Consider the following 144,179-nt stretch of genomic DNA (forward strand, 5'->3'; position numbering starts at 1 on the left):
CACCCAGGCGCCCAATTCAGAAATATTTTAAAAGAATATTATATCATGACCAAGACCAAGTAGATTTTATCCCAAAATGCAATCTTGACTTAACATTTTAAAAATCAAGTATAATTCACAACATGAGCAGAATAAAGGAGAAAAACCATACAATCATTTCAAAAGACGTAGAAAAACTATTTGAAAAACACAACACCTATTCATAATTAAAGAAAGAAAAAAATTCACTGCAAACTGGAAGGTAGAGAATTACCTCACACTAATAAAGACCATCTAAAATCAAACCTACAGCTAACTTCATACTTCATGGTAAAAGACTGAATTGTTCTGCCCTAAGTTTGGAGAAAAAAAAAAAAAAAAAGGAATACATCCTTTCACTATTCCCATTCACCGTTGTACTGAAGGTTCTAGCAATGAGGTCAAAACCAAAAGAGAAAAAAAGAAAAATTATTAAAGAAATAGGTAAAACTGCCCTTATTTTCAGTTGATAAAACAGTTTACATAGAAAATTTTAGAAAATCTACAAAATGCCTTTTAGAGTCAATATGTGAATTAAGCTAAGTCACAGGATACAATGTTGATATAAACACCATTGTATTTTTATATACTGGTAGCTAATGATTTGAAAATAAATTTTCAAAAAACTAAAATTTTAGTAGCACCAAAAAAACCACATAAAACAGAAGTAAATCTACCAAAATATTTCTAAGACTTCTGCACTGAAAGCTATAAATCATTACTGACAAAAATTAAAGAAGACTAAAATATGAGATATTTGACATTTATAGAATATTCAACATGATTACAATAGCAAGTATCCCCAAATTGATTTTAGATTAAATGAATTCCCTATCAAAATGCCCGCAAGATATTTTGCAGAAACTGACAAACTTATGAAATTTACGTGGAATTGTAAAGAACCTAGAATAATCAAGGCAATTTTTAGAAAAGACGAGTGAAGTTGGGGTACTTAGCTTGCTTAATTTTAAGAATTACTCTAAAGCTATAGTAACAATAACAGTTTTGTACAGGCAAAAAGATAGACACATAGATCAATAAACAGAATAGAAAACTCAGAAACAAACCTATACATATATGATAAATTAATTTATGACAAAAGTACCAAAATGATTTAGGGAAAGAAAAGTCTTTTCAACAAATTGTGCTAATCAACTGGATATCTGTATGGGGAAAAAATGAGTATCAGTCCTCATTTCACATCATACATAAATGCTAACTCAAATGATTGGATCAGAGACCTAAAAGTAAAACCGAAAAGTATACATCTTCTAAAAAATATATGGGAGAAAAGTTTTGTTATCTTAGAGAAGGCAAAGGCTTCTCAGGACTCAGAAAATATAAATCTCAAAAGAAAGAAAATGATAGACTGGACTTTTCCAGAATTAAAGGTTCTTGCTCTTCAGAAGACCATTAAAATATGCAAATGCAAGAAAATATTCATGAGTCATATAAAAGAATTATATCCAAAATATAGAGCATTCTTATAAAAATCAGTCATGAGACAACCTACTTTTAAAAATGGATAAAAGATTCAAACACCTCACAAATATGATATGCAAATACCCAGGAAGCACATGGAAAGATGCTCAACATCAATCTTCACTAGGAAAATGAAAGCTAAAACTACAATAAAGCTTTAGACCTCCATTAGAGTGATTAAAATGAAAAAGACTTTCCATATGCAGCACCAGCAAGGATGTCGAACCACAGGAACTCTCATACACTGCTGATGGAATATAAAATAGTACAACCACTCTGGAAAACAGTTGGATCACTTCTTGGAAAGTTAAATATGCACCCTACAACCAGTTATTGCACTCTTAGATATTTACCAAAGAGAAATGAAAACATGTCTACAGAAAGACATACATGTTCACTGCAACTTTTGTAATTGCCTAAAACTAGAAATGTCCAAATGTCCATCAACGTGTAAATGAGTAAACAAATTGTGGATAGCCATGTAAGGTAATACTACCCAACCAAAGGGAACAAACTTTCAATATATGCAGCAGCATCAATGATTCTAAACTCATCATGCTGGTAAAAGAAGCCAGACCAAAAAAAAAAAAAACAAGTATTTGTATGATTCCATTTATTTAGAATTCTAGAAAGTGAAAGTTAATTTATAGTTTCAGTAAAAAAGAATCATAGTCGCCTGGAAATGGAGGCAGAGGGAGAGTGGAATTATAAAAGACTGTGAGGAAACTTTGGGGAATAATAGAAACATACATTTTCTTGATCGTCATGACAGTTTCATGTATGCATACAAATGTCAAAATAATCAAATGGTACATTTAGCTATTGCAGTATTTTGTTACTAAGTTATAGTTCAATAAATTTAAAACAACAAAAAGAAAACCAGAAACAACCATTCTGGTTATTCAAAAAATTAAACTAGCATTTTTTTTCTTTTACACTTTATGACTCAAAATCTTTGTTAATTTTCTAAAACTGTTAAATCTTTCTCCCTATTTTTCATATGTTCCTTAATATTGTCTCCTTCACTTCAGGTTTTTGCTTTTCATTTTATTTTGTTTTCTGTTTTTGATACTGAGTAGTTCTTTCATTTCCGGTGGTTCTTGGTTGATTGGAAGCTTTGCGTATGTGCAGGGAATGAGTTCGATTATCACGGGTTGACTTCATCCTTGGCTGACCTAGCAAAGATCCAGCTTTTTTGTTAAAGGACTCCTAAATCTGTTTCTGCAGGCCATTTCTCCCGAGCTTGTCTGTTTCCCTGGAGAGCAATTCTCCAGCCTTCTGCTTCAGGTATGAAAGCCTGGTTGCCAGCATTCTGGGGCCAAGTTGGATCGGAGATATTATCATTTAGTATGCAATTCTTCCTTCCTGTTTACAGACCCCCTACCTCATTTCTACCCCATGTTCTAACTGAAGTCTCCAAGTCCTGAGCCCCTTGGTCTGTACTATTGATACAGAATCCCTGCCTTTGGCTCTGACTGGGAAGGCCAGTGGCACAGGCTAAGGCAGGAGTAGATTTTGCTATCCCAGTTCTCCTACTTTCAGCTCTACCCTCATCCCTGCCGACAGAAAACCCAGACTCTTTAATTCTCCAGCCTTTCTGAGATTCTCCAGCACAAATTACTTGGCTTTCAGCACATTCTGCTTTCTCTGTTCAAAGTTAGACACCACTTCACCCGTTTGCTGTCTTCCAAAAATTTATCTTCTCCTCAGCTGTTGTTTCTTCTGCTCTCATTGTGCTGGGTTTACAGAGATTTCATTCTTCTACTGCCAGCAAAGTTGAGGCTTTAGTTGGAAGAGAAATAAATATGAGTATAATTGTTCTTTCCCCACTAAAGCCTCAGGAAGAAAACAATGACTGCGTTCTAATAGTGAAGTGCAAATGGCTATTGTGGACAATGAATTAATGTGTCTTTCAGGCCGAAGGCCTGCAACGTGCCCCGTGGAGTGTTAGGTGTTGGCGGCCCTGAAACCTGGCTGTAAGCAGTGTGGTTTATGGCGAGGCTGCACTGATCCCTGTTTTAAGGCCATTATTAAGAGTTTCTGGAAGTGTCAACACCACATCTTGTGTTAGTGTTTCCCCGGAGCCTCCCAGGACCTTTCCCGTGGATTAAGTCAATAGAGTAGTGTTATTTAGTAAACAACTAACAGAATAGAATTGAGAAAATTCATGAAGGAAAGAGCAAACTTCTAGAGATTCTGGTTGAACTACAATAGGAAAAGTTGCTCTTCTCATGTTTCCAACTTGCCCCAAACCACATAGTTCTGGAAGCAGTGGGTAGCTGAAATATATATATGTGGCCAAAATTAATTTTATTTTTTGTAACCCTCTAGCAAGGTAGGTTAGTACCATAATACCACATTTTATGGACAAAGAAATGAAGCCACCAAGTGATCAAGTAAGCTACTTGCCCAATGTCACTAACAAGTTGTGGCCACATGGGATTGGAACTCTTAGCCTCTGGGTTCTTAACTTGTTTCTTCATCTATGAGTCACTTTTTAAATTTTTTTAAAAGACTTGACTTATGGTTCCTCACAATTCCATTTCCAAAGAAGTTTACACTGATAAGCCAAATTCAGAATGGTCCACGACCAAGCTTTTCCTCATCTATGGGCACATTGTTCTGATGAAGCAATTCAGAAAACACACATGGATATCCAGCAGTAACACTCACCTCTCAATTACCAGGAACCAGGTAAATGGGGTCTACCCATTCAGTCTCAATGAACAATTACTGCACGGAAGCCCAGAGAAAAGGGAAAACACCAGCCCCAAAGCCCCAAACTCAGGAAGGCTCCTCCTCCTCCAAGAGCCAGTTCAAGCAGGCACATGACCAAGGAAAGCCATAGCAAAGGAAGAGTTGTAGATAGAGATAGCCCACACCCCTATCACTCTTACCACTTACAAGGCTCCTACCCATACATTAGCTCATTTGCACTCACAACCATCCCAGGAGGCAGGTATTATTAACATCATTCCATCTACAAAAGAGAAGAGGACTCTGACATTCAGTGTCATCTCATGACTGTTTGGATCACACACCTAATGAACAGCATAGCCTGGCCCAGAGCCCAAGTCACCTAGACCCAAATCCTGTGCTCTTCTCCAACATTCCACAGGAAGAAGTCTGTGACAAGGGTTCCATTGCTTTGTGATTTTTCTTTCCTCCCACCCTTCCTTCCTTCCTTCCTGTTCAACAGAATGTCTTTTAATGAATTTTATCATAAGAGTAAGAACAGCTAACATTTATTGACGGTCTGATATTCAGGAACTGGGTATATGAGATACCCTACATGGAACTTCTCTTTATTGTTATTATCTCCATGATGTAGATGAAAACCTGAGGCACTGAGAGGAAAGTAATTCCAACTAGGTCACCAGCTAGTAAAACATAGAGTCGAGGCATTAAACCCAGGCACTCTGACTTCAGGGTCAACATTCCAACTCATTATTACCTGTTTTCCCTTAATGCAAAATGAAAAACAACAAAAAAATGCTTGATTCTTATATTGACCAGCAAATTGGTGGTAGGCAGAGTTTTTAGGAAAACAGTTCTCACACATTGGGGACCTCAGCAATATTATGGGTGAACCCTTTCTCTGAGCTAGATCTGGTTTTCATTTTTTCAGACAAATTGGCAAAAAACCATTTTGTAGTTCCTTTTATTTCCCATCCAACACTGTGCTAAATGATATGCAGGTATTATCCACACGAGTTTCAGCCCTTGACTGGTGAGATTTCTTCATCATATCAAATATCTTAACAGTTCTGGTCTCTGCTATTGGGGATAAGGACACAACATAGCCTTTAACCCACAGCTAACCTCCATGAACACAATTGGCAAAAGGTTTCAGAGATGGGAAGCTTTTTGACACCTTTCATTACTTCCTCTGGGGAGAAACAACAGGCAGTGGCAGCATCTAATCATAATTCCACTGTCTCCATACAGGCAGGTTCAGTGGTCAAGTACCTTGTTACATTCTGAGACCAAAAATAAAACAATGAGCAACTGTAATTCCTGGACCAAGAAATTTCTCACAGAAATTCATTAAACAACACATGCCCCAATTGTTGCAATGGGTGGGCTTTATCTTTCTGGGAAAGGTATTCACAGATCTTGTGTGGCTTAACTTAAATGTACATGTTTGTTGGCAAAATTTGCTAACCCCAGTGGTTTCCCATGAGAAGGAGGGCAATTGTTATATGGCACCAGGGGACTTTGGGTCTGTAAAAGGAAATTTGATTAAGGGGGTTCCACTAGCTTCCACACAAACTGTGTGGGGAAGGACTTGTTTCCTCCTCCTTTATCATGAACAAATACTTTCATTGTAAAAAATAATAATAATTAATTACTAGGAAAAAGATAAAATGAACAAGTAGCATACAGTATACACAGCCAAATTTTTAACATGAAATCACTATCATAGTGCCATAAAGGTTTTTAAATGTTTAATTGTCCATTTCCAGCCTTATCACAGACTCCTAATCAACATCTCTAGGACCTACGCCAGTCAGAGGTCTATGCTTTGAACAGCATCAGTTTAGAGCATGTGCAAGAAACATACCAATTGTTTTCACTACTAATTTTACTGATTTCTTAAAATCAACTCATTATTTCCATGAAAGTAGTTGGATATGTGGTGGCCCAAGACCCCTCACCAGCTACAAAAGCACCAGCTGCTTCTAGAAAACTTTTTAATAAAAATGTATCAAGAGCCATAAAATATTCACATTCTTGACCCAGTAATTACATGTCTATGACTCTACCCTAAGGAAATAATATTGCTTATGCACAGAGGTGTTAATTGCAGGTTTATTAAAAATAGCCAAGATTGGAAACAGCATAAAGTCCCCAAACAGGGGAATCACGAAGCAAATTATGCTCCATGCTGCCCAGAGAAGTTTCTCTTATGTGACACACTAGGCCAAGTTCCCCCATGTACTCCCTATCATGGTCCACATGTGCTTCCTTTGTGTCATGTACTATGATTACTCAAAGATCTGTGTAATTATTGCGGCGCCTGAGTGGCTCAGTCGGTTGAGCGTCAGACTTCGGCTCAGGTCATGATCTCCCAGTTTGTGGGTTTGAGCCCCTCATCAGGCTCTGTGCTGACCGCTTGCTCAGAGCCTGGAGTCTGCTTCAGATTCTGTGTCTCCTTCTCTCTCTGCCCCTCCCCTGTTCATGCTTTGTGTCACTCTATTTCTCAAAAAGTAAATAAATGTAAAAAAAAATTTAAAAAAAAGATCTGTGTAATTATTTAGTGATTTCTAATATTAAACCCTGTTTCTATTGTCTTCTCCAACACATCTTCAACTTAAGATAGTTTCTGGCACATAGTACCTGCTCAATGATTGAGAGAATGAACACAGTGTGTATGAATAAATCTGATGACTTGGGAGATTCTCATGATATAATACCAAGTGAAAAAATTAGGATATTAAATTGCATTAACAGAAAAACAAGAGTATGTTTTATGTCATTTAGTGAGAACTTGTTAAAATAGTGTCTGGAAAGGGGCACCTGGGTGGCTCAGTCAGTTAAGAGCCCAACTTTTGATATTGGCTCAGGTCACGATCTCGTGGTTTTGTGAGATGGAGTGCCGTGTCTGGCTCTGTGCTGTCAGCAGGGAGCCTGCTTGAGATTCTCTCTCTCCCTCTCTCACTGCCCCTCCCCCAGTTGTGCATGCACTCTCTCTCTCTCTCAAAATAAATAAACATTAAAAAAAATAATAAAATAGTGTCAGGAAAGCTAAAGAGCAGCATTAGCTGAGACTTTTAAAAAATACTAGAGTCAGAAATTGCCTTTTAAAGGTATGTTTGAAACAAGGAGAAAAGCAAAGGACTTTGCTTGGGAAAGTTGATGTAGTGGTAAGGGAGGTAAGAGAGAAAAAAGAAGTGTCCAATTGACTTTTTAAAAAAATTTTTTTAAATGTTTATTTATTTTTGAGACAGAGAGAGACAGAGCATGAATGGGGGAGGGTCAGAGAGAGAGGGAGACACAGAATCTGAAGCAGGTTCCAGGCTCTGAGCTGTCAGCACAGAGCCCGACGTGGGGCTCGAACTCACGGACCATGAGATCATGACCCGAACCGAAGTCGGACGCTTAACCGACTGAGCCACCCAGGCACCCCTTGACTTTTCTATTCAACAAGGAAGCCCGGTGTTCAACCTAAAGAGGGTAGAACAATGCAAAGAGGGAATTTCAGTCCCAGATAGGCAAGAAGCTAGTGAGAGAGGGCCTTGTCACTTCAAGTGGCCTCAACAATCCCAGCACGTATGAACTGGACTCCAGGGCCTAAAGGACAGTCATCTTTGAGAGATTACAGGAAGCACAAAAAATAAACAAAACAAAAAAAAACAAAAAAAAAAACCCCAGAATACTGTGGAGGATGATGGATTATCAGAGAAAGTAAGATCTGCTCTTTGTTGCTTTAGAGACCAAAGGAAAATCAATGGATTTCAGTTATAGGTAAATAGATATAAGGGTCAACATAAGGAGAAAACTTTTTTTAAAATTTATTTATTTATTTAGAGAGAGAGAGAGAAAGAGAGAGCAGGGGAAGGGCAGAGAGAGGGAGAGGGAGAGAGAATTCCAAGCAGGCTGCATGCTGTCAGCACAGAGTCCAATGTGGGGCTCAATCCCACGAACCATGAGATCGTGCCCTGATCTGAAATGAAGAGTCTGACACTTCAACTGAGCCACCCAGGCACCCCAAGAGAAAACTCTTTAGCCAGTTACTAGCACCAGTCAATACTTCCCTGTACTGCCTTGTGTACCCCTGACACTCTGTGACCTGACAGAGATGATGGAGAAGAGCTGGGAGGGGGTGTTCCGGAACTCTGCCATCCCTGCTAATTTATGCTCCCTCATTTTCTCTGGCAGCCCGAGCCACAAAGTCAAAGCCATGATCTCCAAAGCCAATGAGCTTGAGTGTTTCAGTAATACAGTCCTTCATTTCCATCGCCAGCCCTCTGTGCAGCTTAAAACAGCTGCAGACTTCTCATGAAAAAGACCAAGAGGACATCAAGGCTTGTGAATCAAAAGGCACACCACGGGGATGGTTGCTCAGGGAAAAACTGGACACTGCGATTCACCCTTTACTAACCCCAACACCAGTCCAACAAAAGAAGTCAGGATTCAGACTAGAACAGAGTCCAGGTTCCCTTTCAGTTCTTTTTTCTCCACCTTGTTTATCTTCTAGTTTTCCTAATTATAAATAATCAATCATCCAATTGGTTCTAGAATTGCATCATTAATGGTCTGGAAGGATAGTACTGTGGCATCGACTGAGTTTAGAAAGACTGTCTCCCAAACTTCAAAGGATTTTCTCATTTAAAACACACCAAAAAAACCTTAAAGATAGCATGTGGTTTAGAGTAAAGACACCAAACAGCTTGAAGATAAGATATATAATCTCGGAACCTTCTAAGGAAGCTGTGAAAAAGCTATCAGGATCATCTACAAAAAATGCAATTTACTGTGAAAGTCTAATCAGTCATTTGGCAAACATTTCCCCAGACAGATAAGAGATTAGAGTGGGGTGAGGGGAGATGGCTAAGGGGTCAGGCAAGAAAGAGGGACAATTAATTGCTGGTATCAACCACTCATATCATAACAATACAACTCTCTTCCCTCTTCAAAGATTATTGAAAATTATGACACAGGAAACAAAATAGGTCAAAGAGTGAACAGCTGAATTTCGGAAACAAAGGAATCAAGTTATTCATATGGAATGCGTGTCTGCATTTTACCCACTCTATCTGGCCCACATTCCAAAGCACCTTAGAAAGGTTACTAAACAAACAATCATGTCAGAACCCAAGCATATCTCAGAGCAAGCACAGGCTGAGTTCTCAAGTTCCTCCTCTGTACAGGAGTCCATGATTCACTAAATATTCATGATTTCATCCATTTGTTCCACATTAGTAAACATTTGTTCTGTGTTAAAGCATTCATGCTTTTTATAAATCAGCCATTTTGCCCTACTGAAAGCTCCCATGAGGGATATTTCTGTACTCACTGATTAAACCCTTCATCCGATTACAGTGAGGGGCTATGGTAGAACCTTTCTAATTCCCAACACCTGGAACCTACTGTTTGACCAGGGCATCTTGTAAGGCACAATTCAGTTGTGATATTTAATAACCGATAGATGTTTAGGAAGCCTATCTGCAGGGTAGAAAGTGAGGAACATCTCTTGGACTCTTTGCCACATCATTAGCTTCAAAGGGAAAATAATAAGTTTCCTCAAATACTTTAATTTTTTTAAATTTATTTATTTTTTTTTATTTTTGAGACAGAGAGAGACAGAGCATGAGCAGGGGAGGGGCAGAGAGAGAGGGAGACACAGAATCCGAAGCAGGTTCCAGGCTCTGAGCTGTCAGCACAGAGACTGATGCAGGGCTCAAACTCACAGACTGTGAGATCATGACCTGAGCTGAAGTCGGACGCTTAACCAACTAAGCCACCCAGGCACCCCTCCCCAAATACTTTAATAGATGCAGTACAAAGCGAAGGCCTGGAATCACAGAGACTTGTATCTTCTCAAATCTGCTTTTTACAAAAATGCTTTGTCAACCACAACACCCACTTTTCTGTCAGGTTTTTTTTCTAGTCATCATACACTTGATTTATAGTCTCTTTTTTTTTTTCTAATAGTCTCTGAAGGTTTTCAAACATCATTATAGTAAAAACTCTTAAATATGGCAATACCACTTCTTTATTTGTGAAGGTTGCAGAGGGGTTGAGGTAGTCCATTTTTGTGGTTTTTGCAGACAGCTGCTATTTTATTATTTTATTATTTTTAAATTTTTAAATTTTTTTATTAAAAATTTTTTAATGTTTATTTTTGAGAGAGAGAGAGAGAGACAGAGCACAAGCAGGGGAGAGGCAGAGAGAGAGGGAGACACAGAAACTGAAGCAGGCTCCAGGCTCTGAGCTGTCAGCAGAGCCTGATGCAGGGCTCGAACTCACGAACTGTGACATCATAACCTGAGCTGAAGTCTGATGCTTAACTGACTGAGCCACCCAGGTGCCCCACAACTGCTATTTTAAAGTGGAGGAAAATCATACAGTGTCTGAATGGATCTTTTCATTGTAGGGAGAGGTAGCTGGAGAAGAGCAGTCCAGAGAGGTGAAGTGACTTGCCTCAGATCACACTTTGTCAGAGGCATGAGGAACCTACAAAGCTAGCTCTCCAGACCTCTTGTTCAGTTTGTTGTCTATTTCTACATTCTAGCATTTTGCATGGTCTCATTTATTAAGTTTGAACTATGTTTAAATATAAGGATTTTTTACAAATATCTTGTAATTGAGGCATTTTGATGCCTTGCTTCATTTTTTTCCCCCATAAGTTGGAATTAGCAAAGCTTTGTGTACATTTGTATCTGAATTCATGGGCCCTCTGAAAACTGAAGTCCTTTGACAAAGCCAGGCAGTCGATCACTGTGCCATTTTTTTAGAGTGAAACAGAAAGCATGACAGACTTCCCCTTGAGCAGACAGCCCCCCTCCCTGCCAGGAACAAAACCCAGCCACAAGTCTTCATGCATTAAGACAAGTGGGATCAGCAGAGGCCCAATTGGGCCAGGGAGAGCAGGATGGGTTGGAGCTCCAGAATACAGTCAGCTTGTGGAGAGGGTGAGGTCAGTGAGAGTAGGCAGGAGGCAGAGGGAGAGAAGGAGGGGTAGAAGAGAGAGAGGAGACCTAGTAGGGAGGAAAAGAAATAACAGGTATCCTAGGGCAGATGATCCAAAGCATAGTCAGATATGCCAAAGACAAGACAAATTGGCTGAATCAAGGTAGCCAAGGAGGCCAGAGTTCGGGGGGGGGGGGGCGGTGAGGCCTCCTGGGGCACATCCCATGACTCCAGCTGGAGTCTAGGGGGACCAAGAGTCAGACGGTCTGTATCTGAAGTCAGGAACTGTGTCTGCCCCGCTCATCTTGTGTCCCAGTGCCCAGCTCACAGCAAGTCTTCAGATATTAGTGGAAGACTGAAAAGGGTAGAGGGGGTTCAAAAGCTCAAGCCAGGAAGTCTGGTTATTGAGGGGCTAAAATCAATCAAAAAGTCTGGATAACAGCACCAGTGACATGATTCTGAGTCAACATCCCTAGAAAATACCATACCATTCTCCCCAGAGTTAGAAAAGTTTAGAAAAGTGGGAAGTGAGTTAATGGCCAATGGCAGAAAGGAGACAACAGGACAGGAAGAGAGGGAGGAGTCAGAGGAAGGAGAGGAAAGAATAAGTTTTGATTTTTGCTAATTATTCATGGAAGCTTCTTTTTTCTATCACCTACATCCCAAGACTCTTGATAAAGACACTTCTGATTTAAAAAATACGTATATACATATGTGTGTGTGTATATATATGTATATATGTACATATGTATATGTACATGTATATATGTATATATGTACATATGTATATGTACATGTATATATGTATATATGTACATATATACACACACATATATTTATGTTGTTATTTATGTTATATATTTTTGTTGTTATTAAGCATGTCATGGTAATAGTATTATTCCACTTCAGGCTAGACTCAGACCTTATCTAGGAATGGTTTATGCAATCTATAAAGAAATATTCCCATTAGAAGATTAGCTAGGTAGAAATAAACTCCCACCCAGAGTCCCCTTGAATCCAGTGCTTCCAAAACTTTTTATCAAGGAACTGTTTTCCTCCCTGGATCCTTAGCTCACATGTCTGCAGGCACAGTCTACCCACTGCACCAGCGTGTTTCCTGCTATTCTAGACAATGACAGGTAGATGAGGCCCAGGTCCAAGATCTCTCCTGAATTTTGGTTCCCAATCTTCCCTCCTGAAGACGAGGCTTCTGCAGACCCTGAACTTTACCCTTCACCTTTTCCATCTTTGCATTGACCTGCCCTGAGAAAGAGGCCCTACTATCACAATGGAGAGCTCAGATCCCTCTGCCTTTCCCTTTACATTCTCCTCTCACACTGGGATCCCCAGAACTTTGCTTTTCCTCTCACTCCCACAAACCCTGTGAATCTGAGCTTGCTGGTTCTTGGGCAGCTCTCTGCCTGCTGTTCTCTGCTCCTGAACTCCAGCCTACATCACCTGAAGAGATTAAATGAACTCCAGCCTACCTCACTTAAAGACATTAAATGACTCATCAAGATCATACAGACGAATAAAGGTAAAAGTCAGAGCTAAGAATGCTAGTATAGTGTCAGGCACAGACTACCACTCAGTTGATAAATATACATTTGAGAAAATTAAAAAATGTCCTGCAGATGCAATGCAAGAATTCATAAAACTTATAAAATATAGTACACAGGGTCAAGAGGGTTATGGTTTTTAAAAATCCAGTTCAGGACATCACCACGATGATTGGAATAGTCAGGAAAAATTATTAAAAGAACCACAATGGTGCCTTAAAAAAGCACATCTTTGGGAATTGAAAGAAGGAGCTAGAACAATATTACTCAAACTGTGTTCTATGGAAGACTAACACCTTGGGATGTGAATCAGTGTTCCTTGACAAAATAGTCCAAGATCCTGTTAGCTCAGGATGCATACTGCCTATCACCCTCTTGGTATTCCCTATGTGTTTAAGCATATTTCATGTTCTAAGACATCCTAGAGTAAAGAAACCCATTAAATTTTACTTGACATAAACTTTTCTTTAAAAAAATTTGTTTAATGTTTTATTTATTTTTGAGAGGAAGAGAGAGAGAGAGAGAGTACGAGTGGGGAAGGGGCAGAGAGAGAGAGAGAGAGAGAGAGAGAGAGAGAGAGAGAGAATCTGAAGCAGGGTCCACGCTCTGAGCTATCAGCACAGAGCCTGATGAGGGGCTCAAACCAGTGAACCACGAGATCATGCCCTGAGCCAAGGTCAGATGCTCAACCGACTGAGCCACTCAGGCACCCCTGACCAAACCTTTTCTAAACTTACCTGACTATTGCTCTCTTTTTCTAGAGTATACCTATTCACTCTGAGAACACAGTTTGGGAAATTTTGAGCCAGATTTAGTTAATAGGTTTATTTAGCTCCTGATTTTTTAACTCGATTGCTAGCTAGAACAAAGCAGGGCACTAGCTTTACCCAGCTCACTGGATAATCATACACCTTCTCTCATTAGAGAGTCTCTGCCATATGTCGTGCATTGAAATGCATCCTTACTCAGTGCATTTGTTAATTTCCAGAATTTAACAAAAGGATAGGAAAGCAGTCACATCACTTCAAAAAGCCTTCCTCATAGCTTCAGAAGACTCAGGATTTCAGAGTGGGAGCTATAATTGCTCCAGAAGAATTTGTGTTCAAAAGCCCATCTTTCAGGGAGTCAGAATATCAGAGGCCCGGGCCGGAATAGGCCCTAGAGGTTAGCCAATCGATGCCGTAATCTCATAACCAGAAAGCAGTCTCAAGGGGACTGGCAGCTGCCAACACCACAGATACTCAGTGGCGAAGCTGGGATTAGAACCCAGATCTTCTGGTGCCTCTTCCAGGAAGTTTTTCCTGTCCTGGGATTATCGGCTTTTCTCAGAAAGGAAGAGATCAGTTCTCTTCATCCTAAAAACCACAATGGAAAGACAAGAAGGAAATATGCCAAAATGTTAACATTGCTCAACATAGAGATGTGTTTTGGTCTTAATTCTATTTCTCTGCATTGACCTAAATGTCTACAAAGGGCACCAACTGTTTTCATGCCGGAAAAAAAAAACATTACTTTAAAAATGAAAAAAAAAAAAATGGAGAGGGTAAAGTACATACCCTGGACAGCATCACTACGTGGCTCTTAGTCGTTGATCAAAATAAGCACAACTAGTAAAATGCCATGGCATTTCCCTGTGCCAGGGGAGGCACCAGGCTGTGAGCAAGGATGATTCACTGCGGCAGTGTGGGGACCTCCCTGCTGGCTGCCTGTGGGACGTCGGCTCTCTCATAGGCTTCGTGTTGCTGTGGATTCCCCCACGGACTGGCGAGGAGCAGAGCCCTGCTTCGTTGCTTATGGTAATTTCCTCTTAAAGCATGTGTTTCAAGATTGGTTTGAATGACTCCTCAATGATTTCTAAGCTCAACCTAAGTGAATACACAACTTAATTAGAAAGGTAATTTTTACTTTGCTTTTCTGTACTTTTGCACTGACCTCCCACCTAGCAAAACCTTCTCTTCAGCCTGACTGGTCCTGAACACAATGCTTTTAGAGATTTAACTCAGCTTGGAGACCAAGTGAGTTGTAAATTGTTTATGCACAAAGCATAGGTGTAGGGGTGTGTGTGTGTGTGTGTGTGTGTGTGTGTGTGTGTATTGTCCTTTTGGACCGCTATACAAAAATATCAGATTGGGAGACATAAACAACAGAAAACTATTTCTCACAGTTGTGGAGACCGAGAAGTCCAAGATCATGGCTCCAGCAGATTTTGTGTCTAGTGAAGGCCCACTTCCTAGATGCCTGTCTTTTTGCTGTAACCTCATCTGATGGAAGGGGGAGCAAGGGAGCCCTCCGAGGTCTCTTTCATAAAGGCACTAATCTCATTCAACAGGGCTCCCTCTCATGACCTAAACACCTCCCAAGGCCCCACTTTCCAATACCATCACATTGTAGATGACCTTTCAACATATGGGGGAGAATTCATTCAGTCGATAGCAGTGTGCATGTGTGCTATTTGATTCTGACTCAGACCCTTTCATTCTAAAGGGAATGATTGGATAAGCCTCTCAAATAACATGCAGTCACTTCTGAATTATTTCCTGAAGCTTTCCAAAAACTGTATGTCCATTGTTATCTGAAAATGCCCTGAATCTTTAGACTATAATCATTCCTCTTAAAAGTAGTGGTTGAGGTAGATCTTCAGCATGTCTATAATTTCCTCTGATATTTCATTTTTTACTCTCTCCTTGCTGACATTAACCACAACTCTTTGTTTTATGCCTTCCCATTTCCAAGCTGTCATTCCTCCTTTCCTTCAGCACTATCCTAACCTGCCCTCCCTCCCATAGTCCCAGAGTGTGCCACATCCCTCTTTCCCCTAAAGCCAATGGCCAATGGCTTTATCATTTCATCTCCCCATGGGCCCTGATCCATTCATTAACTTCTCTTAGTCACTGTAACTTTAATTTTCTTTTTACCAATTGCTCCCTCTCAGTTTATAAGTCTATAAGCTTCATAAGTTTATTTAGTTCTCAGCCATCTTAAAGAAAATAGCTCCTCCTTGACCGTACATGGTCTTCTGGCTTTTGCTTTACCTCTCTTCTTCCCTTTCCCTCAAGTTTCTCAGGTGGTGAGACTGTACTTACTATCTCCATTTTCTCAGTTCACATCCACTCTTCCCCAGGAGTATACTGGCCTCTACCCATCAAACCACTAAGAAAGTTCAACTGAAGATCACCAATGAGGAGGCCACTTTTTCTCACCATGGTCCTGGACATGTCTTGCTCTTGACCCCCATGATGGCTCATGCCTTGAGACACTCTCTACTCACTTTGCTTCCAAGACTGAGCATTTACTCTGTACTCCTTATACTCGTCTGACTGTTCCTTCTCAGTTTGTTTCTGAGGCTCTCTTTTCTCTGTATGCTCCCCAAACACTGGACTTGCCATGTTTCATTCTGCAGTTTTATTCTAGATCCACTTCCCTTTATGCTCTATAGTCTCTCCCTGGATGATTCTCCCTGGATGACCCTAAACAACCCCTATTTATGTTGATGGCCTCTAAATCCACTCTCTCCAAGTCAAAATTCTCATGTTTTTGAGCTCCACCCCCACCCACCATTTTTTGAACTATTGATTCATCTAAGGCCTACTGAATATCTTCATCTCAACATCCGCTTGCACTTAAATTCAATATGCTCCAAATCAACTCATTATCTCCCCAACCTCCCAGACTTATAGCTTCTTCTACTGTTTCTCATGTTAGTTGGAGAACTATTACTAGAGTGACCAACCATTCCTATTTGCCCTGGACTGAGGGGCTTCTCAGTATGTGGGACTCTCAGTCTTAATAGAACAGTCCTAGGAAAACAGGGATAGTCACCCTAACCATCACCCACCCATCATTGGGTATGGAATCTGGAGTAATCTTTGACTGTCTCTCCTTCATCCCCTTCTTCAATCTCCATGTCCTTCCAATCTAACTTCCTAAACAGTTATCAAATTTCTGCTGTCTTCCTCACCCCTAGCTCATGCCCTTACAATTTCTTGCTTTCTTTACTACTCTAGGTTCTTAAATATTTCCCTGATGCCTGTCTTCTTCCCTTTGAGATTTATGTTCCAAATACATGCTGAAGGTATAGTTTTAAAACAGAAATCTCACCATGCTTCTACCCTGCTTAAAGCATTCCATGGCGCCCCCCCCCCCTTGCTTTTAGGATAAAGCTCAAACAAGTTAATACAGAAAAGTCTTCCTTGGTCTCTCCATCACCAGCTTCACCTTGTTATCACTCATTGAGCTGTATAGGTGTCTTCACCACCCAGACTATGCTCATCTTCATTTCCTGCGGTGATCTTTTCCTGCTATGTCCCATCTACCTGCTTCATCTGGTTAACTCTCAAGAGTCAACTCAGGTTCAAGACTCAACTCCTCTAGCATCATTGACTCCAGGTGGCTTTCTGTGACATGCAGAGTCCACAGGTGAGCTAGCTGCCCCTCACCTGCACATCCAGATCACTCTCCATAGTGAGCTCATATGATCAATTTGCAGGTCAGTCTTTCTTCCCCTCTGGTTTGTGAAATTCCCAGGATCATATATAGGACTCCCCTCATCTTGATGTCCATAGTATCTAGGACAATGGCTGGCCCAAGGTAGATAATAATTCATGGAGCTTTTCCATTTGGGGTAAAAACTGGTAGCCAGCAGATCAGATCCAGTCCACAGTCACATGGTTTATTTGGCCCATGTGATGGCTATTTTTGAAAAATATCAATGTTTAAAACTCAGGAGACCTCATATAAAAATCTTAAATTTTGGATCTCATAAGAAGTCTAAATATCTGAAAACATTAGGTTCATATTTTTCTGTGGTACTGACCTCATCAGAAAGGGGACTTACCATCTTCACATTCACTCTCAGCCTACATCACTCCTGGACCCTGGAAGGAGCTGTTACTCCCAGAAGCAGGTTTCTCACATGCGTTCTACTTTGTGCTCAATGAGATGTTTGGGGGAATTTTTTGGTTGGGCTTCATTTGGGGGAGCTAACAGATGCTGTCCAAATCAGGTAGATGGTTGCTTTGGGTTAAAGAGTGAAAAAATGGTCAGAGACCAGTGAGAACATTGAGAGTGAGCAAGAAGTCAATCCTGCGTGGTGACTTCTGCTCTGGTTTTCTGTCTTTCCAGATTTCTATTAATATAGAAATCTTTCTACTTTAATTCCTAGCTCAAATTCTGAAACTCAAAAAACTTTCTTTCAAATTTCCTTCCATATCTTTTCCCTAGACAGCTGTAAGAGAAGATGGTAGTAGCATTATCATCTCCAAACTACCACTGCTATCTCATTTAATTCTTACCTTACCTCTGGGACAATAAGTCACAGGGTCTTGGCATGAAAGATTCAATGTTATAAGTGTACTGAATTTTCACCACAGGTATAAGTGTTTTCACCCAAAACAGACAACAATCACATGCACAAAGACATATCAAGAGCTTTCTACATCTTATCTGTTAACAGCTTTATGAATTTTAATGGTTCAGAAGAGGTTTATTTTTCACCACAGGCCCAGATGGAAATCACTGCCATCCGGAATAGCTGAAATCCCCGGCTGAGATAAAGCAAAAGATTTCCAGGCAGAGGAAATCAAAATTGGACCTACTGGGGCTGCCATCTGTTCCTCTGTGCTGACCCAAGAGCTGGGGACTCCCCTGGGGCCTGACGAATCATCCAGCTGTGGTTTTATGCTTTACCTGGACTGAATTCAGTTAATGTCCCTGAATTCCAGGCTTTAACAATCATCCTATAATGTTCACCTCTGTTAGATACCTCCACTATATGTTTTTAATACATATCTATTAGTAATAATAAAGTTAATTCAACTTAATCTAGTTATGATAATTTGATGACATATTTTGGGATCACTGTGGGTACCACTGAGCATGCCCAAGTCAGGATTTCAGATCAGGGACTACAGAGCATCCTTCAATTTCAAATGGCCTGCTCTGGAATCGTGGACCAGCTATTTCTTTGTGGCTCTGGAACTGTTCTATGCCAGCACTGACAAATAGTAGAAGATGTACCTTAGCCTGATAATCACATAAGCTGTGAGGGAAAGATTCATTGTGTTCTGAGATTCCTTTTTCATTGGGTGGAATCTCAAAATCAGCAGCAGACATCACATGCCCTTTTGTAGAACTGCCCTGAAGACTGATTTTTGTGTTTCTCTCCAAGAACCTCCCACTGAAGAATGGCCGAATGCCAGACACTGAATGCCACAGGGAGAGACTCACCCTTCCCACCATCCCTACCCCCCCCCTTGCCAAAAACACTCTGGGAAACTCCCTCTGAAGTCATGCATATCTTTTCTGGACTGTGACCTTGCCTGTGCATGACTGTGGTCACCAGCAGCTGGGTACAACAACTGAGGGGCAGACATGTGTTCCACAAAGATGGCAGGGACAACTTTTACTTTTAATTAGACTTAAAAAGTAGACTGCTCTGGATAACCACAGCAGCAGGTATTTCCAAGGGGAGGCTGCATACGCTATTTGCCTACCCTTGTCCCATTTACCTGCTGCCTGGGATGAGATACCACAACTAGTCTGAACAAGCCTTCTGAGACTTACTGAACTCCTTTTTCTTGATGGTAACCTTCTTTCATGTATTTTTAAGTGGGGGAGGATGTCAAGATCATACCTACATCAAACTGGGTGAGGTAACCCAATTCAAAAGTGGCTTTTCCCTAGGTTTGGGACTTGGCAGTATGTCTCATTTCCTGCCCCAGTTTTATTGCATAAGCAGAATGATATCTGGGAGTTTTGTTTGAAAGAGAAAACCTGACTTGGCCGTGGTTGGTAGGCAAGCCTGCCATGTGCTCCTGCCTGGCTGAACCTGCCCTTCCACCACAGAGAGAGCAGTATAGTCCAACCAGTCCCATATATCATTATTGTAAGCAGTGAGCCCTCATGGTTCCTCTTTCTTTGCCAGCAGATAACCAATTTGTATTTTAGCATGTATTTGTACCTTGAGTTGAACAGGAAGATCAGGCCAACAATAACCCCTCCAACATGCCAAGCAATTAATTTCAGCAAACACTTATTATTCACTGGCTATGTCCCAGACACTAAACTAAGATGAACTATATGTAGTCCCTCACCTCAAGGAGTTCACAGATTTAATGTGTGGAATTAGATATACACACACTTAAGTATAGATTAGTAAACCAGAATATGGAGGTAAATATTCCAAATGCAACCCATAAAGTGATGAAAATATTTTTTAAATGGTTAAACACAGATGGGGAATACAGTAAGAATGTCTACCATACATCTATTTGGAAATCTAGAAGGAGCTAACAGAAGGAATAATGAAAAAGCAATATTTAAAGAGATAATAGCTGGGGCGCCTACGTGGCTCAGTCGGTTGAGCATCCAACTTTGGCTCAGGTCATGATCTCACAGCTCATGAGTTCGAGCCCTGCATTGGGCTCTGTGCTGACAGCTCGGAACCTGGAGCCTGCTTCAGATTCTGTGTCTCCCTCTCTCTCTGCCCCTAACCCACTTGTATTCTGTCTCTGTCTCTCTCAAAAATAAATAAACATTAAAAATTTTTTTTTAATTTAAAGAGATAATAGCTAAGGATTTCCTAAACATCAGGAATTCCAAAAACTTCCAAGTAGAATAAATGAAAGGAAATCTGCAAATAATCCCATTATAATGAATCTGTGAACAACAACATGAAGAGATCATCTTAAACATCTAGAGAGAAAAGACATATTACCTATGAAAGAACAGCAATTAGGGGCGCCTGGGTGGCGCAGTCGGTTAAGCGTCCGACTTCAGCCAGGTCACGATCTCGAGGTGCGTGAGTTCGAGCCCCGCGTCAGGCTCCGGGCTGATGGCTCGGAGCCTGGAGCCTGTTTCCGATTCTGTGTCTCCCTCTCACTCTGCCCCTCCCCCGTTCATGCTCTGTCTCTCTCTGTCCCAAAAATAAATAAACATTGAAAAAAAAAATTAAAAAAAAAAAAAAAGAACAGCAATTAGAATGATGCTAGCCTCCCCACAACAATACTGGAGGCCAGAAAAGACAGAATATCTTCAAGTAGTACATAGCTGTCAACCTAGCATTTTAAGCCCTCAGAGCAATAATAAAACAATTTAAGTTGTGATAAGAATTGTAATAGTTATAAAGAAGGTGCTCTGAGGAAGCTAAGGAAGGAACAACTAATTCTGCAAGATAGTAGTGCTGAGGGGTGATGAATGGAATAAGTGGCATATAACTGGATTTGGATCCTGACAGATGAGTAGGATTTAGACAACTGGAGAATGGGGGTGAAGGGGAGCTACCTATAGGATCCTTTGTTCATATGAGGAAAAGGCCCTACCTGTAAGTCAATACAGCTCCACCCAAGGTGCCTAGAGTGTAGGCTATAAGCAGAAGGCCAACCCTCCCTTTATTCTTCAGCTTGTTGCCCTTAACAGGGCATAATCTGCACAGAGGTGTCTTGCTGCCCTGTGGAGAGGTGCTCCAGACAGAACAGTATGAGTAAAGGCCTGGAGGCATATGTGGAAGTTCTGGTATGTTCAGGAGATAGAAAATAATGGAAAGTCTCTAGTATCTGCATCCAGTAAGTATGACTTCTTCCTGGTGTTCAAGCTGGTGCACTAGATTATGTAGAACACCACCCATCTCTGCGAGCAGGAGAGATAGCAAAATTAGAAAGCTAATTCAGAGTTTCAAGGTGATGAGGCCATTCTAGAAAACAATTTTTGTGATTTCTAAGGACATTAGGGACCTATTACAATTCTGAACCTAAGGAGGTCAACTACAGTTATACAAGTTCCGCTGCTTCTCCCCATAGTCCGATGTGGCCTTGGGGTTGCTACCTATAGCCCCTATGGGCGCTCTGTTCATTTATACTTTGCCACTCCAAACCAGGGGAAATGCAATGAGTTAGAAGCTACAAAAAATTCCTTTGTACCCTCCTTGTAAGTCCTGGATCTCTGACCACATTTGCCTAGTCATATGGGGACAGAGCATTAAAATAATATTGGAGGAGACAACTACCTTTTTCAGTTCTTCCTCACAGGCAGTGTGGAATTTCCAGTACTATGTCAATGACGAGTGCTGTCTTCCCTGCCTGCCCAAGGTCTCCCAGGAACCACGGGCTCATGGCTTACTTCCCCAGGATGGCCCTTCTCTCCAACATGTCAATCACTTCCTCCCTATGTCTGTCTTCTCCCAGGCAAAGAACCTCAGTCCTTTTCTTAAGGGAATGCTCCATAATCATCTTAATATTGTCAGGATTTGGCATGGTGCCTGCACTCATGTCAATCAGAGGTCTTATCTCCCTGTCCTGTAATCACCTTCACTAGAGCCTTCACTTGGGGGTGAGGACCATTGCTTGTTGATTACTGACAAAATCCAAAGGGTCTGAGGCACTAGAGGATATATAGTAGACTCTCACTAAATTATTTCTGAAAGAATAAGTAAAGTTAGAACCATATTGCATGACTTCCAAACCACTCAACTCATCTTTCTTTGTATATGCTACAGACTCAGAAAACTAAGAGATCTAGAATCCAATACAGGTAGCCCCAACTTCCATATATGTATGTACATAGAGAGATGCACTGACCTACTCTGTGGCCATAGCATTTCCATTCTTCACTTCCCCTTATTCTTCCTTTGGGCAGCAGCAGCCTCTTATCGATCTTCAAATTGTCTCTATTTTTTCTTCATTCTTAAGGTAAATTTTCCCAAAGATGGAAATGAGAAGCAAGAGCACTGGGGAAAATATCAGTCATTCCTATGATCCCTTCCTCTAAAACTGCTCTGACTCGAATCTCTGCTGCTATGCAGATCCTGTTTTTTTTTAAGTTTATTTATTTATTTTGAGAGAGAGAGAGAAATAGAGCGTGTACTTAGGGTAGGGGCAGAGGGAGAGAGAGAGGGAGAGAGAATATCTCAAGCAGGCTCCATGCTTCGCAGGTTTTGACCCCATGAACTCTGAGATCATCACCTGATTCGAAATCAAGAGTTGGATGCTTAACTGACTGAGCCACCCAGGAATCCCCAGATCTTGTTTTATCCCAGAAAATGTAAATATGTCAGGAAAACTAACCATCTTCTACAACTCCTAGCACAGTATGAGGCACACAACTGATTTCTGAGAGACACCATGGAAGTGAAGAATGGGCTCTGCAACCAGTCATGATGAGTCTGAATCTTCACACCATTCCCTGGCTCTATGGCAGTGGGTAAGTACAAACCACTCAATGCTCTTGCCCCCCTTTCCTCTAAAATGGAGGTAGTGATGCTACCTACTGCATGGGATCAGTGTGAAGATTAAATGAGGAAAATACATTACAAATACCTGGTATGTAGTAAATGTAAGAATTGCTTGTTATCATAATAATCATTATTTAATAAGTATGTATTGAGTTAATTACGGACAAATGCAGAATCACAGCAGTGGACGATCCTTTGCTTTTTCATATCATACAAAGCATTTACAGAACCTTCTCTGTGCAAGCTGTTGAGGGTATAAAGACGAAGAGCACCTGAGATGATGTCACTTGGGAAGATATTCTTTTCTCGCCTTTTCCCTATTATATTGGATGCTGCAAGGAGTCTCTAATAAGGTGTTAGTTAGCAGGTGTCAAAAAATCTTTTTTAAGCAAGTCCCTTAATCCTTTTGGGTCTGTTTCCTGCACTTCAAAGCCAGATGATTGGGCTAGTTGATCTTTAAGGCTCCTTTTAGCTCTAACAGTGTAGGATTTTATAATCATGGGGGATTTGGCTGTTTGTAAAAGCTCTCACTTCCGTTTCAGCAGATTTTCCTCCCATTCTCCTTCTCATGGACTAGGAAAGCCCACAGAGGACTCATTTTTGAGGTCACAAAAAAGGAAGTGCCCAAACCCCTCAACCCAGACCCGATCATTGGCTTTGATGACAACAGGGCAAAAGGCGGAGAGTTCTGTGCAGGCCTAGGAACCTGGGACATGACTCTCCATAAGGCAGGTGGGCCAGAGGGCTCTGGGGGGGGGGGCCCAGCTACAACCCTCATACAAAGCAGGCTGGCTATGGATACACATAGATCAGATCAGGAGCAAAGAGAGTCTTTCAGGCTGAGAGCTATAGAAGGAACTGCCCAATCTCTCACTGTTTTAGATGATAGTCCAGCTTCTCCTGGCAGGAACCAAGCCTATGCAGAGAGTCACTGAGGCTTGATGGTCAACTGAATGGACACAGACCCTCACTTTCTTCCTGGGTCCATTAAAGAGAAGAATAAACAGTCAACCAAAGTTAGGCTGTCTCCAGGCTCCTGAAGCATTTCAATGATCACTATATTATCTCTGAAGTTTTCAAGCACAGTGCTTCAGAGGAGCACTTCTGAGGAGCTGCTTCATCTCAGGCCGAAGGGGAATGGACCAGGATGTGAGTTCCCTAGAAACTGACATTAACAACTGAGAGGACTCACACATGGAGATGCCTCCACACCGCAGCAGTTCTAAAGGGGCTTTCTAAAGCAATTTAGAAAACGTTTTAGAAATCTGGAGAATGAAACTCTAAGGGAGAATAGGGCTCAGTGACCTTTGCCAGGGCTAAAAGAAGAGCTGGCTCTCATCCTCCCTGTGCCATCACCACCTGAAGGAGAAAGGGCCTTCAAGTACTTAACAACAATGGACTATGAGTCCAAATTCCCTTGCCCTCCCCCATTCTCCATCAGCCCCACAAATGTGGGCTGGCAGCTTTCGAAATAACTGACCGCATATATTGCTAACAATGGAATTGTAATAGATTGTCCAGGGAAAATGGGAGAGGAAAAACTGAGCTGAGGCATAATCCCAAATTCATATCATGGCAACCCTGTACAACAAACAACTCTTGCTGTGTCAACATGGGAGTGTGCCTCTTCCCTCCCCAGTCTCACACAGTCCTCAAGAGGACCCTCAAGAGGGTCTGATGGCCACAAAATAATCATTAAGTCCCTTGATGGTGGGACCAGCACTGACCAGATAAAAACTCACAGCTTGAAGGGAATAATACATTTCCCCCCCTCTACCTCAAATATTCACACACAAAGTTTTCTTCATGAAAGCAATCAGCCTTGCTATTCTCTGCTAGTGGGAGGTAAGCCAGTCTCTAGCATTCTGGAAAATGCTGGAAAAAAAAATACTTCCCTGTTTATTTTCTAAGGGGGGACTGCATAAAAGAAACTTGGGCAGAGAGAGCTTTTGCACAGTTTCCCATGAAAGATGAGGACAGAGATTACATCGAGACAGTCTTTTTGGAGAGAAGGGTGAGGCATGAAGTCCATATAGGCAAACCAACTACTGGTATAAGTCCTTTGAAGCTTCAGTCTTATCAGGTCCAGAAGGGCCACATATGCAGTACAAGCTGGTGAAGGTGCAGCCTTAGGTTTCACGCAACGCAGGTTTTTTTGCTCGTATGCATTTGGAGGCAAGAGTCTGCATAGTTTTTGGCAGCCACAAACCTTGCCATATGCTAAGAGAGTGAGGGTTGAATTACATGCTGCCTAATCCTTTGGTGTTTCACAGCTGAGTCACATCCATTTTGACACTCAGAGGATATAAATAGAAAGATCTGGGGAGAAGAAATAAAAAATCTATATCGTGGACTCTTCCAAATTCTTCTTGCTTGTACGTGCCATTTTCCCTAGCAGGCGTGGCTGTGATGAAACAAAGTCAGAAGAAGAGCCTTTGCTCAAACTTTTGAGTATCTTTGACACATTAGATTGGGGAATTCAGTTGAAAGAGAGAGAACAAGCATGGTTTCTTTCTCAGAACTAGGTAGAATGTGGGTCTCCTAGGCCAGGGGTGGGGAGAGGGGAAAAAGCTTATGGGCAATGGGCATCAGCTTCAAGTCCTATGGAGCTAATCCCATTCTAGTGCCTTCATGACCTCATTAGTATGCAGAAGCCAGAGTCACACAGAGATTCCTGCACCAGGAATCCTACCTCAGAAAGCATCAAGGCACAAGGCGAGATACTGCTTATTCTTCTATTTTGTACTCCGTGGCTTCTTGACAAAATAATGCATTACTTTGTGGGCATTCTTGCTCTTCTTCAGAGGTGAAACATAACGTTTTGCCATGTTTTATACCAAAATGATTACACTAGAGAAGCCTGGCATAGAGTTACCCTGAAGGAGGCTGCCCCAGAGGAGGGAGAATTGACCAGCAATACTTAGTTACAAACCACAGAAATTAGGTGACTTGAGACAATCAATATGTCAAATGTGTCAACAAATATTTCTTAAGCTGTCACTAGAATAGTATAAGTTTAAAAGGCATAGCTCCTGCCCCCAGGAGCTTATAATAGTTTGGGGGCGGGAGGAGGAAGGGATAAATATTTAACAACTTAAAGGCAGAAAAACTTGAGGCAAGTCAGGCTGGTGCTCTCTAGGAGTTTGCCTGAGTGAAATCACAGAAAAAACTCACAGGGCCGTTTTGTCTTATGTGTAAGTTTCAAGATTAGTCTTCTTTCTGGATGTCTAATTAATTAGCACTATACTTGGCAATTACTGAAATTGTATTTCTCAAGGTGTGAAAACCCCTGATAGGCCTTAGAAAAAAGATGGACGGGAGCACGTGCGAGTGTATATATGTCAGAGAGAGTGAGCACAAGACAGAATGAGGGAGGGAAGAGAAAGGAAAGGAGGGAAAAGGAGAGAAAGGGAAGATTAGGGAGGGAAAGAAAGGACAAGAGAGAGTAAACGAGGGGAGAAAGACAATGAGGGAAGAAGGGATAACCAACTTAGTTCAAACCCCTCACCCCAAACCACTAAGCACTTTATACCAATATCAGAATTATTATAGTCACTACCATCCATGAATGCTTTTAAGTCATCTAAAAGTATAAAAAGTAATGTGCTTTACAGAACAAGCTCAATTAAAAGGATTCTTGCACCTGGACCTGAGGGACTCCTCATGGGCTGAGTGCTACAGGGAGTTCTGAGCACGTAAACAGACAGGGGACAGCAAGCCTGCCTCAGGGTAGGGCCTTGAGAATCCTCACTTTTCAGGTGCTCAGAAGGAGAACAGACAATGTTTCTATATTCATTGGACTGGATAGAGATAGGAAAGATTAATTATGTCATTAAATAGTATATAATTACCAGGCACATTTAATGCACTGTATATTTATGGCAATTTTCTAAAGCAATTTTACATTATTATATTATTCCCACAACTACAATTTTTTTAATGTTTATTTATTTTTGAGATAGAGAGAGACAGAGAGCACAACAGGGGAAGGGGCAGAGAGAGAGGGAGACTAAGGATCCATAGCAGGTTCCACGCTGACAGCACAGAGCCCAATGAGGGGCTTGAACTCGCGAACCATGAGATCATGACCTGAGCTGAAGTTAGATGCTTAACCGACTGAGCCACCCAAGCGCCCTCCACAACTAAGATTTTTTATGTTTTTCTGAAATACAATAGTTCTACAAGGAGCTCCATATACCTTCTTTAACTTAATTCCAACACCAATATAGGAGAAGGACAGATTCTATCAAAGCTCTAAGTGTACTGGATTACATTTAGACATTCATATTCTCTTGCTTGTTCTCTCTAGCATGCTTGCTCTCATCCCCTCCCCCCAACCTCTCTCTCTCTCAATCTCTCATAGTATTGTGACACAGGGAGTAAAACTGGATCAAAGTCTCCAGGTGAAGATCACAGAATGGGGTATTTCAGTTCAACTCCCTTCCTTAAGTAAATAAATAAAAATTTAAAAGAATGGAACATAGAAACATAAACTCAGCCATGTCTGATGAAACTAGGAGATTGAAGACAGCCACAACTCCAAACCTCAGGCTCTGAGGCATAGATGCCATGAAAGTGAAACTGGGACTCAGGAGAGACAGAAGGATGGACATACAGATCCCTGACAGGACACAGAGATCTCCAGAAAGATGAACTTCTGGAATGGCCTGGTGATCTCTTCACTGAAGTGTCAGGAGCTAAGCGCTTGGGCAGGACCAGAAGTCCCCCTGAGTCTTATTCCAGGCTGTGGAGCATAAGGCAAGGCCAGACTGGGATTGAGTACACAACATATCTGCAGGAGGCATAGTGGGGAAGAAGGCAGGTGGCAGAAGGAGCATGACCAGACACCACAGTTGCAGTAGTGACTCCAAGCCTGCTGGTAAACATGGTTCTGAACCAAAGAGAATTCTGCCTCCAGGGGACACTTTACCAGTGTCTTAACATTTTAGTTGTCACACCTGGAAGTTAGGGGTGTGGTATGGCATCTAATGGGTAGAAGTAAAAGATGCCACTAAACATGAAAAATGCACAGGACCTCACTCACAACAAAGGATTATCCAACCCAAAATGTTAATAGGAGAAGAGCTGAGAAGCCCTGTGCTAAATCATCAGATTAGAGGATTCTGGGAGCCATCTGCACCTCCTGCTTGCCTGGAAAGCGAGAATTTGGATCCCTGAGCAGAGACTTGCTTCATGGGGATGTTCTCAGGACTCAATGCATTTAATCGGGATGTCTTTTGAAACAACATATTTAACTGAAGTCGTTGCTACTCCACCTCACTCCCTACCACCATAACATAATAGGTCTTCAATAAATGACTGGCTTGGTTAGGAAAGCATCCGTTCAAAATTAAGCAATAATCAAAAGGAAATCTACATGCAGAAAAGTTGAAAGCTATTGGTTTAGAGCATGAGGTTTAGAATTTAAAAGACCTGGGATCAAATACTTAAAAAGTCTTCCTAGCCTCCAGTTGAGAAAATAACTAGCTTTTAGTCTAAGGTTTAGCCTAATGAGAGGCAATCCTCATGGGCTGGCCAAAAAACCAACCAACCAACCAACCAACCAACCAACCAAACAAACAAACAAACAGAACATAAGTATTTAGGAAGGACAACCCTTTAAAGAGGTCCTGGCTCTGGTGAGGCTGGCTTAATCTGCAGTTTCTCAGGTGGAGTCTCCTCCTCCAGCCCAGGAATCTGAGGGGACCATCTCCCCAACTCTGAGACAACAGAGCAGGACAGAACTCTGAAGCTGCCTTTACTGCTGTGTTTTTCTGTTCTGGAATGCTTGAGATCAATTCTGTGGTTCAAGAGTGTCCCTTTTAAATGGCCCCAAAGAACTTTCCAGTAAACTTGAGTCATCAAAATGCAGTCCAAATATGTGTGGAGGTCTGCCTGATGCCCAGCTCAAAAGGCTGTAAGAGCCAATTCAGGTGACCCCAGTCATAAGCTCACTGCAGGAAAAGAAGGGATTGTTTTTTCATTCGAGTCACCACCAAAAACCAAACCTCTCCCATAGTGCCTCAACTTCAGGCACATTACGTGTTCTTTACCATGGCTTTCAAGCTTCAATTACACACAGGAAAAATCACCAAATTTTAGGTAAGAGTTAACAAAGAAAAACCCAAATTCTCATGCACAGTCTACATACTGAGAATGCTAATCATTTTTAGAAAACATTTATTAGATACCTACTATATGTCAAGCACAAACCTGATGATCAGACCTATGTCTGTCAGATTTTGAAGTTCTAAAATATGGCATTCTACTGTCTGGGGTTGAAGAGTCCTGGCCATATCACTTGTTCTCTGACCTAGACTAAGTTACTTAACCTTTCTGGGCCTTAGTTTCCACACTTGGAGAATAGGACTAGTTAATTCCTATCTTATTGAGTTATTGTGCTTGACATATTACAAAATTGACTTATGTTGGCAACTCACTGTTGCTTTACTTTTTTTATTGTGGTAAAATATACACATCATAAAATTTACCACAGTAACCATTTTTAAATGTACAGTTCAGTGGCACTAAGTAAATTCACACTGTTGCACAACTCATCACCACCACTACCTCCAGAACTCTTTTCATCTTTCCAAAGTGAAACCGTACCAATTAAACAGTAACTCCTCATTCTCTCCTCCCCCACCCCCCAACCCAGCCCCTGACAACCACCATTCTACTTTCTGTCTCTATGAATGTGACTACTCTAGGTACTACATATAAGTGAAATTATACAGTATTTGTCCTATTTTGTCTGGCTTTTTTTTTTAAACAAATACAATCCATCTCTTTAGCTGTATAACCTATAGCCATTCTTTGACACCATTCTGCCTCTACAAAGCATCTTCAGCCAAATCTTGGTTCTCTGGGACTTTCTAAGAATGGCCTACTTCATTCACAACTCTTCCATGAGAAAAGTGCTAAAAATGCAGGGAAGATTCAGATCTCCATCATGGGAAATCTGATCCAGCTGAATGGTCTAACACACCACTCTGATTTTTGAGTAAGGATCATAATCCACCGTTCAAGCTTTACTTAACAAAATTAGAGCAAAATCCAGGCCATCTAAATCCTTGGATAAACAACTGTTTTTAGGTAAGTCTTCTGGATCATTGAAGATTTAGATGTATAGGCATCAAAACTTTCATTTTAAACATTTGAAAAGGAAATCTTCCTCAAATGAATTATACATTTCTCTGTATTTTTTAACAGAGTATATTCCACAGTTTAAGCTTTACTTCATGACTCAGGATCATTACAACTAATATCAATTATCATATATGCTTCAATACAATGATGGCCTTAGGATCTACTGAAGTATGCTGAATCTTAATCCACATACTAAATAGCCCCAGAGCACTATGTTTTTTTTTTATCTTTTGTTTATGTTAATTAATAGGAGTTTTTTCCCTACTTAATTCCTTGTTATAACATCTCTAACTCGGTCTTCCCTCAAACATTACAGTCATTGTCAAGGGTAGATTCAAACTTTTAGAGGCCTGAAGACCATACCATTGAGCAGAGGGGGAGGAAAGAGCTCTTTAAGAATACAAAATGACAAACACAAAATTAGATTCCAAGTGGGAGAGTGGGAGTATTCCTGGAAGAAACCCCTACCCTCGATCAGCTACCAATGATTTAACGATACACAGAAGTGACTGAAAAATATACAAATATATCCTGATAAACCCTAATTCACCTCAGTTACCTGGAGCTCAAAAATGCCTGCCGCTACTCCAGTGCCATGTGACAGGAGGTGAAGCGTGTTAGAGGGCAAGTCAGAGTGGCCACAGGCAGTCCCACCCAATTATGGCTTAAATATCTCAACTTTGCAAATTTTACAAAACGTTATGATCTAGCCAACACATCACTGGGCTGCTTACTATGTTTCTGCCTCTGTAGTGATCAGATGCACGATTACTCTCTCCTCACCTGTTATGAGCTGGAAAACCAGACAGAGCTTGAACCAGAGAGAAAACTTAATAGAGCTATGCATGAAGTAAGAATGAATAGGCTCTTAATCAAGATGAAGGGCATCTTCTTGAAGTAAAGTATAAGGACTTCTGTGCAGAGAATTTGAGATACGAGCATAAAATATCTCTGGTTTATGTCTTATTTCTAGCTGTGCTTCACCAGGTGAGGAAAAACCAGCTTATCCCTGTAAGGGTCATTTTTTTCACATATTCTCTTAATATGAATAATTTTTAATATGATTTGGGTTCAAGTAAACATAATTGTATGTGGTTGGTACTCTCTTTAGTAGTATAAATTCATAATAAAAGGCAAAAATGGTTATTTGTGTCTCCTTTTGTTCCTCTTTAACCAGCTATTTAATTTATTTTGAAATAAGTTTAGGCTTACAGAAAAGTTGCAAAAGTAGTTCAGAGTTCCCGGATGTCCTTCAGCCAGTCTCCCTGACATTCACATCTTACACAATCATACTACAATGATCAAACAGAAAATTAATATTCACATACTACTACTAAATAATATTCAGACAAGTGGGAAAACTGGAAAAATTCAAATCATATCTGCCTCAGGATCTAATCCACGATTCCATATGTGTTGCCTTAAGTTGTCACATCTAAATCTCCTCTAACATATGACACTTACTTAGCCTTTTTTGTCTTCTATCATCTGGACACTATTGAAGTGTACCAGCCAGTTATTTTGTGGAATATCCTCAATTTTGGTTCATCTGATGATTTCTCATAATTACACTTTTTTTTTTTTTTGCAGAAAATCCTAGAGGTTATGTTATGCCCTTCTCAGTGAACCACATCAAGGGGTACACAATATCCCTATGTCATTACTGGTGGCAACTTTGGTGATTTGGTTATGATGGTAGCTGACAGATTTTTCTACCATAAAGACACTATTTTTCCCTTGGGAATCTTTAAGAGTGAAACTTTGAGACTATGCCAATAATCTTGATTTCTTCATGGAATTCTTAATCCCTCTTTCTCCCCATAAAAAACATTTACCAACTTGTGTACAATATTTGTATACAGTTATTTTCGTCTTCAGTGTTATAGTACATACTCAAAGTTTTCCAAAGTTACTTAGGTTAGTTCTTTTCTTACTGATGTGCTCTATCTTGCTTGGGTTTAATTAATTATTGCAAGAGAGGGATACGTGAGGCATTGCCATAGTTCTAAAAGCCAGAGCTGTACAGGAAGGTGTACTCATAGAAGTGCTGCTCACCCTTTGTCCTTACTACTCTGACCTCATTCCCTATTCTTTGGACCCTGTTTTCATCCATCTCCTGTACATAACCAATCTCATTCCCTTCTGATTTATTCTTTTTGTATTACTTACATTGAACTGAGCAGATGCATATATTTGCTTTTAATATCCTATGTTTCCTTACATGAAGAGTATTCTTGCACTTTGCTTTTTTCACTTAACAATGTATCCTGCAATCATTCCTTATCATTTCATAAAGATTTTCTTTATTCCTTTTCAGAGATACATAGTAATCCATGTATAGACAAATCATTGTTTGTTCAATCATTCTTCTATGTATGGGCATTGAGATTATTGCTAATATTGTTCAATTACAAATGATACTTCAGTGCACAACCTTGTACACATGCTTTCCATATTACTGGAGATATGTTTGAGGTTAGATTTCTAAACGCAGAACTACTGGGTCAAATGGTAGGTAAATATGCTATTTTAAAAGGTATTGCCAGGGGCAGCTGAGTGGCTCAGTTGGTAAAGCACCCAACTCTTGCTTTTGGCTCAAGTCATGATCTCATAGTTTGTGAGATCAAGCCCCGCGGTGTCTGGCTCTGGGCTGACAGCAGGGAATCTGCTTGGGATTCTCTCTTTCCCTCTCTCTCTCTCTCTCTCTCTCTCTGCCCCCCCCCCACATGCTCACTTGCTCTCTCTCTCACTCTCTCTCTCTCAAAATAAATAAACTTAAAAAAATAAAAATATATTGCCAAATTTCACTCCAGAAAGGTTGTACCAGTTAGATTTCCTATCAGCAATGTATGTGAATGCCTATTCTCCCACCACACACAAACCTTTACCAACAGAATATGTTGTCAGATTTATTAATTTTAGCTAATCCAACAGGCAAGAAATTGTATCTGTTTTGTTTTCCTTGTATTAATTATGAGTAAGTATGAACATTTTTCAACATGTTTAAAAGGCCATTTCTCTATCTTTCCGTGTGGGAACTATCTGTTCATCAGTGAAAAAGCCAATAGCAGAAATGGCTGTGAGACTTTTATATCTGGCTTCAGGGATGGGCCCTGCCCTTGAGGTTAAGCTCCAGACATAAAGACCTTTGACTTGACTCCTTTCTCAGCACTATTCATACCCAGCACACTGGGCAGACTCCAGTTCTTCCTAGCGACTATCTGAGTCCTTCATCCTGTAGTTTGGCTGGTGTCCTAACCAGGCTCAGTGATCTGAGTATTCAAGGCTATGGTTATTTTTAGGTTTCCCATGTCAATAAAAACTGTTTTTGTAAATGCTTAAGAGCAAGCCCTGTATTTGGTGTAGAAATCATGAAGTTAACAATTAACATGAGGCCTGGGGTCTTTCGGTTTGAGTTCCAGGCTTTAGTACTCATGTTTCGTACTGGGAAGTCATTGAACTCATCATTCACAAAGGTCAAAGCAGGGGAATGACCTCATGACTAACAATTTTGTGTTCCAGATCACTGTGAATTCCTCTACCTTTCTGTTTGTAACAGGAAAATGGAATTTTCCCAAATTTCATCTGTATTAATCACATTTAACAGCTCTTTGGAGGGAAAAAAATCAACCTTATAAACCACAAGTCTCCTTTAACTCCCTGGAGATCCACACTTGAGGTATTATGTGTGTCTGTATGATCAGGCCGGAAAGGGAGCTGGGTTTCATCCACCTAGGACCACATCTTCACCAAAGGCAGCATTTCTGCCATTCTCTGCCTTTCCAATACTGTATCATTAAAAACTGGTTAAATTTGAATAAAAGTGTCATTACTGTATCTTAATTTCAATATTTTCTGCTACATCTTGTCTTCTTTTGATTGTCTAAATCAAAAGAGTTGTGTTGTTTTAATTTAGCGCCATTATCAAATTAAACAAGGAAATATCTTACTTGGTGATAGCCTCCCTCCAGGAATGGAAGAGAAGTAATGAAGTACAAGTCTTAATCCGATCACATAGTTCAAAGGCACCCTTACAAAATGGGTGCATTTAAAAGGGGTGCTTCCTCTGCATATAAGTAATCTCACCAAGAACTCCACATGGACACCTAAAAACCATTCTACTTGCAATCTGATCTCTATTTGTTAGTTAGATGAGATTAAGAAAAACTAAGCCATCCTCACGGTCCCATTTACCCTAAACTGCTTATAATTATATCCCCAATTTGGAAAAAGTACATAAGAGGAGAAATAACTAACAGCGTCCATCACTGACATCAGGTGAAATTCAAAGTCTTGCTTGTATTACTGCTACATTTCTGTGTATGTAAATCTATGATGCTTCAGTTAAGGACCATGAACTATAAACTCAAGTTTGCTTTTCACTACGACCTTGGTTAAGAAGGAGAGGCTATGAATACAGGCTTTAATCATCCTAAAGACCCCTGGCACGTGTGATGGCTTCTCTGACTTTGATGTGAAAGAAAGTTTCAAGTTTTTCACTTTCTGTACCAGTTGGTATTACCGGTAACTTTTTCACAGCCCTTTAAGGAAAGAAAGAATGAGTTGGAAGCATATCGATTTGAATGTTTTATAGAAACCTTCTCTGAGAGCCCCTGGCATACCAAAATTGCTCAATGTTGAGTGAAATAGGGAGTCTGTTTTGGAAGGATTTCCAGTTTGAGTGACCATTTTCCTATTGGTAAATACTGAAATTCCCTTTATCTGAGTCAATGGCTTAACCATTAATAAGAAAAACACAGGCTCGTTCTCTAATTCTGCAGTTCCCTTATTGAACTTGGCCACTCACAGGTATGATGGCTTAATGCCCACTAAGCCATTCCAACACCATTCTGGGTTAGATGTGGAAAACAATGACCTCAATTTTGTGTGTGTGTGTGTGTCTCCCTCTCTCTCTCTCCACACACACACACACACACACACACACACACACACACACACACCCCACCATGTACATATCCTCCAACACACACATACGAGCTGTTTTCTGCATACACACATACTGTATACATGAATAGCAATGTCCTTACTAGAGTAATAAAAGTCCCTTTCAGCTCTTCTCTCTTTAGCGGTTCCCATTTCAGAGCCACACCACAGATTCTTTGTGTCCTAAGTTCACAGGAAGCATCCCAAGCATTCTTGCAAGTCCTGTGGCTTGGCTTATGCAGCTGGGAATAAAAGGTCCCTTGAATACAGATGGCAATGTTGCCTTCTAGCAGCTGCCACCCAAGGGTAGTAAACACCATGCAGTTCATGTTTTGTACTGCTACATTTTGTGCCAAGGGAAAGATGAGAGAAATGTTCTTACCGGGGACTCCTCTTGGTCTGATTTATGAGAGGAAGGAACTGTTCTTTTGATGATTCCCTGTGGCATGCAAAAAGCTTGACTTTGATTTTAACTACCAGGAATATGTGAGCTTCTATACAAGGTTGTATCTGAACTTTAAAAGTAAAGGAATTGAGAAATGATTCCAATTGACATGGAGACACCACTTTTCAGGTTTCAAAACTGACACACAACTATCACGTGTACAGTTAGCAGCAATGGGTTAGATCCTCTTCTATTAATGGAGGCCAGAAAAGAATACTTTGGGAAAGGTCACCAAGGCTTAACTGGAGATGGAGGAAGTGAGTGACTATATTTACAGTCCTAGAATGGAGCATATTTCAGCTTTCCACACAAAGAATGCTTTCTTTCAGCTTTTAACATGTCACTAAGGCGAGGTGGAGAGGCTCTGAGGACTCACAGAGGGATTTGTTGCCAAATTGTAAATCCAAACTTACATGTCATGAATTTCATTACCGTATCCTTCATTCCACCAGGACAGCCTATGGCACGGAAAGTCTTTGGCCTGGCATAATCACAGTGAACACAAAGCATCTACAGAGTTTGATGGAATGAAAGAATGGATACTGAGCTTTATTTTCTTTTTTGTTCTTTCCTCTTGAACTTTGTTCGTGCAAAACAGGCATGCACACTCAGGAAGCTAAGTGCCTGAAGAAGTTACTACTGATGTAAGCACAAAGCTTTTCAAAACCCCGGGGTGGTGGTTATAAATCTAGACTGAGTCAGTGGTGATCAAGAGCAGATTGATGGGCTGTGTGTTTTTCTGTGAAAATAATATCTCCCTATTGATAGTTATTATTCCACACACCATTACACCGACTGCCACAAAACCCCACAAGTGAAAGGGAGCTTAGAGACAACGTAGTCTAACTTCCTCATTTTACAAACATCAAAAATAAGACTGGGAAAAGATATATGACTCACCCAAGGTCATAAGAGCTAGTCATGTCAAAGCTGGGAATAAAGTCAAGGTTTTCTGATTCATATTCCAGGGTTTGGTCTCTTTAAAAGTCCATGACACTTTATTGAATATTATGGATTATCTCCCCCAAATGCAGGAGATGTCTTTTTGCCACATAAAAGTAGTTTACTTAGGTGGAAAATGAAGCATATGTTGTGTAATGTGTGAATAGGGGCTAGGGGAAAAATAATATTTGTAGCTACCCAGGTGGAATGATTTCTAAATGGCTAGTCTGCACATTAGAATCACCTGGAGGGGAGTTCTGGCTATCCAGTGTGCTGTGACAAACTATCACAAAACTTAGTAGCTGAAAACAACAGTCATTTTATTAGATTTCACAATTTTGAGGGACAGGAATTTGAGTAAGGCTCAATCAGGTGATTCTTCTGCTCCATGTGGCATGAACTGGGATTACTTGGTGGTATTTAGCTGGCAGCTGGACTGACAGTTCGGAGGATGAAAAATGGCCTCACTCACTTCTTTCATTCACTGATGGAAACATACGGGAGTCCAGGCTCAGCCAATCTTTCTTCCCGTGCAGTCACAGGGAATCTCTACCTAATTTTCTTATATGGCAGACTTCTTACATGGTAGCTCAGGGTTCAAGAACTGACAGAAAGTGCCACTGCCTTATAAACAACTCAGCCCAGAACTGGCCCAATATTGTTTCTGTCATTTCTATTGGTCAAAGTAGTCATAGACAACCCAGACCCAAAGGGAGGGGAAACAGATTCCATCTCTCAGTGGGAGGGGTATCAAAGGCTTTGTGGCCATCTTTAATCTACCACAGTCCATCCCCTAACCACTAATTATTTCTATTCTTCCCACATACAAAATCCACTCTCTTCCTCCCCTGACTTTCCAGAGCCTCATCTCATTATAGCAAAAGGTTTAGATTGGAGATCCAGAATTTCGTCTTCTAAATCATGTCTAAGGAACGGTAAGGTATGATATCTTCATAAGGTATGATTATGAAGTATGATTCTCTCAATCTGAAGACCTGTCAGCCAAAAAGCCAAGTTTTCTGTCCCATATTCCCACCTTAAAATGATCACACTGAAACAGAAAATCACAGGAGACATTCAAGTTCAGAAGTGGAGAAGGGAACAACAGGATTCACAGAGAAGTAACTTGTCCATAATAAGTCTGAAATACAATTGGTCACACATCACTAATTCCTTGATTAGGGTCCTGATTTAATTGGGTCTGGAGCGGAGCATACACACTGGTATTTTTTATGGGCTCCGCAGGTGATTCTAATGGGTAGACAGAGGTGAAAACATGTTCCAGCAGTTGCCGGAAAGACAGGACTTGAGCTCAGAAGAAAGGATCACCTGCATGGAGGCAATGGGGGAAGCAGTGCATGAGGTGGGGAGTGCCCCAGGGAGGGATGGAAGATTCAGAAGCACATAAGATATTGAAACCAGACACAGAGCCCTGGGGGGTGCAGGGTCAGTCCTGGGAGCCCTTGGCAGGGGGGTCACAAGTCCAGCCTGCGAATTGAGGAGCAGAATCAAGGTAACAAAGGATAGAGAGCTGATAACAGAGAAGTTCACATGGGGATTCCAAGGGCGAAGATAATCAGAGAGGGTGCGAGGCCAGGGCAGAGAATGAGATCAAGCAGCAGTATCCAGTCCAATCCAAACCATCCATTGCACAAGAGCACCAGCAGCACTGCTTGGCACCAGCAAGAGCAAAGGATGGAGCCACAGGAAATAAAAGGAGGAAGAGGCTGGGGCCAGATGCTGCCCAGGATAAGGCAGACACAGACGGCTCTGGTGGTGAAGAACATGAACTGGAATTCCCTATTTCAGCTGTTTTGTATGAAAGCGAGTCCTGCCCAACTCAAAATGCATGATGTGTTCACAGAATATGCTGACCTTTTGTTCTCCCAGGAGTGAGTAGAACAGGGATAGAGAAGGGAGTTGTTCTGGAGAAATCTACAACTAAATTAATGGCTCAGAAAGGCTAGGAGTGTGATGACAGCTGCTTTTTCTCACACTTTTCTTTCCCGTTCTTGGAGATACTTTCTTCTCCCATAAGCTTTGCTGCTTGTTGCTAAAGAGCAACACAACACATGCAAACTTTTAAATCTGTACAAAAGAGAAACAGAAATTCCTCTTTAGAACAGTGCTTTAGACCACAACAAAGCCACGAGGAGGAGTTTAACAGCATGACACCTGCTGGACTGCCTGCAGCGAAGGTGTACCCAAAGTCGTGTATCCCTAAAAGAGAGGCCATTTTCTGGAACATATTTGGGAAGCCACAGAAGGTTAACAAAAATGGCTGCCTCTGCCTTTCAACTGAAGCATCCTGGCTGATGCACAGCCTGTGATTTCCATACAATGCAGATCAAGGATCTGAACTTAAATGGGATTGCCACGTTTTCTACTTTCACTGTGCTCTTGGAAATTCTTATAAAATGTAGACAAAACAATTTCACGAAGTGCTTAGCTTGTTTATATCCACATGTGGACTTGGGAGGTTCGTCTCAGTATGTAAAATATCTTAAAATTACAACACCCCGGGGCACCTGGGTGGCTCAGTAGGTTAAGCATCCACCTTGATTTTGGCTCAGGTCATGATCTCATGGTTGTGAGATCGAGCCCTGCATGTGGCTACATACCAGGCATGGAGTCTGCTTAAGAAGTCTCTCTCTCCCCCTTCCTTTCCCCCTTCCCCACACGCGCGCGCACACACACACACACACACACTCTCTTTCTCTCTCTAAAAAAAATTATAACACCCTATTTTAAGCTGAAAACAACTTAGATTTGAATTCAATAAAATTCCTGAACTTTGCATTTTACTTCTCCTCCCCCTCATATTTTAGGTTATTGCTGTCACAACCTACATATTTTTAACAGTGTAACTTAGATTATTATAGTTATGGCTATTTTCACTACATTTGTGAATATAAGTGAATTATTCACCATATTACCATATTACAGAATATAACTTTGGCATATTTTCCCTTACCAGTGAGTATTTATGATGGTAATCTGTAGCGGCCTGGGGGAGGGGCAATGTGGTCAGCTGCTCCTCTTAACCTTTCTAAGGTCTTGGTCTACGTGGTACATGGGGGTGCTTCAGCTTCACCTTCATGTTCTAGGATGCTCTCAGTGGTACTTTGTTCATGAATAGTTATTAGTTGTTGTTTCTGTGAGGGAGAGTGAAGTCAGGAACTACCTATGTCACCATCTTGGTGACTTCCTTCTCTCAGTACAGATCCATTCACCCTATGAAGCAAAAATGTTCTATTTCCACATTTCTTCTGAAGTCTCTTGTTCTTTCCCATCCCAGAGGATGAGAAAGAATGCAGCAGTCTTTCTCTTCAACACCTCATCAAGGCTTATTTACCTTATTAATAGAATCAAGCACTGTGCAGCTTCATCTATGACTGATCTATCTCATCACGCCTAATCAATGACTACCCAATTTTTTAACTGTCTAGACAACATGACATAGAATTCACTGGCATAAAAAACTGTTAAAAGATAACCTGAGGCATAGCAAAACATTTTAAGAGTTTATGCAAGCAAAAATTGATTCCAATGGGGCAGCACCAAACCAAAAGGGGTTAGGAGAGCTCCATCAAAGAAGCTCAGCAGGAACTTTTATAGAGAAAAGGCAGAAGAAAAGTATGGAAATTATTGACTGGCTATATCTTGAAGCCTAGTTGGTTGTGATTAACTGTCCTTAGGTTTTAATTCCATAACCTTGAGGCATTTACAGGCTGAGGTTCTGGTTTGCTTATGTAGGCCACCGGGCATTAGAGCCACATCTAATTGAACAATTCATGATGTTTAATTAATTCAACAATACATAATGCTTGAATGTAATACTCTTTCACTCACGCATTATTTCAAATAAACAAGGTCTTTCTCTAACTAGGCTGGAAGCATTTTATACTCAAGGGTTACGCATTTTACTTTTTAAATTTTCCTATATTGAGCCCCAGGAGAGTGCTAGATCATTTTTAACACAGAGAAACCGGCCACTTCTCCAGACGTAAGTCACCTTATTAGTAAACCTTTAAGAAGTGGCTAATAAGAACAAAAATGGAGGACAAAGAAATTAAATAGGGGAAATTGGTAAAGCAGGCACCTCCCCTGCCCCCATTGCTGATATAAAAGAAAAAAGAGTATGTCCAGAATCATCCCCCAGTTCAGTGCGATGGTGGTGACAAACTATAGAAGCCTCAAAAAAAAAAAAAAAAAAAAAAAAAAAAAGGCCTGGGAGGCAGCAGAATAAGTTCTTGTCCAGAAGATTCTGGAACAGATGAGTTTAACAATCTGGGAGGGGTGTCCACTAAGGGGTGAGGAAGAGAAGATGGAAAGTTTCTCTGAAGTGAAAGGAGGGTCAGCCATCATAGGAGCTCAGTTCCAGCTCCAGGACAAAGGCTTAAGGTCCTGGTAACTAGTTAAAGGGGCCTAGTCTCGAGGTCCACATGCAAGAAGAGCTGCAGCAGAAGCAAGAAGTAGCCCGCTCCCTGGCAGATGGACTTTTCTGGCCAGGAGGGCTGCAAGGTATGGTTCCTTAACACCACAATAGCCATGGAGTGCCCAGATAAGGAAATAGCCACTGAGACTCCACAATGAGATATGAAGGTTGTGCACTTGTAAAGACGTGGGGGAGAAGGCAACTCCTGGAAAGGACTGGTTTATCTTGATCTTATCAAGCGCCCCTATCCTGAAACTTGTGTGATGAAGCAGGTCAGAATAGGCTAAACTCCAGAATCTCAGTGGCCTCTCATAGCAAAAGTTTCTAGGTCACTCATACTGCAGGTCCACAACAGGCTGGCAAAAGGCTCTGCGGCCATACTCACTCAGGGAGCGAGGCTGATAAAGGGGTTCGACTCACCATGAACTTCCATGTTCCCCCAGGTAGTGGGAAGGGAACTATGGGAAGGGGAGCTGGCTCAGAAAGGTTGCTCCCGAAAGCGATGCGCATCACTGCTGCTCACATCTCATTGGTCAAGGTAAATCGTGTGGCCACACCCAACTTCAAAAGGGCAGTGAGTCCAATCCACCATGTTGCTAGAGGGGAGTATTGGCAAACCGTGCTAGTGACTACCACCTACATCACAGAAAAGACCTGTTTGCCCAGAGAACATTGATCTTCCTATTCAGCACTGTGAAAAACCTTTCTCTACCAGGCCAACTCTGATTGCTTGCTCAATTTCACTTCATCATTAAAGTACTGCCCAAATATTAAATGAGAAGATTCAGATTTAAAACTTCTTTTAAGGTCACTAATCAGTTTTACTACAATAAATTATTAAATGGTAAATTCTTCTCAGGAAATTCTTCCCAGGACACTCTGACTAGGCCCCCCTCTTGTCCTCTCTCCTTTTATCCTATTAGTTCCCTTCATAGAATTGATCAATATTTGTCACTATTCATATTTTTCTATGTACACTTCATAAACATATGAATACACATGTATTATGTATTCATAATTTTCTATGTAAATTTTTATTTTAAAAATTTAAATAGATAATATTGGTTCAAATCTTGTCCTAATTACAGAAGATTTAAAATACATAAATATCACTGTCTAAATACCACTCTCCAGGCTGATAATGATAGTAAGTAAAAAGGAAAATAATTTTCTAAGGCCATTTCACGAAAAAACAAACAGAATTATGTATGTCGTTGGAACCTGAATTATTCACTAAATAAATAAATTAGTTTATGAGGATGAACTTGAGTTATAAAAATAAAAAGTTTAGCTTATACTCAATATCCTCTTGTGAAGGGTACAAGAATGACTTTGGTAATACAGGTACTTCAAACCCAGCAAAATCTTTCCCTTCTAGATCATGACTAAAAGTATCAAAAGAATATTCAAATACGGAAAACCTGCATCAGCTCTGGAAAGAAGGAAAGAGCACCATCAGTACGTTAGGACTTCAAGGAATTCCTGATGGATTACAGATAGAAGCAACTTAAAGGAAAGCCCTAGGTGGTGACTTGGAGACTTCCTTCCTGAAAATAACAGGATTTTGTAAGAAACAAATGAAGGGAACCTGTACCTAAATGTTCATAGCAGCATTATTTATACTAGCCAAAAGACAGAAACAATTCAAATGTCCATTAACAGACAAATGGGTAAACAAAATGTGGTGTATGCATACAATGAAATAATTGGCCGTAAAGAAAAGTACTGATACATGCTAAGCATGGATGAACTTTAAAAACATCTTGCTAAGTGAAAGAAGCCACTCCCTATATGATTCCGTTCATATGAAAAGTCCAGAAGGGAAATCTGTAGACACAGAAAGTAAACTAGTGGTTGCTTTAGGGGTTGGGGGGGGGGGTTGCGGAATAGGGGAAAATAACTGAAGGGTACATGTTTCTTTTAGAGGTGATAAAAATGTTTTAAAATTGGCAGTGGTGATGGTTGCACGTATTTATGAATAGACTAAAAATCAATGAATTTCAAAATGAGTGAATTGCATGGTATATGAGTTATATCTTAATAAAGTCATTAAAAATTTAGGAAGGAATGAAGGGAGGGAGGGGAAGGGAGCCTCAAGAAGACTTAGCAATGCTTCTAAGTCTGGCTGAGGGTGGAAGACAGCTGCAGGATAGACGATTCCGGCTCCTTTGAAACCTTCTTCCTGTGGCAGATCAGCAGCATTCTACAGAAACTACACAGAAGGCCCAAGGCCAAATGCAGCCAGAGCAAAGAGAAAGCATGCAGGCGCGGGCTCCTCCCCAGTGCTGTGGGACTCTTCCTGATGTGTAGGTAAGAGGCAGGGCAGAAGGCTGGCCCAAAGAACAAACAATGTTCAGAACTTGGTCTCTTGTGAAGTTGCTTTACCAAACACAGGGCAGAAACTACTTGAAAGGGTCTCACTTGGGATTGAGCATGGCCCAGATCTTTGGCCACTGTATAGCAGTCTTTGGCTGCTATATTATGACACAGACATGTCACCTCCATCCACCAGTCCCCAAGTTTATGATCAGAGAGGTTTCTAATGATATCCAGGCTCTAAGGAATCTTTGGTTACATAATTTTTCCAAGCCCTTAGTAAGTATCTAGTGCATTTGCTTCCAAGAAGTTCTGTGTGTCAAAAACCATACCTAAATTTCTTTCCTGGTCATAATTCCCAATCCTAATCCAGTTTTTTCTTACTCAACTCCTTTCCACTCTCTCAACTTAATGGTGGCTATTTGGGGAGGCTGGGTAAGGAATACCGTATCTTTAAGGAGTTCTTTTCCTTGGACTGAGTCTTGAAGGGCTTTAACTCCTCAACATCTTCTTTCAACTTAGTTTCCTGCTCTTTGAGCCCTATGGCCATCAACTTTTCCTATTTAAAAGCCCAAGTTTCAGGTCTCTGCAGTTATTGCTTGAGCTTTTGCTTCTAAAATGTCATAAAATGTAGCCACTATCAACTACCATACAGTATAACAATCTTGTAGTCAATTTATTCCCTTAGAACTAAGAGCTCAGAGGCATTTTATCTACCTCGCAAGTTATCACTGACAAAAATTTTTCCAGACATTTTGCCATTGCAAATCATGGGTCTCCATCCCCTAGTCTTTGAGATCAGTTTCCTTGCTGCCCACTCCCCAGCTCTTAAGACAGTACTATATGTTTTAGTTTGGGGTTATGGTAGCACCCGCTTTCTTTACCATTTCTTGCATTAGTTCACACCAGCTGTCATGGCATTAGCAGCTGAGTGGCTTTACCTAAGTTTATTTCTCTCTCATACAGAGTCCAATTGGCAGTAAAGGGTCTCTGCTCCCTGCAGTTATTCAGGGACTCAAACCAGTAGAGACTGCCATTTCACCTGTGGTTTACAAGGCTGCTGTGGCATCGTCATGCAGACTGGAAAGACAAAGGGATCATGGCTGAGAAGTGCAGGCATTTCACTGTCACCATATTCTGTTAGCCAGAACTCAGTCATGTGCCCACACCTGACACCAAGGGAAACTGTGGACCCAGGAAGAAAACGAAATGAGCTTCGAGATGGTTACACAGTGCATGAACTTGTCCTATTAACTCTGGAGACTTTCAGATAGGTCTAAACAAAAAATATTAACAAAATCTTGGGGCGCCTGGGTGGCGCAGTCGGTTAAGCGTCCGACTTCAGCCAGGTCACGATCTCGCGGTCCGCGAGTTCGAGCCCCGCGTCAGGCTCTGGGCTGATGGCTCAGAGCCTGGAGCCTGTTTCCGATTCTGTGTCTCCCTCTCTCTCTGCCCCTCCCCCATTCATGCTCTGTCTCTCTCTGTCCCAAAAATAAATAAACGTTGAAAAAAAAAATATTAACAAAATCTCTATACTTTCAATAAGAGACACTTAAAAATGTGATATGGAAAAATTCAAAAAGAAAAGAGTAACTAAAGACATATCAAAAAGTACACAGAAAAAAAGAAAGCAAGGTGGCCATACTAACATTAGGCAAAAGGTGTCACGGCAATGAACATTAAATTAAAACAGCACTTGAGGAAATGAACTGCATCAAACTCTATAAAGTGATAATTGGAGGTATAAGAAAAAAGATGGTCAGAAATAGTATACTAGTAAAGACTTTAACAGACTACTTTTTAGTTACTGACAGATTAGAAAACCAAAATTATATGGAGTATTTAAAGAATATATTGAACAAAGTTAAATAAAAAATCCATTCCCTTATGTAACCCTTGGGTCTAAATTATCAAAACCATTGTGTTATTTATATCCTTAGGCTTCTGGGTACAGAGACTCACTTCAACCCCCAGTCTATGGGTGGATGAATTGGTGGATGGACTTGTAAGGACACATGGAGCACCAGGGAAATGGAATCTAGCAGAAATCCAACAATAGGATTGAATTGGTAGAACTGGGGCACCCCCAGCATAAGCAGGCAGTGACCTAAGGGAAGGACCAGCAGACTGAAAATGGGGATATTGCTGTAGTGCTCTGCCATGAATTGACTCAGCCTCCTTCCATTGGCTGCTTCTTCCTGTACCCCACCCCTGGCTTCCTCCATCTCCATAGCTTGCCTTTACCTCATAGTTTCTGCTGTTTTTTTTTTTTAATGAATGTGCCCTAAACTTGGTCCTTTATGACTCTCCATTCCTGCAATATAAGATGACTTCAGTAACGCTCCTGCTGCTGTCTCTTCCTCTGAATATTTTTTAGTTCAAATTCTTAAGAAATGGAATCTCAGTAGCTAGCACATCCTTTGCTTATGAAACCACACCTTAGGTCCCAGCCTGTGGATTCTTTAAGCCTCTAAGTACCCCTCACCCAATAAGCAGACAGAGGAGAAGAGGGAACACATGGTATAAAACATAGATGTCTGATTACTGTCCTGTCTGAAAAGACAGGGGTAGACTGCCCAGGAGGAGTTACAGGCATGACAAGCTGGATAATATAATATTTGTTGAATGAACAAATGAAGAACCTGCTAGTATCAGGTATTTTGCTAGCCGATAAGCACATTGTGTACGACACCTATAAAATACTACGCAGTTGTCCAAAATTCACATTTACATAGAGATCCACGATATAATGTTGATTTTTAAAAATCAGATTGCAAAACAGGATTATTCTGTTCTTTGAAAAAGAAAGTATGTGTATGCATAAGAAGAAAATCTAATAAGGTATATAATATACGAACATGTTTAACCATGGTTTTCTCTGGGTACCAGGTTTTGGGTAATTTTAATTTCTTCTTAAATCTTTCTGAAGTGCACATATCTAGCATTGAGTTTATACTGGTATATATATATTTTTTTACAATCAGGATAATAAGGCTGTTTTTATTATGGGATGGGGAGTCTTAAAATATGCATACCTTTTGACCTAGTGAATCCATTTCAAAGAATTTCTCCTGAGAGAATAATTGGAGTTATGCTCAAACATATTTTTATAAGAATGTTTAAAGAATTTTTCCCCCCTCTTTCTAAAAGGAGAAGCTATTTAACCTTTTGAGGCTCCATAGTTTCTCCATAAATGTGGCTGAAAAATGAGCCTTCACATTTCCTTGGCTGATCTCAAGAAAATTCAGTAAAACAAGGTTATTTTGAGATCAAGTAACCTAAAGATATAGGTGAGAATACCCCCATTGTAGTGGTCAGGGAAATGGAATCAGTGAATGCTGGATTCTTTACAGAGTAATTTTTCTGATGTCACTGTCAGGAAGATGTTTTTCTCCAGCTATCAAGTATTCCTAACCTTTTTTGTTATGAAAATTTGTTTCAGAAAAGAATTTGAAAGTAATTTTTACAAAAGCATAAAAGACAGATAACAATTTAACAATGTGATTCTCCACTGGAACGCTTCATATACATTCTTCTTCCCTCCATCCCAAGATTTGTATCAGAAAGTTTGAGATGTGACCCATGATCAGCATTTTAACAAGCATGCCACATGAATTTTATGGCAGTGGTTTTAAGATGCCACTGTGAGAAATACTGCCTTAACATGCTGTCTCAAGCAAAGACATTTACATTGTAACAAGGACCAAAGCCTCAGCTTAGAGGAATGCAGTTGATATTCATTTCTGGTAGCATTGTGGGAAAAACTAAAATCCTGGATAAAAATGTCTTTTAGCATCTTTTCAAATTTGTTGATAAGCTGTCCAGAAAGCAAAACATTCTCTGAGGCCAAAAAACCTAAATTTAAAGCACGAAGCAAGAAAGGTAAACAGAGCACTTAGGTTGGCTTTTGCCCTGAGGGATTTGCCAACCCCAGGTGAAACTAAGCATTAGTTTTTGTCTTCATGGGTTCAGGACAGAAGAGACAAATCTCTCTACCTAAGACCATGGGGAAGCTAATAAGAGATCCCCGCTGAAGCTGGGGTTCATCAGGGCTATTCAGTTAAGGAGTAGACTAGAAATAAACCTGTCCTCATCCCTGAGTAATGTAATGAAAAGTACCTCTCTCCAACTGCGGGGATGGTGGGAAGGAGGAAAGTCTCCTTTGGATATCCAGATGTTATGTGCCTTTATGCTACCTTGCTCAAGGTAAATACTGGAATTAAAGTGTTTTGGGGTTAGTAGTTGCCCAAGAGCCTGGCAGAAGCAGAGAACATTCTCTGTGATGGAAATCATTTTTGACCTAGGTGCAAAAAACCAGCAAAGATAGTTTTCAAAATATGAGCTCATATAAGAATCCCTCATATACATACAAACATATAGAAGATGTCAATATCACACTGAACAACAAATCCTGATGGCTTGATTTTTAACATATATACACAATTTCACCACCCCTACTATCTTCACCTCCCCCACCCTAGTTCAAATGATCATCATCTGCCACCCGTACTACATGTTTAGGCTCACAATTTTAGATATATATAAACAACGAACTCTAAGACATGATCTTAAAAACACTGATTTACACAATAGCATCAAAAATGCAGAGTCATACATCTAATAAAAATGTACAAGGCCTTAGTATAGAACATCACAAAATGTTATTTCAAAGATAAAAAATAAATAAATGTAAAAGCTAAGGTCACAATAGGAAATGGTTAACTAGACACCACAAAGATGCCATTGCCCAAAAAATCTGTAAATTTGATGCAATGCACACCAAAATCTCCAAAGATTTAGTTTTCCCTTTTGTATGAACGTACGTGGTAGATATATTACTAGACAAGCTGTGTTTTAGAATATGTGGAAACACAATGAACTAAAAGTATTGAGATCATCTTGACAAAAAATTGGCTGAGAGTAGAATTTACCTAATCAGATATCAAGAATTATTATATAACTATATCAATTAAAACACTGGAATATGCTGGAATATGAGTCAGGGATAAAACAGAACACAGTGCACATGTTGTGTATGGCAGAGAGGAATTACAGAACAGTAAAGAAAGGATGGACTTCAAAAAAAAAAATGGAACTGGAGCAGTTGGTTATTCATAAGAAAGGCCAATCAAATTGGAGCTCTTGCTCACAGCTCATGTAAAAGTTAATTCCAGGTGAGTTAGAGAGTTAAGAGAGAAAGATCATACTTTAGCATCCAGGGAAAAATAGAATATCTTTATGATCGTGCGATAGAAAAACATTTTTTTTAATAAGACTTAAAAGCACAACCCATAAAGGAAAGACTCAGCAAATATTCACTATGTTAAAATTAAGTACTTCTGTATGTTGAAGGACACCAAAAAGGGAGTGAAAATTCAAGCCATCAACTGGAAGAAGATACTTGTGACAAATACAACAGACAAAAGTTTAATATTCATAACAGATAACAAAATTTTACTAACAAAAAAAAGAAAAACAGTCAAAGCTTGAACAGACATTACTATAGAGAAAATATAGCAATCAACCTAGAAATATCAGCTTATTGGTAGTAAGAAAAAAATGTAAATTAAGACTGCAGTAATGTCTTTCATGCCTACCAGAAAACCAAAAATTAAAACTTCTGAAAATAGCAAATAATGGTGACAATACTTATACACTACCAGTGGACATTTAAATTGTTGTAACCACTTTGGAAAATAATTTGGCATTTTCTAATAAATTTGAACATTTATAACACCTATGATCCTACCTCTTCTCTCCTAGGAATAGATCTAGAGAAAGTCTTGCACATATGCACCAGAAAAACCATGCAAGAATATTTATAGCAGGACTGTTTTGTGATAGCAAAAGTCTAGAAATAATACAAATGTCCATCAGTTGTAGAATAAAATCCAAATTGTGGCATATTCATTCAATCCAATTATATATAGCAATGAGATGAACTATAGAAACACACAAGGATATTCCAAGATACAGCATGGATTTTTTTTAAGTTGCAGAATATAGTATTATTCCATTTATAAGAAGTTCAAATGTAGGTAAAACCAAGTAACACGTATTAGAGGAAAATAAATATAAAAGGTAAATCTTAAAAGCAAAGTGATGATCAACACGAAAATCAGGATTATAATTTCTCAGAAGGGGGAAGAACATGCAAAGGACTTTATTTTCCACAAACCAGAGGCATGATACCCTTATTTTATCTTATACACATTTAATATACTATTTTATATCTTTCATTCCAAAACTACTTTCAGATATGATATACTCTTCAAAAAGTGAATTTATATTAGGTTATTTAAAAATTCATAAGCAATTGGGAGAAAGATTTAAAAGGGATTCAGAGAACCTTCTTGGCCCCCTAACCTATGGGCATGAGGAACAACTGCCTTGCCTGAGACAAGTGCCTCTGACTCTCCTGTTCTCCCACCTTTTTTAAAACTTGGGGTTCAAAATACTCTCCAATTCTCCTACTGCCATTTGCAGGCATTCTTTTCAAGACTATTGCAGCTCATTTACCCGAGCCTTTTTTTTTTTTTTTTGAGGGAGAGAGAGAGAGAGAGAGAGAGAGAGAGAGCAACCTGGGGAAAGGAGAAGAGGGAGAAAGAGAGGGAAGGAGACAGAAAGAGAGAGAGAGAGAGAGAGAGAGAGAGATCTCACCACCGTGAGATCATGACTTGAGCTGAATTCAAGCATCGGACACTTAACCCATGGAACCACCCAGACACCCCTACCCCAGCCTTTTTAAATGAACACAGTTTACCCATGCAAATTTGCTAAACACAAATGAAAGTGCCATTTGCTCTCAGCAGAATTTGCCAAGACCTCAACCAATTAATTTTCTGGTTACTCAAAGGCCCTCATTTTGGCCCAGTTCCATGGCTCTTGCCATTGGCTCAGCTCATGTGATGGGTGACCTGGATGGGCCATGGTTTTCACCCTCACCTTGGGCACTACCCCCTACCCAAGCCCCAAGCCTGTTTTTCAACATCCATCCTCAAACCTTATGAGCCCAGTGATCTCCACGGACAAACACCCTTGAAAGAAAGGAGTCCAGCCCAATCAGGCACCCACATCACCACCCCAAACACTGTGGAAAGGAGATGAGAGAAGAGCAGCTGCTTCAAATTCACTCTAGCAGAGTGACTTCATCTTAGGCTGAGTCACATACCTCTGCTAGCCCTCCCTGCTCAAGCCCTGTTGACATTAGCAAGTTGAATACTACCACTGGCAGTTGCGAACAGTGGAAAAACTCTTCGGAGAAATGGATGACTGTTTTACTGTTGGCCTGAGCTTGGGGTAGGATGGGCATTCCAGAGAACCCATCCAAGACACCACCTGATCTGCTCCTTTGACTCTCAGAGTTCAAGATGTTCCTCACAGAGGGACCTTGCATTTTACAGACTACTGCCCAAGGAACTTGTTGCTACAACAAAAACTCCCAAACCATGGAAACTATTTGTAGTGGCCAAACCCAAAGCTCAACTATATACAAAGCCTAAAAATCAAGTTGCCTTAATCTTGCATTTTTGGCTCATTTTGCCTGGCCACATCCTAAAACCAAATGGGTTGAATTACTAGATGAAAAATAAATTCCATCCGTGGGAACTGTTGCTATTGTCACAGAAAACAAAGGGAAGGTGTTCTCCTGCCATGTTTTGGAAGAGGTGAAATCACCATTTTAAGATAAAATAAGACTTAAATTCCTGCCACATGCCAAAAAATAAAGTTAGTTGCCTAATTAGACTCCCTGTTAAAAGGTCTCTTATTATTTTAAATTCTGCTTTAAAATATCAAGTCCAGGGAAACCTTTCTAAAGAACAATGTGAAAATGTGGATTTAAAGTCTTTAAGATGTATATAATTTTACACAGTAGTTCCAATTCTGGGAAAGTGCCCCAAAGAATTAGCTGCATGGACAGTTAATGCTGCATTACTTTTAACAGTGAGGGTGGGGGGTGGGGGGTGGGGGGGTGGGGGGTGGGGGCGGTGGACAAAAACAACAACAACAAAAAAACTTTAGATGCCCAACATAGGAAATTGGTTAAATAAATTACTGTATAGAAGTGCTCTTGAAAATCTAAATAGTCCCCTGGAATAACCATAACTCTCTATTCTTTACATAAACTTAATGTCTAATGCCCCAGCATGCTGAGTGCTCACAGCTGGTAGGCTCTTTTTAGTTAACCCACACACTTACAGTCCCACTAGGTGAGTCGTATGCTTACCAGGAATCCATTGTGTTTGTTCCCAAACATGTTTATGCTAATCGTTTTTATTGTAATTACGTAATTTAATTAAATAATATGTACACCGATGAAATGACAAAGAGATTCTTATTTCTCCAAACACTGGACGTTTTAAAGAGACTGGATATAGTTGAGTTGCCAAAAAAACAACAACAACAACAAAAAAACTCCACTGTCGCATTAGGTGATAGTGGACAACTGCAAAATATTAAGGGAGAAATTGTAATGATTCCAAGGTCTTTTTTTCTGGATTGGTAAATATATTTGAGAAGCTACGTTTTGCAAGCTCCTCATGGAAGCCTGGCATACACTCATGTCTGAGAACCACTGTGTGACCATGAATGAATGCTACCTCATCTCCTCTCAGGTATGACTCTTAAGTCGTTGAACTCAGTTCTGCTCCTGGTTCTGACCTTCATTTGCACCATGATCTTAGGCAAAACATTGAACCTCCCTGGACTTCAGGGTCCTCATCTATAACCCAGATGTGGTTGGAGAATACACCATCTAAAATCCCTCTGGTGTAAAATATTTCAATGTCTATGTTGTGAGTGATCTTTTTTTTTTTTTTAATCTGAAACATACCTAAAGGCATTTCAGGTTCATAGTGGGCTTTAATCGCGGACAGATCACTAAAAACCATGTATACACGTATGCAGTGCATAGCAGACTTCGACAATAACAAAGAGTTAACTTTGTTAACTCTAATATATGCAGAATTTCAGAGTTTCATTCAGTTCTTTGCACTAAAATGGCAGGTTCCTTCTGATTCAGCATATGTCCTTAAATCATTAGGACAAGAAAAGATTTGGAAATTTTCTACAAAAGGATACGAGTTGTAAGAATGACATTAGGCCTTTTCACTCCGGTTTTGGAAAACCACTTCCAAGGCAAGCCACCCTTATGATCAGGATGAGGACTGGGGAGGGATTGTGTGATTTATTCTTCAGGTATTATGATTCTAGCACAATTTCAAAATTGTCAGGGAAAAAAATTGATACCCGGAGATGTAAATGACTGATCCAAGGTCAGCCCTCCAGTGGGGAGCAGAGCACCAGCACCAGAAATCTGCCTTCCTGACTCCTTGTCCAAGGCCCTTCCTGTCATACCTCCAAAGGCCTAGTTCCAGGGCCACCAGACTTTTCCTAGAGACTCGGGGCCTTCCAGCATCAGAGAGGTACCACTTTAAAAGTCCTGTTGTTCCCTGGGGGTAAACAACATGCAGAGTGGGACGTGTTAACATTTTCCTTCCTGTGGATGTAGAGAGGACTCTGTAACACTTCCCATCCTCCATGTCCCTGAGGCAACTACGCAGGGGAAAGGCTTGTTACATTAACCCCATCCAGTTACCTCTGTCCACATACAATGGTTTACACAGAAGGAAGTAGGACTCTGACCCTGCTGCAAAATACCAATTAAGGCTAATCACAACGGTGGCCCACCTGGGTGCACAGACTGTGTGCACAGGCCTGTAGAACTGGGGGCTGCGGGTGGGGATCCCCCCACTTGCCCTCCTGAGAGCAGTTAAACATTGCCCCTTATTAGTTGACTCTCTGAGCCTGGGCTCCTGCCCCATCTCCCTCCAGATCTCCGTGTATCCTGAAAAGGACAACCTTCCAGTCACTTGTTCAAAACTGAGCTCATCTTTCCTTCCTTGAGTCTGCTCCGGCTTCTGTGTTTCTTATTTCTATGAAAGGCGCCTCATCTTCCTTTCAGAGACATTTAAGACTGTAGAGACAGCTTTGAGGATCTCTTCTCCCGAAAGCAAGTATCCGTAGCAGCAGCAAGAGTGATGGATGACAGCAGAGACAACCACCCTCCTCGGTGGCTATCATCAGGGTCTGCTGTTTTTTGCACACACACGGTGACAGTGGCCTTACATACGTTACTCACAGCAGCACCACAAGGCAGGCATTATGATCCCCATTTTTCCCCCAGGGAGGATAAGGAAGTCACCCAAGGACACACAGCTAGAGAGTGAGGGTGCCAGTACCAAACTCAGGTGGGTCCCAAAAGCCCAGTTTCCCACTCTGCTGCCATGCTTCCTGCTCTTCCTTCATTTGTCCCCACCATCCATCCCTACCTTCTCCCAGGCCACTGAGACACTTCCCAGCACCTAGCCCAGCTTCTGGTCCTTCTGTGTTTCAATCTTCCCTGCAAGTAGCAGCCAGTTATCTTTTTGAAAAACTGCTTTTGTGCGTTGCTTTCCTGCTCCAACCTCCTCCATAGCTCCCCATTTCCTCCCCTGGAAAGTACAAATTTCTTATGTGGGCATTAAAAGCCACAGTGTGGACCCAGGTGCCTTTCTAACCATAATCTCACATTACTCTTTCTTTTATGTCTTTGTTTATTTATTTTTGAGAGAGACTGAGAGAATATGTGCAGGGGAGGGTCAGAGAGAGAGGGACACAGAGAATCCCAAGCAGACTGCACACTGTTAGCCCAGAGCCTGACACGGGGCTTGATCTCACGAACTGTGAGATCATGACCTGAGCCGAAATCAAGAGTTGGATGCTTAACTGACTGAGCCACCCAAACACCCTCACACTACTTTTTTTTTTTAATTAAAATATAGTTGACATGTTATATTAGTTTCAGGTGTACAATGTAGTGATTTAACCATTCTGTGCATTACTCCGTGCTCACAAAGGAAGTCTCCTTATCATTTGCCACCATACAAAGTTATTACAATATTATCATCTCTATTCCCTATGCTGTACTTTTCATCCCATACCTTATTTATTTTATAACCAGAAGTTTGTACCTCTTAAATCTCACAATACTCTTGCCCATGTACCCAGAATTTCACTTTGGAGTCTCAGGATCTGCACCAGACTCTTGTGACATCGGGCCACTTCTCTCTGTCCCCTTCCCTACACCACGTCTCCACATGAAGTCCTTTCCTTCTAGACAACATGGCTAATGGGCCACCTTCTTCAGGCAGTCTTCCTCAGCTTCCCACCAGCAGCAATTTCTTCCTCTGCTGACCTCCATCAGCTTTTATTTGAATACCTCTATTGTCTTTCACCCCGTGGAACTTTCGGCCATAACAGCATGAGGCACAGACGAAGTTTCCTGGAGTTGTTTGTTTGTTTGTTTGTGAGAGTGCGTGTGTGCACATGCACAAGTGGGGCAAGAACAAAGGGAGAGGAAGAGAGAGAATCTTAAACAGGCTCTGTGCTCAGCATGGAGCTACATCTCATGACCCTGAGATCAATGCCTGAGCCAAAATCAAGAGTCAGAGGCTTAACTGACTAAGCTACCCAGGCATCCCTGAGTTTTCTGCTTTATCTCTAAGGAGCTTCATTCAGTCCCTACCTGTAGACAGCACCTTCTTAGTACCCTGATTCTACCACCTACCAGCTGTGTGACCTCAGGCAGGTTACTCAACCTTTCTGTGCCTGTTACTTCATCTCTAAAACGAAATGATAATTCCATCATGTCTCCTAAATTCTACAGGAATTAAATGATCTCATAGAATTAAGTGAGTTAATAAATGTAAGATTGTTAGAAGAGTGCCTGGCACACAGTAAGCATTCACTAAATGATAGTTGTTATTAGTCATATATGTACCAGCACTGATAAAATACAGACATCTGTTTTATGTGTTTTATATAAGCTGGCTTCAGCAAATGACTAAGTTCTGGTTACTAATTAACATGGAAAAATAGATAAATAAGAAAATAGCTTATTCATTTATATCCTAAGTCTATGTCATTTTTATTTTACTTAAATAAAGTAGTTACTAGATATCTCACTATTACCTGAAACTAGTATAAAATCGCAAACCCTCGTAAAATCTGTTCAAATTACTAATGGTCTATAATCAAGAAATAATTGCTAACAAAGCAATGTTCCCTGAAAAAACAGATTTAATTTTTTTTTTACTTTCTTCTTCCTCTGTATTTTGCCTTATGCAATAAAACTTCTCAATTCTACCTGAATTGATTCAACAATTTCACTAATAATGATAAGAGCTGGGCTGAAGTTTCTCTTGGGAGAATCAATCAATATAATTCTGGAATAAAAATTCTAAGAAAACAGTTCTCTGAGGTAGATAAATGCTTTGGGAGCATCTACCTAGGTATCGATAACTCCACTGAACTTGAAACATGGTGGGCACTGTTATGGCTATCATGAGAGCATTATTTCAAATGGTTCATCAGGATCAATTCAAGGAGAAACAACACATTACACCCTAACTCTGGTAACTGCAGGCCCTCAAAAATAATAAAGTCATATTTTGGAAACAATATTTTAATGATCAGATATATTTCTAACTCAGACTAGTACCTCAACTTTAATCTAGATTAATGAGATTTCACTAGACATAGATACCTATACTAAAAGATGTAGTACATTCAGAGGGGGGCTAATGTCTGCTACAGAGGAAAGTAGTAGATTGAGCATGTATTGAACACTTTCTGTTTTCTGGTGACTGTGAGGGATGAAAGATTAAATACTCCCTCAAAGCGACAGCCTGACACACTAGTGTGGGAAATGTGCAGAGATAGTTTGATATTAATACAAAGCAGAAGGGAGCTATGCAGTGATGTCTGAGGAAGGTGGAAGAGGGAGTGGTTAGTTCTGACTCAGGGAATGAAGGAAGGATAAGGTTTCCAAGAGCAGAGCTGGGGCCAGGGCATCAGCAGACAAGAGCACATGAGCAATGGTAGACACATAGGAAAGGGCTTGCCCAGGGAGCAGTGAGAAGTTTGCAGTGAGTTGAAGGTGTGCCTGTCTGGGGTGAGGACAAGCAAATGTGTGGGAAACAGAACTTGAGAATGGGGCTATGGCCAGGCCCTAGAGGTACTTAGTGACCATTTCAGGGAGCTGGGGTTTTATTCAGTAAGCACTGGGGATCCATGGACATTTTATGAGCCAAGGAGTGAGCACACCTAGGTTTGAGGCATTCTCTTAGGCGCCAGTGGGGTTTAGAGTGAGGAAAACCTAGGGGCAAGCGAGAAGGTTATGAGGTTCATTGTCCCTGATTGGGAGTTTTATTCCCAATCTTTCAGTTTACTTGCTGTCTTCAGAGAGAATTATTAGCCACTTTAACAAAAAATTTTTTAACATTTATCTTTGAGAAAGAGAGCGTGAGCAGGCTAGGGGCAGAGAGAGAGGGAGACACAGAATCTGAAACAGGCTCCAGACTCCAGCTGTCAGCCAAGAACCTGACGTGGGGCTCAAACTCACAAACCATGAATCATGACGTGAGCCAAAGTTGGACACTCAACCAACTGAGCCACCCAGGTGCCTCCAGATGCAACTTTTTGAAACTAGAAAAGAATTAGCTAGATTTACCATTATTTCTTTGTTCCAAAAGACTGGTTATCAGAGATTTTTTTAAGTGCCCTTTTCATAATCTAAGAACATCTAGTGAGTAGTTACACATGAAAAAATATATACAATTTGCTCAATTTATAAATATTGGCCATTTTAATTGACACTTTTTGGTACATCTATGTGTCTTTGATATAGAGATGATGAGACAATGTTCTTTGAGAAATTGTCTATTAATGCGTATCTATCACTCTTGAGTACGGTGCTAAAAGCATTCCACCAGGAATGGAATGAAAGAAAATTAGTTCTGCTTTGCCTACGGACCGTAACTCCTACCTCGGGGCAATGTGCACTGAAATGAACACCCACTTCTGCCAGCAGACATGAGAAGGGATCATAGGTGGAGGAGCCCAGTTAGATTGATTGTTCTTATCTCAGGATGGCCTCGATAATTTAAACACAAGTACCAACATCTCCATGTCATGAGCAAGGAAACAGACCAAAGATTTAAAATTACTAGTTTCAGGGGCACTGGGGTGGCTCAGTTGGTTAAGCGTCTGACTTCAGCTCAGGTCATGATCTCACAGTTGGTGAGTTCAAGCCCCGCGTCAGGCTCTGTGCTGACAGCTCGGAGCCTGGAGCCTGCTTCAGATTCTGTGTCACCATCTCTGCCCCTTCCCTGCTCATGCTCTGTCTCAATCTCTCTCTCAAAAAAAAAAAATGAATATCAAAAAATTTTTTAATAAAATAAAAATACTAGTTTCAAGAAAAGCACCTAATCAGTTCTAAATCTGAAAGAAAATCCTTATCTTTGGAACTCTTTTTTGTATGTCTGTGGTACATATATAGCGACTTTCTCCTAAGGTCGTTTGCTTCTTTTTATCCTAGAAAAAAACTTTCTGTGCCCAAATGCTTCTAAACTTTCTCCCAGGACTTCACACTTTTAAATATATCAAAGATAACCAATTTGCTAGCAAAGCAAGTCACAAAGTACAACAACACACTCATGTTCTTAATTTTGAAGAAAGGCAAAAAACAGATTACTACGTAGAAGTTATTTTCCTTCCCCCACAAATCATCATTGCATACAACATATACTTTGCACGTATTTCAAAATTGCTGAAAACTTCACATCTCTTGTCTCAACTCTAGGTCTGAACGTGCCTATGATACTGTGGGGTCAGAAGGAGGCATCTGAACCACCTTGTTAATCTTAATACTTAACCTCCCCACCTACGGCAGAAGCCACAGACCCCTTTAAAAATGGGACTTGTGGCTGTGCTTTGTGATGGGGGAACTCTCTGCAAGGTGTGTGCACACCATCCTTTGCTTGAACCTCTTTATTTTTGCCTTAGTTTCTTTCTTCAGGTCATATGCCCAAAGAGAATCACCCAAATCTTTTGGGTTGACAACTCATCAGGCAGGCCGCCTATGTTCCAACCTCCCGTTGCAGATAAGATATTATCTCTCAGATTCTTCTCTTCTCCTCACTGACCAAACCAAGGGCCAGCTCTTCTCCCGTCCAGCCCCTTCCAGAAGGGGGTCCATGGAGGGTGAGTTACAAACAGTCACAGCAAGAGATGAATCCCCTGAACTCTACACATGATGCGGCTTAACACTTAGCCTTAACTACATGAACACCTAACACCCACTTGAGCACAACTGTAATTGGGAAATTGGATTTGCATATAAAAAAGGAGGTTGTTGGAGCTAACCCATTAGTAAGACCCTTGTAGCTTGCCAAGCTACATGTTAGTGTCCGACTTGTCACATTGGCTGGCTGACTAAATCGGCTGTCAGATTCCCCAAATGCAAGATTCTCATGACTCACCTGAACTTTTAAAGTTCAGAAAACTGGCCCTTCTACCTGGAAAGTTTTCTGAGGATCAGGATGTTAATTTGTGAGCCTGAGCACTGCCTTGCCTCTGGATGGGTCTGTGTGCCGTCCGCGGAGACAGCTCAGCGCAGATGGTGGCTCCTGAATCATTAACTTTGGGCAGCTGTGTTCAGCAGCCACCGAACTCTCTGGCAATGCACGCGCCACAAGCCCACGGATTATAACGATAAATAGTACAAGACCTCTCACAGTTGTGGGCCATGGAACACATGTTTAACTTCTTCAGGAAAAAAAAAATTTGACAAACACCTCATTTCCTGCTATATAACCAGATGGTTATGAATCATGTGAAAATCCCTTCCACCTCCATGAGCAAACATTTCGTGTTATTTACAAACTAATAGCACATTGGTGAGTGCATAAATGTGTAAGAAATTTCTAGGCCATGGAACATATTTCTCAAGTATGTGGAAAAATATATTACATTCAAATCTTTATCTTCCCAGGTGTTCCGAATAATGTTTATTAAACAGTTATTGATGACCCAACAAAGATTACTGTGGGTATTCAAGTGCTAGACAAATCAGTGTTCCAGAGAAAAGATGTTCCATGAAGCAGGAACTAAACTTCTTCACTGTGGTTTCACCCTCCTATTTACAAACAATAAACATGGTGGGGGCATCTGGGTGGTTCAGTCAGGTAAGCATCCTACCCTTGATCTTGGCTCAGGTCATGATCTCACCGTTCGTGGGTTCGAGCCTCATGCAGAGCCTGCTTGAGATTCTCTCTCTCTCCTCTTCCCGCCCCTCTCAGAATAAGTAAACTTGAAATAAATAAAACTAAAAACAATAAACATTTTTGTTATAGCTTTGAAAAGAGAAGCTGAATGCTTTTTTGAAAGAGAGAAAGAGAAAGGAAGATAGGGAGAGAGGTGGGAGAAAGAGACGTGAAGAATTAGATGATTCTTTCTAGCCAAGGTGCCTGAGAGCTATGAACAAAACTAGGCAATGCTGGAACTTTCTGCACCACCTCTGCCTCTCTCGGGAGCAGAGAGCAGGCCCTCAGGCTCCTAGCCTCTGAGGGGAAGTGTCACCCTTCGGCACAACGTGGCACAGAACGGTTCTGGCGTTGTCCTCTTTGGCCTCCTGACAAGAATGTTGGCTCACAGATCCTCAGTTATCCTAAGTCCATCTGGTATGTTCTGAGGACCAAAAACAAATGTGAGAGACTCCCACCCCCACCCCCCGCCTTGCGTCCACCCTCTCTCACACAGGCTCTGACCCGCTTTCACAGGCACTTGGGGTGAAGCCCAGACTTGTCCCAAGGAGGGAGACACCAAGCACACAGCACAGAGACTGGCACTTCTGCCCCCTCACCCCGCCGGAGAGGCAGAATGAATCAGCCCCTGCAGTCGCTGACAAACAGGGCTGGAACACTGCTGGGCCTCACAGATCCTGCAGCTTGGCCAACAGCCTCGCACTGTTTGGTTGTTTCTTAGTCGACACAGAGCTCTAAGGGAACTGAGACGTGATTTTACAGAAGGAAGAAGCCCAGAAAGGTCAGGCAATTCACGCCACTCACACACCAAGTTGCAGAAGAGCTGGGATTAGATACCCAGGACGGAGGGTTCATTTTTAATGTTTTGCCATCACACGGACTGGTTTAAATTAGGAGTATTAACCTTAACCCAGCTACTCTTCGAGTAAAAATACAGCCAGGGGGTTGCGGGTGTTGTGATGGGGAAAGGAAGCATCAGTCATCACTTTATGTCATAAACGGACACCCTTCTGACACAGGTATGACACGTCCAATAAAATACCATGGCACCTGCACCAGCTGGCTTGACCTGAACAACAGGTTCAGATGCCAAGGCACTGGGGAAGGGGGAGGGCACAGGAAGAGGAGAGAAGGGGAGACGTTGCTAGTCTTTCTCAGGGCAGGAGCCTGGCACCTCAGTCTTTTTTGAACAATAGAGCCACTGTGTAAGCCCCACATCACCTAGGGAAGGAGAAACCCAGGAGGCCCCACACTTTGAAACCTGCAATGCTTCTTTCTCATTTCCTCATTGACTCATGATTCTGGGGGTTCCAGGTGGGCAGCTCTTGGGGTCCAGTTATGTTAACTGTCCACACATCCCATCCTTGATTTTCCTTCATTACAGCACGCAGCCAGAGTGCAGGTGGAAGCTCTCTGGGTCTGGATTTTATGACAAAAGAGGATTTATAAACAGAACTCAAGGGCCTTCCTGAGAAGGAAGAACTGGCCTCTCTTCAGTCAGGAGCCAGGGGATTATTTGCACGCCAAGCAAATAGCTCTCAAGCTAACAGTAAATGACTCTGGGGATGTGTCATTCATTGACCCTGGGAATTCACCCGAGACACCTCTGGAATTTGAAAATTGCTGTTAAGGACATTAAATTGTGAGGGTTACAGATTCTTCCAGAAGGGATGATCATTAGAAATGTATGGTGTCAAGTGAGGTTCTGATGAACAAGCACTACAAGTTTTAATTGTTTTTCTCATAATCCAAGTCCCTTTAAAGGATCTGAGAATTCACACACGCAAGCTAATTGTAAGGCAGGATTGGCCAACATTATGGGAAGTGAAGTTAAAACCTGTGTTCTTCCCACCTCCCCTTAAAAACAGAGTGCATACTGCATTGGTCTAGTGCTTGAAACACACACCATAGGTTATTACTTTGGGCTTAAGCATTTATGGATCTAAGAGACTTCCTTCAAAATGAAAATACCCTGGGAAGTGACAGCACATCAGGCTGTTACGAGCTGAATTGTGTCCTCCCCCAAATTCATAACACCCAATATTTCAGAGTATGACTGTCCTTGGAGACTGGGTCTTTCAAGAGGTAATTCAGTTAAAATGAGGCCATTAGGGTGAGTACTAATCCAATATGGTTGGTGTCGCTATAAGAGTAAATTAAGACATAGACATGTACAGAGGGAAAACCAGGTAAAGACACTGGAAGAAAGTGAAAATCCATCAGCCAAAATGAGAGGCCTCAGAATAAAGCAACTCTGCTGACACCCTGATCTTGGACCTCTAGCCTCCAGGACTCTGAGAAAATAAATTTCTGTTATTTGAGCCTCACAGTTTGTGGTACTTTGTTATGGTGGTTCTAGAAGACTAATACACAGGCTATTTACACTCAAATTGATAGTAAAAACACAAAAAACAAAACAAAACAAAAAAACAAAAGCAAGCTCTGTAAGGAACACAGACCATGAACCAATCAAGCCCCTTACAGGGATGTGGGGCACAGTGTTTAAGGGCATGAACTTTGGAATCAGCACCAGCTATGGAAACCTAGGTAAGATACTTAGCTTCTCTAAACTTCAGCTGGCTCATCCATGCTGTGGGGATGTGGGGATTATAATTGGACCAACCTTATGAAGTTGTTGGGAGTAAATGAAATGCATGGCAAGTGCACAGTGCCTTCAACATAGTGAGCTCTCCATATGTTGCAGTCATGATAATGGTGACAGGGGCCAGGAGACGAGGTCTCTGAGAATGGAACTGGGTGGAAGATGGAATGGGAAGCTGACAGAACAGCGGTGCACTGAAGACTCTAGAGCCCTGGATTTTAGCTCCAGCCCTGTAGCTGATTAGATAACTTTGAAAAACCACTTTGCCACTCTGATCCTTGGTTTCCTCCTCTATACAATAAGAGAGCTGGACTATACACAAAAGGGAAGAGGGAACTGAAAACCACCTTAATGTTTTCTCAAAGTGGTCCAGGAAAGAAGAGGTTCTTTGCCTTCCTTCCCACAGATGCCAATTATAGATCAACTTCAGAGTCAGGCAGGGGACGTAAGCATAAGTTTCTACTCTTGTTTCTATTCTACCAAATTCCCATCTCTGTAGTACGTACCATGATTGGCGAGAGGAGCATTTTCCTAGGTCACCTTAGCAGCGATCTCAAGACTGTGAATCTTCATTTGACTCTCCCTTCTAAACTTCCCTACATCCAGGAAACTTGAGATTTCCACATCCCAGAGCGACATTCCATTCACTGAGTCCTAGGAAAGCAGAAGAGCATGGAGGGGTCAGACCTTATGCTACTGTGAAGGGATACCCAGAAATTTATCCTGGCAATGAATTGTCTGCCAACGTCAGAACTTAAGAGCCTTAATCACAAAAATGATTGCATTTATTAGATGGTAACTGACGAAGCTTTGAACAAGGGCATGCATTTATTCAAGCAATCAGTGCTTGCTCTGTGCCTACTCACCGCCAACATACTGTGCTAAGTGGACGCAGGGAGAAATAAGACATGGCTCCTTCATCGAAGGAAATTCACAGGGTCGTATCGTAAAAATGGAATCCCTCATGTTTTCATGCTCTTTCTATCAAATGAGCCATGACATGCTGCTGCCAAATATTGATATAAGCCATCATGAAAATAATTAAACTTTCTCACCTCCCAGGGCCATCCATTTGTCATTTCTCACCTGTTCACAAGAGGCATAGAGCATTTTTCCAGATTCCAGGACTCAGACTCATTGCTAATAACAGGACACTTCTCAAGACTGGGAAGTCAGAATGATCCAGGTCTCTTGCTGACTATGAGCAGACCTATGAATCAACAGAAAGATGTGTGCCCTTCAGGTATCTCTGGTTAAAACAAGTACTTGAAATCTGACTCTGCTGTAATCTGGCACCCACGCTGGGCCCATTCCTAGAAGTAATAGGACTAGAACACATCAAAATGAGGGAATTAACAGGCAAATCCCTACAAAGTGGATATTGGGCATGGAAGTAACTGATAAAGAGTAGTAGTTATAAAATGAGAACATGGTTTTCTAATTATAGAGTCCATGAGTCCTCTATGCATGTGGATGGACTCTAAGGTGTGCTTCGCATGCCTTGATTACCAAAGGAAGAAGGGAGACTGAACACACTCAAAAGTTCCACCCCAGTCTTTAAACACAGTTTGAGTGGAGAGTAGAAGAGATAAGTTCTATTTTACAAGGTAAAGTTTAAAGATTATATGGATGACCTTCTTTGCCACTTGTTCTATGGGCATAAAAAACCTCATATCTCAGGGGTGCCTGGGTGGCTCAGTTGGTTACGTGTCCAACTTTTGATCTCGGCTCAGGTCATGATCTCATGGTTCATGGGTTCCAGCCCCACATTGGGCTCTGCACTGACAGTACAGGGCCTGCTTGGGATTCTCCCCCTCCCTCTCTCTCTCTACATAGCTCTCCTCTGCTCTCTCTCTCTCAATAAACAAACAAACAAACAAACAAACCTAAAAAAAAACACACACACCTCATCTCTCAGAAGAATAATGCAAGGCCTAACATGATAGAGAGCAAGAGAGGGCCAGAGCAAGAAAAGAAGGAGGCAAAGGAAGGGGAGGAAGGGGAGAGATAAAGGAAACACAATATAAAATGCAGCATTTGTCAAGCTCTGTCAGTAAACTGACTTGCGTGGTTATAGATGAACTGGCTTGACAATAAAGACCCTATAACATAGAACTTCTTTTAAGATTCTTCAAATAATAGGAATCCTAGATCTAGCTCCCTGGTGAATGGACTGCTCCAAGAAGGATGCATGATCAAAAACTTTCTGCAGCCAGAAACCACTCAAAGCTGCCTCACAAATCCTACTTGTATACTGAGTTGTAAAGAATATGCTTTACTTTAAATTCTTGATGATACAGATCCATTTAAATGATTACATGCATGAAAAGACTCATGAGATATGGCTTTAAAATATATTTTTAGATTAAAGGTTTTCTGAAGCTAGACAGTTTCGATCTTGCAAGTAGATTTCTTTTTTTCTTAAGTTTACTTATTTATTTTGAGAGAGAACAAGAGAGCTGGGGAGGGGCAGAGAGAGAGAGAGAGAGAGAGAGAGAGAGAGAGAGAGAGAGAATCCCAAGCAGACTCCATGCTGTCAGCACAGAGCCTGACATGGAGCTCGAACTCATGAACCGTGAGATCTTGACCTGAGCCAAAATCCAGAGTCAGATGCTTAACCCACTGAGCCACCCAGGTGCCCCTGTAAGTAGGCTTCTTATCAGAAAACAAAACCAGAATGTATCTCAAAAAGTGTGTCTGTAGAATAGTTAAAATGGTCCTTTCTGCTTTGCAGGTTAAAGAATATACTCAATCGGTAGAAGTAAATTGCAGTTTTTAAGGAAAGAACAATAGCTAATACTAACAGGTGATGTCTACTGAGCATTTACCATGCACATTTGTTCTTCCCAACAACTCATGAGGCAGGGATTACCATTTTCCCTACTTTACACATGGAGGCAATTGAGATTTAGTGATATAAATACCCTAACCAAGGTCACGAGATTAATAGGTGATGAAAGAAATCTAAGAACCTGAGCAGTCTGTCCCCAGCACCCATTCTTGCAAGTATTGCATTGTACTGTCTCCTTACAAGGAAAACGTCTTAATCTTCCATTGTGTCCTCAAATGACCAGTGAGTCCTCTGCTTCAGAGTAAATGAAGTATTTATAGAGCAATAAACTCTCTTCCACTTGTTTCTACCTCTCCAGGATTTCCAGCGCTTGTCCTCTGGTCAGCTGCTCAGCATAAGAGGAAATTGGAACGTACCACCCGTTTTATTTTCTCTCTAACTGCAGCCAAGAGCTGTCTCACCCTGCAAGCCTCTGCCCCAGCTGCTAAAACCCACCTACTCTCTCACACACCAAGGGGTGTGCAGAATCTGGAGAGACGTCACAAACCTCATGAGTACTGAAGAGGCAAGGAGGTGCCTGGAAACATTCCACAGGGAAATCTAGGTCATGGGAGCTTTTAAGAGACACACTGCCCACTGAAGAAAGGGAAATGCAGAGCTTTTCCACCCTCAGGCGATATATGTGTAGAAAAATTATCTCTTAAGGATGAATGCAGCACATGTAAGATCTCAATTCTTCTGTCATCTCTGTCAGTCACTGTCTTTGAAAATGGGCTAACGACCCACTTGCTCATTCTCTTGGCCAGCCGCCTTTGGGTCATTTGTCAACATTTGGTACTGTATAAGGGATGAGAAATTAAGTCAGACTTCAAGCTATCAGAGGTTATGGCATCTTGGTAAACAACTGAAGTGGAAGGAGAATAAATAAGTTCCATCAGAGCAGGAACTTTGTCCTGTTGACTGGTGGTCCATGAATATATGTCAATAAGGATGGTGGGGAGAGGAGAAGGAGGAGGGAGGAAACTTTTGCCACCTCTAGAAAAGCACCATTTGCTGCTCACCTGAGCCTCAGGCTCCCCCTGTTCTCGAGATCTAATTATGTCTTAGGTGGAAGCGATATACGTTTGTCTAGCATAAGTGTAGCCCTGAGTCAGTTTGCTGCCAATTTCTCTTGATTATGTACCTGAGGTCAGGAATGAGAGTGATTGTATATTTCAGTTATCTATTGCTACACAGAAACCATCCCAAAACGTAGAAGCTTACGACAGTGGCAATCATTTATTTGCTCACAATTCTGTCATTTGATCAGGATCCAGTGGGGACAGTTTGTCTCTACTCCATGTGTCAGCTGGGGCAGCTCAACTGGGGCTGGATGGCCCACTTCCAAGATGGCTCACTCACAAGGCTGGCAAGTTAGTGCTGGCTGTGAACTGGGATCCCAACGAGGACTGTTGGCCAGGGCCCCAGTCCTTTGCTCTCTAGGCCTGTCCACATGGCTGCTTGGGCTTTTTCATAATATGGCAGGTGGGTTCCAAGAGCAAATAGTCCAAGAAAACAAGCCCCAAGATCAAAGCACTTCTCAGGCTCTCACTTGTATCATAGTTGCTAATGTTCCACTGGCCAAAGTTCCATGACCAAGTCCAGAGTCAATGTAAGAGGGAACTATACAAGGGTGTGAACCAAGAGTCAAGGTTCATTGTTGCCGCCAAGGTAACGGTTTACCACAGAGTATGATCATTTTTGTTTCCATTAGCAGAGAAAAGTTGAACGTTGATGTTGTTCACCCACTTACACATTTTTTATTAGCTAGAAACTTAAACGTTTATTTATTTTGAGATAGACATAGAGCACAAGCAGGGGCAGGGCACAGAAAGAGGGAAAGAGAAGCCCAAGCAGGCTCCATGCTGTCAGCACAGAGCTTGACACGGGGCTCGATCCCACAAAGAACCACAAGATCATAACCTGGCCTGAAATCAAGAGTCCAACACTTAACTGAATGAGCCAACCAGGCACCCTTTAGATAGAAACTTAATTCCAACGTTTTCCAAGTTTCCAATTGGCTTAGGAAAATTGTCAGAGAAGAATAAAACTTCACGAGAGAAAAAAATGTCATGAGTATATAAAATCAGGAAAACAGAAGTTCTTACTTTAAAAAATAAAGTATCCTGGAACCGCAGGAAAGGAAGGGGTACACATGTGATTGGGGGGGACGATTATGAAAACCATGGTATATTGGTTAGCAAAAAATATATATGACATAAAGCACACACACAAATCTCATAAGGAGTAGAAATGTCACAAGTTAATAAAGATTCATGAAGAAATAATAAAAGGTATCTCAGGTAAAGTCAGAGAAACAAAAGCAAGAAAATAGTTCAATTTTGTAAGCAACATTTCAACTGGAATTTTTAAAGGGTTGTTAATTTGATGGATATTTTATGTTTTTATCAATGATGAGATTGTTAAAATAGTGAGATGACTAGTATTTTAAAGGACTAGATTAGAATTCAAGTTAATTGAATAGAAGCAGTGAATAAAGATATAAGAGTACTTACATCTCTGTTAGCTAACATTAACATTTTTTGAGCTCTTACCATGTTCTAAGCTTGCATTAAAAACTCTATAATCATTTATTGTCACAAAAAAAAAACTTAAGCCACAGAGTTTTAGTCATTTTTTCCAGGTCACATAGGTGGTTAGTGTGGGAGACAGAATCTTAGCCTGATGTCTGCTTAATCAATTGGTTAGATAACACATCTCTGTAAATGGAAATATTTTTCGTCAATGAAATAGAAATCGAAAATGGAAAATATATTCCCATAGAGAAAAAAAAAGCACTGACCAAAAATGTGATAAACCGTAACTTAAGAGAATTTTGAAAACTCATCTAATCCCCAAACTGAATTGAAAGAAATTTTTAATGAAATGGTATTAGCTCTCAAAATAAACAAATCACATACTGAATGTTTAAATATCAAATTATGAACATGTTTCCCTGTGGCTAGATATATGTGAGGGTATTTTTAAAAGCAAAAAGCTGCAACCTTCTCTATTCCAAGTATTCCCTTTTAAATCTCCCAAAAGTTATAACTGAAAAGCCAAATCTTGGTACTTTAAAAACTCAAAGAAGACTTGTGCTGTAAAGTCTTTATCTTGGCTTATTTGCTTACTTCCTATGGGTCCCTCTCAAATTGTTTATTACCTGAGGATTTTGCTCTGCTCAGGCCAAGAACACTAATATGCTGCATTTAAGTGATTCGTTTGCCTGACATGCTTTGTAAATTCTTGATGCTAAAAAAAAAATCACTCATTTTTATGTTTTTCCTTAGAACTAAAAAAGATATGTATAGAGATTGACCATTACTGTAGTGGTAATAGCAGCTCTGTTAGATACCGTTAAAAGCCCTGGCTTCCTAATTTATTGATTTTTTTCAAAGTTGGCATTTCTTTGAAATGCAAGGAAAATGACTCAATATGCTGTAGCATAAACATAGACCATGCTCCTGGGACATATAAATAGGACCAGGGTATACAGGACCCTGGGGCCAGTCCTTTGGTTCACCTTTCTCAGAGCTCTGTCAGAGCTAAATGTCTAATTTTGGACTCAGTAATTGAGACAAGTAGTGAAAAGTTTGGAAAATGTCCAGAAAAGAGTTGTGAAAATTATTAAAAAGCTAAGTAAACAGGTCTTATGAGAAATCTAAAAGAACCAGGGCTATTTATTCCAAGAAGGAGATGTCTACAGTGAGATTTAAGATCTGTCTTCATGTCTGGGTCAAGCTATTAGAGGAGTGGTAGTGGCCCCCATGAAGGGGATTAAGGCTCAAAATGAGGGTGTCTATAAGGGCTGGAAGATTCTAGAACAGACTGCCAGGAAGAGGAGTTGGTTTAGAAAATGAGCGAGAAGCATCTTTGTCTAGTGTTGCCTAAGAATACATTTCTACTTATCCATCAACAACAGGATTGGCTCTGTTTCCTGGACATTAATTATTCACAGAATCCAATGAGATTCAGAGGCTAGGCCAGAAGAATAAACCCTCTGGCTCCACATCCCCTGTTGTTTTATTTTCAGTGGATTCCTTTAGTACAACACTAAGTATCTGCTAATGGTAATGTTCTCTCAGTAGACCACCTGGGATCCTAGAAGGATTCAGGTTTGAGATTCAAGCAGACATAAGTTGAAACTCTATCTCTGCCATTTTATCAATTGGCAAATTTTTCCATGCTTTTCAGAACTCTGTTTTCTAAACTATTGGATATGGATAATAACACTGAAATTTAATTTTCTATTTACTGCATCCCAAGATCTACTGCAAATGCTTTCTGAATGCCAGGTTCTTTGCTGCGCACTTTACATCCTAAAACAACAGATATGTGTTATCGTTCCCATTTTTTAAACGAGGAAACTGAGGCCCTGAAAGGGTATGTGCTTGCTAATTCAGACACAAGGTGACCGAGATGTGGAACTAGAACTGGAACCCAGGCTCTTTCTGGCTCCAACACCAACAATGGTGGAGGGGCAAGTAGAAACCAGAGGACTCACTCAGGGGCAAGGCCAGGATTCAAACTGAAAGCTTCCAAGTGCAGAGTGACTGGTGAGCCGCACCATCAGACCCTGGCACCTGGAATCTGTCACCATGTGTACGTGTCATTAAAAAAGATATTTCCCGGAGTTAGGTGCGAGTACCCTGCATGAAACCCACCGCAGTGCATGTGTTCCAAGGAGGGTAGAGGACTGTTTACTTCCTCACACCTAATCTCTTTTTATCTTAAGTGGATTTCTAAGGGCACAGAGAAAAACTCTCTGCTCCTGACACCAGGAAGTCTTGAGAGTCACCTGATTTATGCTTCTTCCCAGCTTGCACCAGCATGCCTCTCTGTACCTACAAATAGCTTTCTGTTCATTTAAGGCATACAGGTAGAAACACAGCAATTCTGACTCATCATTAGGCAGTTCCAAGCTGGTGCTATTTGCCTTTCTTCACCCCGTCACCAAGTTAATGGCTTGTATGAACAGTGATATTTATAGACCACAAATTGAACCCCAGAGCAGCAGCTATGCCCATCTCGTTTGGAAAGGGCCTATTCACTGTGGCTCTCATGCTTGTGGTACTGTTGTTTCCTGTGGCCCTAATCCCAAAGTGCTTGCCAGATAGGACATGTGTTTCTTTCCCTTGCAAGGAAGAAGCTTTTAGCTATAGGGATTGAGGGGGAAAAGGATAATAAACATACCTAATACTGACCCTGATGCTTTGTATTCTGGTTTTTATGTCCTTTCATACTTTGAATAAAATAAAAAGTTATTCCTATGACCACAGGGCTCTTCATTGTCTGCTTCTCCCCCCCCCCCCCACACACACACAAATACACACACATATGCACCAACTCCCATCTTTCCATCCCTCAGTCACCTGGCTCCAGCCACTGTGGCCTCTTTGTAGCTCTTGAATCACACTTAGCACATGACCACCTCAGGACCTTCGCACTTGCTTTTCAGATGCCTGGAACTCCCTTCCCTTATATAACCTCATGACTGACTCCCTCATTTAGTTCAAGTCTCTGCTCAGATGTTAACTGAACAAAGTGAACTTCCTTGGCCATTCTATCTGAAATAGTACCTTCAGTCACTCTTTATCCCTTTATCCTGCTTTATTTTTCTTCTTAGTGCCAAATATTTGACACTATATTGTAATTTGGCTCTATTCAGTCTACATACACACACACACTCAAAGAGAAGATCCATGAGGGTAGGGTTTTATCTGTTTGTTGCTACAGCCCCAGCACCTAGGAGAAAGCCAGACCTGTAATAAGTACACAACAAACAGTAATTGAATGAATGAATGATTTGTGAGACTAACCTTTAAGGTGTCTTAAAGATATCAAAAGTTCTATGTACCTATTTTTGGCTGGCTTCAAGGATGTTAAAAACAATAGCTTCAATTTTTATTTTTATCCAGTTATTTGTTTATTACCATTTTTATTTGAAAGAGAGCAAGAAGAGGAGCAGAGAATCTTAAGCAAGCTCCGCTATGTAGAGCCTGACACAGGGCTCAATCCCACAATCCAGGGATCATGACCTGAGCTGAAATCAAAAGTCAGATGCTCAGGGCGCCTGGGTGGCTCAGTCAGTTGGGCGTCTGACTTTGGCTCGGATCATGATCTCGTGGTTCACGGGTATGAGTTCCACATTGGGCTCTAGGCTGACAGCTGGGAGCCTGGAGCCTGCTTCGGATTCTCTCTCTCTGCCGCTCTGCTGATTGTGCTGTCTCTGTTTTTCAAAAATGAAAAAACATTAAAAAAAAAGAAAGTCAGACGCTCAATGGACTGAGCCACTCAGGTGCCCCAATAGCTTCAATGTTTAAATCAATAACTTATAGGTAGCCTCTGAAAAAACAAAACAAAGAAACAACAACAACAACAAAAAAAAAACCAAACTCCTTCTCTTGATATAGAAGGAAACATCTTGAGCAAGGAGGGAGAAATAAGGAAGTTGAAAGATCTACTAAATACTGTACCTAGTTAATGATATGATCATTTTAATTGAAGGAAGTAGCTAGACCTCTTACTGTTTTTGAACGGTATCTGGATCTTAAGCTTATATGGAAACTTACCAAATAGTGCTAAATTTCAAGGCCGGGTGTTTCATAAATCATTACAAGCACCATGAAAAAGATAGTTGGTGATCCAGAAAAGAGACATTTCAATCTAGTGTTTTCCACTAGAGGAAGCAGAGGTCACAGCTCACCTGAGGTCTTCACAAGTCAATGGAAAATGTAAGGGCTAGAACTCACTCCCACCCCTCATCCCCCGCTCTGGCTGATCTTCTTCCAAAGGTGCTTATTTCCTCCAGCTGCCTTTTCCTCTGGGTTTTTTTTTTTTTTTTTAATTTTTTTTTTCAATGTTTATTTATTTTTGGGACAGAGAGAGACAGAGCATGAACGGGGGAGGGGCAGAGACAGAGGGAGACACAGAATCCGAAACAGGCGCCAGGCTCTGAGCCATCAGCCCAGAGCCTGACGCGGGGCTCGAACTCAGGGACCGCGAGATCGTGACCTGGCTGAAGTCGGACGCTCAACCGACTGCGCCACCCAGGCGCCCCTTGCTGCAGTAACTTCTAATGCATGTACTTAATCATTTTAGTTTGATGCTATCAATAAGTAATAAATTATTTTTAAATCCTGCTAGAGTGTTTCTTTTTTTTTTTTTTAACGTTTATTGATTTTTGAGACAGAGAGAGAGCATGAACGGGGGAGGGGCAGAGAGAGAGGGAGACACAGAATCGGAAACAGGCTCCAGGCTCCGAGCCATCAGCCCAGAGCCTGACGCGGGGCTCGAACTCACGGACCGCGAGATCGTGACCTGGCTGAAGTCGGACGCTTAACCGACTGCGCCACCCAGGCGCCCCTTCCTCTGGGTTTTAACAAACTATCTTCTCTTTTGCACACAACCCCCTTTTCCAAAGGGAATTTCGGATTTATCTTTGGACCAAAGCCAGCCCTTCCCAAACTGCATTCTATATAATATGCAAAGTGTTTACACAATGTTCTTCAAATTAATATAGAATAGGTATATAGTGCATTATATACCTTGAAGAGGGAGAAAGACAGACTGATTGCTTCCTAAACTTAAAAGTATATAATGCACTAAAGACCTTGAGAAGTCATGCAATACAGAAACTGTGTATCTTTGTACAGCTCAGTACTTCTAGAACTTATCTGGCCAACGAAAATGAGGTATTTTCCCTAGAATTTTCTCACAGACACAATTGAGAAAGTATCTCTTTCTATCTTTGTATCTATACACACACAAGATACACACATAGGCATTTACAAGTCCCTGTTTGTATGGGAATAGAAATAAACAAAAAGATACATATCACTGGAACATACTCATGTTGTCAGAAGTGCCATTATCTAGCCAATTGGAGGAATGGTCAAGTCAGAGTAGACTAAGAGCTCCTACAAAGCTAAAGCTGTAGTTAGCCAGCAGAAAAGAAAATAGGATAGCAGGTATAGCACGCATGTTATTTAATTTTTTTGCTCAGCGCCTATTTTCTAGGAATGACTTCTACCCACTCGCTCACCACCCAAACGGTTTTGGTAGGAAGCGCTATGTCTCTCTACTCTGGAGTTCCTGGCCACACAGCTGTGGTGGACTGTGGGTAGGGTTCTCTATTAAGTCTGGCCAATAAATTTTGGATCCAAGACTGAAAGGCCTTAACTAAAAGAATAAATGGGCATTGAGAGAGAAGCTGAGATAGAGATTGAGAGAAAGGAGGTACCCTAGAGAGTCCCACCCACAAGTCTCTTCCTGAGGCTCAGCTATATCCCTGCCTTGGAGTGCATGAAATATCCCCCCAACCCACCAATAAACTTTCTCTCTTCTCCTTTTGTCCTAGGATCTGTTTTTTTTTTTTTTTGCTAGGATCTGTTCCTGCTCCTTTCAGACTAATATTAGTCTCTCCAACCTAATTACTTTCAATAAATACTTTCAAATTGTCCCACTGCCTTCTATAAGTTCACGCTACTCATATCATCAAACTTTGCCTTTTAAAGATCTCTCTCTCTCTTTTTAAGGACCCCTGAAGCTTTTTTCTGAGGGAACTATTTCAGGTAATTTATTCTACTTCAGCACAAACATTATTTAGCCCTTTTAAAGCTTATTGATATTGTGGCTACATTTCAAAAGCATAGCTGCAGATTGAAATCTGTACTTTGGTTAGTGAGGGCGGAGAGTATCAGAAAGCAATAAATAACCTAACTTCATTGTAACCACTTGCCAATTTTAAACAGAAGAATTGCTTTCCTATAAATTAGGCCAACACAAAAGAGCTCTTGAACAAGCAAATAACTTTAGAGGGATACAATTAGGAAAGGACTCAAACCTACAAGGAATCAGAGAATTACAAACTAAAATAAGGCATCAATTTCTATCAGCAAAACTACACACACACACGTACACACACACACACACACACACACACACACACGTGTATTTCCTTTGGGGACTAACCTGGCAGTGTATACCAAATGCTATATAAATGCATATTCCCTTTGATCCCCAGTGCAACCTCTAAGAAGAAAGAAAAAATATTAAATATGAAACAGTTACATCCTTAAATATGTTCAATGCTATTATTTTGAACAGTAAAAAATGGAAACAAGAAACCAATGTTCAGCTGGAAGGGAATAAATAGGTAAATTAGAGTATATTTACTTGATAAATTATTATCCAATAATTAAAGTGATGGTTGTGGAGACTATGTAGGCAACTAAAAATTATTAATTTCATATTAAAGAGCAGGTCCAACATTGCATATATGGGATATTTACAACTATGTAAAAAGAAATGTCATTTTTTAAAAATCCTGAAGTAAATAGTCCACATTGCCTAGAGTGATTTATTGAATAGTAGTGTAAATACTTTTCAGTATTTTTTAAAATGTGATTCTATTGCTTTCCTAATTTTACATTTTATAAATGAAATTAGAGAAAATTGTATATTTTCTACATGTTCATACTCCAAGAAACCAAATTTTGATACTAATATACAACCAACTTGATTTAAGACTCAGGAGAATCCTTAAAAAACATCTGTGAGAAGATGTAATTAAATCATTGATCTACATCTAGTATGAATCCCAGGGAAAGTGTTATAGTGAAGATTATTAAGACAAGGTACATAATATTTTAGAAGCTATATATCAAGGGGTCCTGGGTGGCTCAGTTGGTTAAGTGACTGACTTTGGCTCAGGCCATGATCTCATGGTTCATGGGTTCGAGCCCCATGTCAGGCTCTGTACTGACAGCTCAGAACCTGGACCCTGCTTCAGATTCTGTGTCTCCCTCTCTGCCCCCCTACCCCCATCCCCCGCTTGTGCTCTGTCTCTCTCTCAAAAATAAATTTAAAAAGTTAAAAATTAAAAAAAAAGAAAATATTTTTTAAATGTTCACCAATGCAATTCCTAGGTGTGATAACATACTATTCAGCATGGGCATGATAATTAGATTCCTTCCATTTTACAAATTATACTGTTAAATTTTCTTCTGAGAAAAAACAAACATGAGTGTTATAAATATTAAACATCTACTTTTTTACATATTGTTACTATGTCAGACTTTGTTCCTGTGCATGAGAAAGACTGGAAAAACTCCCCCAATGTGTAACAAATTCCAACAGGCCACTTTGAAAGAAATACACATGACTTACGATTCTGTTGAGTTTGCTATTACTACTGCTCTACATTGTGACTGAAATTTAACGTTCTGAGGACAAGCTTTGTGCTCCCCCACCACCACTCTGTGAAACTCTCCCTCAAAATGTCATTACTCACTTCCCTTTGCCAAATGCAATGCGTGGTTTTTATTTTCTCCCTATCAGCTTGGAGTCCTCTATAGCATTTGGCAGTATTGTTTTTGAATTACTGTTGTATTTCAGGCATTATTCTGGGTACTTCCAGGTGTGATTTCACTCAAGCCTCACAACAATGCTATGAACAGATACTTCTGACAGTCCCATTTTACAGATGGGGAAATTGAAACATAAACAGGTTAAGTTACCCAAGATAACCCAGCTAGTTAAGCTGTGGAATCTGAATTTGCATTCGGCCAATTCTATTTGATAGTCCCTGCTCCTGTCCAACAAAGAATCAAAGTCAACATATTTGCCCCACGTTTAATAAATGATACTATTGTTACTATTTTATCACCTGAGAGTACTGCTGTATACTCTTGAAAGTGCTTCAGTATATCTTTTATTTGATCCTCAAACTTTACATGTTCAAGATCAAGTTTATTATATTTCTCCCCAACAACTTTTGGCCTCCCTGTTCTTTCAGTCACTATCTTCCTCCTGTGCTCAAACCTGAATCATCTTTTTTTTTTTAATGTTTATATATTTATTTTGAAAGAGAGAGAGAGAGAACAAGACTGAGTGGGGGAGGGACAGAGAGAGAGAGAGAGAGAGAGAGAGAGAGAGAGAGAATCCCAAATGGGCTCTGCACTGACGTGGGGCTCCGTCTCATGACCGTGAGACCATGACCTGAGTCAAAATCAAGAGTCGGACGCTGAGCCACCCAAGTGCCCCAATCTGAATCGTCTTTAACTCTCCTTTCCTCCCTAGTCTCCACATCTGATCTGCTGCTGCTCCTATAGGTTTCACTTCCACCAAGCTTTGGGGCTCCTCTCCTCCTTTCCATTTTCCCAAAGGGCAGCTAAAGCACCACTGCAAGAATATCCTCCTTGTCACCTTCAGTGGCTCCCTACAGCTACCTAGTTAAGTGTAAACTCCTGAGTCAAACACTAAGATTTCTTTATAATATGTCTTCATCTTACCTTTCAGCAGTAATTCAAGTTAATGCACTATGTCTCTCCTATATTCATTCACATTAGACAGCATTTGCCTTCATGTTTAAGCAAAGGGGACAACTGCAGGGTTTCAGACAGATTAAATCATACACATTTGGCCAGTGTCAGGCTTTTCTTAATGGGTGACTTCCGAGTAATTTGACCTCAAAATCCCTTATAACATCTTGAAAATATCAGCTAAGAAAACTTCACCAAAAACAGATATATATCATGTAACTATTCTCCACAGTCAAATTTACAAAATAATCCCCACATTTTAACACAGAGAGCTGCTCCTTCCATTCCACATAGCAGTAGAAAAGGAAGAGAGAAAGTTACAGAATACTGTTGGGCTAACTGGAATTGCAAAAGTCCCCTTTAAGTGTTCTCTCTCATCCTAATAAAAGGGTATGGCTCCCAAACAGAAATCAGTGTGCGTCAGAAGGAATGTAATCATAACATCTGGGAGTATGAACAGTTACCCTGAAAGAGTGGTGAGACAGGTAGCACATTTTTTTCTTAGACTTTGATTTTTTTAAGAACTTACTCATATGAACCATCTTTAGGCCTAATTTTGGTAATATTATTTAAGTTCTACATTTTTAAAGAAGTAAAAATTACCTTATTCTCTGGCTATAGTAAACGTCTGGAGTTTGACCACCCAACCAAGGCACCGAAGCGCCCCCTGGTGGTAGCCTATCATTATTGCAGGTTCATACTTGACTCCCTTGAGGGTTCTCCGACGCCATCCTTTCTTCTATCGGGACACACTGTTGTTGCCTATTCAGTGCTTTTAATTTTCAACTCGCCTTTTAAAAATCTTCCGCCACCTAGCCAATGCCTAATATTCTTCTGGTAGTGCTTTATTCCTTTATCACAAAAGCATGGGGAGAGAAAGCTATGTGTCATTTGTAAGCTATGGAACATTTGTACTATGTTCCATTTGATGGAAACAGGTTACTCCATGGTGTGAATGAGTTCAGGACTCTGCTGAGAAGGATTTCGACAGCAGAGACACACTCCAGGGCCTTCAGAAGAAGCGGCTATTACTGGCAAAGGTGAGGGAGGAGCACAAAAGGGAGCGACTAGAGGGGCCAAAGATAAATTCCGTCCATCTTGATGTTTTCCTTTGTTAAACCATAGTCAGCTTTGGGTAGGAATAGCTTTGGTGGAAGCAAAGACATTATGGTGGAAAAGAGCCTTGACATGAGCAATGGGCACTTGGACAGATGGGGGTTGGGAGGGAGACCATCCCCCTAGGGTGCCTCTGCACTTCACCACCAGCAGTGGTAAACTATTCTGCAATCTGTCCTGGGAAATGTGTTTAACCTAGCTCTCAGCACATGTCTCTAAGGTTTTCCACTTATTTGCCTTACGCTCAGAAGAGCTACATGACCTGGTTATAATTTAATGCAAGCCATTGACTAATTGATTTCTCTAATTCCTTTGGGGAGGGGGAACCTATGGTAAAAAATCAGATTCTGAGAATCCAATCTAACGTTAATCCTAGAAAGAAGATCTCTATTATACTCAACAACTGGTTTGGAAGATCTGTGGGTGATGCTTGTTTTCTGAGAAGGATTGGGCCAGGAATGCCAAGCCACAGAATTTTAGTCTTTCACAACCCTGATTCTAGCACTTGACTCAGCTATGCAGACACCAAAATCCCCAAAGATGCTTGTACATCATACTGGTTAATTCCAGGAGAGAAAAAGGGAATGTGGCCAGTGACTACCTTCTTACCTTTTCCTAGATCAAAACCAGAAGTCCAACACGTCCCAATATCATCGGGTACTAAAGACTCAGCACATTATTCATGTGCCTTATAGAGCATTATGGAAGGATCTGACTACATCACTTAAATCCCACCCAACATGTCCCTTTTTGGAAAAAAAAATTTGCAAACCTTCTAAATTCTACTTCCTCACTGAATTTCCAAACTAACCTTTAAGAGGTTGTTTGCAAATGGGAAATAATGTGGAATTATACCTTACTGTCCCCTAAACCATCTCTTCTACTTTAAATAGACAATCATTTTGTTTTCCATAAGTGGAAATCTATCTTTCACAGTCTGGCGCTACACTATTCCTTGAAGCTGTCCTGTCCAACACAATAGCCATTAGCCACAGGAATGTACGGAGTTATTGAAATGTGCCTCAGCTGAATTGAGAGGTGCTGTAAGTGCAAAACACACAACAGATTTTGAAGCTTAGTTAAGGAAAAAGAATATAAAATATCTCATCATTTTTTTCATATTATTTACATGTTGAAATAATATTTTGAATATATTGAGTTCAGTAAGATAGATTACTAAAATTAACTGCACTTGTTTCTACCTTTTGACTTTGGCTACTCGATCACTGAAAATTACGTATGTAATTTTATTTCTAACAGTGAGGCTCAACTCTTGTATTAGAATCACTCAGGGCTTTTGAAAACTCCAGAACACTCAACTCAGTATACCTGGGGTTGGGGCTCAGCATTGCTCATTGCTACTTTTTTTTTCTTTTGAAAGCTCCTAAGGTGACACTCATCGATAGCTAACATGGAGAACCAGTGCTCTACCTTCTGGAATTCTATGATTCTAAGACTTCCATGACAACTCAGGCAGGTTAAAAGTTCAGAGTTGTTTTTTTCCTTATTCTGTATAATCAACTTTGTCTGTGCTGATCTATTTCTCCCTAAAGAAACAATGAAATGTTTTTCCAGCCATGCAAGTTAGAACTTTGTTTGTTTTATTTTTTAATGAAGTTCACATGAATCCAATACACTGCCAGGGCTGGGGAAAAGATGCATTGAACTTGGGATTTTAAGGTTGATGAGTAACACATAATCTTTCCTGGGGCTTCTTCTCATACTTGCCTTTTTTCTTCATGGAGGCACCTGCTTTGTTCCTACTAATAACAAGGAACGCACTCACAGTGCTTCTAGACTTGAATGTGCATACGAATCACCTGGGGATCTGGTTCAAATGTAGATGTTGATTCAGTAGGTCTGGGGTGGGGCAGAATCCTGTATTTCTAACAAGTGACCAGGTGAGGCTGAGGCTGCTGGCTGGTGGACCCACTCTGTGAGAAGCAAGGCATTGGGGCTTGGGGAAATGGCAAAGTTTCACCTGGGTGGGTGGCACTTGTACACAGCTGCCCAGCCAACCACAATAAAGTGGACGGCATATTGACTCTGTTGTCTACTGATGAGCGCAGAGCAACCTTTTAAATGACGTTTGCTCTGATGTGCCCACTGAGGCATAGTTACGTGGGCACCTGTGTTCTCTCTCTATAACGTGGGCATCCCAAGAGTGAGACTGTATTTTCATCCCACTATGAGACCAAACTCCCCTAGGCCTTCTTCCTTCATCCTCGGGGCTGGACGAGGAGTCTGAGGGCTTGGAGAAGGCTCTTTGAGTAGGACTAACTCCATGTTTCTCCAGACCTCTTGGCATCCACTGACAGGGGTCAAGGTGGAGTCCCAGGAAGCCCAGCTGCTCCCTGCTCTCCAGCCCCTTTGCCAGCACTCTCTGCCTTGGGTCCCCCAGGACTACTCACATCACGCTTTTGATCCCTTTGGATCCACAGAAGCCCGACTTCAGGGTGGCCCCAGGTCTCCGATTTTCTACTCCCCAGAAGGTCTGCACATCTCTTGGTCTGTCTCCATCTTCTAATCACAGGGCTCTCCAGTGGATCCACAGCCCTTCTGTAGCAAAATCTATTCTGAATATTCCTTTCACCTAGGGCTCCTGAGGGCATTCTTCCCCTGCAGTGCTCTCCTGCAGCACTGATGTTCTCCCCTCATTCTTCCCAGTACTGGGCCTGGAGGTGGAGTGGGTGTCCTCCCTGCCCCCACAAATACTGCCTCCATACCGCTCCGCTCCTTCCTTCCTACCCTCAGCATGTTCTCTCTTGCCATCACCCCTATAGCCCTCACTACCTCTCCTTGTTGCCATGGCCCGCTCCTGCTGGCTCCTGCCCATTGTGTGATTACTTCAGCACCTAGCTCACTGTCCCTCTCTTCTGTACTACGTCTCTCCCTATTCTTGGTGGTTTCAATGCACACAGACGGAGCATCCAAATCCATCCTCTTAGTCACTTGAACTCCCCTCCCCTAATCATCCTGTTTGAACTCTCCCCTCCACCACGCACTCCCAAGGACACACCCTCCCAAACCAGTAATTTCAACACCTGATTTAGTCGGGGTGGGATCAGTGCTTTGCAAAGTACCAAAGAATCGAACAAAATAAATACACTCCAAGCTTATGTATGGTTCTTGGTATATCACCCCTTTGGGGCTGGATGGAGGGCCACCCAGGTGACAGTTCAGGGACCTGGGATCCTTCTAACTTGAGGTACAGCCACACCCCAGGAACTTACAGTCCTTGGCTGGATTCTCAGCATCCAGCTGGCTGTCAGAATAAAGGGAGGGTATGGGATTGCACGGAAGGGTTTTTTGCAGGCCAGGCTAGAAACGGGGCACATCACTCCCACCTACATTCCACTTGCCAGAAGTAGTCACTGGTCCTATCTAAGTGCAAGGAGGAATACAAAAGGTAGCCCAGTCATCCACGACGGTGAACAATGACCCCACCATCCACATGCTCATTTTCATCCATCCCAGTCTCTGACCACTCACCTCCTAACTCTCCAGTTCACTCACCTCATGCCCCAACTATTACAAGCCTTCAGCCACTGGGACTGTGGATCCATTGATCCCACCACCTCTCACCATCCCTTGTCCTCTTCCCTTTTTCACTGCTTAAATTACCTGGCCAATTATCATAATGGCTCCCTTGCCCCCTCTAGCTTTGTCACTAGGCAAAACCTCAGCCCCAGTTAAATCCAGCAACCTGTGCCTGCACCTGAACACTTAAATGTGGCTAGGGAAAAGCTCAGCCACGCTCACCGATCCCACTTCAAGTTCACGATGATGAACAGCAGTGAGCTGTTACTGCTGCCAAGCAACCGTGTCTGTTTCCCTGCTCTCCTAGACTACCATGTAATACTTTATCCATCCTCTTCAGGCCTCTGATACTTTCTCTGCCATCCTCAATTTTAGATGATGACCTTCCTCCCTATTTCGCTGAGAAAACTGAAGCCATCAGAAGAAGAAGAAGAAAAAAAAAAAAAAGAATCCACTGACTCACCCACTACTCACCACTGGCATCGGCACCCACGCGTGCTACCTTCCCACCTAATACAGGGATGACCCCCCCATGCACCACCCCCAACCTGTGCTCTAGATCCATCCCTTCCCACCTACTCAAGGGTATTTGCTCCAACAGCTCCCCCCCCCACCTTTGGCATCAAGAATCCTTCCTTCCCTTATCCAATTATTTTTATCATCACACAAAAATGCTACAGTCATTCTCATTAGAAAAAAGAACAAAAACCTTTTCTGGACTTAATTCTCCTACTCAGCTCCCTGCCGTTCCTCTATTCTGTCTCCAAGCTGGCTTTAACCTCTGCACGGAAGACCACTCCTGTCACGGTATGTCATGGATTCCCCATCATGAAACCCAGCGGGCGTTTCTCTGTCCTCTACCCCGACCCACAAGTGGCACCTGGCCCAGTGCCCTTGTCCTCACCACACTTGCTCCCCTGGGCTTCCAGGTCACCACACCCTCTTCATTTCCCTCTCACTTCTCCAGCCCTTCCTCATCTTTCTCCTTTCTCACTCCCCCTTGTCTCCCAGACCTTGTGGGAGCCTCGGAGCTCAGTCCTTGCTTTGTCAATTCTCCATCTGCACTCCCCAGGGACCCCAAGCAGTCCCTGGCTCTAAATATCACCTATACCCTGATAGCTCCCCACATGTGCCTGTCCATCCCAGATACTCCTCCTAACTCCAGGTGCAAGGCCTCCTAGACATCTCCACTCAGGGGTCAGACTCAAATGACCCAAAGCAGACTTCAGTCTTCCTTCCCAAACTGGCCTTACCCACAGTCTTCCCATCTTGCAGGCAACTCCAGTCTTTCAGTTATTTAGGCAAAACCAAATAAACAAAACAAAACCAAACAATTAAAAAAAAAAACCAAAAACCCTGGGGCGCCTGGGTGGCTCAGTCGGTTGGGCGTCCGACTTCAGCTCAGGTCATGATCTCACTGTCCAGGAGTTCAAGCCCCACGTCAGGCTCTGTGCTGACAGCTCAGAGCCTGGAGCCTGCTTCTGATTCTGTGTCTCCCTCTCTCTGGCCCTCCCCACTCACACTCTGTCTCACTCTCTCTCTCAAAAATAAACATTAAAAAAATTTTTTAATAAAAAAAAACATTGGAATCAGTAATTCTACTCTTTATCTTATACCCAATTCAACCTGTCAGGAAACCCTGGTGAATTTTCCTCCAAAATATATCTACTTCTCACCACCTCCACTGCTGCCGTTTTAGTCCAAAGCACCAAGAGTCTCCCCTGGATTCATACAGAAGCCTCCTCCCTTGTCTTCTCCTGTGTACCTCGGCTCTCCTATAATCTATTCTCAATGCTGCAACCAACGTGATCCTGTTATATTACAAGTCCTATCTGTCCACCCTTCCTGACCCGCAGAGGCTTCCTGTCTCCCCCTGCCCAATGTGTCTCCTTAACTGTCTCATATAAAATACCTTTAAATAGCATTTGACCACAGTCTAACATTCTATGATTTACTTACTAGGTCTACTTTTTACTGCTTATCTCTCCCCATTGGAATGTGAGCTCAAAGAGGGTAGGGATTTTCATCTGTTTTGTTTTGTTTTGTTTTGTTTTGTTTCACGGATACATCCTAACACCTAGAGCAGTGCTCAGTACAAAGTTATTGAAGGAAAGCAATCCTATCTCCACGGTCCTTAGCCCAGGAGGCACTTAATAAATTTTCATCACACGAGTAACTTAGCTCTACCACCTTGATTTTAGAAGGGTTGTACTTTATTTGACAATGTCCAAAGCTCTCCAGCAGAAAGTCATTTTAAAATACAGACATAGCAGAAAAGTGCATGGAAGAGTTGTTTCATGCAAATGAAATACTGGCAGTACTGCCTTTCACACCTTCACATTTGTTGTTCCAGATGTTTAAAGCCGACTAATTAGCACCAAGACCTCAATCTTGTGGCTTTCATCTAGCCATTTGCTGGGATCCATGTCCAACATAAACACTGGCAGCCCTCACTTGTTTCTCATGCCTCTGCTCCCCCAACCATCTCCTGACTGAGCCCACCTACACCCACACCCAATAGCAAAGAAACAAGGAGAAAGGATGAGAAAGAAGATGAGGTGGTGGCCGTGGAGGAAGAGGGGAATGAGGAAGCTGCCTACCGTGTCTTGTTGCCTACATGCACCAAGGCAATTTTGCTCAACTCAGCTGGAGTGTCTTGATCACCTGTAAGCTCCCTAAAACCACCGATGCTTGGAACCCGCCCTAGACTTCCTAAGCCAGAAACTCCAATAGTCGGGTCTGGGTGTGTGTGTACACTGCTAACACTAGGCATGGACTATTCTGATGCGCAGCCAGAGTTGAGCAATACCCAACAAGGCACTTGACATTACCTCACTTCATCTTCGAACAGCCGCAGGAAGTAGGTATTTTGATCTGCGTTTTATAGATGATGAAGCCAAGTCTCAGAGAAGCCAAAAACTTGCCCAGTGTCACACAGTTATGAAGTGGCAGAAAGAAAGTTCAAATTCAAGCCTGCTAAGCTATACTCTGTCTGCAAGTACAGGCTAAGTCCTAAAGCACCCTGGCAGGGGCAGGCCATGCTGGTGGTCCTGGTAGAACCCAGATGTCAATCACTCTCAGAAATCCAGAAATGCCCCTTGGAGTCAGTGTCTCAAGGACTGCCCATTGGGCGCCCAGTAGACTCAGCAATCCAGCCCACCATCCGTGGGCCCTGGGACTAGGCTTCAGCCTCAGTCCCTGTTCCTAAGCCCTGTCTTCCAGTCCATCTCTGGATAAAGCTATGAGGTGGTCCACCTGGCTGTATGCAGATCTTTAGTACAACCGCATGTTTCCTTAACGGTGTGAGCATCTCGGCCCTGGATTCCCCATCTTCTTGCTATACCTTCTCAATGAGTTTCTGATCCTTCATCTCGTAGAACCACCTACCCCAAATCCAAGCATGAGGCTACATGCATTATGCACTTGTTCATTCATTCATTCACAAAGTATTTCTTGAGCACCCGCCAAGAACTAAAAAGTATCAAGCTCAACAGTCATTGTTCCTTCATGAAAGTTATGGCAGAGACAATGAACAAGTCAATTCACTCTCATGCTTCCATTCTTATAGCCTGTATCTAATTATTTGTTGTAATGGCCATTTACTCCTCTAAGTATTCAACAAATATTTATTCACAAGTATATATGTGGTAGGTACTTTGAAGAAAAAGAGGAGGATTCAGCCTGAGAGATTTACCTGTGAGAGACTGGTTCAGAAGGCTTTGCTGCAATGGACCCATCTACATTGGGACCATCAACTGTGAAGGAGCCAGGTATGGGAACAATGACAAGAAGGGTATCAGAGGAAGAGGGGACAAAATGGATGGATCCACAGGGCAGGAAGGAGCTCCGAGGGGCACGGCAGCAAGATGGTTGGCAGGCACACGGGGGTCAACATGTAGCTTCTAAAAGAAAAGCAGGTGCAATATACAATTTTACGAACAGATACTAAATTAGACTGACTCGCAAAGCCATGAATACTGAAATGGGGCAACAGGAAAGAAAACCAGCAAGGCAGGAAGAAGGCAGAAATAAAGACCTGGGTCATTTCTGACTCTTCACACACTTTTAAACACTTTCTAAGTCATGTTCTGCAAGTTATTTCCTTCACCTCTTCAACAAATTGTCGAGTATGTGCCAACATAGTGTTGTACGCTATTTTAGATGCTGGGGATCCAGTGGCAAATAAGAAAACTCCTTTTCCCGCCACTCATCACTGAACACATTCTGACTGCCCGGTTGGGATCTTTCTTTCCTTCCTTGTCTTGCCAGATGCTTCCTTTGGGGTCTTTAATACAGAATGAGAAAGCAGAGGATAGAAGGAGAAGAGAGGCATGGACTACACTAGAAGAGGATGTCCCCCTCCCCCTGCCCACCACGGATTTTTAAGAAAGAGATAAAGCGGGGCGCCTGGGTGGCTCAGTCGGTTAAGCGGCCGACTTCGGCTCAGGTCATGATCTCACGGTCCGTGGGTTCGAGCCCTGCGTCGGGCTCTTTGCTGACAGCTCAGAGCCTGGAGCCTGTTTCAGATTCTGTGTCTCCCTCTCTCTGACCCTCCCCCATTCATGCTCTGTCTCTCTCTGTCTCAAAAATAAATAAATAAAAAAGTTAAAAATTAAAAAAAAAAAAAAGAAAGAGATAAAGCTGTGGCGTGTGAAGAAAATTAGCAGGAGAGAAAAGCAAGTTTTAAGAAACAGAAATAACATAGCCAACGTGTGTTGAGCTCTTACTATATATATGCCTGACAATATCCCAAACATTCACATGTATCTTCTCATTTAAACTTCACGATGATGTGCTGAGGTTGAAACTATAAGGTCATCCACTTTACAGATGAGAAAACTGAGACACAAAGAAGCTGAGTAACTTGCCTAGGGTTACACAGCTGGCAAGTGGCCAAGCTGGGATTTGGACCCTGTTGGGGTAGTTCCAGAGCTCATGCTCTTTATCATTCCCTCATACTGCACCTTGACCCAAACGGCTCTCGACTATCAAAGCCCTTCACATCATTCATAAAATGTAAATGTGAAAACTGCTATCCAGGTTTTCTTCTTCTCTTTCAGACTTTCCATTATACAATAAAACCCAGATTCAAAGAAAAAAAAAAACTGCAGAAAGTAAACACATAGCTTAATGAAGCCCTTCAACATGTCCTGTGCTGGTCAATGTGGCTTCCTCTTCACAAACATAACCACAACCCTGACTTTTATAGTAATCATACCCTTGTGTTTGCAGTTTTATCATGTAACCATGCATCCCTAGATACTATAGTATAATATTACTCATTTGTCAATTTGACATGTCTTGTAAAGTCTCTTATATTCCACAGATTCCTTCCTCCTTCCCTTTCTTTTGCCTGCAACTCCTCTGGAAATTTGACTTGTAGAGCTCCTATGTTCAGGATTTGGCGGATTATACACACAGGGGGGGATTACCATGTTCCTCTGTCCTGCACATGGGCAGTTGGATCCAGAGGACTGTTCATCCCTGGGTTTTATCTTTTGCAAGACTCTAGGTGTTGACTTGTTCTTTCCTCAAGAGTCATGTGATGTCTGTTTGGCTCTCTGTGACGGTAGCAGCTGTTGATGTTCAATGTTCTATTACTTGAGAGGGGGTTGTAGAATGTAATATTCTACTTCTAGCATTTCTTTTCTCCTCATTAATCCATAATTTTTAAACACATGCTTTCCCTCATCTACTATTTGGTTACTTGGTGGTATCATTCACCTGGGAAAAGCAGAATAAATGATTATTTCCCTTCATCTACCAATTGTCACAAAAATAATTGCTTCCCTATCATACTCTAAAGGGGATCATTTTTTTAAAATAGCATTATGAAGCCATGGATTTAGAGTTATTTGATGGGTTCCAATTAATTTTAATTATTATCCTTTTCAAAGCTCAAAATTTCCCTTTGTTGGCCACCAGAAGTCTCTTCAAGTTGGTTCTGGAGTGTTTTTCACATAATCCTGGTGGTCTTTGATAAGTGTTCTCACTATCTAGTATGACAAGATGTTCCAGACACATCTTCATTTCCCACCCCAGACCTGGAAATAGCTATTTCTCTAGATTCTTTTAGGGGGAAATGATATTTCAAGACTACAGTCTGGGCACCAGAGATGCTCATTTACCAGATGGTCATTGTTTCTAGACCTTTTCAGCAAGCAGAGCTAGAAAATCTGTGCACATGCACACACATACACACATACAATACACACACAACATACTTTTTTGTATGTACGATAGACTCAATAAAAAGGGTGTTTTGGTAAAATTCTGCATTTTGTCCCTCACTTTGCTAGCCCAGACCCCGCCCCCCACCGCCCCGAGCATAGCCCCCTAAAAGGGCTATTGATATGAAGCCCACCTCAGTATTTTGGAGGCTTTGAGGAAAAAGAAAGAAGTTCTTCTTCAACTCAGATTTAGGGATCCAGCTCCCATTTCAATGTTATTTATTTTCTCTTTCATATATTTGTTCAGAAAAATCTCTGTTCATCCATACCATTTTATGAAGTCTATTTATATGTTCCAAATGTCAAAATTTCATCAAATAATCCTTTTGGGGGGACTGTTTCAGATGCAAGCTGTTGCAGAAAAGAAGAGGAAACATTATCCCGGAGGCCAGCCCACCTGCCCTTTGCTCTAGCTTTGTGAGTTTGCCAGTTGCAAGTCCAAACCAAAGAAGGAGCTGCACAGATTGCTAACAACACATCTTGTTACAAAGGAAATTAACAAGAATATGGCCCTGAATCCAAATTTGGCTTAAGCACTAGGCTATAGAAGGACAAGTACAAGAGACTTTTGAGAAGCACTAGATTAAGAAAGGATTTAATCTATAATGAAAAGCATAAAAATAGGACAGCATATGCGAAAGAGTCAAGGGCAAATATTCTGTTTCTGTCATACTTCCCAATGGAAATAAAGGCAAACATTTGCTGTAACACTTGTGTGATCATGAAGACAGGTCTAATGTTTCAAGTAGCACATGGAGTAACACATGCAAAAGTCCTTTCCATGTTGCAATACGCAATGCAAATGAACTAACTATATTATTATTAAATGTTATTTAATTAAATTCAAAGATTCTTTCACAAATTATCTTGACCAAGTCTATGTGTTTCTACATGTCGTTTTTAAATGAAAGGCAAAGGAACGTCAGAGCATTAGGCTGCCTGCTTCTGAGTGCCTGCAGGGAGGCCAATAATATGACTCTGTGATCATCATTATCTTCATAAAAAGAAAGGTGTAGAGGTTGAAACAGGGCCAGCCTCCTGGGCTTCCCACTGAAAAAAGCACAAAGGCAAAAATCTTCCCATCCTCACAAGTCCATACATGCCTTTCATTGTTTACCAGAACTCAGGCCACAGGGTGTTTAGATATAGGTGCCATGTCTCAGGAAAGTTCCAGAAAGTCCGCTGCCCTGAGGCGGGATGCTGGGGACCTGAGCACAATGAAGGGAAGGCATTTGTGATGCTTCAGAGAAACTAAAAATGAATGAGAGTTTTTGAGAGACAAACCAAGTGAAAGACTGTCAGATCTCCTGTGGGCCTCTAATTATGCAGGTTTATGCGTGGGAATCCCAGCTACACTAGAGGTAAATGAGAGTTATCCTATCAAAGAGATTATTCTTCTCTAGAGGGGACAGAATGATGAAGTACCTGCAAAATAAGTGGGGGAATGCTATAATTATGTTTATGGATTAAGCTGGAATAATATCTTTAAAGATGCTTCAAAAATTATTTTGTCTAGATCCGTATCTCTCTAATCTGTGGACCCGTATGGCCTCTTTTCCAATCCACAGGGATCTACTTGTCAAGTTATGTTAACCACTACCGCCCTTTGCACCACACAATGAGTTTTCACTGAATTTTTTCTAATGCTATTAAGAAAGAATTGGCAAATATGGTGCCCAAAAATAGGAAGTGTAATTATTCCAGTTATACAATTTACTTAGTTTTCCTCTGCTGTGAGAGGAATAACAAATGAGACAGTTAAACTGAAGTATCTGACTCACAAGACAGATTCCCTTCCTTTCTCAAATGGAACATCATGATTGGAGACAAACAAACGCTTAAATTTTAAAATACGAATTTCAGATAGGTTGCCTCAACCCAACTGCAGCCTTCTCTCAGTCTCTTTCAATCTCTCTCTCCCTCCCCACCCCCACACTTTCTCTTCAATTGGACTCAACTCAGTTCAATTCAATTCAATTCAGTGTTTCAGGAGCATTGAAATTCCTTCTCTAGAAAAGGGCATGATGTACCATCAAGGATATCACCATTGGTATGCAGAGCTCTCATGTCCTAGCTCCAGTACAATCAGACCCTTTAATCCACAGAGAATGGGAGTTTTCATGTCATTTCAGAAGAACTTTGTTTTCTGAGGAAGCACCAGTGGAGATGCCTCAGGGCCTCAGAATTCTCAGCCTGGATAGGAACCCAAATATCCGTTGGCTTTCCATTTATGTCCTTGGCACCTCAACTTCTGGCTCCCTGCCCCTCTGTCCTGGTTCCAACTTGGCCATCCTTTCCTCAGTGTCCATGTCAGTAACCATCAGAAGCAACTGCCTATTTCTGACTCCAGGGCCCTGTTCTTGGGTCTGAGAGTTCCCAGTCCATCCGCTCTTTCCTGCGCCTGCCCCCCACCCCCTCCTCCTGACCATGAGAGCCCTATCTGCTCAACTCTAGCAGGATTCAACCCTTATAATTCTAATAGGAATTAATGCATTGGATTGTAGCAGCCATCTGTTTTGGGGGAATGTACTTTGTTTTAATGTTTATTTATTTATTTTGAGAGACAGAAAGCTAGAGGGGAAAGAAGGGCAGAGAGAGAGGGAGACAGAATCCCAAGCAGGCTCTGCACTGTCAGTGCAGAGCCCGATGCAGGGCTCGAACCCACGAACCATGAGATCATGACCTGAGCTGAAATCAAGAGTTGGACATTTAACTGACTGAGTTACCCAGGTGCCTTAAGGAAGGTAGTATTTTTACAGCTACTTCACAATTACAATGCCATGGGCCCCAGGTATGATGGACTTCTGCTACTTAAGAAGACATAAACACACACAGACAACAAGCATGCTTTGGCACAAAAAGAAGGAATATGTTAAATGGGCAATCGAAGTCTGCTCCAGAGAGAGAAGTGTAGAAAAGGCTCATTTGGCTTTAGGGAGATTTTTCAGTGTATTACAGCAATAGAAGGCTGCCCTCTCAAAGTTAAAAAACAGAACCAGAAGCACTGAGAACTTGTAACAAGTTCATTGAAGTGGTATTTAAATGAAATCTGCAAAGTTAACTTTGGTTGAAGAAAAAAAGTATGTGAAAAGAGGCTAAATCATCCTATGCACAAGTCAGAAAAAAGGAATGGGTGTACTTCTTTTATGGATAGAAAACCTCAGCTATCCGGAGCCCTCAGTCTTGTAGAACAGGTCAGACCAAGAAGCTGAGAAGGAAGTGAACGAGCTTTCTGATGGTACAGCCATAACCTTGAGCACGCTGAGCCCTTGGGGACAGGTACAAAGCTTGCTGGAAAAGAGACAGGACACAGAAACCCAGCAAACTAGGGGTCATTTGTGGAAGGGCAGGGGAGGAACAAAGGGAATCATGACAGGGGCACCTGGGTGGCTCAGTCGGTTAAGCGTCAGACTTTGGCTCAGGTCATGATCTTACAGTTTGTGGTTTGAGCCCCGCGTCGGACTCTGTGCTGACGGCTTGGAGCCTGGAGCCTGTTTCGGATTCTGTGTCTCCCTCTCTCTCTGCCCCTCCCCCATGCATGCTCTGTCTCTCAAGAATGAATAAACGTTAAATAAATAAATAAATAAATAAATAAATAAATAAATAAATAAATAAATAGAAATCATGACAAATCAGACATTAGAATAGACCTCAGAAAAGAGAGTCAGCCAGAAACGTTTAAGATGAAACAGCTCCTCAGGGTAACGTCCTTGACCGTGAGTTTAGGAGATTACTATGCTATTACATTTGTGGGTTGAAGCAGAAGGGGAAATTCTCAAGGCCATCAGTGGGGCGCCAGAAGTGCCTCCCAACAAAGGCAGTCAAACAATCTCAAAGATCATTTGCTAGGTGTGCAGTTCAGTTTCCCCATCTGCAAAATGGGGCTAATAATAGCACCTCTCTATTTATAGATCCAGCATAGGATCCGCTGAAACACGATAAGCAGAAATACACAAAATTATATAAAACGACAATATAATAGAACAGGCTCAGCATTATGTGACTTGTATAAGGCAAGTACAAGAAAATGCTGTTTGAGAATTGTTAACTGATTAACCTTGTATCATATTAGAACTCAGACATGTTTACTGTTTAAATTCTGAATAGATCCTTAAATTATACAAAGTTAGGAGCACACCACATATAATTTTAGCTGGAGAGAAAAACGTCAGAGGGCTCAGACTCTCATTCGTAAGGGAGCCTGTTTTGTTATACAAAAGGCAGAGTCAAACTGGTGTATAAGGAGCCAGCCCGAGGGTCAGTACCAGGACTGCCAAGTACCAGGAAGCTAAGCTCCAGGAAAAGATCAAAGCCAAATGTTGAGACCCAGACAGACTGCTGCAAGTCTTGCTTGTCATTCCAGACCGCTCTTTATACAGCAGCTCTTGAGTTGACCACGAGGCACAGTAAAAGATCCACCCATGTATTAGGGTTCTCCAAAGAAATAGAACCAATAGGATTGGTACATAGAGGGGGAGAGAGAGATTTATTTAAAAAGTCATGCTCATATGATTATGGAGGCTGGCAAGTCCAAATCTGTAGGGTAGGCTGGCAGGCTAGAGATCTGGGAAAATACAAATGTTGTGGAATTCTCCCTCCTTCTGGGCAGATCAGTCTTTTTTATTAAGGTCTTCAAGTGATTGGACAAGGCCCATCCACATTCTGGAAAGCAATCTGCTTTAGTCACAGTCTATTGACTTAAATGTTAATATCATCTAACACTAACTTCACAAAGACATCTAGAATAATGTTTGACCAAATATGTGGGTATCATGGTCCAGCCAAGTTGACACATAAAATTCACCACTACAATCCACTCTCAAGCAATTAGGAGGCCACCCTCTGAATCGCAGCACCTAGACTAAGGCTCTGGAAATGATCACAATCTCTAGAAATGATCTCAAGAATTAAAGCTAAGGAAGCTCCTGTCTCTGAACTTCTGCTGGGCAGAAATATCCTATCAGTACGCAGCTTCCTGAAACATACGTGTCTTTCAACATACTGGTTCTAGTGTTTCAACTCAAGACAATACACTAAAAGGCTAGTAAGGACTGGCACAAAGCTCAGCATTGGTGGTTGGGAAATTTTTTTTTAATCAGAAACTAATTTATGAATAGATGTTGTCCTTTAACATTTAAAAATTCCCATGAAAAAAACAATTTGATTCCCATGAAACTGGCTTTGTTGAGGACCATTTGCCAGGCTGGTTAAGTTTGTGTGTTTAAGAAGGCAGACAGGGGGCGCCTGGGTGGTTCAGTCGGGTGAGCGTCAGACTTCAGCTCAAGTCATGATCTCACGGTTTATGGGTTCAAGCCCTGTGTTGGGCTCTGCGCTGACATGTCAGAGCCTGAAGCCTACTTCAGATTCTGTGTCTCCCTCTCTCTCTCTCTGCCCCTCCCCTGCTTGTGCTCTGTCTCTCTCTGTCTCTCAAAAATAAATACATATTTTGAAAAATCAAAAAAAAATAATAAGGCAGACAGGCTGACTCTGGGATGTGTTCAGTCTGCAATGCCCATCAAATAAGACCTTCAATGAGTAGAAATTATCTTGGAAGAATGAAGGTATCAGATATTTACTTTCTACCAATGGGGCACATCAATAGGCAAAGAACACAGCAAAATATCTTGTATGTATTCAAATGTTGAGGGAACTGAATGAAGCAAAACAATTTTTAGCAAATTCTTTCATTGCTCTGCACCTTAATAAACAGGTAATTTACTAAGAAAGGGCCTATCTAGGAGTTGCCAAAATATTTGATTTACTTTATAACGTTTAAGTCACTCTGTGGAACAATCACAGTTTTATTCAAAATACAAAACATTAACGCCTTAGACTGTGCAGCCATTCATTCTCATTTTGGCAATAAAGGTTCTCAGCACCCGAGACACTGTCAGTTGAACCTTAAGGAAAGCTTATATAGAATTGTGGTCTGGCATCCTGACAGCAAATGTCAAAGCTTCCTTATGAAGATAAAACCTTTTTAATCTTTAGAGTAAGCACCCTGCAAGCCCTACTGTACATTCTTGAGATGTTGAAATATAGTCCTCTGTCTTTCTCCATGAAATAAACAGGGTGGGGTAAAGCTGATAGGCGCTGCCTTTGGATCCTGATCTGATCCCTCTGGAGCAGGAATGCAAATAGCCTACTGCTCCACATCATGCTGTCAAGTCAAAGGCTCCTGACACAGCTGGGAGGGGGACTTCCAACCTGGGGTTACTGACCCACTTTGCAGGAAAGTGACCACCTTTATGTTCATCAGGACCTCTGTCCCTACATGAGCAGGGAACGGCACTGCAACTACACGAGGCTTCATCTGTGCATAAAAGAAAGAACCTGGACTCAGGAAGTAACAGAGTTTCCAGTACTTGCCAGGATCCTCAATGTTCTTTACATAGTTTGGAGGTGTTGTGTCTCATTTGTGAGTTGTTTTAATGGTTGCAAAGTTCACCCATAAATATTCAGGGCACCTTATACTTATCCTACATAATAGCTAACTCCTTAGGGAAAATCTCCCAGAGCCATCATTCACAAAGTGTTTTCCAGAAAGCACCATGTCATCAGAAATCAAGGTCACTTGGGGGAGGAGGAGGAAGGATTCTGAGATTAATTTCAGAAAAACATGATTAAATAAAGTTCAATAGTTCTCTACTGCAGGACTTCTCAGAGCCCTTTAAATGCTAATATGGGTTGCCATTTGTGTGTTTTGTGTGTGCACTGTGGGGTGTTGTATGTACTGTGTGCCTGTTGCATGTATTGTGTACGTTGTATCACAGAACTTATGTTTTTCAAGGTATATTCAGAGTATAAACTGGAAAATACAATTTATTTAACCTTAACTTTTTGAATTTTTTTTTTAATTTTTTTTTTTCAACGTTTATTTATTTTTGGGACAGAGAGAGACAGAGCATGAACGGGGGAGGGGCAGAGAGAGGGAGACACAGAATCTGAAACAGGCTCCAGGCTCTGAGCCATCAGCCCAGAGCCTGACGCGGGGCTCGAACTCACGGACCGTGAGATCGTGACCTGGCTGAAGTCGGACGCTTAACCGACTGCGCCACCCAGGCGCCCCTAACCTTAACTTTTTGAATGTACTTCTTAAGCTTTATTTTTGTTTTCTGCACTTAAAAAATCAGTATACTTTTAAACTAGATGAAATAGTTCATTACAACATAGCTATTTCTTGTTTATCAGAATTTTTGGTAAGCTTGTATAAAAGAAACTTCTACTAAATACATACAATTTCCTGGGCACCTGGGTGGCTCAGTCAGTTAAGCAACCAACTTCAGTTCAGGTCATGACTTTGGCTCATGAGTTTGAGCCCCTCCTCAGGCTCTATCTATGCTGACAGCTCAGAGCCTGGAGCCTGCTTCAGATTGTGTGTGTATGTGTGTGTGTGTGTGTGTGTGTGTGTGTGTGTATGTGTGTGTGTGTGTGTGTGTGTCTGTCCCTCCCCTGCTCATGCTCTGTTTCTCTGTGTCTCTCAAAAATAAATAAACATAAAAAAAAATTTTAAATACATAAAATTTGCCATCAAGTCTGCAATCCACTTGAAAAGTATTCAGCAAAAAACTGAATGTATCAGGCCTTGATGCTAATAATTCAATGAAATGCAGTTTTTAAAAATAATATTCTGTCCTTAACAGAATGGGGGGAGGAAGGAAAAAAAAAGCTAGGGACGGAGGGAGCCAAACCATAAGAGACTCTTAAAAACTGAGAACAATCTGAGGGTTGACGGGGGGTGGGAGGGTGGGTGATGGGTATTGGGCTCTATGAGGGCACCTGTTGGGATGAGCACTGGGTGTTGTATGGAAACCAATTTGACAATAAATTTCATATTAAAAATTTTTTTAAATAAAATAATATTCAAAGAAGAAATAAAGCACTAATGAAAGAGTAGTAATCATACTTCAAATATTCCTATACAAACATAAATTATAAGAACATTTAAATATAGGGGCACTTAGGTGGCTCAGTCAGTTAAGCGTCATGATCTTGCAGCCCGTGGGTTCGAGCCCTGCATCGGGCTCTGTGCTGACAGCTCAGAGCCTGGAGCCTGCTTCAGATTCTACGTCTCCTCTCTCTGCCCCTCCCCTGATTGCACTCTGTCTCTCTCTCTCAAAAATAAATAAACATTAATTTTTTTTTAAATATACAAATGCAGAGCATCAATACAACATTATTCATTCTACCATGACTCAAATCTTGACATTCCACAATTCCTAAAACTTTAGCCATTCTAAAGCTAATTTCCAAGAAGTGCCTAAAATAATTTTAATATTGTATCCAACGTCTTTCTTGTCCTTTCTTGGCACTTTATTCTTTCACTTGATCTTGGTTTTCTTTTCAGCCAATCTCACCTGTCCAACACTACCTGAGCAAATATGGTGACATATAAAGGTAAATCATGATTAACTTGCTGAACTACAGAAGGTCACTCAATGCCTACTTCCCATCAATCAACTAACAGCAAGGGTCCAAATCTGGTACTCTCACAAGGCTCAACCACTCTTTTCTAATATTTCAAAAGCTAATAGAAATTGCATTAACTATAACATCAAATGTCATTGCTTTTAGCCAAATTATATTAATCATAATTATTATGTTACTACTGCAAGCTGATCAGAAGCTCTGTGTGTCTAATTAAGCAGAAATAGATGGGGAAGTGAATGATTACTTAACAAATTCAGTTAAAGTGACAGACAAAAATCTTCCAAACTTGGGGTATGTGGAGAAAAGAAACAGTGAAAATGTTTAGCATTATGGAACTAAAAAGGCCCCACCTCTGCTGACAATGAAAAACGCTTGCTGAGAACTTAACTAGTGTCATGTGCCATGCTAAGTAACTTACATGCATTATTTCAATCCTCAACACCCTGAAGTAGGTACTATTTTAATAGTTAAGGTCACAGGCTCAGAGGGGTTAAAATTTGCCAAGGCTGTATAGCTAGTAAGTAGCAGAGCTGAGATTTAAACCCACTCTCTTGCATGCTACTGGGATAAGGAGACAGTACTGCATTTCTGTTGCTGAGTAACAAATTACTACCAGCTTGGTAGCCTAAAACAACATCCATTTATTCTCTCAGTTTCTACAGGTGAGAAGTTAGGCATGGCTTAACTGGGTCCTCTGCTCAGAATCTCTCAAGGCTGCAGCCTAGGTGTCAGCCCAGCTGCATTTTTTTCTGGAGTGTGGGGGCCTTTTCCCTGTTCCCATGGTTTCTAGCGTAATTCAGTTTCTTATAGATGAAGGACTGAAGTCCCGGTTTTCTTGCTGGCTCTCACCCGGGTACCATTCTCAGCCTCTAGAGGCTGCCCACAGTTCATTGCCATGTGGTAGCTTACTTCTTCAAGGCCAGAAGGACAATCTCTCTCTCTGGAATCTACTACAATGGAGTCTTATATAACAATAACCATGGAGGTGACTATTACTGTTGCCATATCCCATTTGCTAAAAGCAATTCATAGGCTTTTACAAGTATGACTCACTGGGCTCATCTTAAAATTGTGCCTACTATAGGCACCAGTGTTCCATTCCTAATTGTTTTATTTATTTAACTGATGATTATTTTCTGCATAAGGGTCAACACTACATGGAAACATCAAAGCATTCAGGTTGGCCACAGCTCAGACAATTGACAACAACAGAAATCAAATGATAGATTATACAATATGGATCCTCAAATTCCATAAGTCTGAGGACTTTTGTGTCTACAGTAAATCTGAAATTTCATTGTTACATAATTTGAGATCAGTGTTAGATAAATTCCCAGTGAATGAAGAATATTATTTAGCAGATAACACTTACAACTAATTTTCAGTCTATCAGTGAACTTCTTATACAATAAGTAAGGAACATTTAAGTGCTGAGTTTTTCGAACCAGTAATTAAATAAACTAACACTGAGCTGCCATTTTATAACTGCTGAACTGAAACCTAAGGAAAAGGTTTTCATGGCAACCTCCAGAGCTGGGAAGGTTGAGGTGACCCAGTTGCTTACAGGCATAACCATTGGTGAGATCGTCAAGGGGTACATTCCTTCTGTACAGCAATATCGTGCTGGCTTTGTTAGTCAATTTCTCTTCAGGCTTACAAGCAGGATATGTGAACAAATTGTTAGCAGGTATAAAAGTTTATTACAGAGAACCATGGGAAAGTTCAGCAAAAGGGGGAATTATCCATCAGCACCATAGATACTCAGGGACCTCAGCTGACTGACTGCAATGTCCAGCCAGCTTCACAGATAATCGGTGCCATTTGCTCACCCTTGCTCCAGACAAAACAAGAGCCTTTAGCTGAGTGGCCTTTTCTTTGATCATCTTATATGTATATATATTTTTTAAATAGGGGATTTGGTTGGTTCATGTAGCACTGCATGGTTAGGAGGGATTTAATGGGTATGATTTCTCCCAGTCTCCCAGGGGTGATTGGTTCCCTCACACCATGCCCACACAGCATTGCCTTCAGTTTTGAATCTGGCCCAGGTCCAGTAGGTAGGAGCCAGTTAATAGGAAACTCTACCCAGTAAGATAATATGAACTAATTAATGACTATAGCCATGACAAAAAGTTGGGAGGCCACTGTCTTAAAAGATGGATGTGTATGTGAATGGTCTTCAAATATGTATGACTATCCTCTTTAGTCCAAGTGGTTCAAATGAGGATGTATAAATCAAACACTATAAAAAAATTTTAATCTCTTTGACTCTTTGAGGGTCTGTGACCTGAGAATTTGCCCTAAGGAAAAAAAAATATCTACATCAAAGGAGGAAAAAAAAAGTGTGTTTGAAGATATGTAAACTGAGAACAAACTCAGGGTTGATGGGGGTGGGAGGGAGGGGAGGGTGAGTGATGGGTATTGAAGAGGGCATCTTTTGGGATGAGTACTGGGTGTTGTATGGAAACCAATTTGACAATAAATTTCATATATGTAAAAAAAATGAAGATATGTTATGGTATTGTTTATAATAAGTCCAAATCAGAAACAACCTAAATGCCCAATAAGAGAGGATAAAGACCCAAATAACCTAATAAAATAAACACTAAACAAATAAACAAGTAAATATGTTGTATGCTGCTATGGGCTGTTTTGTGTCCCCAAGAAAACATGTGTTAAAGTCCTAACTCAGAATGTGACCTTATTTGGAAACAAGGATAATTGCACATGGATTCATTAAATTAACTGAGGTCAAATGGAATAGGGTGAACCTTCACCTAGTATGACTGGTAGCATTTTATGAAGTAGGAAAGAGACACGGAGGGAAGGCAGCCATGTAAAGATGGAGGCAGAGACTGAGTGGTGTATCTACATCCATGGAATGCCAAGGGTTGCCAGCCATCACCAGAAGCCAGGACAGAGGCACGGAACAGAATCTCGGAACCCTCAGAAGGAACCAACCCTCCCAGCACCTTGATTCCAGACTTCAAGCCTCCAGAAGCGGGAGAGAATAAACTTACGTAGTTTCAAGCTACCCTATTTGTGGTATTTTGTTATGGCAGCCATAGGAAACTAATACATATGCTCCATGGAGAAAGTAATATGGAGAATAATAAAAACAGGAGTGCGGAGAGGAAGTATTGGGTGGGAAGATAGCTCTTTATATAGTTCAGGGAGAACTGTCAAAGGTAAGATGGTATTTGACCAGAAATACCAGAAGCAAAGAGGAACAAGACAGGCAGCTGTCTGTGGGGAAGAACCTATCAGGTTAGGATACACCCAGGCAAAGCTCCAAAGGGAGAGAAAACTGGACACCTGTGTGGCTGGAGCAGGGTGGACGTGGGCCAGAGGGGTGGGGGTAGAAGCACTGATGGTTTGCGGCGGCTTTTACTAGCAGTGAGTTTGGAATACCCCTTCGAGGCTTTTGAACAGACCGATGACAGTATCTGATTACTGTGTTGAGCATCAACTGTCAGGGTCCAGAAAAGAATCAGGATGAAGACCCATTTGGTAGCTTTTGAAATCATCCAACCAGGGGATGAAGGTGGTTTGGGCCAGGGTGGTTGCAATGAAGATGAGATGAAAGGTGAGTTCTGATTCTAAACATTCTTGAAGGGAAGAGCTGGTAGGTTTTGCTGAAGGACTGGTTGTGTGATATAAACGAGTCAAGGAAAACATCAGACCAAGTTGGAGGCCCGCCGTAGGTCAAGGATGGAGACCTTGCTAAGATTGGGACCTGGGGTACAGGTTCATTAGAGTTTAGCTTTAGACCTACTAAGTTCAATACGTTCATGAGTCATGGAGATGCCACAGAGATGGCCGAAAGGCAGTTGTACTTATGTTCAGCTCTAAAGATAGAACTGGGGAGGGGGCAGTACATGCATGGTATTTGAGGCCACGGTAATGGATGGGATCACTGGGCACGAGAGTACAGCTGGAGAAGAGAGGCAGCCTGAAGCCTTAGGACTGAACTCTGGGGCACTTCCCACTGTTAGATACTGGAGAGGTTCAGGGCGCCTGGGTGGCTCAGTTGGTTGAGCGTCCAACTTTGGGTCAATTCATGATCTCTTGGTTGACAAGTTCGAGCTCCACGTCAGGCTCTGTGCTGATAGCTCAGAGCCTGGAGCCTGGTTCGGATTCTGTGTCTCCCTCTCTCTCTGCCCCTCCCACGCTCATGCTCTGTCTCTCTCTGTCTCAAAAATAAATATAACCATTAAAAAAATTTTTTTAAAGAAATTGGAGAGGTTCTGCAGAAATTTAGAAGATTCTAAGGTGGAGAACTGAGAGAGAGAGAGAAAGATAGAGAGAGAGAGCGAGCGCTGTCCTAGCAGCTAAATGTAAAAAAAATTCAAGAAGAGAATGGTGAAATATTGTGCAGCCATTATAAATAATGTATTCTCATTTTAATGTTACAGGAATAGGTTGAGGTGATGTGGAGTGAAAAAAATGAGGACTCCAGAGTGTATTGAGCAAAGTGTTAATTTTGTTCAAAGAAAATTACGTAGGCATAGAAAAACAGAATGAAGCTATAGCAATGCAAACTGTTACTTCTAATTTCCACTAGAGGATGACTTTTGTTTTCTGTTTTTAGAGCAATTTCCAAGTTTTCACCAAGATCTATTTTTTCATAAATGTATATATGAAATTTCTTAAAATCTAATAGCAAAGGACTCTGGATTCAGTGTTTTAAAAATGAAACTACGTAACACTTGGAAAGTCTTCTAAGCAAAACAGTAGAAACTTGTTGACATATCATGTGGTTAAGTGTTTTTTGGTTGATTTCAGTTTGCTCTCTTCTCCAAAAAAATAAAGCATGGAAGTATTTTTTTAATGTTTATTTATTTTTGAGAGCGAGAGAGAGAAAGAGAGAGCATGAGCAGGGGAGGGGCAGAGAGAGAAGGAGACACAGAATCCTAAGCAGGCTCCAGGCTCTGAGCTGTCAGCACAGAGCCCTACACGGGGCTTAAACTCATGAACTGTGAGATCATGACCTGAGCCGAAGTAGGACACTTAACCAGCTGAGCCACCCAGGTGCTCTAAAAACAGGGAAGTATTGAGATTTTTTTCATTTGCATTATAATTATCTCTTTTCAGAAAGGAGCAGTGTAATTAAAATAGAATCTGATTATTTTTAATTCACATAAATGATCATTTCTACAGATATGTAGAAGCTGGGTTTCCATTTTTAAATGTTAGGGTTTTAGCAAAATAGAGAAAGACAAATACTATATGATCTCACATCTATGTGGAAGCTAAAAAAAACTGAACTCCTAGAAACAGAGAACAGATTGGTGGTTGCCAAAGGTCAGGGTTCCAGAAGGTAGGCAAAATGGGTAAAGGGAATCAAAAGGTACAAACTTCCAGTTATAAAATAAATAAGTCACGGGGATATCATGTACAGCACTGTGACCAGAATTAATAATAGTGTATTGTATACTTGAAAGTTGCTAAGAGAGCAGATCTTAAAAGTTTTTATCTCAACAATAAAAAAAAATTATGTAACCATGTGAGGTGATGGCTGTTAATTAAACCTAATGTGGTGATCATTTTTGCAGTATATACATATATCAAATCATCATGTGGCACACCTTAAACTTATACAATGTTATATGTCGACTATATCTTAGTAAAACTGGAAAATAAAATAAAATAAAATTTAAAAACAAAAAACAAAAGCAAAACACAAATGTTAGGGTTTCAATGTAACCTTAAGCCTTAATAAGTTTGTGTCCTGGTTTTCTGGTATTAAATGAGCTTGATGAACCCTCCATGCTCCCTAGTGTGCTTGTAGGACTATTAGAGTAAATCACATACAGTGGTCTCACTGCCTGTCTGTGGGAATATGTTCTAAGACCGCCCCCCCCCCCCCAGTGGATGCCTGAAACCAAGGATAGCATTGAACCCTATGGTTTTTCCTGTACATGTATAACAAAACTGAATTTATAAAACAGGCAAAGAGATGAACAATGTTAATAATAATAACAAACTAGCAGGAGCGCCTGGGTGGCTCAGTGGGTTAAGCATCCGACTTCGGCTCAGGTCATGCTCTCATGGTTCGGGAGTTGGGGCCCCGAGTTGGGCTCTGTGCCAACAGCTCAGAGCCTGGAGCCTGCTTTGGATTCTGCATCTCCCTCTCTCTCTGCCCCTCTCCCACTCGTGATCTCTCTCTCTCTCGCTCTCTCTCTCTCTAAAATAAATAAACATAACAAAATTAATAATACACTAGAACAATTACAATGATACACTATAATAAAAGTTATATGAATGTGGTCTCTCTCTCCAAAATTATCTTATTGTCCTATACTCAGCCTCCTTCTCTCTGTGATGATGCGAGATGATGAAATACCTATGTGCTGAGATGAAGCGAGGTGAATGGCACAGCCATTGTGACATTGCGTTAGGCTACTTATGGCCTTCCGATGATACGTCGGAGGAGGATCACCTACTTCCATGCTGCGGTCAACCGCGGGTAACTGAAACTGTGGAAAGCAAAACCACAGATAAGGGGGGAAGGGACTACTATAGGGCTACTGTAGGGTAATGGTGGGACTGAAGAGAGAAGGTGGGCAACCCTTCACCAGCCTCCTCCAGGCTCTGGCCTCACTTGCAGCAGCCAACACTAACAGCAATAGATGGCTTAAACCAGTCAGTTTGCTTTTAATGCCCAAGAGTGGCCACACTATCTCTGTAGATAGTCCCGGGGGAAACAGCTCCTCCTTGGCAGGGGAAGGAGGGCTGGTTTCCAGCCAGGCCCCAGAAGCGCAGGTTTAATTTCTGAGGCTGGTCGTAAGACAGGAGCCATGTTACCCTGTTATTAGCCTGGTGGAGCCAGCATTTGAGCTGAGCTCTGCCCACCCTGAGGCCCTGCCCGGGCATGTGCTGGAAGCCTCTTTGAACAGCTTCAAATAACAACATTTTATGTCTCAAAATACCACAAGCAATTGCGGGCAGTCTGGACTCAGCAGGCTGCACATTTATTTAAGCAGTTTATCCCTGATTCTCTTAGCAAAAAGCAGGGTAGGGGAGAGGAGAAGAGGTTGACGAAGAGAAGTGACAGATGCAGTTATAAAGTTCCAAACATACCCCTTTCCTCTGAAGTTAATTCCTCAATAAAACATGCACACAACTCAAAAGCAAACAACACACAGAGCTGACCTCTACCCTAGGAATTAGGAATAAGGTTGGATTTATGTGTCATACACTGGAAGTAGACGGTTTTTCATCCGAGAGAAGGCTAATAAGCAGAACGAGATAACCCTTGGCATCTCTGAAATACTAGGTTCCCTAAGAAGGCATTCTCCCTACCAGGGGAAAGAGATGGGATTTGGAATCTGTAATATGGTCAGCCTCTTACTGAAGTGTTTGAGTTTCTTAACCATTCAGAGACCCAACTCACTTCCTATTTCTGTAAAATGTGGGCTAATCAGATCCACAGCCAGACTGGCTGTGAGGACCAAACACTATAAGCACAGTAGGCTTTTCTTTGCTCTAACATTCACTGTGTGCTACATTGTGTGAGCAGGGCCACTGCCCACGTGCCCTCTAGGACCACCGTACCTCTCACAGCGGTTGTTCCATAAGCATAGGGTTCTCTCCTTCCCACCACATGCCCACCTCTCACCCACCAACTTCAATGCCATGAAAGTCATGGCAATCCACGGCTGCTTCCTCATTCACCCTGCTTCTCCCAGTCAGCTCTTGCCGTCCCCCTTCCTACTTGCATTTCCCAGTACTCGGGAATTCTGAATCAATCTGTAATTCCTCTTCCTAGAATCCTTCCCCAAGAGTTCTGATCACATGTAAAACAAGTTTAGCCATTGTGCAAATTAGTTCTATGGCCAAGTTCCTAACACAGTCTAGTAAAAGCCAAGGGTGGGACTGGGAAAATGAAGTCAGTGTGACAGCCCCATGGTGAGTAGGAGGGTAGGAAGGCTGTGTGATCCAGAGGAAAAACACTAGGCCTGGGAGTCAGAGGACCACAGGCCCAGTCCTAGAACTGCTGTGGGTCACATATTTAACATCCTCGGGCTTCTGGATCCCCACAGAGGAGGTCAGACATGGCAAATAGGTGGCATTGGTGACAATATTTACCCACTCCTCCCATACCCATGGCAAACATCCCTGATCAATCAGTCTATTCTTTCCCGCAAAACCCACGCTAGACCCAGCACTCTGGGCAGCCACCGTCATGTAACTGGAGTTAGCACAGGAGAAAAAAATCTCTTTGGTGTCCCTGAGCTACAATCTAAAATCTCCCTTAGTATTTGGACATTCTCTGCTTCTGTGACGTGAATTTCCTCAAAGTACAGGTTTGCTGATTGAGGAGCATCACCAGAAAAAGGGGAATCAGGACTTCCTAGAAATCAGTCATATATGCCTATGGTCTAGGGCCCCTTTATACTTGTAGCTCTGGGCAGACTCCAGAATGGTCCTGCCAGCATGCCACACAGAGGAAAGCCAATCTTAACTATAACTCACAGCTGGGTGGAGCTTGGCTCCAGCCCATGCGCATGCAATGTGGGATGGCCCTTTAAAGCACAATACTGATTTTTTTGTTAGGGTCTCCCAAGAACAGATCCCATGAGCCTTGTTTCACCGTGGATAACCAGACTAATTCCACAGATTCTGCTGTGCCAAGTCTTTCCTTATTTGCTAGTTTCAATGTCTGTTTTGGCCTCCTGCCTGGCCTGGGAAGCCCTGGCCCTCTCTACTGTAGATTCCACAGCCCGTGACCTCGACTCAACTCTCTATCTGGCTCCAGCCATCTTGGACTGACCCCTCTCCCTGCCAGACCCAGAACTGCCCTGTGTTGCCTCATCTGCCCCAGACCGTATATCTGACATGCAGACTCTAGACTGAGTCTCCCCAGATGTATCTGACTCCTCACCATTTTCCCCACTAGCATGTAAGTGATGCCCAGCTTTGGGAACCACCAAAACAATAACACCTCTCCTGACCCTGCTGGGCCCATGAAATAGTGTTATCTTTGCTCCTCAACAGCTTTCAATAGCTTCCACTCCCTTTTCTTATCTACATTCCTTTACTTGGCTTCTCAGGACCTTTGTGATCAGCCATCCCACTTACTTCCTAACACATCCCTTCCCTGAAGCCACTCTGATCTTCCTACTGGGCCGTCCACCCCCAGCCCTCCTCTACCTCTGGGCCTCCAGCCATCATGTTCCTCTTGCCAGGAACTTTCTGCCTTCTTTTTCATGTCCCAAATCTACCAATTCTTCACAATCCAGCTTACATCCCATCTCCCCTATGAGGCTTCCTCTGACTATGCCAGTCTGTTTTTTATCTAACCTATAACTTTTTATACCGGGCAATCTTGTACTAAATTATCTTCACAGGATTTGCAGATGTTTCATCGGTGTTGGCCTTAACTTCTCAACCAAAGTGAAAGCTTTTGGAGGGCAAGAACCTACCATATGACCTGAGTATCCTTCACCGGTAACGTCACAACAAACCAACAAACACAGCAAACGTTGAGCACCTCTTCTATGACAGAATGCTTAGGAAACACCTGCTCATTCATTTTTCTAACCACTGGATAAGCCTACTGAGATGCATCAAGTTCTTGCCCATCTATGTCCAATCTGGGACATAACAGATCCTTCTCATCCTGAGTTAAAGAAAAGGTTAAATGATGCCAGAGCCCAAGAAAGCATCTGCCTATCAGGCTTCAGCAGTGGTTTTCGAACTTTTAAGTATAAAGAGTCATCTGGAACATTTTCTAGAAGAGAAGATTCCCCAGCTGTACTGACACAGTTTCTGAATGACGGGGTCTGGGGGAGACCTGAAATGTGCATTTTAATAAGTAGTCTAGGTAATTTTGAAGTAGACAGTTCATCACCCTGAGAAAGATTGGACTGTGGGATGTTTTCCAGAGATAATCTGCAGTGTGTGGGCAGAGGTGGAGAAGGGGCCACCACCCCCCAAAAGTCTACCCAGGTGGCCTATGGCTGAGAATTTCCTCAGTCTTTTCCTTGGTTATAGTCCAACTGTGGTTACCAAATCTCTGAGACTTTCAGCCAAAAGACCATTTGGCCTGGAAGGATCATTTTTATCTACAGTGATCTCCCTCCCAAAGGCCTCTCCATCTGGCCTATCCTCACTGGAGGGAGCAAATCAACAGACCAGTGCTCTCATATAACCAGCTGCAGTGTGGGGCTTACAGGCTGCTTTAACTCCTGTTATGAATCAGAATGCAATTACGAATAATTTGTATGAGGCTTGTCACGTCTTGTTTCAGTCTTTCTTCAGCTCATCGTTGTCGCTGTTCAGCCTTTCAAGTACTTATACGTCTAATTATTTTAAGGGCTTCAAGTCTGGAATACTACACTGCAGCATTACCCAGAATCTAGCTTCCCATAGCTGACATCTCAGTAAGCTCTCATATTTACCATCCCACATGTCAAAAGTAAGGAAACAGAGAAACCTTTTGAACAGGCAGGGCAGAGGCAGGTGGGGTGCCTTGACTCCCCTGCATCCTGCCGGCACCCTGGCTGAGTAACTCTACTGTGTGTCCTAGCATGTTATACACAGAGGCCTGAGGCCAGATGGTTTTCCACAACAACTTCTGCAGCATTATTAACACCCATCCTGTTTATACATGGGGACTTTGCATGGTAAACAACTGTTAATGGAAAGAAATAAAGTCTATATATATATGTGTATATATATAAATATAAATATAAATATAAATATAAATATAAATATAAATATAAATATAAATATAAATATAAATATAAAATATATATACACCTTTGCTCCAAAGCAGATGTTAAACCATCAGGTTCCAAAGAGAAAGAACCTTGTATAAATGATCCTCTAAGCCTAATTAAAAATCTCTACTTCAGGAATGCCTGGAATCAAATGGGAGAAATATTCTCTTGAGATTTCCCCAGAGGCAGCGAAGGCCTCCCTGGTCTTCCCAGGCACAAAAGACAGCCCAGAGAACCGTTGGTGTTTCCTCTGAGACAAGCAGATAGAGTCCAAGATGCTCCGAAGAATAGTAAAATTCACACGTTCTCTTTCCCCTTCCAAAGCTTGATTCCACCCTGGGGTTCGAGATAAGCATGTGCAATGTGTTTATTTAAAAACTGGTTTTTGCTTTCTTGCAGGTGTGCGGGGTTTCAGAGCCAGGGGCAGGACTGCAGGGTGGGAAGGGTATCTGAGAAGCCTGAGAATAAGGACACCCCATGTGGTGGAAGAAAGGAAATGTGTGCCTACCCATTTTTGCAGCTGGCCCTTTCCATTTGCCTCACACTGGACTCTTGCAGGCCCCAAGCAAAGGCATCACATCAATCTGCTTGGCTTGTGTTCAATTCCCTTTTAACTCCCCGAGCCTTAGGAGAATCACCTTTCTGACAAGTGAATTCATTAAACTTCACTAAGTCTCTTTGAAATCATGATTCTCCCTTTGAAATGATAGCCACATTAAAGGCTATTGTTTGGCATTAAAGTTCAAAAATGCATTACCTTTTATCACTATTCAATAGAGAACCAGAGACTGAGTCAATAAACCAAAGAGAAGAGCACCCACGTAGGAAAGGGCAGCTGGGTGGGTGGGTGTCTGTGGACTCATGCCAGACCCTGGGGTACAGACATCAGAACCAAGGAGAGGCAGTAGGGTCAGAGGTGAAGAGCATGGGGTCCAGGGTGAGCCAGCCTGGGTGCAGACCCTACATCCATCACTTCTACCCATCTCACCTTGGGCAGTTGACTGCCCCATGCTCTCGTTTCCTCCTCTGTGAGGCTGGGATGCGACTTTAGGGGATTGCTGTGAGAATGAAATGAATTACCTACATAAAAATACATAGATGCAATAGATGCATCATAAGTGCTTAACAAATGTTATTATTGACTCTTGAAAGAAAATGGATATAGGATTTAGTCCTCATGACAGGTAGCTTCTGAAAATGTTAAAGGTAAAATGCTTCAGAGGCTGACAGCCTCTTGATATGGTAAAACAGGCAGCAGTGTGATCAGGCTGGGGCACAGCACTCCCCACCCACCATCCCTCTGCCCCCCAGTCACTCAGACTGTCTAAGGGAAACGTCTTTTTTTTTTTTTTTTAATTTTTTTTTTCCAACGTTTATTTATTTTTAAGACAGAGAGAGACAGAGCATGAACGGGGGAGGGGCAGAGAGAGAGGGAGACACAGAATCGGAAACAGGCTCCAGGCTCTGAGCCATCAGCCCAGAGCCCGACGCGGGGCTCGAACTCACGGACCGCGAGATCGTGACCTGGCTGAAGTCGGACGCTTAACCGACTGCGCCACCCAGGCGCCCCTAAGGGAAACGTCTTATGGAGATGTCTTTTGGTCTCCACCTTGGGAAACATGAGCAGAAAGCCTTTCTCTCCTCTTGCTCAGTTTTGATTTCATGAAAGAATAAGACATTTATTGAATGTCGTATATGTAGAATTCTCATCTAGAAGAACTAATCTTCAGACTAATTAAGTACCTACTCTCCTCAGTATGTGTTATATTTATCATCTTATTTTTTCCTCACAACCACCCAACGAAGTAGGTCTTATGATCATCCCCATTTTTAAGGAGGAGGCCCAGAATGGCAACTTGCCCAAGGTCAGCAGTTAGCCAGGAGTTGAACCCCGTGTTTCCAAATCTAGCGCCTATGCTACAGAGCTGTGTGTCACCTTCACCTACCCTCTCTCCTTCTGCCTCACTGAACGATTTCATGTTTTTATTGATGTTTGCTAAGAAAGCCAAATGGATGATGAAACCTGTTGGTGAACATTCATTTTGGCAAAGTTGAATCTAGGACTTGACCATGTACCATGTTCCAAATCATTCTACTAGGACCAGGGATGAAGTGAGGAGACACATCATGCCCCTAATGAACAAATGTTCAGTCTCTTTGAGGGGAAGCGGTGTGAGGGAGAAAGGCCATGTGAAATAAAAGTAACAGAATATAAGGAAGGGAGGGAGAGGGAGGAAGGGGACATCTGGGACAGGTGTGGAAGGGTGATGGGACAATATGGCATAACAAGGAAGGTCAGCATGACTTCTTTGCTTTCACAGCACACTGAGGGAACACTCAGAAACCCTAAACAGTTAATCCTGGAATGGTCAACAGCCAAAAGGAGAGGAAAGTGTCTAGCCTCTAACTCTGAAGCCAATACTCTCCCCTTTGCACTTTACGTCTCCCTGAGCCTGAGGAGGTGTTGAAGGCCATGTCCTGAAGAGCCTTAATATTGCCCCAAGGAGCTTGGGCTTTCTTCTCTAATGGATAGAAGTACCCACAATGCCCCCTCAGCTCTAAATTTAAGAGCATCTTCCTTCTGAGCAGGAAGCAAATCCCACTGGCTTCCCTCTGTGCATACATACATCCCCCCCAGGGGTGTCCAGTGAGCCAATCAACCATTTCTTTCTTTCTTTTATGCTAACACAGCAGCTGGATTAGCTGCACCTGCAGCCCCTGCTGTGTCACACGCGATAAAACGATCAAAGCCTGGAATATGACTTCAGACTATAATTTAAGTTAATTAAGATTTTTTTAACATAAATTACATTTTAACATTTCATAACAGACCTGTCAAGATTCTATCTATCAAAACTCTATCAAGCAAACAAAAGAGGATAATTATATTTTCAGACACATGCAGTCATCACTCTGCTTGGTTTCTTATAAAAAGGACTCCTGTCTTCCCTCACATTCTCCTTTTTAAATGCTCTTCCTTTTCCCCACCCACTCTCAGAGTCTGAGACTATACACTCTTAAACAAGTGGAAAATATACCAAAGAAATGTGTAACTGAGAGAATGAAAGTCTTTCTCAGAAGCAGCAACTCTAATTAGAACTGCATCTAAAGGAAATATCTCTTAGTTGGTAGGGGCATCCTGTCTCACTAAATAGACTCTGATTGGGGATAGAGGAAAGGCAGGATATAGAACTCCTCAAATCAAAGAGAACAATGAAATGTCAACAAGCTTCCTACTAGAAGCCAAATTTGCTTTTGCTTTTTTTTTTTTATTTTTTAAAGTTTATTTATTTATTTTGAGAGAGAAAGAGAACATGCGGGAACAGGGGCAGCGCAGGGAGAGAGCTGGATAGAGATTCCTAAGCAGACTCCACATGGTAAGCACAGAGCCCAACTCAGGGCTCAAACCCACAAACCAAACCATGAGATCATGATCTGAGCCGAAATCAAGAGTTGGGCACTGAACCAACTGAGCCACCCAGGTTCCCGGAATTTGCTTTTATCTTGTCCCATTAAGATAGGGAGTTTGTTCTAAGGTCTTCTTTGAGATAGCAAGGGAAGAATACTAACTATATTGGTTATTACTGGATGCCTCCTCCTCACCCATTCCACTCCTCCCCTAACCATTATGAAACAGCCATGCTCTTTGGGCAAAAATGAGGCTTCCCTCAAATACCACCCCCCATCGTTGGTCCCCAGGGGCCTAAGGTACTCAGTGTAACCTTATTCTCTTTGGGTTGGGATTGATTCAGGAATTGGGTAGGAACAGAGTCCTCAGCCAATCAGCTCATGCCAACCCCACCCCAGGAACCTATGGAGACAGGGGCACATGATCTAGGTGGGTCCAATCAGAGTGAAGCCCACAATTTTTGTGGTATGGTGGAGAGGAGAGAAACACTCTCCTTGGACCCATGTTGAACAGCACTGAATCGGGAACTACCGCAGGCATTTTGCTACCAAGGAGGGAATCCTGAGGACAAAGTCAACACACAAAGCCAACAAAGTGTTACCAGAGAAAAGAAACAGAAATCCTGATGAAAGTGTGTATGACACTTGACTAAGCTAGTTTGATGTGGGTTTTCTTTCTTTTGCAACCAAGAGCATCCTAACTGATCTACCAACTCTAATAGTTCAGTGCTTTGTGGGACCATAGCCCTTTGAAAATCCAATACAGACCATGATCCTTCTTCCTAGAAAAAAAAAAAAATCATGTGCACAAAAGCTCACATAGAATTTAGGGGAGACAGGGGCCCAGATTGAGAGTCCCCGGCAGACTGGTTAGATGTTTAGGCTTTGGGGTAGGACAGACTTCAATTCAAATACTGACTTAACAACTGCATTACTTTGGATTGCCTTACATAACTCTTCTGATTTCATTTTATTCCTCTATAAAATGAGATTAATAACAATATCTACTTCATAGGGACTCAAAAACTAAATAAAATTATGGATATCTAGAGATTAGCATGCTACACAGTCACAACCCAAACACTATGGCATCAGGCAATTAAGAACAGTGCTTGGGGCACCTGAGTGGCTCAGTCAGTTAAGCGTCCGACTCTTGATTTCAGCTCAGGTCATGATCTCACAGTTCCTGAGTTCGAGCCCCGCATCAGGCTCCGTACTGACAGCATGGAGCCCGCTTGAGATTCTCTCTCTCCCTTTCTCTCTGCCCCCCTCTCTCTGCCCCTACCTTACTCACACTCCCACTCTCTCAGAGAGAAAGGCATCTAGGTAAATGTCCATGTCAGATGTTAGGACATGCAAAAAAGTGAAATTATGACTGCTCTGAAAATATGAAGCATTTGATCAGGGATTAGTCATAAATTTGGGGAAAAGGTGACCCTTAGAGCAGGATTTGGGGCAATACGCAGCTTCCTCATCTGAAAAGTACCTATGTAGTGCTCAGAATTATTGTGACCCAAATGAGAGAAAAAAGATGTGAGGCAGAGTGGGGAAGGTTTTGCTGACTGTGATTTTTTTTTTTTAAATCAAAGTAAAAAGGGGAATAAGAAAGATCTAATCTATGGCTGCACATCTCCTACAGACTTTTGAAATCTGAAGAGAGCAAAAAGTAGAAATTTCCCGCCCCAGCTCGGCAGAAGTGACTCACTGGGCTGTCCTTTACAGGCCAAACTCCAAAGTTGCTTACAAAAAGGAGAGCTCTCAGGTTCCACAAGCGTGGTCACCTGGTCCAACATCCCTCCCTGCTGTTCTCCACCCGCTCTGCCCACCTCCAGCACCTGCAAGTCCTCGGCCACCCAGAGGGTTTCCCCAGCATTCACATTCCAGCAGAATCATAAGGCTTTTCGAATATGTCCCCTTGACTTATGACTTGGAAATGTCTGCAGAAATGGAAAATCCAGGGCAAAGCCAGGAGGAACACCATCCTGGGACATTTTAGAGCAGACACAGCCCATCTGCTTAATCTTTCACTGTAGTCTTCTATTTCTACCTCTTACCATCCTATTTTTCTTTCTGCATCAAAACTTTCCTTTTTTGTTTTTTTTTTGTTGTTGTTGTTTTCCCACTCCATTTTCCTAAGTAGGCTAGTCACAAACACTTTTTTCGAGAACTAATGCAATCCCATCATTGCATTTCCTGCATTTATCTCAGTTATGTAGACCTCAGAGCAAGTCCCAGTGAGATGGCATGGTGAACAGACCCCTCCCCACCAGCAGGTGGGCGGAACGCCTGGACTGGGAGAACTATGTCCCATCCCAGGCTATTATCCCTGTTAAACCAATCCCTTCCTATGAATCTTCCCCTTCAAGAAACCCTGAGAGCTCAGGGTGCAGGTGTGTGTAAAGTTATGGATATAAATTAACAAGAAAAAGTTAAAAGTTGTTCCAACTTCCCACATCACAGCCAGTGATGACTCAGCGACAAAGTTCTGCTCCCTCTGGAAACAGCTGAGACCAAAGAAGGCAGAAGGAAAGAAATGCTGACAGAGACCCACAAAGCCCGCTGCAGTCTGGTAAAGCACCAAGCCAGCCGGCATGTCTTATGGAAAAGGAGAGCAGATGCGACCGCAGTTGGCATGGAAAATGGCCAAGCCATGGTGCGGCTGATGACAATCGCCACTCTGGAGAAACACGCCAAAGGCTGCTGCAGCTGGCTCAGTGAGGAAACTGTCAGTCACAGCCTTGGGCCGCTCTCAGGGAGTGGCTGTATCATCCGCTGCATATCCCAAACCAAGAGCTCAGCCCAAAAGCAGAGATTCCAGGAATTATGGGCAAGCACTTGAAGAAGCAGAGTTCAAAGCCCAGGAAGATGCTAGACAAAATCCTTGGAGATTTTTGTAAATTGATGAGCACCTATTATGAACCTTTTTTTTAAATGTGGGATAAATGGATAGAGAATGGAAAATATTAGTGCAGGATAATATTAAGGCACTATAGCTCAGTCCCAGAGTGGGGTGGGACTGGGTATTCCCCTGCTCCCACCATTGCTTTCCTGCTGCCACTGCTTTTGGCAACATTGAAAGGAAAGAAAATAAACAGGTGACAGAATTTCCACTAGACCCAACTAGCATGAAGGAAAACTTTCTTTCCTTTGGCACATGCCCTGATGATCTGGATTGAGGAGAGAGTGTCACATCTGGTCTGGGCTAGTGATTAAGAAGCCTGGGCATATTCATTCAACTCATGCATGGGTTGGCATGGCCATAGATGAGAACATCGAGGTATAAGCAGCAAGGCCTTTCCATATCCATGCAAAACAAAGACCTTCAGGCCTAGTCTCCTTGAAGAGATGACCTGTGATCTGTCTCCCAGCCAAACACAGGCTTGTGAGCAGGGCTCTTGAGAACACTCAAGGAACTGGAGGATCCAATGCCCTCTGGCCCCTCATGCCCTTCCTTGACCGTAAGCTAAGGGGGAGATCCCCAGGCCCTGCCTTCCCATCACTACAGCTGCATGCCCACCCCCTCCCCATGGCACAGCCTTCACCCCTGAAGGAGCTGATACTCTCAGAGCCTGGGTGCAGCAGAAATCATAATAAAGAGATTGTGAGGCTAAAATAATAAAAATAAAAATAATCAAATAAAATGTAGGATAAGACTTCTGCAAAGCTGGTTATTCCCACTTTTTAGAAGAAGAAATTGAAATAGATCGCTATGCTGCAGCTCAGAGCAACTAACTTTTCCTCCAGATGCCAAATATCTAGGAAATAACCAATCCACAAAGAATTATTGATATCCTCAACTGTTCCATCACCAAGGCCTCAAGCTGAAAAATTCCCCCTCCTGACCTAAACCTCCTTTGATTTCTCACCCTACAGCCCTCTAATTCTTACTAAATCTGTCCCCACCTTCTCTGGGCCTCCATTCTCTAGATCCTTCTCTGTGTCCTAAACCATCAATGTCCTTCTGGCTTCATTTGCCCCTTATCCAGCCTGAACTCATCAGAAATGACTTCAGCAGGGGCGCCTGGGTGGCGCAGTCGGTTAAGCGTCCGACTTCAGCCAGGTCACGATCTCGCGGTCTGTGAGTTCGAGCCCCGCGTCAGGCTCTGGGCTGATGGCTCGGAGCCTGGAGCCTGTTTCTGATTCTGTGTCTCCCTCTCTCTCTGCCCCTCACCCGTTCATGCTCTGTTTCTCTCTGTCCCAAAAATAAAAATAAAAAACGTTGAAAAAAAAATTAAAAAAAAAAAAAAAAAAAAAGAAATGACTTCAGCAGGGTTTTCCCCCCGAACCTTAGAATTACTCCCAGGGTGCCCAGGTGGCTCAATTGGTTAGGCATCCGACTTCAGCTCAGGTCATAATCTCACGGTCCATGAGTTTGAGCCCCACGTTGGACTCTGTGCTAACAGCTCAGAGCCTGGAGCCTGCTTCGAATTCTGTGTCTCCCTCTCGCTCTGTCCCTCCCTGACTTGCGTTCTCTCTAAAATAAATAAACATTAAAAAAAAATACTTTCAAGCTACCCACTGTGACTAGATTGCCAATCATCAAATCCGGGACACTCTTACTGTTGCTTCCCCCCATTCTATGTGTAATGTGGGACAAAATGCCAAGTAACATGGGACAAAACACCAAAGTACATGGATTGCATCCCTGTGCTTATTTTCTCTAAACTCGGCTGGGTCCTCACTCCTTACTGACCATTTTTGTTAACTTTTCCTGTTTCCGTATACCACTTCTAAAAGCATTGGTCTCCTCAGACACGTGTAACTGTCTTAACTAGAAAGACAAACTCATTTATTATTCTGAGAATATTAGTAAGTCATTGGGGTGCCTGGGTGGCTCAGTCAGTTAGGAGGCTGACTTAGGCTCAAGTCATGATCTCACAGTTTGTGAGTTTGAGCCCCGCGTCGGGCTCTGTGCTGACAGCTCTGAGCCTGGAGCCTGCTTCAGATTCTGTGTCTCCCTCTTTCTCTGACCCTCCCCCTGCTCACACTCTGGGTCTCTATCTCAAAAATAAACATTAAAAAAAATTTTTTTAAAGAAGATTAGTAAGTCATTGCTTAGAATCCTCTCAGATTCTTTACTCAAAATTCCTCCATAGTAGTGCTATTGCTGGGTCATAGGGTAGGTCTATTTTTAATTTTTTGAGGAACTGCCACACTGGAAATGCATTGCATTCCCACCCACAGTGCAAGAGGGTTCCCATTTCTCCACATCCTTGCCAGCATCTGTAGTTTCCTGATTTGTTCATTTTAGCCACTCTGTGAGATGGTATCTCAGTGTGGCTTTGATTTGTATTTCCCTGATGAGGAGTGACGTTGAGCATCTTTTCATGTGTCTGTTGGCCATCTGGATGTCTTCTTTGGAGAAGTGTCTATTCATGTCTTCTGCCCATTTCTTCACTGGATTATTTGTTTTTCGGGTGTTGAGTTGGTAAGTTCTTTATAGATTTTGGATACTGGAAGGCATTATGCTGAGTGAAATAAGTCAGTCAGAGAAGGACAGATATCATACATTTTCACTCATATGTGGATCTCGAGAAACTTAAAGAAGACCATAGGGGAAGGGAAGGAGAAAAAAATAGTTACAAACAGAGAGGGAGGGAGGCAAACCACAAGAGACTCTTAAATACAGAGAACAAACTGAGGGTGGATGGGGGATGGGGGAGAGGGGAAAATGGATGATGGGCATTGAGGAGGGCACCTGTTGGGATGAGCACTGGGTGTTGTATGTAATCCAATTTGACAATAAATTATATTCATAAAAAAATTCCTCTATATTTTTTACCACAGTTTTGTCTTCTCTCCTATTTCAAAGAAATGGATATTCCTCTTCCTTTCTTTAAAGTTAACCCTAGGTTCCTTACCTTCCTGCTTCTCACCTTCTCCACGATCTTACTCTCTCAAATTTGTCCTCTCTCACTTGGAACTTGTCTCTTTGCTGCTGCTTGGTCCCCTATAGCAAAAAATATATAACTTTCCTGAACCTATACTTTAGCTATTCCTTGTAGGGATGCTTAAACCAGAAGTCCCACAAGAAAAAAACAAAAGCCCCGTTGATAGAAAGCTCAAAATAAAGTATTAAAATCCACAAAAGAAATGAATAAGCCACCAAGAGGGAATGCCAGTAGATGTAATACATGGGGGCATTATTATTCCAAATTTCTGAAACAGACTACAAAATTAGTATGTTTAAAATAATGAAGACACTTTTTAAAAGAATGGAAATCATAAATAAAAGTATGAAAACAGACAGACTTTTAAATGGAACTTTTAGGAATGAAAAATACAGTGCTAAAAATGAAAATCTTAAGAGATATAGCAGATTAAACAGTTGAAGAGAATATAAGGTAAGTGGGAAATAGATCTAAAAACTCATGCAGAATATTATACAGAGAGATAGAGACAGGAAATGTGAAATCAATTCAGAGATATGATCACTAGAATGTGAAAGTAAAAATACATGTCTAGAAAGAGAGAAAAGACAGAATAAAGGTAAAGCAGGATTTGAAAAGAAAATGGTTAAGATTTTTTTCAGAACTGAATGTATAATTACTTAGAATGAATAACTACCCCATGCTAAAGAAGATAAATAAAAATAATTCTACCAGTAGACACATTATGGTAAAATTGCAGAATTTCAAAAACCATAGAAAATCTTTTGAGCAGACATAGAGAAGAGACAAATTACGTACAAGGGAATGACAGCCAGACTGGCGGCCAGCTTCCCGCCAGCAACAGTATATTCGACAGGAAAATGAAACAGTATTTTCATACCATTGTGAGAAAATAACTGTCAACCCAGAATCCTACACTTGATGAAACCAAAATTCAAGAAAGAGCAAGCACGATAAAAACACGTATGGACAAAGACAAGGAAGAATTTACCACTCATGGACTCTCACTGGAATGTCTAGTAAAACTCTGCCTCATTAAGAAAGAAATGTAGTCCAAAACAAAGGCACAAGATGCCAGATGAGATAATGAACACTAATGTCAATATGTATAGTAATAAATCTAAGTAAGCTTGTCAATAAAGAAAACAATAATAACACAAATAACAGAAAGTCAGAAACAAAATAGAAGAAAAGAGTAGGTACCCAAGATGAAAATGAGAGAAGAGCAGAGTTTAAATAGTGGAAGTTCCCGGGGAGCCTGGGTGGCTCAGTTGGTTAAGCGGCCGACTTCGGCTCAGGTCATGATTTTGCAGTCCTTGAGTTCGAGCCCCATGTCGGGCTCTGTGCTGACAGCTCAGAGCCTGGAGCCTGTTTCAAATTCTGTGTCTCCCTCTCTCTGACCCTCCCCCGTTCATGCTCTGTCTCTCTCTGTCTCAAAAATAAACATTAAAAAAAAATAAAAAATAAATAAATAGCGGAAGTTCCCCATTCTGCTATGTAAAATAAGTCAGGCACAAAATGACAAATCATTATGATTCCAATTCTATGAGGTCCATAGAATAGTGAAAATCATGGAGACAGAAAGTAGAAAGGTGGTTGCCAGGTGCTCTCCCAGGGGAGGCTGGGAGAGTTGTTTAATGAATACAGACTTCCGGTTTGACAAAAGAATTCTGGCCACGGATGGTGATGATGGCACCACAATATTATGAATGTATTTAATACCACCAAACTGTACACTTAAAAATACTTAAGATGGTAAAATTTTACATTATATACATGTTACCACAATTTTAAAAATTGGGACAAATTAAAAGTCCTCACACAGTTTGGGAAATGTTCGCTTTATGCCTAGGTATGATGACAAAAATTTAAAGATTACCACTAATAGAAACAAAAATATATAACTTCCAAATTAGAAAAGGGAGAGAGAAAAATAAATAAAAAATTGAAAGGACAAAAAGAGCAAAAAGAATAGCAAAGAGAAAGAGTAATACAAAAACATAAAATTAGACGGAAGAAAAGAGTCCCAAATATATCAGTAATCAATGGGAAAAGAAAAAACAATAAAACCACTGGCTATAATATAGTCTCAGGCTGGTGCTTTTAAAATTCCAACTGTACAGTATTTGCAATAGAAAGATGAGAAAAAGATGTATCAGGCGAATGGTAACTGCAAGAAAGCTAGTGGAGCCTTATTAGCATTAGACAAAATAGAATTTAGGCAAATAGAATTATTCATATTAAACAAACTAAGTGAAAAGGAATTTTGGAGTGGGAAGAAAGAAGGAGCCCGATTCTGTTGTGCTAAATAATACGGTCTCAAAATATATAAAGCAAAAAGCTACAAAACTCCAGGGGAGGAAAGAAAAAAAAGGAAAGTCGTAGAGGAAGATTCCAATATACCTTCCCAGAAAGTGATAAGTCACCCAGACCAAAAATTAGTAAGACACAGAATATTTGAATTATAATTACCAACATAGACCTAAAGGAAATATAGAATCCTGAATCCCCCAAATGCAACAGAAAGACATAATTTTGAAACAATGGAACAATTACACATGACAAGAAAACATATATCCAAATAATTTGGGTTAACAAAGAACTCAGAGTAGAAATCATTAGCATAACATGCCAAAACTTGAGGATATGGCTATAGCAGAGTTAAAGGAAAAATTATAGCTTTGTGTACCTGCGTGTACTAAAAATAAGATGAACTAAGCATTCAAGGGGTCGGAAAGAGTAAAGATAAAACTCAAAGAAAGATGAATGGATACAGCAAAGACAACAGGAAGGAACAATAGAAAGGAATGATAAAACCAAGGTTTTTCCAAAATGGCAAATCAAATAGATTATTTTCTGGTAAGACCAGTCAGGAAAAAGAAACGGCACAGATTAAACAAGGTTAGAAGTAGAAAAGAGATAATCATTTCAGGTGCAATGGACACTGAAGAAATGACCTAAGTGAACGCTGTGAATCCAAATTTTGAGAGCTAAATTTATTATTTTTATTTTTTTTATTATTTATTTATTTATTTAAGTTTATTTTAAGAGAGAGAGAGAGAGCACGAGTGAGCATGTGAGTGGCTGACGGGCAGAAAGAGAGGGAGACAGAGAATCCCAAGCAGGCTCTGCAGTGTCAGCAAAGGGCCAGACGTGGGGCTTAAACCTACCCCTTCCTTCCCCTGCCCCTGTCCCTGTCACTGCCCCCACCAGGATCCCAGAGATATTGAGAGCTCCCGCAGCCCCATGGGGACACCTAGTTGTAGGATGACTCTCAGTTCAATCACCCAATCCCAACATCCTAGCAGAATGCTTCTTTCTCTCCCCATTTGTGCTCTCTTTCTGCTGTATTTCAACTATTATTTTATCATTTTGTGTTTTGTGTAGTGTTTATTATTAATTTCAAAATTGTTTATATGGCTGAAACTGTACAATTCCTGGGCATTGAGTACACTCACAACACTCTGCAACCATGCCACAGAATATTGTTGCAGAAAAGCCGAAATCAAGAGTCAAACACTTTGAGCCACCCAGTCGCCTGGAGAACTAACTGTATAATTTTTAGGCAAATTTGTCAATGTTGACTCAAAACTTAAATCTATCTGCATATTTTTAAATAGCAAAAAAAATTATCCATATAAATTCCAGGCCAGATGATTTTTATTAATTTTATTTATTATTTGTATTACCAAAGTTTCAGTGAATATAAATCCTAACCCTATATAAGCTATATTGGGAAATGAAATAGAAGAGACATTTCTCAATCTCTCTTTAGGTACTATTATAATCTTCATAACCAAAATGATACAAGGAGCGTCTAAGAAATAGTAGCAATGGGCAGAAAAATAGCAGTTGATATACAGTGAATGTTCAAAAAGCACTGGGAACTATTCTAAAAGCTTTACTTGATTATTCCATTCAATATCTATGTAGTAGGTGTTGCCGTTAACTCCATTTGGAGATGAGGTAGAACACAGAGTTTGAGTAACTTGCCTAAGTCAGGAGTCAGGAAGTGACAGAACAAGAACTGAAACCGTGAACACTCTTACTTCACAGCCCATTTGCATCAGTGCTCTGACAAATACTAAAGACTGAACGCCGAACGAACATAGGTGCAGAAAATGAATATCAGCACATCCAATCAAGCGATTTTCATTTTTTCATTGCACTTAATAAAACTGGAAACCCACCCATGGTTTTAAAATTAGGAATAGGGGCGCCTGGGTGGCTCAGTGGGTTAAGCCTCCAACTCTTGATTTCAGCTCAGGTCATGATCTCATGGTTCCTGAGTTCAAGTCCTACATCGGGCTCTATGCTGACAGTGCAGAGCCTGCTTGGGATTCTGTCTCCCTCTCTCTCTGCTCCTCCCCCACTTGCTCTCTATCTCTCTCTCAAAATAAATAAAAATAACCTTAAAAAAATTAGGAATAGAAGGTGAACTTCCTGAACTTGATAAAGGGCATCCACTGAAAGCATACATATTATGGGGAGACTTTGATTTCCCAATACATTCCTGAAAAGACACAGATGTCTTCCATCAGTGTTTCTATTCAACATTGTACTGGAAACCATACAAGTAAAATAAGTCAATAAAAAAAAATTAAATGTATAAGGAATGAAAAGAAAAAAAAACTTCTGATATTCAGACTATATTATTATACATAGAAAATCCAAGACGTACAGTATTAGAATTGAAAAAGATGCTTCAGAAATATTCCTGGATAAAAGATGAATAAAACATTTTTTGAACTCTTATTCTCTGCATAATATTAACAAAAATATATTTATTCAATAAATGTTGGAGTATCCAGGCAGTGAATTATGTGCTATAATCACATGTGCAAGACTTTAATTGGAGAACTTAAACTTTCCTGAAAGATATGAAAGAAGGCCAAATAAATGGAAAGATATGTCATGTGATAGGACTCAATATCCTGTAGAGATAACTCTCTCCAAATCAACCTATAATTTAAGAGAAAGTACAATCAAAACCTGAAACAACTTTGATTGGAATATGACAGCATGATATATGACAATATGTAAAACAATTTTAAAGAAGAAGAACGAGGCATGAACATTCACCCTATAGGATACCAAAATTTATTTTCAAGTTATGCAAATTAAGAGAGCAAATTCCTGGCACTAAGATTCACCTGGAGGTGGGGGTGGCATGATCCACCTGGGACACGGTTTTCTAGGCCCTGCACTGACACACCTCTTATCAGCTTGGTCTGGCCAAATCAGAAAATTGAATTCTCTGCTACCCTTCACGAAGAGCTCCTATAGACAATAGAAAACACATTCAATTCTGTGTCTGGACATGTAAACAGCTTTTGGCAATAGTCTGCAAAATTGAATATCAAATAGTAGAGTCTTTCAGAATCCCACGCAGGAAAGGCAGCCTTACCAGGAGACAAGATAGAAGTTGAGATCTGCCCTGGCTGGAAAGGGAGCGACACTAGAGAAATGAAGGCCAATCACAGTGACCTTCAATGGCCTTTGTTAATAAGAGGTGGTATGCTTCAGAAAACCAAGATGAGCCATTTGCCACAAAGTAATCCTGGGCGAAAGGGCAGTGGCCTTAATTCCACTCTTTGCAAGGCGGAATCAACCTTTTCAGTTTCTCCACCCTCACCCTCTTCTCTTCGAATATCAGGAAGAGAGGACGCGGGGACGATCCGTTCCCTCAGGCTGAAAAGTAATAGTCAGTGAGCCAGATCAGGGCAAGAACTCAGTTTATTTCGGGCATGAATATTAAATGGGATCTAAGACAGATAGAGTTCTTATTTCTTTCTATTAGTAGAGTGATTCATGACAGCAAAGACAGGACTATCCCCAAACACACAGGGATGTCTTTAGTCCTTTCTCTTGGAAAAGACCAATACTCAGTATTTCTCAATCTCAACCTCTGTCAGTGTCTCTCCCTCTCTCCCTCCCTCTCTCTGTTACACACATCCACAGCATACACTCTATACTCTTCATCTAAGGAAACCAAATTGCCCTCAGCTATGAGCCCACGGTTCCCACTGATTCCAACAGGAATTGTGGGCATGGCTTTGGGAGCCAGAATGTGACCCATGTCCCATTAATCAGTCCTACACCCTAGGAATGGAATTTGAAGTGAACAGAAAGAGTCCTGTGCTCTAGCCATCTGCTCACTGACTTCAGCTCCTTCACATGACAACGAGAGCAGCCAGAGGGCAGGTTGCATGTTAGCAAGGCTCGTACTCCTAGCCCAGGCCCCCGTCTTTGCGTGCTACCACACAAAAAAGCACTGGTCGATAGCCCCCTCCCCAATGTCTTTACTGTATGACTGCTCCTTTATTAGTTTTTTTTTTTAATGTTTATTTATTTTTGAGACAGAAGGCGACAGAACGCACAAGCAGGGGAGGGAGAGGAAGAGAAGGGGACAGAGGATCACAAGCAGGCTCTGTGCTGACAGCAGAGAGCCCAATGTGGGGCTTGAGCTTACAAACCCATGAGATCATGATGTGACTCAAAGTTGGATGCTCAACCGACTGAGCCACCCAGGAGCCCCTATTAGGCTTTTGAGGTCAGAGGACCCCAGCAGACTTCCCCAGCCCACTTGGAAAAAAGACAGTTCCATGTGTGGACACGCACCATTCTACCACAGGACTATCATCAACTACCTCAGGACTCAGGACCAAATAATGCAGGAAGCTGACCCACAGAGCAGGCAGCCTCCTTCCTGCGTAACAGTTCTCACTTCAGAAACGTGAAGGCTCATTCAGGTAATGCAAGGGCTTGGGAGAACAAGAGTAAGGGCAACAAATGGAAAACATTCACTGAGGTTGTAGAGACACAATCCATCCCATCTCCTGACTTCAGTTGCTCCTCTTAAATAAAGCTGGTATCACTCCATCAAGTGCAACATACTAGCTATGGTTTGCTCAGGTCTCAGAGTTTCACAGGATGATTGGGCATTATTGGTGTTTATGGAAGTCATTCATTTCTACACCCTACATTTTACTGAGTGCTATGAACTAGGTACCATGCTAGGCTCTGAACAATCCAGGAGGAAGAAGAAACTCAATCGCAATGCAGTGTGATCAGTGGCTCGACTAGATGGATCTGTGGTGCTGGAGTCGGGTGCAGAGAAAATGCCTCAGGAGCATGGCTCTTAAGCTGGGTCTAGAAGGTAAGCGAATAGGGTATATTGGTGATGCCTCCCCTGGTTCTCTGGTGAATTTCTTCTTCATCAAAAACACTCCCAAAGCTTTTTAGCATCACCATACAGATGAATCTTCAATCTGTTTTTGAAGCATTTCATTTCACCAAAATGAAACAATGATTCCAATAAAAGGTGCTCCATTACTCTAAAATTAATAAACTATCCTGCATTTTTTTAATCGCTTAAAATATTTTTAAGCACAAAAGTATACATGTTTTCCATAAATACTCTGGAAAATACAGTGAATAATAAAGGGAAAATAAAAATGATCAAGAATCCAGGTATTAGAGAAAATACCATTACTATTTTGGTATTCTGTTTTATTTTCTCTGAATAGACTTTTATTTTGGCTTGGTTTGTGCAAAACTGGGTTCACATACCGTACACATAATTTTTTAACTTTTTTTTTTACTTAACATTCTATTCTAAGCAATTGCCACATTCTTAAATACTCTTTGAAAACAGTACTTTTAATGGCTGAAAAATGTTCTATCGTATGGATGGGCCGCAATTATTTCAACTATGTCTCTCCTGGTGGAAATTTATGTCACATCCATTCTTTTGCTTTCCATGCTGCAATGAACATAAATCCATCTGTGCATCTAAGACATTCCTCACAACAAATTTCTAAAGGTACAATAACTGGAACAAAGGTCATGCATAGTTTTAAGGTCATGAATATTTTTAGGATTCTTACTACATGCTGCTGAATTTCTCTCCAGAAATACAAACATAGTACTCACTACTCAGTGGGTATTTGATAAATATGTATTAATCAATGAATGAATAAATGAGTTTTAAGATTCTCCATAACACTCTTGCCAGAAATTGCCATACCTGAACCACAGGAAACTACATACATAACCTTTGTAGGAGTGAAAAACTATTGGTTTGGAGGAACTAATAAACTAATAAAATTTTAATTACTTCTGAAAAGAACAGACCAAGAGTTACTTCTAAATTTGAGTTACATATTTATGTGGCATCTGATATTGATCTGATAGAAAACAAACAACAAAATAATGTTGCAGAAGAATAATTACTGTCATAGGAAAATGTGCACTATGTATCAAAAGCAGTCTCCAAAATCATAAGCAAATGATCCCATTTTTGTGGAATATGTACATGTGTGTATACACACATATTTATACATTATATTGTATACAATATTAGAAAACCAAGCACCAAAATATTAACAGTGATCCTCTCTGTGTGTTGTATTATGGGTGATTTTTTTCCTTTGTGTGTGTGTGTGTGTATGTGTGTGTGTGTGTGTGTGTGTGTTCCAAATCTTGTACATTGAGCATGTATTACTTTTTTTTTTTTATAGAGAGGGTACAAGTGAGCCAAGGGCAGAGTGAAAGAGAGAGAGAGAGAGAGAGAGAGAGAGAGAGTCGTACGAGGGGCAGAGACACACAAAGAGAGAGAGAGAGATGTGGGGCTCACCTGAAGCACAGCTCATCCCATGCGAGGCTCACCCCAAACAAGGGTCAAGCTCACCTGAAGTGGGACTTGTGCTCATCCAATGAGGGGCTCGAACTCATGAATTGTGAGATCAAGACCTGAGCCGAAGTCAGATGCTTAACCAACTGAGCCACCCAGGCACCCCAAGCATGTATTACTTTTTTTAATTAAGGAAAAACAAATGTTTTTAAATGTTGAGTTACCATGAACTAAAAGAAACCTTTTTCTACAGCTAGAAATCTGATTGAGAGACAGTAAACAAAATGATCAATAGGCAGTTCTTCCTCTGAAGGTCTATCAGTCTGCTCAGCTGCCATAGTAAGATGCCTTAGGCTTAAACAACAGAAAGTAATTTTCTCACAGTTTTGGAAGCTGAGGTCTGAGATCAGGGTGTTAGCATGGCAAATTCTCCGAGGACTCTCTTCCCTGGCTTGCAAACAACCACCCTCTCCCCGAATGCTCACATGGCGCTTCCCTGGTGCGTGATCATGGAGCGAGAGCAAGCTCTCTGGTGTCCCTTCTTATAAAAGTACTAATCCCATCATGGGGGCCCATTTTCTACAGCCTCATCTAACGCTAATTACTATGGTTAGGGCTGCAACATATGAATTTTGGAGGAACACAAACATTCATCCATAATAGAGGGTATCTTCCAGACATGAATACTAGGATAGTTTCAAGTTTACATTTTTAAAACTTTTTAAAATTTTTAAAAATTTTTTTAAGTTTATTTTTGGGAGAGACAGAGACAGCATGAGTGGGGGAGGGGCAGAGAGAGAGGGAGATGGAGAATCCCAAGCAGGCTCTGTGTTGCCAGCACAGAGCCCAATGAGGGGCTCGAACCCACAAAACCATGAGATCATGACCTGAGCTGAAACCAAGAGTCGGACACCTAACTGACTGAGCCACCCAGGTACCCCAGTTCACATTTTTTTTAAATAAAACTATTTAGAAGAGTCATCTTGCTTGATGATATAATACAGAGAAAGGAAAAAAAAAAAAAACATGAATAGCACCGTCCTGTCCATCAAAGAGACACATTCTTGTAGGGGAAGACAAACTATAACAATCAGTGCAACAGAATTCTAACAAAAAAATATATACTGGCACATATTTGAGTGAAGGGGGAACATAAAGCACTCTCGGTCCGAGAATAATCAGGAAACATTGCTAAAAAGAAGTGAAACCTGAGCTGAGTTTTTAAAAAATATTGAACTAGTCAAGAGTGTGGGAAGCTGTGCTAGACAGAAGGAACCGCTCATAGCAAGGCACAGAGGTGCTAGAAAACATCACTGAAAACATGGTGGGCAGTGAGGTAGGAGGGCTGGAGGAAAGGTGCCTGTTTCTAATGTTTACCCCAGCAGACATTCAATGATCTGAACTAGACTGAACTGGTGTGCCATGGTAAGAATTTCAAACTTTACCTCGAGGACCATGCAAAGCACTAAATTTTAAGCAGAGAGGAACAAGAAATGACTGATGATTTAGAAATATCCCTCTGGTAACAAAGTGTAGGGGAATGGCTTGGACACCAGTTTGGAGAATGGAGATGGAAAGCTGGTTTAGAGGTTCTGCTAATAATTCAGAAGAAAAATGATAAACGCTTGAACTGAGGCACAGATATTTATTAGGAAAATACATGCGGTAGGTATTATCAAGCAACCAATTTGGTTATAGAAAATTTCTGTGGTAAAGCTGCAAATTGTGTATGGTTGAGGTACTTAATGACAAAAGAGGTGGCCATATGTCCTGGTTTGTCTGGGACACTCCTGGATCTCACTGCACAATTATTCATAGCACCCTTTTGTTTTCAAGAGTATCTCAGTTTGGATAATAAATTACTGGGCACCCTACAGTGACTCCCCTCTCCCAGTTTCTTGAATTTCTAGTCTGAAGGCCATACTGTAGACAGCATCCCTTGGATTCCTTTTTGTTTGTTTATTTTCACCAACTTGCTACCTTCCAGGCCACAATTTTGGCCACCAGAGGAAAAGGTGCCTTTTCTCTCCAGACCCCAAGATCAGCCTTTTTATAAGATTGTCTTTCTTACATTTATCTGAACCACGCCCCCTGCTCCCCACTCTGTTTCTGGCCACACAAATTCTATGGAGGAAACACTTCTGTTATGGACCCCAAACCTGCTTCCAAATCAGCTTCTGCTCAAATTCCTCATTCTTCCTTTAGCACTAGTTGCCCTGGCCTTTAAAATCCCAGACATTTCACTGGTTATACTGACCTTCCCTGTACCATCCTGGGCCCATGGATCCTCTAAACTAAAATGTGAAACTCCTTTCCAACTTTGCCTCACGTTACCTGGTCATCTATTTGACCAGAGTCTAAACTCCTGTCACAGACACCTCACCTTCTCCACCATGGCCAGCCTTTGTTGGGCATGTTAGTCTGCCTCATGCTGTCTACTCCTTCATTCAGGACTAACCAAAATGTAAATAGTTGTTTATGTGATAGGACTACATATGATTTTTCTATGTCTTTATTTCTCTACTTCTTTGTATATTCCAAATTTTCTACAGTGCATATTTTGTAATGAAATACATTTACTTAAAACAATTCTACTTTCATTCCCTTCAAATTTGGACCACACTTTCTTCTCACCTTCCAGGTCCCATGGAAGCTACTCATGTCACAACCTGGAGCTTTCCATTTATGATGAGATTTGGCTAGGATCAACGGCTAGCCACTGTGCCAAGCTCTCTGCTAAAGTCTTCTCATAAACTGTTTGGAGAACAGCTAGCAATTGGAACATTCTGGCAAAAGAACCCTATTTCTACTAGTAAATGCTTCTGACTCCCTACAAAAGTTTTAAATGTTTTAAAAAGTTTAGAGGAATGGGTTGAGAAAGGGCAAATATTGAAGAAATAAGAGTAGGTTATAATGGAATGGAATGGAATGTTACTAAATATCCAGAGATCAAAGCATCATCATGGCTATGCTTCCCAAAACATCAATTGCCAGAGCAGAATTCACAGACCAAGTAGACCGAATGAGGTGCAAGTCCTGGATTAGGAAGGAGGGACAAATAAGGGGCAATAAGATTACTTAAGCAACATAGCAATCCACCAGGGTACTATTACAACATGTATTGAATCATCTTTGTGTAAATGGATCACAGTTGTAATAATTTAATGCTGTAAGATAAAGTTTTGTATATTTAACAATCTGAAGCAGGGCTTCTTAGTTTATGCTCTGAGGCTACTGCATGAAGAAAGGTGGTGGCAGAAACAGGTAAGTGGGTAGGTCTCCTGCCTTCCATTCACTTCAGCCAGTCTTTGCTACTTTAGAAGATAAAATGTGTTTGAAAGTCACTGATCTAAATAAATGTGCACATGTGTGTTAAGGTACACATAACCTAACACTTTGGTGCTAACATAAGACCAACGTCTAAGTATTCACTACGCTGGCATACTAACCAGCAATGTATGTTTTTGTTCTTGTTCAGAGGAAGCAGAAATATTTCAGTGGGAGGCTTAACAATGCCTCTTTTCTAATAATCTCATATTCACACTTTAAATGCATATATGAACTCATCTGCTTCTGCTAAATAAATTCCCTGAAGACAGGGGTCCCTTCCCTCTCACTGCCTTGTATAGACTTCACAAATAGGATGCTCAATAAATATTTGTTGTTTAAAAACAAAATTGAGGCAGAATACATCTTTAAAACGCATAAGCAAAGAAATTCTTTTGAAAATGCTAATTATCAGGATAGCGATTTTGCTATAAGGGCATAACAGTGATAATGAAGTCAACATACCATAACCCCAGTTTACAACACAACCATCTTAGGGTGTGGTAAAAATAGAGCACATCAGAGTTGCCTTCATGCTAAGGAATCGTACCAGCTCATTACCTTCTAAATGACTGTGGTAAAAAAATTTTCTCATTCTATATTTTCTCTTTATGCTAGACACACACACACACACACACACACACACACACACACACACACACTCATCCTCTGTATCAAAGGGACAGTTTAAGCAAACCTTATTGTCTCTCTAATGCCTTTATATATAATGATAAATACAAAGATGAGAGGCTCATCTTTGTGCAATCCATAGGAATTAAAAAACAATAACAACAACAAGGAAGCATCATTGTTATGTTGACTGCCTCAGACATTGGACCTAATATCTCACTTAAAATTTCAGAGTATAGGGTGCCTGGGTGGCTCAGTTGGTTCAGTGTCAGATTCTTGGTTTCGGCTCAGGTCATGATATCTTGATGTTGAGTTCAAGCCCTGCAGAAGGCTCTACACTGACTATGCAGAGACTGCTTGGTATTCTCTCTCTCTACTCTCTCTGCCCCCCTCTCTTTCTCTCTCTCAAAATAAATGAACTTTTTAAAAATCTTAAAAAAATTTTGTAGAGTGCAAGAGCAAACATCACCTGCAGTGACTTCGTGGGTTCGGTGCAAAGGTCAAATAGAGCATGAACTTGTTTTAAGCACCTGAGAATTATATAGGGAAGACAGACAAGACTCACACAGGAAATACAAGGGCGTGTTGGTGTTAACTGTTTATTCCAAGCATCTGATTGATGTCTTGAGGAAGAAAGTTAGAAACCAAACAATAACTTGGTGACTTGCCTGAGCACAGTTATATTCGTAACTGTATATTATGCATGTTATTACTTTATAAAGCCTTTTTAAAAGCAAATGGAGTAAAAGAAAAACAGCTTGGTTGCCCATGGAGAATTTTTCTTTGATACCAGTTTGAAAAAAAACAAGAACTCTGTGCTGAATTTAGAACGTGACAGTGCAATTCAGGCAGGGGCTGGATTAAAGGTGACCAGACAGGTGACATGGAGGCCGTGTGCAGACAGGGTCACACCGACGGGGCAGCCTACAGAAAAACTCAGCAAATGCAGAAAGCAATTGCGCAGGAAAGTGGAGGTAACCGTATTTGGCCACGCTCTGGGTGTTGGTGAGGGAGATTTCTCCATGGGCGATATGAATGCAATCTGCAACTTTCAGTTTTTCACAATAAGTCCATAAATGTAAACACGATTATTTGAAAAGTACAGTCACAGGAGATCAGAGATCACATTCTATCCTGTTCAGCAAGACCCATCAGCCCCATACGAGCGGCTGTGGATAGCAGGCAGGGGGCTAGCCATGGCTCACCTGTCAGGTCCGTGAGGGGTCTGCCGCAGGAACCACACTATGTCCTACAGCTCCTCTCACACCAATTGATACTGTAGAGTTCCTTTATCCACACCATCCCCACCACACTGAGTTTTCAGACCTAACACTCCTAATGTCTCTATTTTGTTATGCCCACAAATTATTTCACACTCCTCTTTCTCAACTTATTGCACTTATCACACTAGTTGTGGGAAATGGTAAGGAGATATTCACCTTCCTTCAACATGAACACCATGAGAAAAGGATGTGAAACCAGGAAACAACGAGTACCAAGAGAGAAAAAAGTAAGCAGTCACTTGAAGGAGGGAAAAAAACCCCACCTTTATCCCGTTAGACAACTTCAAGTACAAACCTAGAAAAGGGCAACATGGATGAAATACCGCAAAATAAAGCTAATTATGCCGCAAAATAAAATAAAGCTAATTATCACTGACGAACTCACGCTCTTTACCTTTAGTGGGTCCTTTCTGAACTTGAACAATGGATTTCCAATATTTACCATTAGGTTGATTTATTAAAAGTTCAGAGAGATTCTGGATCAAAAGTGCAGTGCCCACTGAAAATATTCATAGTCCTGGCTTCCTTTAGAAATCAACAGTGGAGGGCTGCACAAGGTAAGCACAGAATTCTGGGCTCAGTTTGATATTCCAGAATGTTATCTGTGAGAATGTAACAGATTGGTAAAGCTGCCGGGCAGGCTCCGGATTATAGTAACAAATATATCTCTTCCCCATAAGGCCTTGGGGCGGGGGGTGTATTACTGTCCTTCTACATTCTATTGCTTATATTATGTTCCCAGCTAGAGTTTCAGAGGCTCTATGGTCAAGTAAACACAGCGCTTCTATAACCCAAAGGCAAATCTCAGACAGTTGTGTGTGCCTCTCTTGCATGGCTGACAACTAAATGAGTAGAACATCCAACACTGTACCCACGGTTATTGGCTTTATTTATCATGAACCACTTTTTTCCTGGCCTTGTAATAAGTCTCTCACCAACAACTACAGTGAACAGTCACCAGCACTGGTGTAAGAACAGAGAGTGATTTCTGTTTGAGAGGCAGAGTCAGGTGTCAATCCAAGGAAAATTCCCAGAAGGCATGATTCCAAGCTAAAGTAGAAGGGAGCATGTGGTAGAGTGGGTTTGAATGAGCAGCTAGTCCCCCACTGCTCTCCTTTCAGGCAGAACTTTTTAAATTGCCACTTCCCTTAAGCCACGTCAAGAGTCTTCCCATGATTCTCTCACCTCCCTGGATTTCTATTCTTGGGATTGAGTGCAAAGCCCTAAAATTGAAGGGACTCCTTCTCTTCTCTATAAATCACCAACTAGACAAAAAATAGAGCCTATTTGCCAGTTACTCTTTTCTTCTCAAAGAACTTACTTACATGGCTGTATCAAGTGAGTTATAAGAGAAAAGGCTTAGGAAAGTTGGCCAAACTCAGTAACTATCCCTTATGGTTTCACTGAAGTTAAATAGTTAGAATGAGCAGGTGGTACATCACCAGGAAGAATGCCAGGTGAAAACTACAAAACCTCTTTTTGAAGTCTTGGTTCTAATACAGAAACATTGAACCCCAAAGAACAAACAAAACCGCAAGGTTGCGGTTTGATTGAATAAATTTATTCCAGAATCACAAATACAATAAGTGATTAAAAGAAAATAATAAAGTTTCCACAAGGATGTGTTGAACACAAATAGCCCTTGTATTGTGCATAATCCAACCGAAATTTCATTATGATGGAACTTAACTTCCTATATTGCTGTTCACCTCCTTAATGCTTTATTTAAGAATAACAGCCATTCAAACTATCAAATAATTATCCATTGTTGTTTCTTAAGAAAGGTGTAGCTCCTTGTTTCTAAAATGCTCATTTATGTAATGAAAGACTTTGGACTTGCAGGGAAATGTCACCTCATTATATGATACAATTATAGGACATGGATCTAGCAGCAGTAATTAAATCTGAACACAAGTGTGGAACAATTGCTCAGAGAGCATGCAAAGCCCCTTTTGATTAAATTAAGCAAGGATTAGGAAAATTGTATATAAGAATAACTGCTTTGCCTGCTTTTCTGGGAAAATCAACCTATCAGAGAGTCTTTAAATTGGAAGAGACCTTAGATTACATTAAGGGCAATCCTTTTTGGTAGAGTGGCCACTTCATTCAAGTTTGCCTGAAATTTTTCTGATTTTAGCACTCAAAATTCCAAGTCTTAGAAAACTCTGTCTTAAGCAAACTGGATAGATAGTTGGTCACTCTACTTTTTAGATTCATAAATCCCCTGACAACATAACCTACCAGAGACTTAACTTTCACAGGATTCTAGTCTTGATCATGAGTCAAAATCAGTGTCCCTACAACCTAACCTTATTCTGTCTTCTGTAGCAAAATAAATTCCCTCTTCTACCTGGTAACCTTCTGATTATGCAGACCGCCCTCCCCATCCCATACTTCTCCCATCATGTCTCTCCATTCTCTAGGTTAAATAGACCCAGTTCCTTCATCTCCTCCTTGAGTTTTCTTATGCCACTGGCGATCCAGGTACTCTCCCCATGGGCAAGCTCATCTGCCCAGATCCCTCAAATAGTGACATCCCAAACTGAATTCAAGCTTCCACGCACCACCTGAGCAGAGTCCTTGAGCCCTTCCCCTGACCTGGGTATTATGCTTCCGTGTGGACATTCTACTAGCTCATTTGGCTACCACATCCCACCACTGAATAACAATACAATTTATGTCAACAGGAAGCCCTGGAGACTTTTCACACATCGCTGTTGTTCAAAGATCTACCATCCCGTACTTATGTAATAGGGCTTTAGACCCAAACGTTACACATTGATCCCTTAGAGTGCACCCATTATCCAGACCAGAATTCCAGCTCTGAATCATAATTCTATCACCCAAATCACTCACTCCCCTCCCAGGTTCATGTAGTCCACAAACGTTCTCTGAGTGTCAACATCTGTGGTCTTTGAAATCACTGGCAGAAATGTTTATTAGGTCAGGGTGTAGGGTCAGGTCATTAGTGCATGCATAGCTATGTGCTGTGTAAAGTAGGTATTCACATGGGTCCCTTTTTAAAAAAATATTCTCTAGAGCTTTCCCTATTTCCAGATTTTAGAAGGGAAGTTGAAACCAGGAGAATGCAAATACACTATAGCAATACTTTCTTCATTTTCAACCAGCAACTGCCTTCTCCTTTACCTTTAGCCCACATGTAGATCTTCAGGTGTCTCCAAACTTCAGTAAGCAATTATGATGGAAGTTCGCATGAGGAGCCCTGGAATTGAGCAGGGCTTTGCAGGCACCAATTGTGAATCATGACTGCAGTGCATCTGCGGTCCCTGACTATCCTTTTTCCAGAGACATTTTGGAGTTTCGCTTGCTCACCTCTTTTGAAGTCAGGCATAGCCACGTGACTTGTTTTAGCTAATGACACACATACGGAACGATATGTGTTACATCCTGGCAGAAGCTTTAAAAGCCAGTTGTGTGCCTTGTCAGGTTTCCTTCCCACCGTTGTTTTCATCAGGGATGTGGGTGAAGATGAGGCCTTCCATTAGCCGAGGTCCCTGAGAGAACAAATGATAGGAATCCCCCTGCTGGCCCACATTAGTCATGTAAGTGGAGTAGGAAACAAAGCCCCAGAGATTTTGGACATTTTGTTACTACTGTATGACCTGGCCTGACCTGATCACCACACTGAGGGTGCTACAGAAAAAGATAACAACTCCCATTCATAAGAAGCTTGAGGGGATAAGTCATATCCAGAAAATAAATGTAGAGACTAAATTACCAGGGAGTAAAAAGCGAAGTTGGAAAGTAGAGATAATTCACAAATAGGACATGGTGTTAAAGGTGAGTGACTAACACGATGCATTAAAAGGGAATAAGATGGGGCGCCTGGGTGGCGCAGTCGGTTAAGCGTCCGACTTCAGCCAGGTCACGATCTCGCGGTCCGGGAGTTCGAGCCCCGCATCAGGCTCTGGGCTGATGGCTCAGAGCCTGGAGCCTGTTTCCGATTCTGTGTCTCCCTCTCTCTCTGCCCCTCCCCCGTTCATGCTCTGTCTCTCTCTGTCCCAAAAATAAATAAACGTTAAAAAAAAAAAATTAAAAAAATAAAAGGGAATAAGAGGCAGGGCACCTGGGTGGCTTAGTCAGTTGAGCGTGTGACTTCAGCACAGGTCATGATCCCACAGTTCATGAGTTCGAGCCCTGCATCACGCTTCTCTGCTGTCAGCACAGAGCCTGCTTCGCATCCTCTGTCCCCCCTCTCTCTCTGCCCCTCCCCTTCTTGCTCTTGCCCTCTCTCTCTCTCTCAAAAATAAATAACCATTAAAAAGTAATAAATAAATAAACGGGAATAAGAAATGGGGGACCTCAGCACGGGCTTACTGTTCTCAGAAAACATCTCATTTCCGTTAAAAGAAAAACTAAAATTACATAATTTATTGAAAAGTTTGATAAGAAATGGTTCTACAAATATGTCGACTCTTCTCTTTTCAAACTGTAACAAAAAGGTAAGCTTAAATTATGGGGCCATTTTTAGTATATTTGATTTTAGCCTTTTCAATAACCAGCGATACTAAGGCACTTAGTTTTTTTTAATGGGAGTATTATAGGTGCTTCAGAAATGGACAGATTTAGCACTTTATTAAAGACAGACCATCCTTTGCGGGAGTTTTACAGGAACCTTGGCAATTTTGGTAATGCAGATAAAGTGGAGCCTACTTAAAATATGACTTATTTCACAGAAAGGTCCCATATTATTAGTGTAGAGATAAATACTGGCCTGAATACTCAAGGCTGAATATCAATTTGGCTGAGCTAGCAAAAATATAGCCTTTTTTTTCTTCCTAAAATATATGCAGCCTCCCCTTTCTGTTCCTGTTACGAAGATGGAAGAATTTTGATGTTAATTGGAACAGTCATTCACTCACTCAACATAGGTTTACCAAGCAGATTTACTCTCTGTCTGGGACTGTACTAGATGTTGGTTATTCACTACTGAAAGGGACAGTCAAGGATCTGTCCTCAGGAAGCTTACAGTCTGGAGGGGGAAAAGGCAGAAAGTGGGAGGGTGGGGAGAACTTTCTAAGCAGAAGGAATACCATGTGTTCCTTTACTGAAGTAGGAAAGGGTTTTGAGTGTTCAAGAAAATCAAAGTGTACAGTGTGTTAATCAAACATAGTAAATGAAAAGGAAGTAACCTGAGATGGAGTTAGGGTTGAGTAATGGGCCAACCACAGGGCCTCTGTGTGCCCTGTTAGGGATTTTTTTTTTTCATTTTGTCCCAAATGTCCTCAGAGTTTTGAACAGGGGGTGCAACATGGCACAAGTTCCATCTTAAGAAATTCATCCTGCCTACTATATAAAGAACAGATCAATGGGGTTAGAGTAGAGATAGGGATTAAGAGGAACTATCACAAGAACCCAGGCAAGAGGGAATAGTAACCAAGACAGGGGCAATAGCATAAATCACAGCATGAAGTGAACAGACTAGGAATATATTTTGCAGCCGACACATCAGGAATAGGTAAGGGGTGAATGTGAGGAGTGATGGAAGTGTCAGGGAGAACCCCCAGGTTCTGACATGAGCAATTTCTCCATTGTGTGCAGTGGGGAAGCAAGGAGGAGGAGCCAGATTGGCCCAAAGATACTCAAGTGAGGGTGCTGAATGGCAGCTGGACCTGCTGGTCTCAAGAGCAGAGTAGGTGAGAGCTACAAATGTGCGGGTCATGGGCTCAGCGTCGGTGTTAGGCTGTAGGAGAGGTTCAGGGTGTGCGAAATGCCTGTGGTCTCACACAGTGCGTGGCAAGTAGGGGGGACAGAACAAGGATGGAAATACAGGACCGGAAAATAGGAGCAAGATCCAAAGGAGTTCTTGGGAACCAAGAAGAGTTTTCATCAGAAGTCTAATGACTTAAAATGATTAATTCTTGATATCCCTTGATCCAATCCCAGGCCGATAGGGAAATATGAAAAAGTTTATGCCTGGCTCCTGACACGTCCCCGAATCACAATTCAAAAAAGTGGCACCTCTGTCCTGTACCTGCCCCCACATCACAAGATAACTTTGTTTTCAACTTTTACTCAAGTTTCATCTCCCACTCAATGGTTATTTTTCAAAAAAAAGAATGACATATTTTATCACTTGGCAAGTTTTTACAATCCAAGCAATGTCGAGTAAAGAAACGTTTCCCAAATACCAAACTATGACGGAGTGCTGCTCCCCAGTCCATGGCAAAATGAGAAAACTGGAACTACAGAACATATGTATGTCAGCATAAAGTGACCAACTACCATTTCCTGGGGAAAGATGCCCTTTTATTCTGAAACGATGTCAGTCCTGTCTTTTTAATATTAAAATGTCCTTCCTTTTATGAAATAATGGTGATAAGAGATATTTTTTTAATGTCCTTACTTGGCAAAATAAAAAATCAATAATCCTATGTATGGCTCTAATTTTTTTTTTTTTTAATTGTCCCAATATGTGAAATCCCAAATCAGGAAAGAACAAGAGAGGACAACAGAACATCACTGAGAAGCCAATTGCCTGCTCTCGACAAGGCGCACGCTCTAGCTGAACAATTCCTTCCCAGACACAGCCCCGGAAATGCCCAGGATTCACATGTGTGCCTCGGCAGACTTTGCGAAATGCCATGGACATCTGGAGTTGTTTCCAGACAGTTAAAACCACAAATGTTAGGGTGCACTTTATCGGTAAGGCTGAGTCATTGTGCAAAAGGCGAAGAAATTCCTGAGCTCTAAGAACTGTAAACTGTAGCTGGTTTCTGTCCCTTTGTAGCTCCTCACCGTGTTGGGATTTTGATTCAATCAAACCAAATACAAAAAAGATTATGTTGGCCTTGAACATAGTCAAATACGGTTTGGGTAGGACTTGCTAGTAAGAAGTTACTGTTAATTTTGTTAGGTAGATCGGTGTCATGGTGTAAAAAAAAAATCCCTATATTTTAGAAATGCACACTCAAGTATTTGAGGTAAAATTTATAACATTTGGCATTATTTTAAAATACTTCAGCAAAAATAAAATAGAGAAACTAAATATGGCAAGCTGTGGAACACTGTTAAATTTAGATGATGATGAAGGTACATTTCACTGTCCCTTTACTTTTATGTGTGTATGAAATTTTTCACAATAAAGTTGCAAGGGAGGGAGGGAGGAAGAAAAGGAGAAGGAAGGCAGGGAGAAAAAAAACCCCTCTAACGCACTTATTATCATTTCATAATGACTTTAAATTTTTTTTTAAGGTTTATTCATTTTTCAGAGATAGAGGGACAGAGTGGGGGAGGGGCAGAAAGAGAGGGAGACAGAATCTGAAACAGGCTCCAGGCTCTGAGTTGTCAGCACAGGGCCGATGCGAGGCCTGAACTCAGGGATGGCGAGATCATGACCTGAGCTGAAGTCAGACGCTCGATCAACTGAGCCACCCAGGCGCCCCTTTGTAATGACTTTAAATGCAAGAAAGTGATCAACTAATTAAACAAGGAGGCCATTAGTCTAGGTGGCTCTAATGCCGTGCTGGCCTAGTAAGCAAACCTAAACCTAAGCCTATAAAATGCCTCAAGGTTACAAAATTGAAACCTAAGGACAACCGATCACAAACAGCAAACTAGATGTTAAGTTAGAGCCAAAACTGTCCTTCCTTTGCTTCTGCCTTGTCTCTATAAAAGTCCCCACGGCCCTAGCTCCTGCTGGTAGATCACTTCTGGTTTGGTGCTGCCCACTGAAATCGATTTTCGCTCATATAAACTCTTAAATTTTTTTAATATGCCTCAGTTTATCTTTTGACAGAAGTAAGGTGAATTAGGAGAAAGGAGAATTTCCACTAGTATTTGTGAGCACCTGCCGAAGGTAAGTCTCTGTGCCATGGGCCCTCATATGTGTGCACATTGCATATCTGGTGGCTTTCATTACCACCAGTTTCTAGAGGAGGAAAAATCAGACGCAGGTTAAATCAATATTTCCACATGGAAAATAGAGAATAAATAGGGCCATTGGAGCTATCTTAGCTGCTAAAGAAATTCCTCAGTGAGCAGATTAAGAACAAAAATAATTATGCTAAATCCTGATGTGCTCTCTTTCAATCCACAATGATGCAGAGGTGTAGAGTGGGGGACCTCTCCTCCAGGTTTTTCTGTCTCTGGCAATCCTCTGGCAAAGGATGCTGGGGCTGCTCCCAGCATCCTGACCACCAGGCCCCTTCCATTTCCCTGCCCCTGGGAGAACCAAATGTGATTTCGACCTAGGACTACAAAAAGGAAAGACAGAACTTCTGTCATCACACCCAGAAAAGGGCAGGATGTGGACTCCCACATGTGACCCAGAGCTGTGCTAAGCTGACGGCTCCGTGTAGGGCACATTAGATTCCTCTGTTCTTCCCTCCCAGCATGCCTTCTACCCCGCACATCCAGGCTCTGCCCCTTTAATACTATTTTCTTCAGATGTCATCCTGTCTCCAAAACACTCAGTGGAATCTGTGCCTCAGCACAGCTTAAGAGTTCTGAGGGAGGCTCAGAACTAGACCACAAAGAGTCAAATCCTGGCCACTCCATAGCTGGGTGACCCGGAACAAGTTTGTAATTTCTCCGTGATTCAGTTTCCTCCTCCCCTCTAAAAATGAGGTGACCCAGAGGCTGCCAAAGATTAAATGAGTTAGTTCAAGTAAAGCACTTAGGCCACAATGACACATAGCACATAATGATGTTACCACTGTTACTATAACCCACCCTTATTTTTTTTTTTAATTTTTTTTTAACATTTTATTTATTTTTGAGACAGAGAGAGACAGAGCATGAACGGGGAAGGGGCAGAGAGAGAGGGAGACACAGAATCAGAAGCAGGCTCCAGGCTCTGAGCCATCAGCCCAGAGCCTGACGCGGGGCTCGAACTCACGGACCGCGAGATCGTGACCTGAGCCGAAGTCGGACGCTTAACCGACTGAGCCACCCAGGCGCCCCAAACCCACCCTTATTTGGTGTCACCCCAGGCCACTTACTTTCTGATTGATTCCCAAATGCTGGCAGATCCCCATGCCCCTCCAATCCTTGACTTTGCCGGAAGCTCTTCCTAAATATTTTCTCTCCATTGTCCACAAACCCTCCCCAGCTGAAGCCCTGCCTTCTCTCCAAGTCCTGACTATTGGAGCCCCCCCCCCCAGATCTTCCACCAACTTTGTTACTGCTTACTGCTATCTGCCACCACCTGAAAACTTTTAAGAAATAAGTCAGCGAGTCATGATCTCATCGGGTAGCACCTCAAGAAGGCAGCCAAAGGGACTATTTATGGAGGTGTAGGCAAGGTTAAGGGAAACACAAAGCAACCCAGGGATCTAGCAACGGGGGAAGCAACTATCCCCCAGGCCTGAGGAGACAAGGGGAGGAAGCAGTTACCGAAAACCAGGGAAAGGCCAAGAAGAGGCCACCTAAGTCATGGCCTTGAAGTAAAGAAACCATGGGGACAGGGAGTGAACCAATATCCCACCTCTGTCTCTTCCACTCCAGCAGTCTCTTGTAGGTGGTTCCCACTGGCCGGATCCAACTGGAGGCCAGGGCCTAGGTAGAGGTAGTCTCCCTGGGGTTGCAGAGAAGGGATCTGGGAGGGCAAATGGATGCTAATCAGCATGGGCAGGTCTGAAACAAGCTAATTATCCCTCAACTGTGGGCTGTTTTGTATTTGTCCTTAGCGCCTCTCACGTGTGGGCCTCTGCAAGGGTCAGCATGGAGAGACAGGAAAACACACAGACCTCGAAATCAGAGATCTGGCTTAGAATCGAAATCCTGTCAACTACCAACTGTATAACCTTCAGAAAGTAATTTCACCTCACTGAGTCTCTCCCTCTCAGATTCCTCATTTGTGAGACGAGAGCAATCACACTGGCCTCACAGGGTTCCTGTGAGGATTAGAAAAGTCCTTTCCTGGGGCGCCTGGGTGGCGCAGTCGGTTAAACGTCCGACTTCAGCCACGTCACGATCTCGCGGTCCGTGAGTTCGAGCCCCGCGTCAGGCTCTGGGCTGATGGCTCAGAGCCTGGAGCCTGTTTCCAATTCTGTGTCTCCCTCTCTCTCTCTGCCCCTTCCCCGTTCATGCTCTGTTTCTCTCTGTCCCAAAAATAAATAAACGTTGAAAAAAAAAATTTAAAAAAAAAAAAGAAAAGTCCTTTCCTCGTCCTTATTCTCTAAGACTGAGACTCTAGCTCTTACCTCCTCTAGATCTGGAAATGCTGAAAAATCAGTAAGAATGTGCACACTTACTGCTGGAAGAAACATTTCTGTGAATTCAGAGTCATTCTAGGCAACTTATGAACTTTGTATGGTGTTTGCCTTAAGCTGGCTTGTCCACTGAGAAAAGCAGCAAAATATCAACTCATAGACCTTTAGAACCTTGCAAATCAAAGTGTGGTCCAGCAGCATCCCCATCACTTGGGAGCCTGTTGGAAATGCAGAATTTTATGAGGCGATGCATATTACCTAAACTCACTGTGATAATTGTTTCGCAATATATGTATGTCAAGTCACTATGCTGTATGCCTTAAACTCCTATGTCAGTAAAACTGAATCTCAGGCTTCATACCCCCACCCGCCACCAGAATTTGCATTTTAACAAGCTCTCCAGGTGATCTGCATATACATTCAAATGTAAGAATTACCTAAAAATAATAGTAAGTTTAAGAATTCCTGGTTTTGAACTAAGGGAACCCCAGAGACCATCCACATTCTGGTTAAACCACCTCACTTTAAAACTGAGGAAACTGACGTCCAAAACAATATAAATGGTCCAAAAACTCTGGGGCAGAGGCTGCCCCTTGATTAAGCCTATAGGGACTTGCAAGCTCTCCTCCCTTGCTACGGTCCACTTCACAAGGTGACACAACTAAATATCCTCCCTGCTGCTATGAGTGACTACATAACAGTCCTGAGACGTTCTTGCAAATCCTCTGCTTTGTTTTTAAAGTAAGCCAGATGTGGACGTACTGTCCTTTCCTGTTCATCCTGCCTGAGTAGCCATGGGGTCTGAAGCTGGGATGGGCATCTTGTGACAATAAAGCTATAAGCATGAGGATAAAAGGGCCACATGATAAGGGCTGTGAAAGGAAAAGACCCAAGGAACCTGGTCCTGGATGACATCATTTACTGGCGGCTGATATCTAGGCAATTAACTTCCTGGTTTCAGCTTTCTTGTCATTTAAAAGTTAATAAACAAACCTCTTTTTTTATAAGACACCATTTGTCCGTTTCATATAATGTCACACAGCTAGCATGTGGCTAAGCCATAATTAGAACTCAAAACCTCTGACTCCCAGCCCAGAAATTTTTCCAGTGTCTCGTTTATTGAGTCAGAGAAATCTCCTCCCTGACTAAATTTTAATAATCATATATGCAATCAAGAAGAAGTGCTAATGTGGGGATGTACCTATCCTTGGGAAGAGAGGTGTTATATCAACTATTGTAAAGTTGACAATAACATCTTAAGGGCAGATAATCACGTTCAATCTAGGAATTTTGCTTATGCGTATTCACCCAACTTTTAAAAAGCAGACAATGACCAGAGGAGTAAAGAGTAGACAGATCTTCATTTCCCCGCAGATTCTGCACTGACCATTTGTGAACCATATAGTACTTCATGTATACAACTGAAATAAGTGCTAGGTATACTTCCTGTTCAGTGACACCATTGTCAAATGTCATGTTGATTCATCCATCTGTAGAGATTCCATTAATATAAAGCTACTGAGATAAAAAATGAATGTTTAACCACAGGTTGCTGTTCTCAAACTTAGTTTTTAATTATTTTTTTTATTTGAGAGAGAGAGAGAGCATGAGCAGGGGAGAGGGCCAGAGAGAGAGAGAGAGAGAGAGAGAATCCACTGAGTGTGGAGCCTGACGTGGGGCTCAATCCCACAACACTGAGATCATGATCTGAGCTGAAATCAAGAGTTGAATATTCAAACCGCTGAGCCACCCAGGCATCCCTCAAACTTACTTCTGAAAATCAACAAAACACATGGGCTAGAATTCATTGCCAGAAAAACCACAAGAATAAATGAAAGTGATGGTACACCCGGAAACTGAGAAACTTCTAGAAGCTAGACAGCCTGTTGGAGAAAATGCCGGCTCTGGCTGAGCCCAGAGAAGGGTCTGAGGAGGCATGGCCAAGAGAGCCAGGGTTGATGGAACAGAAGAGACTTGTTTCCTTTCCTACACAGAGAGGTTTTTGAAGAGCTAAGGAGGGTCCCATCTGGGCTCTTGCCAAAACCAGTCTGTCATTTTCAAGTGAGTTACTAGACACTGAGCAGCCATAATCATTTTGTTTCTGTAAGACTATGTTTTACAAAGCAACTTTTCATCTTTGCCATGGCCTTGTCAGGTTGGCTCTGTCCCCCATTTTACAGACGAGAAATCAGGAAACTTACTCAAGATTACATACCGACAAGTAGAAAGAAAAAAAAAAACACACTCCATAAGTCCCTGTAGGCTCTCATCCTGCTTCTCTCTAACTTCATGGGGATACTTTTCCCCATGTTACCTCAGCTTCAGCCACCCTGGCTGGGCCCCAACTCACCGCTCCTTCCACACCCATTCTTACCTTTTTTTTCTGGTCTCAGCTTCAAAGTTTTAGAAATCTTTCGCTCATGCCCTACCCCAGACTAATTATCCTTTTTGTGAGCTCCCACAAGGCCATATACTTCTTTGCACTATGGCTGTCATTAACTAATCACTTGATTGATTGATTGACTGAGTAAATGAATTAGATAATGATTTGTTTACTCTCTGATGTTGGCACAGAGGGGTAGCTTTGTGTTATGCTGGGAGGGAGGTGTCTTTGATCACTTGACATTCTCCATCGGCTCTTCTTCACCATCTACCCCAAACAAACAGATAATGTGAGAGATGTCATTTTGCAGTGCAAAATCACCTTCAAGACAACTCTCTATGCCACTCCCTTTCTCTTAAAACCAGATTGAAGCTCCAATATTCCCTCCTATGTAGAAATTTTAAAACCATTTTTTAATGTCTTTCACTCTGACCAGAGTAAGAATTCCATGAAAGCACAGACAATGTCTTGTTCATTCTTGAATCCCAGCACCTAACACAGTGCTTAGCGTATGGTAAGCAATACAGTATTTGTTGAGTGAATGGAGAAATGAGTGAATGAATAACTTACTACTCCCAGATGGATGCTTCTCCACTATACTACTCTGCCTCCTACCAGCAAGAAGGCTACAGCAACTGCCACTTTGGATATTGTCTTCTTCAGAGCTCCAATGCACAACTTTGGTGGGGTTAGGGGCTTGGAAACACACAGCCTCCAAAAGACAATTCTTGGTTATTGAATTAACCAAGATGTTTCAACCCCCACTCATAGCTCTTTTAGGGGATACAAGCCCTTGGCTGGGGAGAAATACTGGAGGTGACAGGGCTAAGCAGTGGCTTCCCATCTGCCAAGACTGAGGGAGCCATGGCACCGAGACCCAAGTCACCCCTGTCCTTGCATCACATCTGTCGAGAAACAAAACAGACCCAGGGTTCCCCTCTAAGGCCATTCTCTAGAGATAAGGAAAGTACCCAGACTCAACAGAGTGAACTCATAGAGGACAGAATGTCTGAGGGCCCAGATGTCCTTCTCTTCATCCAAGCTCTCAACATTTGAAAAAGCAGAACTCTTTATAGCCCCTTTCTCAAAATCACTTGGAGACACTGATCTAAAAAGCAAACAGAACAATTCCAGGATTCCACCCCAGACCTACTGAATCAGAATCTGTAGGGATGATCCAAGAAATCTGTTTTGAACAAGCTCTCCAACAACTTTCTGATACTAGCTAAAGTCCCAGATGCTCTTAGCTCTCAAGACCCCTCTTAACCTAGGACTTTCAGAGGCTGAGCATCAGTTTAAGCCAAGCCAGTCCTGTGAGGTACAGGAATTCTATGGAACTAAATGAGAATCCATCCAATCTGATTCCTTACCACCAGTGGCAAGTGGCGTGGATCACTGCCTCTTCAGCCCTCCCCCAAGCTTATCCTTATCACAGGATATCTTGGACCTGCCAGGGGGAGAGGAAAACTAAAGGATTAAGACCTGGTTTTTGTCACTTAAAAACACAGTTCAAAGTGCCAGATTGAACCTGGAAGGCACAGGAATGTGATGGCTTTTCTTTGTTTATTTTGAGGAAGAGCAGGGACATTTTGGCAGCCAAGTCCCAAAACCAAGACAGAATCACGAGGCCCATTTCCCAGGTGTCTCGTCTCTCTCGTGAGTCACGAGACCAGTCAGCTCAGTTGCTGCTGGTCTAGCTCCCACTCCTACTATAACCGAACACCCACTAAAAGTACCTTCTGTTGGGAGGGACCCCAGGCCAGGTCCCAACTGATCCAAAATGCTGACTAGTAGTTCATGGACTCCTTTGTTCTTTAAAAAATGGATGCTTTTGAGAAACTGGTAACAACCAGAATCCCTTTCCTCAACACCACCAAAAAGCATATAAGACCCAAGATTTTTCATATAATTTCAGGGCAGCACAAGCTCATTGGAGCCCATCCATGAATCTCTGCCCATGAACCCCAGGTTAAGAATTACCACAAACATGATGGAGAATTAAGAACCAGAGATGGCTGAAAATTTTTATACCCACATGAGGAAAGTCAAGGTGGGGATGGGGTGGGATGCATAAGGAAACAAGTTGCATGTATTCTTTTTATTCATGTTCTGTTAATAGACATTTGGCAGAAATGTAGATATATGCAATATTTAATTTTCTGGCATTTTTATTAACCTGAAGTAATTTTGTTATTTTAGGGACATTAATAATTGACTATATAGAATTTAATCTGCCCATAAAATATTCATGCTTGGCAAATTTAAAGGTATAATCTTTAAGACAATTAAATATTTACTAGTCAAATTTACTTGAAAATGTTTTATATTTGCTGTGGGGTATGAAAATAA

The sequence above is a fragment of the Lynx rufus genome, unplaced genomic scaffold (assembly GCF_022079265.1).
Source record: "Lynx rufus isolate CCGP_SWC_20201006 ecotype Redwood Valley unplaced genomic scaffold, mLynRuf1.p SCAF_17, whole genome shotgun sequence".
NCBI lineage: Eukaryota > Metazoa > Chordata > Mammalia > Carnivora > Felidae > Lynx > Lynx rufus.